At 44.9% G+C, this 144,179-nt stretch overlaps 1 protein-coding gene and 1 pseudogene across 1 annotated transcript; one reads left to right on the forward strand and one right to left on the reverse strand.

Annotated features, from left to right (window-relative positions):
- Nucleotides 1-13,244: 13,244 nt before the first annotated feature.
- LOC144679287 (thioredoxin domain-containing protein 6-like) lies at nucleotides 13,245-96,995 on the forward strand. Its single transcript, XM_078539668.1, has 7 exons — nucleotides 13,245-13,314; nucleotides 38,888-38,925; nucleotides 65,946-66,017; nucleotides 66,095-66,211; nucleotides 77,996-78,071; nucleotides 96,519-96,592; nucleotides 96,688-96,995. The coding sequence occupies exons 2-7, from the start codon at nucleotides 38,893-38,895 to the stop codon at nucleotides 96,883-96,885; spliced, it is 570 nt and encodes a 189-aa protein (XP_078395794.1). The 5' UTR covers nucleotides 13,245-13,314; nucleotides 38,888-38,892; the 3' UTR covers nucleotides 96,886-96,995.
- On the reverse strand, nucleotides 37,374-37,847 carry LOC144679286 (small ribosomal subunit protein uS19 pseudogene; annotated as a pseudogene).
- Nucleotides 96,996-144,179: the final 47,184 nt, after the last annotated feature.

The raw sequence follows: 144,179 nt of genomic DNA on the forward strand, positions 1-144,179 counted from the left end.
CTCTGATTGAACAGCTTTAAGTGGTCTCATTGAGCAACCATTTGGGGGATAAGAAATCGTGACTCAGGGCCCAGACTGCTTTGAAAGTACTATTTACTGTTACTCTTTTCCATCAGCCTCGCTCTATTTTGAGCTCACCAGTAGTAGTAGTTCCTCCTCAACTCTGACTCGAAACATTAACTCTGTTTCTCTCTCCACAGATGCAACAGACCTGCTGAGATTTTCCAGTATTTTGTTTTAATTTCAGATTTCCAGCATCCGCAGTATTTTGCTTTTATGTCAGCATGCTATTATAAGGCAGAAGTTTGTGTTATGCAAATGTTATTCTGTCTGTTTTGTGAAACAGTGAATGAAAGCAGTTTCAAAAGGGGATTAGATTTTATAAATGCATGCTCCTGGCATGGGGCTTTGTGAGCCTAGAATGCCCATTGGGTGTGGAGGTAGCACAATGTTTGGGACCTTTCGTTTTAATGGATGAAAAATCCTGTTGGCCCTGAATTCCTAAAATGTACCCTTTTTCCCTTTTCAATATTTTAAGATGACAGAACATTGGTGAATATACAGTTATCTAGGTGTACAGAAAAACGTAACTTACATGATATATTAAATATTTTTATTTCATGAAAGATGTGGGCTGTGTGTACACATGTTCTACTTTGCTTATAAACAGGACTCTTTTCTTTAAAAGGTACCATGAGTGGCAACCAAGGCCGTATTTCCCTTATGCCATTGTCTGTCTTGTAACAGGGAGACCAATTGTGATCATCAATTGATTTTGAGTAACTCAGCACAGACTTGGAGCCATAATTAGCATTAGGTCACAATACTTTACCCACTGCTCCACCAGTGAACTTCATAGAATCTTGTTGAGTAAATTTTGGGACATGAAAAAGAGAATGGCGTAGGCTTCTTTTTAAAAATTCATTCATGGGATGTGGGCGTCGCTGACTAGGCCAGCATTTATTGCCCAATCCCGAAATGCCCTTGCATTTAAGAGTCACATGTAGGCCAGACCAGGTAAGGACAGCAGATTTCCTTCCCTAAAGGACATTAGTGAACCAGGTGGATTTTTACAACAATCGACAACGGTTTCATGGTCATCATTAAACTTTTAATTCCAGGTTTTATTGAATTCAAATTCCACCATATGCCGTGGCAGGATTCAGACCCGGGTCCTCTGGTCCAGCGACAATACTACTGCACCATTGCCTCCACATGCTTTGAAAATATCAATCCATTTTGAGAAAGGAAATCATTATAATTAAATGCATAATAAATAGCACACACTTTCCTTGTGATCTTAAATTGCATACATTGGGAGATGTATCAGGTTTGTGCATGTTATAAAAGGAAAATGACAGGGTTTGTCAGGTCACTTTGAAGCAATAAAATAGCACCAAAAGGAGTGCCATGGGAGAATTTTGACTAAATATTTTATTGGCATATATATACCCTTGGCATATAATTTTCTGTCCATCAGGGAGAAGCAACCTTTTATCTCTTTTGATCTGGCTGCATCTGAAAATATCTCCCCAAGTGCCTGTAGACTTCTTTTCGAGCCTCCTTCCAACATCTCAGTACTTCAAAATCTATACACCCTAAGCCACATAAGGAGATATTAGATCAGATGACCAAAAGCTTAGTCAAAGAGGTAGGTTTTAGAGTGTCTTAAAGGAGGAAAGCAAAGTAGAGAGATGGAGAGGAGTCGGGAGCACATTCCAGAACTTAAGGCCTATGCAACTGAAGGTGCGGTAACAATGGTGGGACGATTAAAATCAGAGATGCTGAAGAGGCCAGAATTAGAGGACTGCAGATATCTCAGGGGGTTGTGGGGCTGGAGGGGATTACAGAGATAATGAGGGGGAAGACCATGGAGGCATTTGAAAACAAGTGTGAGCATTTTTAAAAGCAAAATGCTGCTTGATCAGGAGCCAGTGTAAGTCAGTGAGCACAGGGATAATAGATGAACGGGACTTGGTGCAAATTAAGACATGAACTGCAGAGTTTTGTATGATCTCAAGTATGGAGGGTAGAATGTGGGAGAGCATCTATGTGTGCATTGGAATAGTCAAGTCTAAAAAGTAGCTAAACAAACTTTCTACAATTAGTGCTCTTCTATGGACAAGATGCATTATGACTGGGTGCACAGTCCTGAAAGAAGTGTGCATCCTATGAGAAAGGGGTTAGTAGTCAAAGTGAGAGATGGGAACATAAACCTTTTTCACAACCTTCAGTGTTTTTTATCTCACATTGAAAAGTAGAATTTTCATCTTGTGAAGCTTGTACATGTATCACTTAAAAGTTGTGGTAAACTCCAAGATGGATGTCAAGCATCTTATTAGAATTTTTTTTACTGGCTGTTAAAATGGATTGCCTACAAATGAGTCCCTGAAATCTTGATCAAGAATACTATTACTTTTATATGATGGGTAAAGCTTATAACAAGAGTTTGGCTATCCATTGATGGTCGCCTAAGATGCTGATTGGAGAAATGAAATGCCTCTCGCAACAGGTCTTAGTGGGCAGGTTAATGTGGTGTTATATAGTCTGAGGCTTATGGACACATTTGCACTTTGGGCAACCCTCCCACTTACGGAGCAGGTGGCAGCATCATCCACATCCTGGTGATTTTGGTTGAGTGCTGGCAATGGTTTCAAGGGAAGTTGAAGCCAGTGACCTCTGCTGATTCGTCAGTGATGAGTGCTGGTTTTTAAGTTGCATACACCCACAATTCAGTCCATCTGGATACTGGGTTGATACTAGTTGCATGAATATTAGCAGTTGTTTCCAGAATGGCTAGCGTGATTTTAAGCACATTCTTGGTGGGTTTTTCAAGATTTTGTGAATGGGAAGGTCAGTGTTCATGACTTTTTTCATCCCACAGAGCACCATGGGAGTCATAGTGAATGGCAGGTGACAGTGCTGGGAGACACTCAGTTGGAATGGACTAAATGATTCCTGATACATGGGCAAGGAAACCTCCTGCTGATTACCACCTACTACGACACCCCCCTCCCCCCTAGGGAGACGGTAGCCTAGTGGTGATGTTGCTGGGTTAGTAATCCCGAGGCCCAGGCTAATGTTCTGGGGTCAAGGGTTCAAATCCCACCACGGCAGCTGGTGAAATTCAAATACAATTAATAATCTGGAATTGAAAAGCTAGTCACAGTAGTGGTGACCATGAAACCATTGTTGATTGTCATAAAAACCCAGCTGGTTCCCTATTGCCCTTTAGGGAAGGAAATCTGCCATCATTTCCTGGTCTGGCCTACATATGACTCCAGCGTCACAACAATGTGGTTGACTCTTAACTGCCCTCTGAAATGATGTGGCAAGCCACTCAGTTCGAGGGCAACAAACACTGGCCCAGACCAACGCCCATGCCCCATGAAAGAATAAATTAAAAAAACACTCCTTCATGTTGAACACCAATTTCAGTAAGCACTGGCAAGGACATAGAATGTAGTCTGGATGGGGGTCTTCAATGTCCATCACCAAGAGTGGCTCAGTAGCACCACTACTGACAGAGCTGGCTGAGTCTTGAAGGATGTAGCTGCTACAGCTGTTAGGTCTGCCTCAGACAGTGAGGGAACTAATAAGAGGGAAAAACCCATTTGACCTCGTCCTCACTAATCCACCTGCCTCAGTTATGTCTGTCCATGACTGTTATGATCCCAGCTGATATTACTACTGAACGGGTCAGATCCCAGGGTGGAACTTGGCTTGATGGATCCTAACTTTTATTTTTTGTTTAGAAATGGGGGGAGTGGTGACTGAACACAGTCACAGGAGTCAGCTGATGAACATTTAACAAAAGAATAAAACATTTATTAAACAAAAAAAGATGAACTATATAAGACTATTCCTTCACCCACAACTACACCTTTACAGATAATATACAGATTTGCAAGGATAACACAAGTTACAAGAGCTATCTTACACTTTAATGTTCACAGTAAGTACACAGTCCATGTAAACGAAAGGCAACCTGCGGTCAGACACACCACACTCTGAAATCAAGTGACAAATGCCACCACAAACAGATGCTATGGATCTCTTTTCAACTCCCTCCAGACGCTTGTCACACTGTGAGCCAACTGGCCTCACTGAACTCCTTCTTTCAAACGCGGGTTTCGAATCTCCACTCTCGAAGAACTTGCATCCTTCTGACATCTCCAGTATCATATATGTCAGTCTTTAACTAATTCAATTCACTCTACATGATATCAAGAAACAGCCGAAGGCACTGGATTCTGCAAAGACTATGGGCCCTGACAACATTATGGCAATATACTGAAGACTCATGCTCCAGAACTAGCTGTGCCCCTAACCAAGCTGTTTTCGTACAGTTACAACACTGGCATCCACCTAGCAATGTGGAAAATTGCCCAGGTATGTCCTGTCCACAAAAATCAGGACAGATCCAACCCAGCCAATCAGTGCCCCATCAATCTACTCTTGGTCATCAGCAAAGTGATGGAAGGGGTCGTCGGCAGAGCGATCAAGCAGTACTTACACAACAATAACCTGCTCACTAATGCTCGGTTTGGGTTCCTCAAGGGCCACTCTACTCCTGACCTCATTACAGCCTTGACCCAAACATGGACAAAGCAGCTGAACTCAAGACATGAGGAGAGAGTTACTCCTTGATATCAAGGCTGCCCTAGCAAAACTGAAGTTAATGGGAATCAGAGGGAAATGTCTCCATTTTTTCGAGTCACACCTAGCACAAAGGAAGGTGGTTGTTGGAGGTCAATCATCTCAGATCCAGGACATCACTGCAGGGGTTCCTCAGGATAGTGTCCTTGGCCCAACCATCTTCAGCTGCGTTGTCAATGCACTTCCTTCCATGAGGTCAGAAGTGAGGATGTTTGCTGAAGATTGCACAATGTTCAGCACCATTCTCGATTCCTCACGTACTGAAGCAGTCCATGTCCATATGGAGCAAGACCAGGTTAACATTCAGGCATGGGCTGGTAAGTGGCAAGTAAAATTCATGCCACACAAGTGCCAGGCAATGACCATCTCCAACAAGAGAGAATCCAAACATCTCCCCTTGACATTCAATGGCATTACATTAGCTGACCCTCCCACTGTCAACATCCTGGGAGTTACCACTGAATAGAAACTGAACTGGACCAACCATATAAATACTGTTGCTACTAGAGTAGGTCAGAGGCAAGGAATCCTGCAGCGAGTAACTCACTTCCGGACCACCCAAAGCCTATCCACCATCTACAAGGCACAAGTCAGGAATGTGATGGAATACTCTCCACTTGTCTGAATGAGTGCAGCTCCAACAACACTCAAGAAGCTCAACACCATCCAAGACAATGCAGCCTGTTTGACTGACACCCCATCCACCACCATAAACATTCACTCCATCCACCAACGTGCACTGTGGCAGCATTGTGTACCACCTACTATGTGCACTGCAGCAACTCACCAAGGCTCCTTTGACAGGACCTTCCAAACCCATGACCTCTACCACCTAGAAAGACATGGGCAGCAGATGTGTGGGAACACAACCATCTGCAAATTCCTCTCCAAGTCACACACCATCCTGACTTGGAAATTTTAAAAACTCCTAACAAATACCCAACTCTGCACCAGTGCTTTAGTTCAAGAATCTCAGGTCTATCCTGTCACATCCTATCCATTCCTCTAAATTGAGCCAAATGCTTAAAAAGGACAATGGCCCAAAAGATTATACCCTTCCATATTTGATGGTGTGTTCATCTTCCACATAAATGAGCAAATTTGGAGGAACCTTTCAACTAAGCTGTATTAACACCCTCACGCAGCAGTGATTCTATTAGCATATCCAGGTTTTTATAAAATTCGGAAAGAAAGATTCACTTATAATTGACCTATGCTGCACACACTTCCTTTTAATGGAACCAAACAGCATCAAACACAATTGGCTTTAGGGTATTCAACATTATTAGACATAAATAGCATATTGACATGTCCCTAAGACATGAGAAAAATCATAAACTATGTAATTTGAATTTTATTCTTTTTTGCTTATTTAAAATGAACTTGCTGAACCAAAAGATGGTCACAAGTCACCTGATGTCCGGAATTGTAAGGTAACCACACTAAGGTGAAGACAAATGTAGGTCCCTGACAGTCCGCAAGAGGAAAATTTATAATGGAGAACAAGGAAATGGCAGAGCAATTAACAACTACTTTAGTTCTATCTTCACAGAAGAAGGCACAAACAACTTCTCAGAAATACTAGGGAACCAATGGTCTAACAAGGATAAGGAATTGAAGGAAATTAGTATTAGTAAAGAAAAATGCTGGAGAAATTAATGGGACTGAAAGCTGATAAATCCCCAGGGCTGATAATCTACATCCCAGGTACTAAAGGAGGTGGCCATGGAAATAGTGGATGCATTGGTTGTCATTTTCTAAAAAATTCTATAGATTCTGGAATAATCCCAGCAGATTGACAGATGGCAAATGTAACCCCACTATTTAAAAAAGGAGGGATTTAAAAAACAAGTAATTACAGAACTGTTAGCCTAACATCAGTGGTAGGGAAAATGCTAGAGTCTATTATAAAGGATATGATCCAGGACACTTAGACAAAGTCAGCATGGATTTATGAAAGGGAAATCATGTCTGACAAACCTACTGGAGTTTTCTGAGTACATAACTAGTAGTATAGATAAGGGAAAGCCAGTAGATGTGGTGTGTTTGGATTTTCAGAAGGCTTTTGATAAAGTCCCACATAAGAGGTCAGTGTGCAAAATTAAAGCACAGGGGATTGGGGGTAATATATTGACATTGGTTGAGAATTGGTTAGCAGACACGAAACAGAGTAGGAATAGATGGGTCTTTTTTGCAGCGACAGGTGGTGACTAGTGGGGTATTGCAGGGATCAGTGCTTGGGCTCGGCTATTCACAATATATCTCAATTTGGATGAGGGAACCAAATTAGTATTTCCAAGTTTACTAATGACACAAAACTAGGTGGGAATGTGAGTGCTGAGGAGGATCTAAAGAGGTTTCAAGGCAAATTAGATAAGTTGAGTGAGCGGACAGATACGTGGCAGATGCAGAATAATATGGATAAGGGTGAAGTCATCCATTTCAATAGGAAAAACATAATGGCAGAGTATTATTTAAATGGTGATAGATTGGGAAATGTTGATGTACAAAAGAACCTGGGTGCCCTTGTACAGTAGTCACTGAAAGCAAGAATACAGGTGCAGCAGGCAGTTAGGAAGGCAAATGGTATGTTGGCCTTCATTGCAAGATGATTTAAGTACAGGAGCAAGGATGTCCTATTGTAAAACAAAAACAGAATTACCTGGAAAAACTCAGCAGGTCTGGCAGCATCGGTGGAGAAGAAAAGAGTCGACGTTTCGAGTCCACATGATCCTTCAACAGAACTGAGTGTAGTTAGGAGAGGGGTGAAATATAAGCTGGTTTAAGGCGGGGGGCGGGGGGAGAGAAGTTGAGGGTGGAGTGGTTGTAGGGACAAGCAAGTAGTGATAGGAGCAGATAATCAAAAGATGTCACAGACAAAAGGATCAAAGAGGTATTGAAGGTGGTGATATTATCTAAGAAAAGTGCTAATTAAGAATGGATGGCAGGACACTCAAGGTACAGCTCTAGTGGGGATGGGGTGGAAAGACTGACAAGGTATTAGTTGTAGATTTAAAAATAATGGAAATAGGTGGGAAAAGAAAAATCTATATAAATTATTGAAAAAAACAAAAGAGAGGGGGAAGAAATGGGGTGGGGATGGGGGGGAGGGAGTTTAAGATCGAAAGTTGTTGAATTCAATATTCAGCCCGGAAGGCTGTAAAGTGCCTAGTCGGAAGATGAGGTGCTGTTCCTCCAGTTTGCGTTGGGCTTCACTGGAACAATGCAGCAGCCCAAGGACAGACATGTGGGCAAGAGAGCAGGGTGGATGGAGTGTTAAAATGGCAAGCGACAGAGAGGTTTGGGTCTTTCTTGCGGACAGACTGCAGGTGTTCTGCAAAGCGGTCGCTCAGTTTGGTTTCCCACCTACATCCGTGATTCCTCTGACACCTTACGTCACATCAACAATTTCCAGTTCCCTGGCCCCAACTGCTTCCTCTTCACCATGGATGTCTAATCCCTCTACACCTCCACCCCCCACCAGGATGGTCTGAGGGCCCTTAGCTTCTTCCTTGAACAGAGGCCCGAACAATCCCCATCCACCACTATTCTCCTCCGTCTGGCTGAACTTGTTCTCACACTGAACAATTTCTCCTTAAACTCCTCTCACTTCCTCCAAATAAAAGGTGTGGCTATGGGTACCCGCATGGGCCCCAGCTATGCCTGTCTCTTTATGGGGTACGTGGAACATTCCTTGTTCCAGTCCTACTCCGGCCCCCTCCCACAACTCTTTCTCCGGTACATCGATGATTACTTCGGTGCTGCTTCATGCTCTCATCGGGACCTGGAAAAATTTAGTAATTTTGCTTCCAATCTCCACCCCGCCATCATTTTCACATGGTCCATCTCTGACACTTCCCTTCCCTTCCTTGACCTCTCTGTCTCAATTTCTGATGATAGACTGTCCACCAATATCCATTACAAGCCTACCGACTCCTACAGCTACCTCAACTACAGCTCCTCACACCCCACTTCCTATAAGGACTCCATCCCATTCTCTCAGTTCCTTCGCCTCCGTCGCATCTGTTCTGATGACGCTACCTTCAAAAACAGTTCCTCTGACATGTCCTCCTTCTTCCTTAACCGAGGTTTTCCACCCACGGTCATTGACAGGGCCCTCAACCGTGTCCGGCCCATCTCCCGCGCATCCGCCCTCACGCCTTCTCCTCCCTCCCAGAAACATGATAGGGTCCCCCTTGTCCTCACTTATCACCCCACCAGCCTCCGCATTCAAAGGATCATCCTCCGCCATTTCCGCCTACTCCAGCATGATGCCAGCACCAAACACATCTTCCCTTCACCCCCCCCGGCGGCATTCCGTAGGGATCGTTCCCTCCAGGACACCCTGGTCCACTCCTCCATCACCCCCTACTCCTCAACCCCCACCTATGGCACCTCCCCATGCCCACACAGAAGATACAACACCTGCCCCTTCACTTCCTCTCTCCTCACCGTCCAAGGGCCCAAACACTCCTTTCAAGTGAAGCAGCATTTCACTTGCATTTCCCCTAACTTAGTCTACTGCATTCATTGCTCCCAATGTGGTCTCCTCTACATTGGAGAGACCAAACGCAAATTGGGTGACCGCTTTGCGGATCACCTGCGGTCTGTCCGCAAGAAAGATCCAAACCTCCCTGTCGCTTGCCATTTTAACACTCCATCCACCCTGCTCTCTTGCCCACATGTCTGTCCTTGGCTTGCTGCATTGTTCCAGTGAAGCCCAACGCAAACTGGAGGAACAGCACCTCATCTTCCGACTAGGCACTTTACAGCCTTCCGGGCTGAATATTGATTTCAACAACTTTAGATCTTAAACTCCCTCCCCCCCATCCCCACCCTGTTTCTTCCCCCTCCTTTTTGTTTTTTTCAATAATTTATATAGATTTTTCTTTTCCCACCTATTTCCATTATTTTTAAATCTACAACTAATACCTTGTCAGTCTTTCCATCCCACCCCCACTAGAGCTGTACCTTGTGTCCTGCCATCCATTCTTAATTAGCACTTTTCTTAGATAATATCACCACCTTCAATACCTCTTTGATCCTTTTGTCTGTGACATCTTTTGATTATCTGCTCCTATCACTGCTTGCTTGTCCCTACAACCACCCCACCCTCAACTTCTCTCCCCCCGCCCCCCACCTTAAACCAGCTTATATTTAACCCCTCTCCTAACTACACTCAGTTCTGTTGAAGGGTCATGTGGACTCGAAACGTCGACTCTTTTCTTCTCCACCGATGCTGCCAGACCTGCTGAGTTTTTCCAGGTAATTCTGTTTTTGTTTTGGATTTACAGCATCCACAGTAGTTTTTTGTTTTTATCTCGATGTCTTATTGTAGCTGTACTGGCCTTGGTGAGACCAGACCTGGAGTATTGTGTGTAGTTTTGGTCTTCTTACCTAAGAAAGGATATACTTACCATAGAGGAAGTGCAGCAAAGGTTCACCAGACTGATTCCTGGGATAGCAGGATTGTTGTACGAGAGATTGGGCCGACCAGGCCTGCATTCAGTGGAATTTAGGAGAATGAGGGATTTCATTGAAACATAAAATTCTGACAGGGCTGGACAGACTGCATGCAGGGATGATGTTTCCCCTGGCTGGGGGGGGTCTAGAACAAGGGGTCACAGTCTCAGGATACATACAGGGTAGGCCACTTAGGACTGAGATGAGGAGAAATGTCTTCATTCAGAGGGTGGTGAAACTGAAATTCTCTACCACAGAAGGGTGTCAAGACTAAGTCATTGAATATATTTAAGAAGGAAATAGATTTATAGACACTAAAGGAGTCAAGGAGTATGGGGAGAGAGTTGGAGTGTGGCGAAGAGATAGAGGAACAGATTTGCTGATATTGAATGGCGGAGCAGACTTGAAGGGCCAAATGGCCTACTTTTGCTTCAATTTTCTATGTTTCTATGAAGTATTGAAAGGAAATGGACTTCACTTGCATCTTTATAAGCTTATCCCTCTTACGGAGTCATAGGGTCTACCAAGAAAATAGTTACCTGGGACAGGGTCATCAGTATGGATGATGACTCTTTCAGGAGCTAATGGCTAGGACATTATAAACCATAGAATAAAAGCCAGATAAACATCCCTTTACGAAATCATTGTGCAGGAAGGGGGTCACATGATGCAAGTGACTATTTTGAAATCTTGAGATACAGTTAAGAACTCAGAAGCAGGCCAGTCTGCTCATTTATCTCCTGCCCGCAACCACCTGACAGCAAGGCTCCAATCTGACCAAGCATCATGAAACAAGCCCTCCTCAAAGTCTGTTTATCTGGAAGCCACTGACCACTGCCTGCCAAGCAAGCCGAGTTTCTGACTATCAACCTCATCTCGCTGCACTGCTGTCATCTGGAATTGTGCAGTTCTGCCTTCAGACAGAAACCTGCCTGAATTGGAACTTCTGTGATGGAAACCCCTCTGGATGTGGACTTTCTGGACTCCAGAAATCATGTGAACTGATAACATTTTTAAAAAACCACAGAAATAGATGTTATTCATAGTTGTAAAACCCCCTCTTTTCTATCCCTCTTATTGTTTATATTTGTGTGTGTATGTCCATCTATGTGTATGAAGTTGCGATCATCCCTAGGTTTGAATGTGTGAATAAACTAAACTTCCGATTTAATCCTAAGAGAGTTTGCTGTGAGTTACTTTAAAAATTGACTACACAAACCAAGGGTTTTTTGGAATAAGCGCCCTAGCCTATTTTTAAAAGCAAAAACACCGCTGCTTATTGACAGACGGTGAGAAAATAAAGGAGTTCAGTTTTGCTTCTCTCCTGTCTGTAATAATATGAAAATCTAAACATCAATTGAATTATATATGCCACCTTCAGAGATGAATTATTATAGAACACAGAAACCTTGTATCAGAGTTCCAGAAGAATTATCAGTAGTTACAGATGTCTGCAACTTTGACCACAGCAAGCTGTGCAGTACATATAAAATAAATACATGAGGTGGACAGGAAACATTATTAAAAAAATGCCACTTCTGACATGTCTTCCTTCTTTCTTAACCAAGGGTTCATCCCCCATTGTGGTTGACAGGGGCCTCAGCCATGTCCAACCTATCTCCCGCATTTCTGCCTCACCACCTTCCCCTCCCTCCCAGACCCATGATAAGGGCCCCCTGTCTTCACCCCACCAGCCTCCACATTTAAAGGATTATCCTCCACCATTTTCGCCAACTCCAGCACGATGCCATCACCAAACACATCTTCTCCTCACCCCTCTCCTCAGCATTCCTAGGGACCATTCCCTCCGGGACACCATGGTCCACTCCTCCATCACCCCAAACTCTTCATCCACTTCCCACGGAACCTTCCCAAGCAATCGAAGAAGGTGCAACACCTGCCTCTTTACCTCCTCACTGTCCAGGGGCCCAAACACTCCTTTCAGATGAAGCAATGCTTCACTTACACTCCTTTCAATTTGGCCTACTGCATTTGCTGCTCCCAATGCGATTTCCTTGGGGAGACCAAATGCAGACTGGATGACTGCTTTGTGGAATACCTTTGGTCTGTCCGCAAGCATGACCTAGACATTCCTGTCGCTTGCCATTTCAACACACCATCCTGTTCTCATGCCCACATGTCTGTCCTTGGCCTCTTGCAATGTTCCAGTGAAGCCCAAAGCAAACTGGAGGAACAGCACCTCATCTTCTGATTAGGCACTTTATAGCCTGCTGTACTTAACATCAAGTCCAAGAACTTCAGACCATGAACTTGCTTCTCCATTTTCACCCTTCTCATATTCATTATTATTTTTTATTTACTTATTTTTATTGATTTATCCTTTTTTAATCCTTCCCCCCACCAAACAGGGCCATCTGTCACTTGTTTCAATGCTGTTCTTTCACAGAGTGCTGACCCTTGTTCTGCTCTTAACGCATTCTGCTTTGTTACCTTTATGCCACTATCAGCGCCTTCTTTAGTCTTCACTGCTGCTATTAACACTACCTTTGTCTTGTGTCCATGATATCTTTGCCAATCTCTCCTTAGCCCCCACCAATCGTTGACCTATCCCGCTTTACATGTTCCACCAACAGTACAAATTCCATCACATTTCTATTTCTCTTTATCCCTGAAGAAGTCATACAGACTCAAAACGTCAACTGTTTTTCTCTCCATAGATGCTGTCAGACCTGCTGGGTTTCGACAATTACCATTAGACTAGTTTTTAATTCTAGATTTATTAACTGAGTTTTTATTCCACTAGCTGCTTTGTGGGATTTGAACCTCTGTCCCCAGAGCATTAGCCTCTGGATTACTCGTCCACTGGCAGTTACTATGCCATAACCTTTAGCTCTGAAGAAGTCATAGACCCCTCCCCTGTCTTCAGCTGAATCCATGTAAATCCCTACCCACACCTTAATCAGCTCAACCCTACAATCCTAACTCCCACAGTAACCTACTCACTTCCCACTCACTCCTTCATGCCGTGCCCCACCCCACCTACCCAGCCTCCAGCATCACGCACTGACTCAAACCTCCACTCCTGCGATGCCTCCAGCCAAAGTCCAACAGGAGCCGGACATCATGTGACCAACTCCTCCCACTCACGTGATTCCGTTTCGAAAAGACCGCGCACGAGCCTGACGGTTGGAAAGGATCTCGCGCAGCGGGAGACTGAGGGCGGCAGCGGTAGTGAGTACAGCCCGGCATTGAAAACATCATAGTAATTACTAACCCAGCATTTAAACATCATAGTAATTACTAACCCAGCATTAAAACATCATAGTAATTACTAACCCAGCATTAAAACATCATAGTAATTACTAACCCAGCATTAAAATACCACAGCGGGTATCAGCCCGGCATTGAAAACATCATAGTAATTACTAACCCAACATTAAAACATCACAGTAATTACTAACCCAGCATTAAACCATCATAGTAATTACTAACGCAGCATTAAAACACCACAGCGTATATCAGCCGGCATTGAAAACATCATAGTAATTACTAACCCAGCATTAAAACATCATAGTAATTACTAACCCAGCATTAAAGCATCATAGTAATTACTAACCCAGCATTAAAACACCACAGTGGGTATCAGCCCGGCATTGAAAACATCATAGTAATTACCAACCCAGCATTAAAACATCATAGTAATTACTAACCCAGCATTAAAACATCATAGTAATTACTAACCCAGCATTAAAGCACCACAGAGGGTATCAGGCTGGCATTAAAAACATCATAGTAATTACTAACTCAGCATTAAAACACCACAGCGGGTATCAGCCCGGCATTGAAAAGATCATAGTAATTACTAACCCAGCATTAAAACACCACAGCGGGTATCAGCCCAGCATTGAAAACATCATAGTTATTGCTAACCCAGCATTAAAACACCACAGCGGGTATCAGCCCGGCATTGAAAACATCATAGTAATTACTAACTCAGCATTAAAACATCATAGTAATTACTAACCCAACATTAAAACACCACAGTGTGTATAAGCCCGGCATTGAAAACATCATAGCAATTACTAGCCCTGCATTAAAACACCACAGCGGGTATCAGCCCGGCATTGAAAACACCATAGTAATTACTAACCCAGCATTAAAACATCATAGTAATTACTAACCCAGCATTAAAACATCATAGTAATTACTAACCCGGCATTAAAACATCATAGTAATTACTAACCCAGCATTAAAACACCACAGTGGGTATCAGCCCGGCATTGAAAACATCATAGTAATTACCAACCCAGCATTAAAACATCATAGTAATTACTAACCCGGCATTAAAACATCATAGTAATTACTAACCCAGCATTAAAACACCACAGCAGGTATCAGCCTAGCATTGAAAACATCATAGTAATTACTAACCCAGCATTAAAACACCACAGCGGGTATCAGCGTGGCATTGAAAACATCATAGTAATTACTAACTCAGCATTAAAACATCATAGTAGTTACTAACCCAGCATTAAAACACCACAGTGTGTATCAGCCCGGCATTGAAAACATCATAGTAATACTAACTCAGCATTAAAACATCATAGTAATTACTAACCCAGCATTAAAACATCATAGTAATTACTAACCCAGCATTAAAACACCACAGTGTGTATCAGCCCGGCATTGAAACCATCATAGTAATTACGAACTCAGCATTAAAACACCACAGAGGTTATCAGCCCGGCATTGAAAACATCATAGTAATTACTAACTCAGCATTAAAACACCACAGAGGTTATCAGCCCGGCATTGAAAACATCATAGTAATTACTAACCCAGCATTAAAAGACCACAGCGGGTAACAGCCCAGCATTGAAAACATCATAGTTATTACTAACTCAGCATTAAAACATCATAGTAATTACTAACCCAGCATTAAAACACCACAGTGTGTATCAGCCCGGCATTGAAAACATCATAGTTATTACTAACTCAGCATTAAAACATCATAGTAATTACTAACCCAGCATTAAAACACCACAGTGTGTATCAGCCCGGCACTGAAAACAACATAGTAATTACTAACCCAGCATTAAAAGACCACGGCGGGTATCAGCCCAGCAATGAAATCATCATAGTAATTACTAACCCAGCATTAAAACACCACAGCGGGTATCAGCCCAGCATTGAAAACATCATAGTAATTACTAACCCAGCATTAAAACATCATAGTAATTACTAACCCAGCATTAAAACATCATAGTAATTACTAACTCAGCATTAAAACACCACAGCGGTTATCAGCCCTGCATTGAAACCATCATAGTAATTACTAACCCAGCATTAAAACACCACGGCGGGTATCAGCGTGGCATTGAAAACATCATAGTAATTACTAACTCAGCATTAAAACATCATAGTAATTACTAACCCAGCATTGAAACATCATAGTAATTACTAACGCGGCATTAAAACATCATAGTAATTACTAACCCAGCATTAAAACACCACAGTGTGTCTCAGCCCGGCATTGAAACCATCATAGTAATTACTAACTCAGCATTAAAACATCATAGTAATTACTAACCCAGCATTTAAACATCATAGTAATTACTAACCCGGCATTAAAACATCATAGTAATTACTAACCCAGCATTAAAACACCACAGTGTGTATCAGCCCGGCATTGAAAACATCATAGTAATTACCAACCCAGCATTAAAACATCATAGTAATTACTAACCCAGCATTAAAACATCATGGTAATTACTAACCCAGCATTAAAACACCACAGTGGGTATCATCCCGGCATTGAAAACATCATAGTAATTACTAACCCAGCATTAAAACATCATAGTAATTACTAACCGAGCATTAAAACATCACAGTGGGTATCAACCCGGCATTTAAAACATCCTAGTAATTACTAACCCAGCATTAAAACATCATAACGGATATCAACCCGGCATTAAAACATCATAGTAGTTACTAACACAGCATTAAAACATCATAGTGGGTATCAACCCGGCATTAAAACATCACAGTAATTACTAACCCAGCATTAAAATATCATGCGAGTATCAACCCGGCATTAAAACATCATAGTAATTACTAACCCAGCATAAAAACATCATAGTGGGTATCAACCCGGCTTTAAAACGTCATAGTAATTACTATCCCAGCATTAAAACATCACAACGGGTACCAACCCCGCATTAAACCATCACAGCAAGTACCGACCCGGCATTAAAACAACATAGCGGGTACCAACCCGACATTAGAACATCCAAGCGGGTACCAACCCTGCATTAAAACATCACAGCGGGTACCAACCCCGCATTGAAACATCACAGCGGGTACCAACCTCGCATTAAAACATCACAGCGGGTACCAACCCTGCATTAAATCATCACAGCACGTACCAACCCCGCATTATAACATCACAGCGGGTACCAACCCTGCATTAAAACATCACAGCAGGTACCAACCCACCATTAAAACATCACGGCAGGTACCAACCCACCATTAAAACATCACAGCGAGTACCAATCCGGTATTAAAACATTGCAGCGAATTCCAACCCAGCATTAAAACATAACAGCAAGTACCAATCTGGCATTAAAACATCACAGCGAGTACCAACCCAGCATTAAAACATAACAGCATGTACCAACCCGGCATTAAAACATCACAGCAAGTACCAACCCTGCATTAAGTCATCCCAGCGGGTACCAACCTGCATTAAAACATCACAGCGGGTATCAACCAGCCATTAAAACATCCCAACAGGTACCAACCAGGCATTAACACATCGCAGCAAGCACCAACCCGCCATTAAAACATCACAGTGGGTGCCAACCAGCTATTAAAACATCCCAGCGGGTACCAACCAGGCATTAAAACATCGCAGCAAGCACCAATCCGGCATTAAAACATCCCAGCTGGTACCAGCCCTCCGTTAGAACATCACAGCGGGTACCAACCCACCATTAAAACATCACAGCGGGTACCATCCTGGCATTAAAACACCCCAGCGAGTACCAACACGGCATTAAAACATCCCAACAGGTACCAACCAGGCATTAAAACATCACAGCGGGTACCAACCCCCCCCATTAAAACATCACAGCGAGCACCAACCTGGCATTAAAACATCTCAGCGAGTACAGACCTGGTATTAAAACTTCAAAGTGGGTACCAACCAGCCATTAAAACATCCCAACAGGTACCAACCTCGCATTAAAACATCGCAGCAAGTACCAATCTGGCATTAAAACATCACAGCGGTTACCAGCCCGCCATTAAATCATCCCAGCGGGTACCAACCTGGCATTAAAACATCACAGCGCGTACCAACCCGGCATTAAAACATCCCAACGGGTACCAACCCAGCATTAAAACATCATAGCGCGTACCAACCCGGCATTAAATCATCCCAGCGAGTGCCAACCCGGCATTAAAACATCGCAGCGAGTACCAAACCGGCATTAAAACATCCCAACGGGTACCAACCCGCAATTAAAACATCACAGCAAGTACCAAGCCAGCATTAAAACATCCCAGCGGGTACCAACCAGCCACTAAAACATCCCAATGGGTACCAACCCCGCATTAAAACATCGCAGCAAGCACCAGTCTGGCATTAAATCATCTCAGCGGGTACCAATCCAGCACTAAAACATCACAGCGGGTACCAACCTGGGCATTAAAACTTCACAGTGGGTACCAACCCACCATTAAAACATAACAGCGGGTACCAACTCCGCATTAAAACATCACAGCGGGTACCAACCTGCCATTAAAACATAACAGCGGGTACCAACCCCGCATTAAAACATCACAGCGGGTATCAACCCGGCATTAGAACATCACAGCGGGTACCAACCAGCTATTAAAACATCCCAACAGTTACCAGCCAGGCATTAAAACATCGCACCAAGAACCAATTCGGCCTTAAAACATCACAACGGGTACCAACCATGTATTAAAACATCCCAGCGGGTACCAGCCCTCCATTAGAACATCACAGCGGGTACCAACCAGGCATTAAAACATCGCAGCGGGTACCAACCAGGCATTAAAACATCGCAGCGGGTACCAACCCGCCATTAAAACAACCCAGCGGGTACCAACCCAACATTAATATACCACGGCTGTACAGCCCCTGCCATTAATATACCACTGTGGCACTCTCCTGCATTAATATCTCACAGCAATTGGCAACCCAGCTGTTAATCTACCACAACAGGAACTGACTCCATTGTTAATATACCTCAGACTCTGCAGCTAATATAGCACAGCATGTTTTGATCCTGCTGTTGGTATACTACAGGAACTGACCCCGCCATTAATATACCACAACACGTATCATGCCCTGCTGTTAATATAGCACAACATGTATTGTCCCAGTGTTAATATACCACAGCAGGTATCGTCTCTTGAGTTAATATACCACATCAAGTTCCAACTCTGCCATTAATATACCCCTGAAGATACAGTCCCCACCATAATATACCATATCAGTTACTGCCCTCGCTCTATTACACTACATCTGGTCTTGTCTCTTCCAAAAAATACCACAATATGTACTGTTCCTATATTAATGTATCACAGCAGATACTGTCTCTACTGTTAATATTTACTAGATTTACTAGAATGTTACCAAGGCTGAGGGACTTCAGTTACTTTCAGAGACTGGAGAAGATGAAGTTCTTTTCCTTCATGCAGAAAAGATTTAGAGGACATTTAATAGAAGTATTCAAAATTAAAAGAGTAAATAAAGGAGCAATTGTTTCCACTGGTAGGAGGATCATGACCATCAGATGCAGATTTAAGAAAATTGGCAAAAGTACCAGAATGGGGATGAGAGAAAGTATTTTTATGCAAGTTGTTGTGAACTAGAGTGCATTACCTGAAAGGTTTGGGGAACCAATTTTAGTAGCAACTTTTACAAGAGAATTCGATATGTAACTGATAGGGAAATATTCACTATGGGGAAAAATTGGGGTAGTGAAATTAATTGGTTAGCCCTTTCAAAAGGCTGACACAGACATGAAGGATCTAAGGGCCTGCTTCTTTGGTTTAAGATTCTATAATGTTATGTTTGAGAAATAGATAGATATCGAAAGGCATGTGGAAGAGACAAGGGCCCAAACACTCCTTTCAAGTGAAGCAGCACTTCACTTGCACTTCCCTCAATTTATTCTACTGCATTTGCTGCTCCCAATGCGGTCTCCTCTACATTGGAGAGAGCAAACGCAGACTGGGTGACCGCTTTGAGGAACACTTTCAGTCTGTCCGCAAGCATGACCCAGACCTCCCTGTCGCTTGCCATTTCAACACACCACCCTGCTCTCTTGCCCACATGTCCGTCCTTGGCCTGCTGCAATGTTCCAGTGAAGCTCAACGCAAACTGGAGGAACAGCACCTCATCTGCCGACTAGGCACTTTGCAGCCTTCCAGACTTAATATTGAGTTCAACAATTTCAGATCATGAACTCTCTCCTCCATCCCCACCCCCATTCCGAATCCCCTTTTTCCAATAATTTATAATTTTTTTTTACACTATATTTTTTTCTTTTCCCTCCTATTTTAAAATTTATTTCGATCTATTGTTTCATCTCCACCTTTTAGCCCATTTAGATCCCTTCCCCCCACCTCACCCACACTAGGGCCATCTGCCACTAGCTTGCTTCCCTTAATGTCCCCATTAGCACATCTCTTAGATAAGATCACCACCATCAACCCCCCTTTGTCCTTTTGTCTATGACATCTTTGGCAGTCTCTTCTTGGCCTCCACCTATCACTGGCCCTCTATCGAGCTCTCCTGTCCCACCCCCTTCTACCAGCATATATTTCATCTCATTTCTATATGTCTTAGTTCAGATGAAGGGTCATACGGACTCGAAATGTCAACTGTATCTCTCTCCGCAGATGCTGTCAGACCTGCTGAGTTTTTCCAGGTATTTTTGTTTTTGTTCTAGAGGAGTATTATCTCTGCTCAGATGATTGAAATTCCCAATACTGGGGCAGAAAGTTGTGTGAACAGTTCCAAATGCAAGACATGAACACACAAAACAAGACTTGAGTAATGGGTTTACTGAAATATGTGAAACGCTGTCCTTCAGATTAGTTACTAAGCTAAAGCTCTGCATGCCTGCTCAGATTCATGTGATTATTTATTCAGATGGATCCGATGACACTATTCAAAAAACAGTTGAGAGCTCTGATTTCTTTTTCAAAATTCTTTCCTCACTTATTACCAAAGACAGATTAATGGGTTACTTATTTCAAGATCGCAAAATATTTATAGCTGATGAAGAAAGATATTTTAATTAATTTTTTTAATTCATTCACGAGATGTGGGCTTTGCTCGCTGGTCCAGTGTTTATTGCCCATCACTAGTTGCCCTTGAGAAGGTGATGGTGAGCTGCCTTCTTGAACCACTGCAGTCCATGTGGTGTAGGTACACCCACAGTGCTGTTTGGGAGTTCCAGGATTTTGACCCAGCAACAGTGAAGGAACAGTGATATATTTCCAAGTCAGGATGGTGAGTGACTTGGAGGGGAAATTCGAGGTGGTGGTGTTCCCATCTATCTGCTGCCCTTGTCCTTCCAGATGGTATTGGTCATGGGTTTGGAAGGTGCAGTCGAAGGACCATTGGTAAATTCCTGCAGTGCACCTTGTAGATGGTACACATTGCTGCTACTGTGCATCAGTGGTGGAGGGAGTGAATATTTGTGGATGTGGTGCCAATCAAGCGAGCTGCTTTATCCTGGATGATGTCAAGCTCCTTGAGTGCTGTGGGAGCTGCACTCATCCAGGCAAGTGGAGAGTATTCCATCACATTCCTGACTTGTGCCTTGTAGATGGCGGACAGGCTTTGGGGAGTCAGGAGAGCGAGTTATTCGTCGCATGACTCCTAGCCTCTGGCCTGCTCTTGTAGCCACAGTATTTATATGGCTAGTCCAGTTCAATTTCTGGTCAATGGTAACCCCAGGATGTTGATATTGAGGAATTCAGTGATGGTAATGCCATTGAACATCAAGGGACAGTGGTTGGATTCTCTCTTGTTGGAGATGGTCATTGCTTGACACTTGTGTCATTTTATTTGCCACTTGTCAGCCCAGGCCTGGATATTGTCCAGGTCTTGCTGCATTTGGACATGGACTGCTTCAATATCTGAGGAGTCGCGAATGGTGCTGAACATTGTGCAATCATCAGCGAACATCCCCATTTCTGATCTTATGATGGAAGGAAGGTCATTGATGAAGCAGCTGAAGATGGCTGAGCTGAGGACACTACCCTGAGGAACTCCTGCAGTGATGTCCTAGAGCTGAGATGACTGACCCCCAACAACCACAACCATCTTCCTTTGTGCTAGGTATGGCTCCAACCAGCGGACAGTTTTCCCTGATTCCCATTGACTCCAGTTTTGCTCGGGTTCCTTGATGCCATACTTGGTCAAATGCGGCCTTGATGTCAAGGGCAGTCACTCTCACCTCACCTTGGGAGTTCAGCTCTTTAGTTCATGTTTGAACTAAGGCTGTAATGAGGTCAGGAGCTGAGTGGCCCTGGTGGAACCCAAACTGGGTGTCAGTGAGCAGGTTATTGCTAAGCAAGTACCGCTTGATACCACTGTTGATGACCCCTTCTATTACTTTACCGATGATTGAGAGTGGACTGGTGGGGCGGTAATAGGCCAGGTTGGATTTGTCCTGCTTTTTGTGTACAGGACATACCTGGGCAATTTTGCACATAGCCAGGTAGATGCCAGTGTTGTCACTGTACTGGAACAGCTTGGCTAGGGGCGTGGCAAGTTCTGAAGCACAAGTCTTCATTACTATTGCCAGAATATTGTCATGTCCCATAGCCTTTGCACTATCCAGTGCCTTCACCCATTTCTTGATATCAATTGTTTGAAGACTGGCATCTGTGATGCCGGGGACCTCCAGAGGAGGCCGAGATGGATCATCCACTCGGCACTTTTAGCTGAAGATTGTAATAAATGTTTCAGCCTTATCTTTTGCACTGATGTGCTGGGCTCCTCCATCATTGAGGATGGGGATATTTGTGGAGCTGCCTCCTCCAGTGAGTTGTTTAATTGTCCACCACCATTCGCAACTGGATGTGGCAGGACTGCAGATCTTAGATCTCATCCGTTGGTTGTGGGATCGCTTAGCTCTGTCTATCACTTGCTGCTTATGCTGTTTGGCATGCAAGTAGTCCTGTGTTATAGCTTCACCAGGCTGACACCTCATTTTTAGGTATGCCTGGTGCTGCTCCTGGCATGCCCTCCTGTACTCTTCATTGAACTAGGGTTGATCCCCTGGCTTGATGGTAATGGTAGAGTGAGGCATATGCCGAGCCATGAGGTTACAAATTGTGTTTGAGTACAATTCTGCTGCTAATGATGGCCCACAGTGCCTGATGGATGCCCAGCCTTGAGTTGCTAGATCTGTTTGAAATCTATCCCATTTAGCACGTTGGTAGTGCCACAAAACACGATCGAGGGTATCTTCAATGTGAAGGTGGAACTTCGTCTCCACAACGACTGTGCGGTTGTCACTCCTACCAATACTGTTGTGGACAGATGCATCTGTGGCAGGCAGGTTGGTGAAGATGAGGTCAAGTATGCTATTCCCTCTTGTTGGTTCCCTCACCACCTGCCACAGACCCAGTCTAGAAGCTATGTCCCTTAGAACTCAGCCAGCTCGGTCAGTAGTGGTGCTACCGAGCCACTCTTGGTGATGGACATTGAAGTCCCCCCACCCACAGTACATTCTGCGCCCTTGCCGCCCTCAGTGCTTCCTCCAAGTGATGTTCAACATGGAGGAGCACTGATTCATCAGCTGAGGGAGGGTGTAGCGTGGTAATCAGCAGGAGCTTTCCTTGCCAATGTTTGACCTGATGCCATGAGACTTCTTGTGGTTGGAGTTGATGTTGAGGATTTCCAGAGCAACTCCCTTCCGACTGTATACCAGTGTGGCGCCACCTCTGCTGGGTCTGCCCTGCCTGTGGGACAGGACACGCCCAGGGATGGTGATGGTGATGTCTGGGACATTATCTGTAAGATATGATTCCACGAGGATTATTATGTCAGGCTGTCGCTTGACTAGTCTGCGAGACTGCTCTCCCAATTTTGGCTCTAGCCCCCAGATGTTAGTAAGGAGTATTTTGCAGGGTTGACAGGGCTGAGATTGCTGTCGTCGTTTACGGTTCCCCGGTCAATGCCGAGTGGTCCATCCAGTTTCGTTCTTTTTTTGTGACTTTGTAGCGGTTTGATACAACTGAGTAGCTTGCTGGGCCATTTCAGAGGCATTTAAGAGTCAACCACATTGCTGTGGGTCTGGAGTCACATGTAGGCCAGTCCAGGTAAGGATGGCAGATTTCCTTCGCTAAAGGGCATTCGTGAACCAGATGGGTTTTTACAACAATCGACAATGGTTTCATGGTCATCATCAGACTTGTAATTCCAGATTTTTATTGAATTCAAATTCCACCGTCTGCCATGGCAGAATTTGAATCCGGCTCCCCAGAGCCTTACCCTGGGTCTCTGGATTAATTGTCCAGCGACACTATGCCATCCCCTCCCCTAATTAATCCAGATAGACTTTTAAAATCATCTATTGTAGCATTGTTATGGCACAGCCGAAGGTAAATGCTGAGCTGCTCAAATCGCAAAGGGAAACTTGAAACAACTGCCATAACTGTTTTGCAAATTGTATAAATTTCGAGATGCATGCCTTGAATTCAGTAGTTATAGAACAACAAGGCTTATAGGTTTCTTACAAAACTAAATTAAACCTTTATTAATAGAAGAAATTATTTTAAATACATGTAGATCTACAAATTACTACTACAATAAATTCTAAATCACCTAGTTAATCTAACTCCGAGTTTCACCTTCGTTAAGGCAACAGGCAGACACTCAGCTTTTAAAAGTCCCAGGCAAAGAAACATGATACCTGAAACAATCCAATTCAAAGCGAGGTTTCTTAACTTCAGTTCTTTGTAGCAGCTTGCTTGACAGCAACTTGAATCGTAGATGCTGAAGGCTTTTCACATTTGTTAGATCTTAGAATTCCCGCCCTTACACACAACCTTCACTCCTTTATATATATCTTCCCCGTTGAATGCAAATTCCCATTGTTCCACTATGTCTTTGGATTTTACCTCTTTGATAATAAAAATCTCCCATAGTACTAATTTTACCAGTATCTTTGGGAAAATAAACACACTGTTTCTGATCTTCACCTGACTAGGTGACACATTTCACCCCCCCCCCCTCCTTTGAAAACAATCTAGTCTGGTTTATTTAAAAATGCAAATATTCCCTTTACCCCTATGTCTACCTACTTAACATTTCAAATCTAGCTTATCTTCTAATACATCAAAGCCTTCAGACCAGCTGCCTTTAATCCAATTGAGTCATACACACACATAGACACAGATCCCACTATTAATCTACTTAACAATGAATTCCAATAACATTGAGAATTATTATATCTCCCTGATAAGCATCGATTTGTTTTTTAAAATAATTCTGAGGTGTTGGCTTCCATTACTCTTATCAAAAAGTCTATTTCATGTTGATTACTTGGTGAATAAGAATTTTTTGATGGCAATCTTAAAATGACCCAAGTTTAACTCACCCATTCTCTCAAAAATAATTACATCTCTATATAAATCACCACTTGGGTATTACCTGTTGAAGCTGAAATGCCCAAGTGTCTCATGAGTTTCTTCATTACTTAGATCCTAGATCTAGATCTAGAGTTCTGAATTGGGAGAATTGGAAGAAGGCTAATTTTAATAAGATCAGATATGATTTGGCCAGAGTGGACTCGGAGCAGCTACTTTTAGGTAAATCTGCATCAGAGCAGTGGGGCTCATTCAAGAAGGAAATAGGGAGAGTACAGGGCCAACATAATCCAGTAAAGACAAAGGGTGGGACCAACAAATCCAGGGAACCCTGGATGTCATGGGATATACAGGATTGGATAGAGAAAAAGGGAGGCTTATGGCAGATACCGAGGGCTCAAAACAGCGGAAGCCCCAGAGAAGTATAGAATGTGTAGGGGAGAACTTAAAAAGAAAATCAGGAGAGCAAAAAGGGGGCATGAAAAAACATTGGCAGGTAAAATAAAGGAAAATCCAAAGTAGTTTTACAAGTACATTAAGAGTAAGAGGATAACTAGGGAAAGAGTAGGAAATTAAGGACCATAGTGGTAATTTGTGTGTGGAGCCGGAATATATAGGTAGGGTTCTAAATGAATACTTTGTGTCGGTGTTCACAAATGAGAGGGACGACGTGGGTATGGAAATCAGGCAGAAGGGCTATGACATAATTAAAGAAATTAGCATAGAAAGAGAGGGGGTCTAAGTGGTCTGGCAGGCTTAAAAGTAAATAAATCTCCAGGCCTGGATGAAATGTATCCCAGGCTGTTGAGTGAGGCAAGGGAGGAGATAGAAGGGGCACTGGCAATAATTTTCAATACCTCTCTGGCCACAGGAGAGGTGCCAGAGGACTGGAGGACAGCCAATGTGGTACCGTTATTCAAGAAGGGAGGAAGGGATAAACCAGGGAACTACAGGCCAGTCAGTCTAACCTTAGTGGTGGGGAATCTATTGGAAGCAATTCTGAGGGACAGAATTAATCTACACTTGGAGAGGCAGGGATTAATCAAGCACAGTCAGAGTGGTTTTGTTAAGGGGAGGTCATGTCTGGCCAATTTGATTGAATTTTTCAAAGAGGTGACCAGGTGTGTAGATGAGGGCAATGCATTTGACGTAGTCTATTTGGACTTCAGCAAGGCTTTTGATAAGGTCCCGCATGGGAGACTGTTAACGAAGGTAAAAGCCCATGGGGTCCAAGGCAATTTGGCAAATTATATCCAGAATTGGCTGAGTGACAGGAAGCAGAGGGTGATGGTTGAGTGATGTTTTTGTGATTGGATGCCTGTGTCCAGTGGGGTTCCACAGGGAGCGGCATTGGGCCCCTTGCTGTTTGTGGTGTATATAAACGATTTATACTAGAATGTAGAAGGGTTGATCAGTAAGTTCGCAGATGACATGAAAACTGGTGGGATGGTAAAAAAAAAGTAAGGAGGATAGCCTTATATTACAGGAGGACATAGACGGGCTGGTCAGATGGGCTGATCAGTGGCAAATGGAATTTAATCCAGATAAGTGTGAGGTGATGCACTTGGGCAGGACAAACAAAGCACGGGAATACACGATGAATGGTAGGACCCTGGGAAGTACCGAGGATCAGAGGGACCTTGGTGTACATGCCCACCGGTCCCTTAAAGTAGCGGAACAGGTAGATAAGGTGGTTAAGAAGGCATATGGGATACTTGCCTTTATTGGCCAAGGCATATAATATAAGAGCAGGAAGGTTATGCTGGAACTGTATAAAATGCTGGTTAGGCCATAACTAGAGCATTGCGTGCGGTTCTGGAATCTGCATTATAGGAAGGATGTGATTACCCTAGAGACAGTGCAGAGGAGATTTACCAGGATTTTGCCTGGGCTGGAGAGTTTTAGTTATGAGGAGAGATTGGATAGACTGGGGTTATTTTCCCTGAGCAGAGGAGATTGAGGGGGGACATGATTGAGGTGTATAAAATTATGAGAGGCATAGATAGGGTAGACAGGAAGGAATTTTCCCCCTTGATGGAGGGGGATCAATAACCAGGGGGCATAGATTTAAGTTAAGGGACAGGAGTTTTAGAGGGGATGTGAGGAAGAATTTTTTCACCCAGAGGGTGGAGGGAATCTGGAACTCACTGCCTTGAAAGGGTGGTAGAGGCAGAAACCCTCATAATGTTGAAGAAGTATTTGGATGTGCACTTGCGATGCCATGGCATACAAGACTATGGGCCTAGTGCTGGAAAATGGGATTAGAATAGTTAGGTACTTGTTTGACTGGCACAGACTCAATGGGCTGAAGGGCCTTTTTCTGTGCTGTAGACCTCTATGACTCCGTGATCTTTAACATGAGCAAATAGCCTGTGGCTCTTCTGTACAGTCGTCTTCTTTCTTACTTCCTTAGTTCTTAGTGATCTGTATTCAAGGTACCACTACACATCCAAGTTACATTCTACTGTTTTGGATATGGAGATCATCATTCTATTGACTTGTTGATCGCTGCTCTGCTTGACAATATCATCCAAAAACACTTCAGTGGCAGAATTTTTCATTCCCACACCAACAGGTTTGTAGGCGTGGGTGGCCATAAAATTTCTCAAAGTTCTCAAATCCTCACCACTCCTGCACTGCTGACCTCATTAGCTACCTTCAGCCATGCCCTGTTGGTGAGCCTTGCCAGCTTTCCGTGGCCACTGGCAGGGAACAGAATGTTTCTTCTCTCAGTCACCACCACGAGCAGCATCTCCAGTCTTGCATCCAAATAACAGGCCTTCCCACCTGGCTCCTGCCCACTCTGATCTCTCTACAATTTTATGCTGGGACAGGTGAGGGCGGGGCCCGGCCCACCTGCCTTTGCCCCATTTGAGGCCCTTAAGTGGCCATTTATTGACCACTTAAGGGCTGTTTCCCCCCAACCTCAATTTTCAGGTTGGCAGGAGGTGTTCAGGGGTCGGGGGAAGCCTGAAAAGTGAGTCTGCACAGCCCTGTACGTAACATCCAGCGCCCCTCCCAAAAGGACTGGCCCCCACAAGTCCTCCCAACCCAACCCCATTCCCCCCTCGGCCTTTCCACCACTCAGCCCCTTGGGCCTCACCTCCCCACCCCGTCCTGAGACCCCCAAAACATACCTGGTCCTGGACTCCTGGGACCTAGGCTCTGGGAGCTGCTTACAGTCCGAGTCCTGTCCACTGCAGCTTCTGGCGTTTCAGGGACTAGAGAGCTGCCAGCTAATCAGATTGGCCAGCAGCTCTCTAAGACGGGACTTCCTCCCGAATGAAGAGCGGAAGTCCCACCTACAGCCGATTAACGCTTGTTGGAGCGTTAAATGGCTACGGGGCTAGCAGTATTGCAGGGATATGTTCTCTTCAACTTTTCAGATGGTCGGAGGGGAAACCCCACCATCCGAAAAATCCAGGCCCAGGTTTCATACATATGCTGACGTCACCCAGTTCTATCTCACCACCACCTCCCTTGACCTCTCTCCTATATCCAGTGCGTCACACTGCTTGTCCAACATCCAGTACTTGATGAATAAAAATTTCCTCAACTAAATATTGGGAAGACCAAAGTTACTGCGGCGAACTTTAATTTGCAAGAGCTTTGCAAGGGTTTGGGAGCGGGTGTGGGGTTAAAAGTGCAGGAATTGACAAACACAGTTCCAACCTACTGACTTTTTTCTTTATTCTTTCATGTGGGTGTGGGTGTCGTTGGCAAGGGTGGCATTCATTGACAATCCCTAATTGCCCTTGAACTGAGTGGTTTGCTAGGCCATTTCAGAAGGCAGTTCAGAGTTGACCACATTGCTGTGGGTGTGGAGTTCACATGTAGGCCAGACCAGGTAAGGACAGCAGATTTCCATCCCTAAAGGACATAAGTGAACCAGATGGGTTTTTACTGACAATTGATGGTAGTTCCATGGTCACTGTTACTGAGACTAGCTTTATATTCCAGATTTGTTAACTGAATTCAGAAATCATCAGTTGCCATGGTGGGATTTGAACCTATGCCCCCAGACCATTAGCTTGGGTCTCTAGATTGCTAGTCCAGCAACATTACCACTACACCATCCACCCCCCCCTCCCCATCCCACTTCTGCATTTAGCCACAGCAAGTTAGGTTGCATTCATGCAAGCCTCTCAGAAGAGGCAGGTTGTCAAATTCTAAGATAAAAGCAAAAAACTACGGATACTGGAAATCCAAAACAAAAACAAAAATACCTGGTCTGGCAGCATCTGTGGAGAGGAGCACAGTTAACGTTTTGAGTCCGCATGACTCTTCAACAGAACTGAGGAAAAATAGAAAAGGGGTGAAAGGGGTGGTTTAAGGGAGGGGTGGGACAAGAAGAGCTGGATCACTGGCCCTCTATCCAGCTCTTCTTGTCCCACCCCCCCTTAAACCAGCTTATATTTCACCCCTTTTCTATTTTTCCTTAGTTCTGTTGAAGAGTCATTCGGACTCGAAACGTTAACTGTATTCCTCTCCACATATGCTGCCAGACCTGCTGGGTTTTTCCAGGTATTTTTGTTTTTGTTTAGGTTGTCAAATTCAATGTGTTAATCACTCAATTACAGTGTTATTGACATGGTTTAACATGCAAAATAACCATGGATGCACAAGCTTCTTTTGCTTCCTGGAACTTGCCAGTGAAAGCAAGCTGAGAACACAGCGGCAATTGAAGGGGCTGAGAATGTGACAAGGAAATATGCCAATATGTACTGAAACCTCACAACTGCTTTCTTGCCTGACTTTGTTCACATCACTTGTGCTCTCAGGTTACTTTAACAACTTTGGAGCTTATTTTCATAACTTTGGAGGTTTGTACATCTGATGTCCATTTTGGAGCTGTGACCTATTAGATCAGCACAGGTGCTGCATATACTGTTTAACTTTGGACCTCAGCTGAGAACCAAGGAAACAGACTTTGAGGCAAGTGCTCACCTCCATGTCCCCTTTCACCCTCTCATGGCCCACCCCTGCCTTCCTGCTAACAATGAACTGCTGCAAATCAGTAGGGTGATGAAGGTTCAGTGCTGGGATTTCATGAATTCTATTTAAGGTGGCATTCATAGTGTGCACGCCATTGGTGAGAGCCTGCATGCAATCGTTTGATTGCTGAATTTGATGTTCCGTGCAGGTAGCCACTCTTTCCATGGATGAAGACATAATCTCAAAGACCAGTGACATCATGTCATTCATGCTTGAGACCAATTCCTCCAATCCCTCTCAAGCATACAAGAAGGAGAAACTAAATTAGAGTATGAGAGAAAACAAGCAAGAAATATAAAAACAGACAGTAAAAGCTTCTACAAGTATATAAAAAAGAAAAGAGTAGCTATAGTTAGCATTGATCCCTTAAAGGAATTAATAGTGGTAAGCAAGGCAGAGACTTTGAATAATTATTTTGTATGTGTCTTCACTGTAGCAGACACAAAAGCATCCTAAGGATATTAGAAAATCAAGAAGCAAAGGAAGGGAGGAGCTTAAGACAATCATGAGCACTAGAGAAAAAGTACTAGGAAAACTAATGGGACAGATATTTGACCTACAACGGAAACAGGGGTTAAGGGAGGCAGGAAGGAAAGTGATGCCTGGGTATTTCCATTAATTGGGTGGACACCCCTTTTCCAAGGCTAAAAATGTAATATTAAAATGATCCAAAAGGCTAGAAACATGGAGTCATGTGATGTGACCCATTAATGAGTTAATTGCAGCCTCACAAACAGTTTCTATGCTTCTGGCTAAAATCCATTGTTTCCCTTAGGTGACTGTTAACATTTTTTCGGGGAGAATGAGTTTCGCCGTCTCGGTGTTTGCTATCGTTCTGGCTGGGCAAGTCAGTTTGTCTGTTAGTCGTCTAGTTTTGTGATTATAATGTGGTCTTACAGTGGGGTGTGAGATTCCACAAGGACGTAAGTGGAACTGTTTTGTTCTTGTAGTCTCGGTTGGAACCTTCCAGAACAGATGGCCAATTTTGTGAGTCATGTGACCTGTAGCAGCCATTTAGTTGTTCAGATGTCTATTTTAAAATAACACAAAAGAATACAGTTTTGGATTTCTTTTCATGTCTTATTGGCATAACAATGGTAACCCCCCCCCCCCCCCCCCCCACCCAGGATATTGATAGTGGGAGATTCAGCGATGGTAATGCCATTGAATGCCAAGGGAAGATGGTTAGATTTTCTCTTCTTAGAGATGGGTCATTGCCTGGCATTTGTGTGGCGCAAATGTTACTTACTACATATCAGTCCAGGCCTGAATGTTGTCCAGGTCCCATTGCATATGGACATGGACTGCTTCAGTATCTGAGGAGGCGTGAAAGGTGCTGGACATTGTGCAATCATCAGCAAACACCTCTACTTCTGACCTAATGTTGGAGGGAAGGTCATTGATGAAGCAGCTGAAGATGATTGGGCGTAGGACACTACACTGAGTAATTTCTGCAGCGATGCCCCAGGTCCCAGGACTGAGATGATTGACCCCCAACAACCAGAACCATCTTGCTAGGTATGACTCCAACCAGTGGAGTGTTTTCCCCATGGTCCCCATTGACTCCAGTTTTATTAGGGCTCCTTGATACCACACTTTGTCAAATGCTGCCTTGATGTCAAGAGAAGTCACTCTCACCTCACCTCTGGTGTTCAGCTCTTTTGTCAATGTTTGAATCAAGGCTGTAATGAGGTCAGGAGCTGAGTGGCCCAGGCAGAAACCAAGCTGAGCATCGTGATCAGGTTATTGCTGAATATGTGCTGTTTGATTGCACTGTCGTCGACACCTTCCATCACTTTGCTGATGATCAAGAGTAGACTGATGGGACTGATGTTTGCAGTGGAGTTCCCAGGGGTCAATGTTGGGACCCTTGCTCTGCCTGATATATTAATGACAGATCTTGGTGTACAGGGCACAATTTCAAAATTTGCAAATGATACGGAACTTGGAAGCATAGTGTAGAATTTCAAAAGGACATAGATCTGTCAGTGAATTGGGCGAACAAGTGGCAGATGAAGTTCAATGCAAAAAAGTGCGAAGTGATTAATTTTGGTAGGAAGAACAGGAAGAGACAATATAGAACAAAGAACAAAGAAAAGTACAGCACAGGAACAGGCCCTTCGGCCCTCCAAGCCTACGCCGATCACATTGCCCGTCAACTAAAACATTTTGCATTTCCGGGGTCCGTATCCCTCTATTCCCATCCTATTCATGTATTTGTCAAGCTGCCTCTCAAACACCACTATCGTACCTGCTTCCACCACCTCCTCTGGCAGCGAATTCCAGACACTCACTACCCTCTGCATAAAAAACTTGCCCCGCATATCACCTTTATAGTTTTCTCCTCTCACCTTAAATCTATGTCCCCTAGTAATTGACTCTTTCACCCTGGGAAAAAGCTTCTGACTATCTGCTCTGTCCATGCCACTCATAATTGTGTAAACTTCTATCAAGTCGCCCCTCAATCTCCATCGCTCTAGTGAGAACAATCCAAGTTTCTCCAACCTCTCCTCATAGCTAATAACCTTCAGACCAGGCAGCATCCTGGTAAACCTCCTCTGCACCCTCTCCAACATCTCCATATCCTTCTGGTAATGTGGCGACCAGAATTGCATGCAATATTCCAAGTGTAGCCTAACCAAGGTTCTATACAGCTGCAGCATGACTTCCCAGCTTTTATACTCAATACCCGTGCCAATGAAGGCAGGCATGCCATATGCCTTCCTGACTACCTTATCCACCTGCGTTGCCACTTTCAGTGACCTGTGGACCTGTACACCCAGATCCCTCTGCCCGTCGATGCGCTTAAGGGTTCTGCCATTTACTGTATAATTCCTGTAGACCTTCCAAAATGCATTACCTCGCATTTGTCCGGATTAAACTCCATCTGCCATTTCTCTGCCCAAGTCTCCAACCGATCTATATCCCGTTGTATCCTTTGACAATCCTCTTCACTATCTGCAACTCCTCCAACCTTGGTGTCGTCTGCAAACTTACTAATTAGCCCAGTTACATTTTCTTCCAAATCATTTATGTATACTACAAACAGCAAAGGTCCCAGCGCTGATCCCTGGGGAACTCCACTAGTCACAGCTCTCCATTCAGAAAAGCACCCTTCCACTGCTACCCTCTGTCTTCTATGACCAAGCTAATTCTGTATCCATCCTGCCAGCTCACCTCTGATCCCGTGCGACTTTACCTTCTGTACCAGTCTGCCATGAGGGACCTTGTCAAAGGCCTTACTGAAATCCGTGTATATAATATCCACTGCCCTTCCATCGTCGATCATCTTTGTCACTTCCTCAAAAAACTCGATCAAGTTAGTGAGACACGACCTCCCCTTCACAAAATCATGCTGCCTCTCACTAATACGTCCATTTGCTTCCAAATGGTAGCAAATCCTGTCACGAAGAATCTTCTCCAATAATTTCCCTACCACTGATGTGAGGCTCACCGGCCTGTAATTTCCTGGATTATCTCTGCTACCCTTCTTGAACAATGGAACAACGTTGGCCATTCTCCAGTCCTCTGGGACCTCACCCGTAGCCAGTGAGGATACAAAGGTTTCTGTCAAGGCCCCAGCAATCTCCTCCCTTGCCTCCCTCAGTACTCTGGGGTAGATCCCATCTGGCCCTGGGGACTTATCCACCTTAATATTCTTCAAGATGCCTAACACCTCTTTTTTGATCTCAACATGATCCAGCCTATCTATACATTCTTCCCTAGACAAATCGACCGCTATGTCCTTCTCTTTGGTGAATACTGATGAGAAGTATTCATTCAGTATCTCTCCCATTTCTCCTGGCTCCACACACAGATTCCCACCTCTGTCCCTAAGTGGGCCCACCCTTTCCCTGGCTATCCTCTTTCCCTTTACATATGTATAAAAGGCCTTGGGATTTTCCTTAATCCTGGTTGCCAGAGACTTTTCATAACCCCTTTTAGCCCTCCTGACTCCTTGTTTAAGTTTCTTCCTACTTTCTTTGTATTCTCCATGGGCTTCATCTGTTCCCAGCCTTCTAGCCCTTACAAATGCTTCCCTTTTCTTTTTGACTAATCTCACAATATCCTTCGTTCTCCAAGGTTCCTGAAACTTGCCATGCTTATCCTTCATCCTAGCAGGAACATGCCGATCCTGAATTCTTAACAACTGACGTTTGAAAGCCCCCCACATGTCAGTTGTTGATTTGCCCTCGAACATTCGCCTCCAGTCTAGATTCCTAAGTTCCTGCCTAATATTGTTATAATTAGCCTTCCCCCAATTAAGCACCTTAACCCGAGGACTCCTGTTATCCTTATCCACCAGTACCTTGAAACTTACTGAATTATGGTCACTTTTCCCGAAATGCTCTCCTACTGAAACTTCGACCACCTGGCTGGGTTCATTCCCTAATACCAGGTCCAGTATTGCCCATTCCCTAGTCGGACTATCTACATATTGTCTCAGGAAGCCCTCCTGGATACACCTTACAAATTCCGCACCATCCAAACCCCTAGCACTAAGTGATGCCCAGTCAATATAGGGAAAGTCAAAATCACCCACCATAACAACCCTATTGCTCTTACATCTTTCCAAAATCTGCCTACATAACTGTTCCTCAATCTCCCACCGGCAATTGGGAGGCCTATAGTAAACCCCCAACATTGTGACTGCACCTTTCCTATTCCAGAGCTCTACCCATATTGCCTCACTGCATGAACCCAACGAGGTGTCCTCCTGTCGTACAGCTGTGATATTCCCCTTAACCAGCAGTGCAACTCCCCCACCTCTTCTACATCCCTCTCTATCCTGCCTGAAACATCTAAATCCTGGAACGTTTATCTGCCAATCCTGTCCATCCTTCAACCAAGTCTCTGTAATAGCAATAACATCATAGTCCCAAGTACTAATCCAAGCTCTAAGCTCATCTGCCTTGCCTGTTATACTCCTCGCATTGAAACAAATGCACTTCAGACCTCCAGTCGCACTGTGTTCAGTAATTTCTCCCTGCCTGACCTTCCTCTTAGCCCTAATGGCCATATTCACTGGTTCCCAGTCCTTTATTTCACCGGTTGACCTATTGCTCTGGTTCCCACCCCCCTGCCATACTAGTTTAAACCCTCCCGAGTCACACTAGCAAACCTCGCAGCCAGGATGTTGGTGCCCCTCCAGTTTAGATGCAACCTGTCCTTCTTGTACAGGTCCCACCTGCCCTGGAAGAGATCCCAATGATCCAGATATCAGAAACCCTCCCTCCTACACCATCTGTTCAGCCACGCGTTCAGCTGCACTATCTTCCTATTTCTAGCCCCACTGGCACGTGGCACAGGGAGTAATCCTGAGATTACAACCCTAGAGGTCCTGTTTTTTAACTTTCTGCCTAACTCCCTGAACTCCCGCTGCAGGACCTCGTCACTCTTCCTGCCTATGTCGTTAGTACCAATGTGTACCATGACCTCTAGCTGTTCTCCCTCCCCCTTCGGAATGTCCCGTACCCGATCAGAAACATCCTGGACCCTGGCACCAGGGAGGCAACATACTATCCTGGTGTCTCTTTCATGACCACAAAAGCCCCTGACTATAGAGTCCCCTATGACAATTGCTCTTCTGTGCTTTGACCCCCCCCTGCTGAACAACAAAAACAGACTACTCTGATTACTGTTGTTGATTTCCCCTGATAGGCCATCCAAAATGGTATACCTGTTAGAGAGGGGGACAGCCAAAGGGGATTTCTGCACTGACTGCCTGCCCCTTCTAGTGGTCACCCATCTATCTGTCTGTACCTTGGGTGTGACCACGTCTGTAAAACTCCTGTCAATGACGCTTTCCGCCACCTGAATGCCCCTAAGTGCATCCAACTGCTGCTTCAACCGATCCATGCGGTCTGTGAGGAGCTGCAATTGGGTGCACTTCCTGCAGATATATTTGTCCAGGACACTTGAAGCGTCTCAGATTTCCCACATCCCACAGGTGAAGCACTTCACCCCAGCAACTGCCATTTCTAGAACTATTTAATAAATTAATTTAAATCTAATAACTGCTTCTTGACTCCTTATTAACTATACGTTCCCTAGGGCTAGACTTCTACTATAAATGCTAAATTCTAAGAACAGTAATCCCCTGATTCTGGTCTAGATACCCTCTACTTATTAAATAAGTGATTCATTTATTTGGTTTAATTAGTTTAACAATGTTTTAGTTTCAAATTCAGTGTAGATTCTCTACCAGCCAATCAGATCACAGATTTACCGTGAAGTCACTTTAAAATTTTTTTTAAAAAAATCCCCGAGGTCCGCGAATCCTCGAGGTCAGGTTTTTATACTCACCTCTCTGGAACTCCGCCCTCCGACTCTGCTCCCTGGAACTAGGCCGCGAATCCCCGAGGTAAGGTTTTTATACTCACCTCTCTGGAACTCCGCCCTTCGACTCTGCTCCCTGGAACTAGGCCGCGAATCCCCGAGGCAAGGTTTTTATTCTCACCTCTCTGGAACTCCACTCTGCTCCCTGGAACTAGAATAGAATAAAGGAACAACTCTAAAGTGGGTGCAGGAGCAGAGGAATGCACATAAGTCATTGAAGGTGACAGGACAGAAAGTGGTTAATAAAGCATACGGTATCCTAGGCTTTATTAATAGGGGCATAGAGTACAAGAGCAAGGCGGTTATGTTGAACTTGTACAAGACACTAGTTCAGCCCCAGCTGAAGTATTTCGTCCAGTTCTGGGCACTGCACTTTAGGAAAGATGTGAGGACATTGGAGAGAGTGCAGAAAAGATTCCAGAAAATGGTTCCAGCGATGAGGAACTTCTGTTACATAGAAAGATTGGAGAAGTTGGAACTGCTCTCTTTGGAGAAGGGAAGGGTGAGAGGGAATTTGATAAAAGTAATCAAGATCATGAGCGAACTGGACAGAGTGGATAGGGAAAAATAGTTCCCTCCCGTGAAATGAGCGAGAACAAAGGCACAAATTTAAAGTAATTGACAAATAAAGCAAAAGCAATATGAGGAAAAGCTTTTTCACGTAGCAAGTGGTTAAGGTCTGGAATGCACCGCCTGAGTGTGTGGTGGAGGCAGGTTCAATTGAGGCATTCAAAAAGGAATTAGAATGTTAACTGAAAAGGAAGAATGTGCTATATTATGGGGAAAAAGCAGGAGAATGCACTCTGTGAATTGCTCATTTGGAGAGCCAATGGGCTGAATGGCCTCCTTCTGCACTGTAACAATTATGTGATTCTGAAACAGTTACTTTAATTATATGGATCAAAGGTATCAAGCAGCTCCCTGACTCAATATATTTATCTGGCAATAGGTGAGTGATGGAGCAGGAACGTTTCATGATAAGTCCCTAGACTTACAGCATGTTAGCTCATCTCAGCTGGGATGGTCGTGGAAAAATACAATTCCCAGCTACTCTATTTCTAGTCCAGAACCACTAAGCTACAGTAACAAATTCCACTCAAAATCACCCACCATCCTGACTTGCTATTTATAAAGTGGGATCAGTGAAATATATTAGATACCACTGATGGCAGCCTTCCGTCTTGTAAGAAGGTGGTTTTCGTGGTAGCCAACTATGTTAAGCTTTGCCTGGGGTGGCTTAGGAGCCCCACTGTGGCATAGCTTGTTAATGTTGAATTTAATTTTATTTACACAACATTTCCATCGTAAACTGTTTACTTCAGAGGGATGAACCTGGAGAAGTGAGTGGCACCGATACCAGGTCTGCCGTGCTTGAAGGCTTGTAGGTGATGGAGAACTCTCCAAGATAATCGCCAATCATTTCATGCTTGATTTCAACCTGGTTAAAGGTTTTCCCATTGTACACGCCAACCATGCTGCCGACCACCTCTGGGAGGATAACCATATCCCGAAGATGGGTCTTGACAACCTCTGGTTTCTCCATTGGAGGAGCTTCCTTTTTCGCCTTGTGCAGTTTTTTCAGGAGGGACTGCTGTTTGCGGCGAAGGCCTCTGTTCACACGCCTACGCTGATGGGCACAGTACAACTGCATCAGCTTTTCATAAGACATGTCGAGAAGCTGATCCAGGTCAACACCTCTGTAGGTAAATTTCCTGAAAGTTCTTTTCTTCTTCTGTTCTACTTGGTCAGCCATTTTCACCCGGTCTCGCTGGAATTGTGTCGCAATGAAATGCATGCTTTAAATTGGTAATAAAAGCACAGCTGTCCCCAATTGGGGAAGGATCATTGTCAGAGTATATAAACCAGTTCACTCTGAGTGTCTGAGAAGAGGTGTCAGCTGTGGCTCAGTTCATAGCACCCTCGCCTTTGAATCAGAGAGTTGTGGGTTCATGTCCCACTCCCGGAAACCAAGAACTGAGTGTCTGGGAGCACATTCCTGGCTAGCTCAGCCGTTAGAGCATGTGAGTCTTAATCTCAGAGTCGTGGGTTCGATCCCCCAGCTGGGTGCTGTTTAAAAAATCTGAGTGTCTGGGAGGAAATGGTAGTGAATTTGCTTTGCTGTCTTGGAAACAAAACTTGTTTTAAGGTACAGGCTAGCTTCAGACTCATTCTTCCTCAATATACAGTTATTGAATTTAACTGCTTCTGCTTATATGCTGCAGAGGAAGATAGTGGGCTGAGAAAGCGCAAGATTCACTGGCCTCTGTTTTCTTCGGACTCTCTTGGCCAGCTGAGCTTTTCATTTCAGCTTGCCTCTTCCAGTGCTCTTTGAAACAGTCAGCTGCAGTCATGACAGTCAGCAACTGCCTCTTGGCTGTTAGTGTCAAAATCCACCATCTTCATGTCTTGCTTGCAGATGTCCATGTAACAAAGGTATGGACGCCTAAGAGGTTGTGACCCAGTAGTCAATTTGCTGTACAGGAGGTCTTTGGATATCCAGCCAAAGAACATGGCCAAGGCAATGCAGATATTTTAGATACCATTACTGTTCTTTCATTCTTGCTGGGTATTCTGGAATTTTCTACATGGACTATAGAAGTTTAAAGAGATGACCCACCACAACTTTCTCAAGACACCTGTGTTGGGTGATAAATACAGCCTTGCTAAAACTTCCACATCCTTAATTATTCTAATTTGCTCTTTTGTCATACAAAAAAAATGAGAATTGCAAAAGAAATTAGGAACTTTAAGATACCCTTGGAAAATTATTATAAAAGGCAATAATTATCACAATTTAGTGTTTTTGAATACTTGTTTATTTCAGATAAGATGGCTGGCAGGAAGAAGGAAATTCAAATTCAGGTATGAGCCAGTTCATCTAGTTTAAATGAAATTTTGAAATCTTGATAAATTACCAATAACCACATCTTTCCCCTACCAGACACCAATACACAATGAAATGGAGTGGAACGAAATGTTTGAAGCAAAAGGCTTATCAGGTTTGCTTATATCTTAACTTTGGATGTGGTTATCATCCTGAGTCACTAAATGTGGTAATCTTTATAGCATTTATTCCTATTCAGTTAATTTTGCTGGCAGTGTAAGACAATAGGCTAGAAATGACTGTTGGTGGTGATATTATCACATGATCACTTAAACCCTTGTACTAAGCTCTTCTCTCTGCGTTATTATAATGCTGACCTCTTTATTTTAATACAAAAGTAAAATACTGCAAATGCTAGAAATCTGAAATGTAAACAAGAATTCCAGAAATACTCCACGTCAGACTGCATCTTTGGAGAGGATCAGAGTTAACATTTCAGATCAAGATGACCTTTCATCAGAAAGGTCATCTCGACCTCAAACACAGGGCTGGATTTTCACTGTTGAATCAGAAATTTCCCGACTGGGTGTACCAACCCTGGGGTAAGTGCCGCAAAAGGCACAATTTTCATTCCAGGGATTGCAGGAGCAGTAGACTTGGGCCTGCTGTCCACAGGCACAGACTGGAGGTGACCACAGGGGCTGTCGAGTGGTGAGGCAGACTGTTTGTTTAAAACGTCCGCCTCAGTTCTCTTGGACTTCGTCCCAGTTACTTTCTTATACATTAGTCTCACCACCCACCCCCCCCCCCCCACCAAACCACATCCACTTCACATGCCCACCCACTTTCCCCCAGTGACCCCTCACACCCTTCATGCCAACTATAATGGTTATTTGAAAAGACCCAAGGTGCAGGGTTACGGGGAAAAGGCAGAAGAATGGCACTAAGTGAATTGCTCAGTCAACAAGGCAGTGCAGACACGCTGGGGCGAATGGCGTCCTTCTGCGCTGTAACAATTCTGTGATTTTATAGCACTGATATGCCTATTCACCCAGTATGCACTCTGTAGAACCAATGAACCCTATAGTAACAATGGTATGCATGAAAATACTTTAAAAAGCAGTCATTCATAACTTTCTTAAAAGAAATGCTGCTGCAACAACCCTATAGAAATGTAAATCAACCAGATCTTTAAAATATCAATAACAGAAGCTATAAGCACTTGACACCACTTTATTTGTGTGATTAAGTATTGAGCCATTGACAAAATAGATCTAAGAAAAAAGCTTGAACTTCCAATCAAACAACGTTTTCCCTTCTGTGCATCTGTTTCAACAAAGTTGTGGATGCCTGGGCTCTCAGCCAAGTCCCATTATGCATGCTCGGCACTGAGGAAGTGAGTCAGGTCACTGAAGGTTATAAAGTTTTGTTTCTAAGGGGGAAGTATTCCCTTACCCCTCCAATGAAATAAGTAAACAAAATTAATATTTTAAGATATACTGGATCAGTTCAGTCACTGATGGCGGCTGATAGTCTGGTAAAAGGAAAGATACTGATAGGAACAGTTCATGGGAGGTATGAGCCTGTTTTCTTATATGAAGTTAATCTACAAAATGACTTAATATACCACCACCTGCAAGTTCCCCTCCAAGCCACACATCATCCTGACTTGGAAATATATTGCTGTTCCTTCACTGTCACTGGGTCAAAACCATGGAACTCCCTCCCAGGCACAGTGGGTGTACCTACACCACATGGACTGCAGCGGTTCAAGAATGCAGCTCATCACCACTTTCTCAAGGGCAAGTAGGAATGGGCAATAAATGCTGGTCTAGCTGGCGATGCCACATCCCATGAGTGAATTTTTTAAAAAGTTGTTACTGTGGGAGTTGTTCCTAATTTGCCCATTGAAGGGATAGATTCTTATTGGGAAACATTTGGCAGGTGATATGGCATTAGCACCTCCAAGAGTTTCGCAAAAGCCGAATGAAGTGAGCAAAATTGATATTATGCAGGGAGAACTTCCTGTATTGTTCCCAGATTATATAATAATGAGGTCTTGGTTTTGTAAGATGAGGTAGGATGAAGCAAAATCAACTGAAAGGGAGGATGATTCAGGTATTCAATCAGCTAGGACTTTTTCTCAGGAAGTTGGATGAGGATAAAAACCATGAAGAATAAGGTTGACTTATTTAGTTGATCATCTTCTTTAATTGAGGCCCAGCAGGTTGATGGTGGTTTGCAGGGATTCTCCCAGACATCATATTCTAAGGAAGATTCGGGAAAGGTTCCTGAATCACCTTAAAAATGACATATTAATGAGACAATGGAGACCTCTTCAAAGATCAGCAGTTGAGAAGTAGACCGTAGTCCATCAAATTGCTGTCCCTCCTGGTTATCACAGGGAAATTTTAAGGATTGCACATGGGATTCCGATATCAGGTCATTTAGGATTAAGAGAGACTCAGGCTAAAATAATGAAACATTTTTACTGGCTGAGATTGTGTAGGGTTGTGGTTGAATTCTACAATCACATATCAAATGGTTGGACCCAAGCCATCAAATAAACCTGTTCTATTGATCCCTATACCTGCTTTCGATTAATCGTTTAATAGGGTTCTAGTGGAACTTGTGAGATCCTTACCTAAAACTAAAACGGGGTATCAATATCTTTTAACTATCAATAATTTATCTAAAGGGTTGCCAGAGCCCATTCCCGAAAGAAAGATGACTGCATTGATAGTAATTGACGATTAATTCAGGTTTTCACTAGGTGTGAATTGCCCAGAGAGGTTCAATCGGACCAAGGGTAAAATTTATGTCACGGGTATTCCAGGAAACTACGTCCAGTTTGGGAATAAAACTGCTTAAATCAACTGCAAATCATCCACAGTCACAGGGGGCATTGGAAAGATGCCATCAAATCTTACTATTATCAATAATATAAAATTATCAAAGCTTATTGCCTTGAATATCAAGAGGATTGGGATAGAGGAATTTCATTTTTAATGTTCACAATTAGGGATGTGCATAATTAATGAACAGGTTTCAGTCCCTTTGAGTTAGTCTACGGACAAGAAATAAGAGGACCATTTACATTTAAATAGAAATTTATGGGTGAGAAAGAGGAAATTACATTTTTAGTCTTTGTGTCCAAATTCCAAGAGAGATTGTCAAAACATGTACAGTTGCTTGAAAATACCTTAAGGTTTCTCAACAGAATATTACACCATCTTTCAGCAGAGTTTTGGGGTAACATAGTCAAATTACTAAAAGGATATGAGTCCCTATGCAGAGAGAGACCAGGATGAACTTTTTGGCTATGCATGATTTTGATCTTTTTTTTATTCGTTCGTGGGATGTGGGCATCGCTGGCTAGGCCAGCATTTATTGTCCAACTCTAATTGCCCTTGTTCAGAGGGCATTTAAGAGTCAACCACATTGCTGTGGGTTTGGAGTCTCGTGTAGGTGACCAGGTAAGGACAGTAGATTTTCCTTCCCTAAAGGGCATTAGTGAACCAATTGACAATGGTTTCGTGGCCATCATTAGAATTTTAATTTCAAATTTTTATTGAATTCAAATTCCATCATCTGTTGTGGTGGGATTCAAAACCAGGACCCCAGAGCATTACCCTGGGTCTCTGGATTACCAGTCCAATGACAATACCATTACGCCACCTCCTCACCCATTAAACTAAACTCTTTTATAGCCTGAACCCTGAAAAATTAGCTCAAGCCAGAGAAAACTCGACTTCATGTTGGATAATGATATAATTGAACTGAGTCAATGCAGTTGGATTCACAGTTGCATTGGTACCAAAACCTTAATAGAACTCAAAAGATTTTGCATTGATATTGTAACTGAGGCCGTTCAGAATGAAGAATGTACCAGCTACTTTTCAAAGGCTAACAAATCAAGTTATTAACGTACTATCAAACTGTGTTTATATCAACGATTTATTTGTCTACAGCAACTCTTAGGAAGACCATGTGAGACACACCAGTAAATTATCCAAGAGACGACTAAAAGTTGACTTAGTGATAAATTTGGCAAAAAGTGAATTTGCCGAGGCCAAGCTAATTTATTTGGAACATTTCGTGGGGTAAGGTCGAGTGTTGCCCAGCGGAGCTAAAGTTCAAGCAATTATAGACTCCTATCCCTAAAACCAAACGGGAGATCCTGTAGTTCCTCACAATATGTGAATTTCGCAGGAAGTTTGTCCAAATTTCAGCACAGTAGCCGCTTCTTTAGCAAAGTTATTGAAAAAGTTATAGATGCCTGAACAGAGTCATTCGAGAGATTGTATTAATAAGTGAGCCTGAGTTGGCTATTCGAAATTTCAACAAACCATTCAAAATAGCAATTGATGCTGGTGATGTGGGCATGGGAGCTATTTTGTTACAAGATGACCATGCTAATTTAGAGCATCCACAGTTGTTTTTCAAGAAAACTTAATCCTTGTCAACTAAAGTATCCCACAGTTGAAAAGAAAGCATTAAGCATTGTTTGGCTCTGCAACAGTTTAAAACATATGTTTCTGAAAATGCTGGAGAAACCGATCCATGCAGACCATAATTCACTAGTGTTTTTGGAGAAATTCTGGACTAAGAATCTACATTTATTTTGCTAGAGTCTGACACCAACAATTGACTTTAAAATATGTTTATCACAGAATCACAGTGCAGAAGAGGCCCTTTGGCCCATCGAGTCTGCACCAACACGTGAGAAACACCTGACCTACCTACCTAATCCCATTTACCAGCACTTGGCCCATAGCCTTGAATGTTATGATGTGCCAAGTGCTCATCCAGGTACTTTTTCAAGGATGTGAGGCAACCCACCTCCACCACCCTCCCAGGCAGTGCATTACAGACCATCACCACCCTCTGGGTAAAAAAGTTTTTCCTCACATCCCCCCTAAACCTCCTGCCCCTCACCTTGAACTTATGTTCACTTATGACTGACCCTTCAACTAAGGGGAACAGCTGCTCCCTATCCACCCTGTCCATGCCCCATATAATCTTGTACACCTCGATCAGGTCGCCCCTCAGTCTTCTCTGCTCCAACGAAAACAACCCAAGTCTCTCCAACCTCTCTTCATAACTTAAATGTTTCATCCCAGGCAACATCCTGGTGAATCTCCTCTGCACCCCCTCCAGTGCAATCACATCCTTCCTATAATGTGGCAACCAGAACTGCACACAGTACTCCAGCTGTGGCCTCACTAAGGTTCTATACAACTCCAACATGACCTCCCTACTTTTGTAATCCATGCCTCGATTGATAAAGGCAAGTGTCCCATATGCCTTTTTCACCATCCCACTAACATGCCCCTTCGCCTTCAGAGATCTATGGACACACACGCCAAGGTCCCTTTGTTCCTCAGAACTTTCCAGTTTCATGCCGTTCATTGAATACTTTCTTGTCAAATTACTCCTTCCAAAGTGTATCACCTCACACTTTTCAGGGTTAAATTCCATCTGCCACTTACCTGCCCATTTGACCATCCCGTCTATATCTTCCTGTAGCCCAAGACACTCAACCTCACTGTTAACCACCCGGCCAATCTTTGTGTCATCCGCAAACTTACTAATCCTACCCCCCACATAGTCATCTATGCCATTTATATAAATGACAAATATTAGGGGACCCAGCACAGATCCCTGTGGTACGCCACTGGACACTGGCTTCCAGTCACTAAAGCATCCTTCTGTCATCACCCTCTGTCTCCTACAACTAAGCCAATTTTGAATCCACCTTATCAAATTACCCTGTATCCCATGTGCATTTGCCTTCTTTATAAGTCTCCCATGTGGGACCTTGTAAAAGGCTTTGCTGAAATCCATATAAACTACATCAACTGCACTACCCTCATCTACACACCTAGTCACCTCCTCAAAAAATTCAATCAAATTTGTTGGGCATGACCTCCCTCTGACAAAACCATGCTGACTATCCCTGATCAAACCTTGCCTCTCCAAGTGGAGATAGATACTCTCCTTCAGAACTTTCTCCAATAGCTTCCCTACCACTGACGGGAGACTCACTGGCCTGTAGTTCCCTGGCTTATCTCTACAACCCTTCTTAAATAGCGGAACCACATTAGCTGTTCTCCAGTCCTCTGGCACCTCCCCAGTGGCCAGAGAGGAATTAAAAATTTGGGTCAGAGCCCCTACGATATCCTCCCTTGCCTCCCTCAGCAGTCTGAGACACAAATCATCTGGACCTGGAGATTTGTCCATTTTTAAGCCTGCCAACACCTCCAATACCTTGTCACTCCCTATATCAATTTGTTTAAGAACCTCGCAGTCTCTCTCCCCGAGTTCAATACCTTCATCCTCATTCTCTTGGGTGAAGACGGATGTGAAGTTTGCATTCAACACTCTAACGATGTCCTCTGGCTGCACCCATAGATTGTCCCCTTGGTCCCTTATGGGCCCTACCCTTTCCCTGGTTATCCTCTTCCCAAGACTGAACAATATAATTGCTGACACTTTATCTAGATTTGACCATTCATTCAAATAACGCATAACGACATAAAGGAAACTTATAAAATTTATCTCTATGTCAATAAATTTGGACATAATCTCTGTCTGTTTAAATGTTATCACTTTTGATTGAAGACCTGGGATCACAAGATGGTGGACAATTGCATTTTATTGAACAATGGGAAGGGATTACTGTGTTTATTGTGTAAGATAGTTGCTAAAGTATTTAATAATAAAATATATATTATTTTAAAGGGTTGTGAAAATATTCTCACTTAAGTAAGGCTTTTTTCTTTCGAGGGGGAACATTTGATGACCCAGGTACTTTTTGAGGGTAAAAAGTTTTATTTTATGTTATCAGCCCTTTAAGAGCTAGGTTTCTTTGAAAAGGGATTTATGGTAAATCCCAAGCTTCCAGTAAATTATTATCTGACCAGGTTGCTTGGAAGATAAACAATAGAGAAAAAATGGTCAACATAAGTTAATTCTATGATGAAGCAGTTTAGTTCAGAGGAGAAAACATCTTCCTCAAACAAAATTTAGTAGAAGCTTTGTGAGTTAGCTATAAGTGTAAAACTCTTGTTAATTGAAGAACTCCTAACGGTGAATCGAACTTCTGGTATAGCCAAGTTGGCAGACAAAGGGAGTTTTAGATGCAAAACTCCAGAGCTGAATAATATTAGAACCAGGAGGATTCTGAGCTGAGGTAGCTATGCTTATGACTCCAGAGACACCTGTGTCGAACTGGGAGTTTGCAACCAATGAATGCTTGGGGGATATTTAAAGAGAAAAGCTGGAAGTAAGAGGAAGGCCCAATAAATCTCAACCCTTGAATGAATCTTTGAAGCAGTACTCAGACCAAGTGATTACTCTTCCAATTTTTGATAAGTATCTAACTTGAGTTTTGGGGTGTAATTCTTATGGGTGTAGAAGGAAAGTGGATGTAAGTAGTTTGGTTTAGATTATAAAAAACTTAGTTCATTGTACTTTTAATATCTTTAATGTAACTGACTATTTAAAATAGAGTGTAGACATTGGAGGCTACCTTCAAAGAAGAGAAAGTTAAGGCCCAGTCAAGGTAGATTCTCTTGAAGAGGAAAGGCAGGGCAAACAAATTCAGAGCTCTCTGTATGACAAAAGAGATAGAGATTAAGATGAAGAAGAAAAAGCGTGTTTATGACATATATCAGGTGGATATTACTATGGAGAACCAGGTTGAATATCGACGGTTCAGAGGGGAAGTGAAAAAGCAAATTAGAAAGTAAAGAGAGTTTTAAAAAAACTGGCAGTTAACCTAAAAGGGAATCTCAAGGGGTGTAATCATCCCTGATTTGCACTAAGTGTGGTAGCAGGTAGGAAAAAGAACGTTTTACCCATCGGCTGCAATGACGGCTTTTCACTCCGTAATGTCTCAATCCCTCCTCATTAATCAAGCATTCCCAGGAAACATGCTGTTTTGCTGGTGGGTGGCCTCCGATTTGCCCACCACACTGTCATGTTGCTGCTTTCTCACGCCGGGCACCACATTTGAAGTGCACCGCATGCAAACCTCTCCATGCTTCCAGCCCAGGACTGTTGCACAGATGACATGTTCCGAAAGGCAAGAAGACTGCAGCCCCCAATTCAGTGACGTGTCCCTGGAACATCTTTTGAATGCCATGGAGGCCTGCCATGATGTCCTCTACCCCTGCTCTGGGCGAAGACCAGCAAACAAGGTCACCAATTTACAATCTTCGAGGGACAACACCATTAACTCTCTCACACACCCTCACATCTCCATCAGGCTCATATCCTTTCGAGCTTGCATTCTCATCCCGCCCATGGCTCCGTTCACCACACACAATTCCATGTAGTGCCGTGTGTCCTGCTCAGACTCTCTCCATCTGTTTTCATGCAGGACAAGCTGACACACAACAGCAGGGAGAGGTCCCAGACTGGGGGTGGAATGGCCCACATTAGGCCCTTCACACACCTTGAGGAGCATGCCATCATGCTGACTAGTGAGGAATTAGGTTGTGCCTGTGGCAGCGGTGAGGTTGGTGGCGAACACCCATGTGAGGATCCTGCACCACATCATTCCTTTCTCAATGCAAATGAGAGTGCTCTCTCTCTGGCTCTTGACTCTGCTGCCAAGCATTAGTTATCTCTATCTTGGTTCACTGGGAGCTCTGCCAAGCGACCAACACCCTCAGCTTGCCAGTCCCACAGCTCTGTCCAGCCAAGAGGACACCTGCTCCATCGAAGAGCTGGAAATAAGCAACCTTGGAGACCCATAACAGCGCCTACCCATACCCTCCATCAGCGCAGACACATCTCGGTGGGACCTAGATCTAAAGCAGGCTTGGGTTCACAATCTGGTGGTCACCACAGGGACACATATCCACAACAGGAGGAGGCAGGTTCAGCTTAGCTCCCTGGCACTCGGAGGATTGCTGGGGAAGAGGCATCTGTAAGGTCCAAGTCGGATGACAAGCCTCTGGATTCAGCCTTCCAACTCTTCATGGAGAGTCAGCAGAAGGTGGGGTAACATCACGCAGAGCTGTTGGAAGCCCAAAACAGTGGCACGAGTTGGAAGAATGCGTCTGCCTGCTCTCTGATGAAGTAGTGCCCACATGTGTGCGCATGGAAGTTTCCATGGTAAGGATGGCAGACACCAGGGGGAGCCTGGTCTAGCAGAATGCAGAGATGCACACTGACCTGCACTCCATCACGGTAGCCATGGGTGAGTTCCTGCAGTGGCAATGCAAGAGGGAAACCTCTGTCCTTCCCAGGTGCTCCTTTCAGGTCGGGTTGCTGGACACCCAAAGGGAGGAGGAGTGGCAGCTGGACACCCCTGGGTCATCCATTCAGGAATTTCAGAGACTGTCCTCTCCCTCCAAGTCCCCTTTACCTGTGACACGCACAACCTCATCCTCTGTCACCACAGAGGGAGCAGCTGGCCCACAGGAGACAGTCAAAGCAAGCCGGGGCCCCTAAGGCCTCTGCTCTCCAGAGGATGTACACCAAAATCATCAGAGGAGCAGGGCCAACCATTGCAGAGGCTGTCTCCACCCCTGCTGCGGGTGTCAGGGCAGCACCTAGAAGGGTTAGGCCTAGAAAAGTGAAGAAATTCTGATCACGAGTGGCTGCATGGATGAACACATTTTGTCACTATTTTATTCAGTGAAGGAGAATATTTTTAGATTACAATGTGTAATGGTGTCTTTCAGCTTCATTGAGAGGCTTCACGAGGCCTCCACTGCAATCCCCCTCCCCGCCATTAGCAGTTCAGCTGCATGCAGCTGGCTCTCAATTGATTCTGGAGACAGAAGTGTGTATGTGTCGGGGCTTTTAGGAGCCTGGTGCAAGCACTCTCCCCTGGGTGTGGATCCTTCCTCCATCACACTCATCTCAATGTCCTGAGCGTTTTCAGTGCTGCCTGCTGGGGTTCTCTTTCAGTTATCCATCTGAGCTGAACTGCATCTCAGCCCACCCACTGATCACACTCCCATGCAGCACCTGTTCCTGCCCAATACAAGGCTCCTTTCCTTTTTCAGTTTCAGAAGCATTGTGAATGTCACATTTGTGTTTAGCCCCCCTGTCCTTTCCCCTCCCCTAGCCCTCATGTCCTTTTCCCCCATCCCTGTTGATCCCCCCCTCGGCCACACCTTTCACCTCCCTACTTTCACCTACCAACCAGAACCCTTTTCTTCCCAGGATACGCCGGTGAACGTGCACATTATCTATATTCCCTCGAATCCCACCCTCATCCACGTTGACCACCTCCTTCTCACCCCCTGGGTCCATGTCTGCCTCTGAGTCCCCACCAACCACCCTTGCTGTTCCTTCTATCGATACTGTTGCATCCTCTCCCTCCCACCCTACTGGCCCACTCACCAGGCCCACCCTTATTTCGCTCCACAGGAGGCAGTCATCGACTCCACAGACCCCTCCCTTGCACATTCACTTGGACATATGAACATATGAAATAGAAGCAGAAGTAGACCATTCAGCCTGTTGAGTTGTTCTGTCATTCGATAAGATCATGGCTGACCTGTTTGTATTACTAATTCCACATTCCAATTACCCCCAGTAACCTTAGATTCTTGTTAGGCAAGGGAATCAATCTACCTCCATCTTAAAGATATTCAATGACCCTGCCTCCACCACCTTCTGAGGCAGAGAGTTCCAAAGTCTCACAACCCTCTGAGAAAAAATTCTCCTCATCTCTGTCCTAAAAGGGTGCCCCCTAATTTTGAAACAGTGTCCCCTAGTTCTGGACACATCCACAAGAGGAATTATTTCCACACCCATCTTGCCAAGATTGAAGTATGTAAGGCCCTAAACAATCAAGTCACCCCTCACTCTTCTAAACTCCAGTGGAAAAAGCCCAGTCGGTCTATCCTTTCATCATAAGACAACCAACTCATTCCGGGCATCAATCCAGTAAACCTCCTCTGAACCTGCTCTAATGCATTTACGTCCTTCGTTAAATAAGGAGACCAAAACTGCACACGGTATTCGAGATGTGGTCTCACCAATGCCCTGTATAACTGAAGCATAACATCCATACTTTTATGTTCAATTCCTCTCGTAACGATGGCCAGCATTCCATTAGCCTTCTTAATTACTTGTTGTACCTGCATACTAACTTTTTGTGACTCGTGCAAGAGAGCACCTAGATCCCCCTGCACCCTGGAATTCTGCAGTCATTCTCCATTTAAGTAATACTCTGCTTTTTTACTCTCCCTGCCAAAGTGAACAGCTTCACACTTTCCCACATTGTACTCTAATGCCAGATTCTTGCCCACTCACTCAAACTATTTATATCTGTCTGCAACCTCCTTATGTCCTCTTCACAACATACTTTCCTACCTAACTTTGTGTCATCTGCAAATTTAGCTACCATGCCTCCGCTGCCCTTGTCTAAGTCATTGATATAAATTGTAAAAAGTTGAGGCCCCAGCACAGACCCCTGAAGGACTCCGCACGTTACATCCTGCCAATCAGAAAATGACCCTTTTATGCATATTGTTTTCTCCCAGCCAGCCTATCTTCTATCCATGCTAATATGTTACCCCCTACACCATGAGCTTTTATTTTCTGCAATAACCTTTGATGTGGCATCTTATCGAATGCCTTCTGGAAATCCAAGTACAGTACATCTACAGGCTCCTCTTTATCCACAGCGCAAGTTACTCCTTCAAAGAGCTCCACTAAATTGGTGAAACATGATTTCCCTTTCACAAAACCATGCGTACTATTCCCAATTACCTTGTTTTTCTAAATTCCCAGCTATGACCTCCTTAATGATCGATTCTAGCACCTTCCCTATGACACGTCAGGCTAACTGGCCTATAGTTTCCTGCCTCCCACCCTTCTTGAATAGTGGGGTTATATTTACTACATTTCAGTCTGATGGAATCTTTCCAGAATCTAGTGATTTTTGGAAAATTAACGTCAATGCCTCAATGACCTCATTAGCCACCTCTTTTAAGACCCTAGGATGAAGTCCATCAGGACCTGGAGACTTGTCAGCCTACAGCTCCAACAGTTTGCTCAGTAAGGCTTCCCTAGTGATTGTAATTTCACCAAGTTCCCCTCTCCCTTCCACCTCTTGATGTAAGGCTATTACTGGAATGATTTTTGTATCCTCTGTCATGAAGACAGAAGCAAAATATTTGTCCATTTCATCCACCACTTCCTTAGTATCTACTATGAGCTCCCCATTGTCACTCTCTACAGGGCCAACACGCACATTACTTACTATTTTCCTTATTGAATACCTGAAGAATCTCTTGCTCGCCGATTTTACATTTCTAGCTAGTTTCTTCGTACTGCAATTTCTTACTCCTGATTAATCTTTAAGTCATTCTCTGCCGTTCTTTATATTCTGACCAATCATCTGACCTGCCACTCACCTTTGCACAATTAAATGCTTTTTCCTTAAGTTTGATGCTTTAACTTCTTTAGTTAACCAAGGACGGTGGCTCCTCCCCTTAGAATATTTCTTTATAGAAGGAATATACTTATTCTGAACATTCTGAAATATCCCCTTAAATGTCTCCACCTGCTCCTCTATTATCTAGCCTAGTATCCCAGTTCACTTCAGCAAGCTCAGTTCTGATGCCCACATAGTTGCCCTGATTTAAGTTTAAAATACTAGACTTAGACCCCCACTTTTCTCTTTCAAACTGGATGTAAAATTCAATCATATTGTGGTCACTGCTATCTAGGGGTGCCTTTACTCTGTGGTCATTAATTAATCCTGTCACGTTGCAAAATACCAAGTCTAATATAACCTGCTGCCTGGTTGGTTCCAGAATGTGCTGCATTAAGAAACTGTCTTGAAAGCATTCTACGAACTCCTCATCCAGGCTATTACTACCAACTGATTTTTCCAGTTTGTGTAGATTAAAATCACTCATTATTATTGCTGTCCCTTTATCACAAGCACTCAATATTTCTTATTGTATACTTTGTCCTACATTGTAGTTACTGTTAGGGGGCCTGTATACCACTCCCATAAGTGACTTCTTTCCCCTTCTGTTCCTCATCTCCACCCAACCGATTCTACATCCTGATCTCCTGAATCAAGATCATGTCTAACTACTGCACAAATGCCATCTTTGATTAACAGTGCTACCCCTCCACCTTTACCTAGCTTCCTATTCTTCTTGAATGTCATATACCCTTCAATATTCAGGACCCAGTCCTTCTCATCCTGCAGCTACATCTCGATAATGGCTATCATATTTACTTACTTCAATGTGCACTATCAATTCATTTACTTTATGAATGCTACGTGCATTCAGATACAAAGCCTTTAGTTTTGCCTTTTTGTTATCTTTGTAACATGTAGTCTTGACTGTTGGTGCATTCTTAGGGTTTTTCTCTTTCCCTTCTTGCCATTCTCTGACCCTTATTTCCCAAATTACTATTTTGCCCACTTGCTTTGATTCTACCCCATGATTTGCAACATCTGTCCAAGCTTTCTCCCTCAGCCCCTTGTTTAGTTTAAAGCCTTCTCTACCTCCCTAGTTAAGCGATCCACAAGAGCAACTGCTCCCCGCACGGTTCAGGTGTAAGCCGTCCCAACGGTACAGCCTCCACTTTACCCAGTACTAATGCCAGTGCTCCATGAACCGGAATCCACTTTTCTCACACCAGTCTTTGAGCCACGCATTCATCCTTATCTTATTTTCCCTATGACAACTTGCACATGGCTCAGGTAATAACCCAGAGATTATTACCTTTAAGGTTCTGCTTCTTAGTTTGATGCCTAGCTCCTCATACTGATTATGCAGAACTTCTTTCCTAGTTCTGCCTATCTCGTTGGCACCCACATGGACTGTGACAACTGAACCCTCCCCCTCCGAGTTCCTCTCCAGCCCTGAGCAGATGTCCCGAACCCTGGCACCTGGCAGGCTACACAGCCTGGACTCTGGCTCTTTGCTGCAGAGAACTGTGTCAATCCCCCTCACTATACTGTCCCCTACTACCACTGCATTTCTATTTGCTCCCCCCACTTGAACTGCTTCCTGTACCATGATGCCATGGCTAGCCTGCTTATCCATCTTGCAGATCTCGCGTCGTCCACACAAATTTTGAGCACCTCAAACCTGTTTTACAATTCCTCCATCCCTGTCTGCTCGGACCCTTTACCTGCCTCAGTCACGGTCATGTTCTCCTGTCTCTCACTGCTGATCAAAACAGACGACCCTACTCTAAGGGGTGTGACTGTAAGAAAAGTGTCCAGGCATTTCTCCCCCTCCCTTATGTTGTGCAGTGTCTGCAGTTTGGCCTCCAGATCAATAATCCTGATCCAGAATTCCTCTAGCTGCTTACACTTCCCGTAGATGTGTTTATCCTGGATAGCCTTGGCATCCAAGAGCTCCCACATTCCACAGCTGCAACATAACACCTGCCCTGCCATTGTTACGTATGTTATTTAGTTACTTAATTTTAGAACACTCACCCAGCTTCCTTCCTCCCACCTCTACACCCCTTTTTTTGATCTCCTTTTTTCTACATTCGTTTTTATTTTTTATCCACCTAATTTTTTATCCGCTTATCTTTATTTTTATTCATTTATTCATTGTTTTATCCCCTTTTTGTAATCCCGCTTCTATCCCATTTTCTATCCTTTTTTCCCCACCACTGCTCCCCCCCACCTCATCCCCAAAAGGGCCATCTGTTACTTGTTCCATGTTGTCTTTCACACAATTCTGCTATTATCGCATTCTGCTTTATCTTTACGCCACTATCAAGCACCTTTTTCAGCCCTTACCCCTACCATTAACACTCCCTTTGTCCTTTTATTCATGACACCTTTGTCATTTGTCATTCTCTCCTTTGTCCCCACCAATCGCTGGCCGCCTATCCGGCTTCACCTGCTCCACCCCCTTAAACAATATAAATTTCATCACATTTCCACTTCTCTTTAGCTCTGAAGGAGGGTCATACGGACTTGAAACGTTAACTCTGTTTCTTTCCCCGCAGATGTTTCTCGACCTGCTGAGTTTTTCCAGCATTTCCTGTTTTTGTTTCAGATTACCAGCATCTGCAGTATTTTGCTTTTACCTTGATTTCTTTTGTTAGTCACAGTTGAAACCCTTTACTTGCTGGATTTTTGTGCAATAAAGGAGCTTATTTTTGTTGTAAACTCTGTATTAGTTCTTTAAATCTTAGCCATTACCTATCTACAGTCATACCTTTTAACATAGTTTCCCAATTCACCATAGCCAGTTTGCCCCTCATACCTTCATAGTTTCTTTTACTTAGACTTAAGACCCTAGTTTCTTATTGAACTACACCACTTTAAAACTTAATGTAAAATTCCATCATGTTATGATCACTCTTTCCTAAAGGTTCCTTTGCAATGAGATTATTAATTAGCTAGCCCTTTCTCATTGCACAATACCAGATCTAAAAAAGCCCATTCACTAGTTGGTTCCTCAATGTACTGCTCTAGAAAACCAACTTGCATGCATTCCAACAATTTGTCCTTCAAAGCATTAGTATCAATTAGGTTTACCCAGCCTATATGTAGATTGAAATTCTCCATGATTACTGTATTGGCCATGTTACACACACCTCTAATTTCCCTATTTACACTGTGATTTACATTACTTTTGCTGTTTGGTGGAATATAAACAACTTGAACTAAGGTCATCTCTCACTACAATACTAATGCCCTCTTTAATTAACAGAGCTACCCCAACATCTTTTCCAAGCTTTCTGCCCCTCCTGAATGTCACATACCCTTGGATATTCAGGTCCCAGCCTTGGTTTCCTTGTAGCTACGACCCTGTAATGGCTATCAGATTATTGACTAGCCACACTGCTCCACAGGTCACATCATTAGTTTTGATTTACTCACCAAATGGCCAATTGTTTACCTTTACTGCTGTTAGCCAGAATAAAAGAGACTTTAACCAGGCTTCTTTCAATAAATAGCAAACTTATTAGTTTATTACAAAACCAGTTTTGTCAAACAGAAAGGCAAAGCTTATTAACATACTGTATGAAATATGAAAGTATACCAATTACTTTTTCGAGATACCCTTAGTCTCTCTCTCTATCACACTCACACACATGCACACGGACACATCCACCAAAGAAAAATGAAAATAGAGGAATTCTGCCAAAGGTTAAAAGTCAATGATTCCATGGAAAAGGAAAGATGGTGGAGTCCTTGAAAAGGCGTTCAGGTTATACGGTTGGTCTCTCAGCGTGGATCTCCGAAACAATCGATGACTCTTGCACTGCTTTTCAGGTTGGCTTGAGGAACATTTGCAGGTATTCAATGCCAGCACGTAGAGCGACTTAGGGGCAGCTTATATTCACTTCCGGCTGAGGACGGGCTCTGCACTGCAAAAAGGCTGCTGTCTTCTTTTCATAAGCAGTTGGTCCTCTTCCCCTCAAAGCAAAACCAAAATTAACTTTTAAGCACAGTTTTCCCGGGATACATTTTTCAGAACAATAAACTGCCAAGTGACCCCCTTTGTACACAGTCCACCAGGGTCAGGAGGTTTCCAGCTTCTTTAAAACTGCTTTTCTTGTAAATGGATGTCTCCTCTAAGAAAAGAAATCAAGGAAAAAAGTTCTTACATTAACCCTTTGAGGAACAGTGTCTTTTAAAAACACAAATTCTTCCAGAATGTTCTTAGTCCTTGAAGACAAACCTTTTCTGTGATTAAAGCGTTCATCACAGCTGACAATTCATCTGTTTTATTGTGAATGCTGCAGGCATTCAGAAACAGAGCCCTTATTTCAGTGTTTTCACTGTTTTTGTAAATGCTTGCCCTATCTGCTGGCATACTCTTAAGTTTGTAATTGTTGGTCCTTCCTGCCATCTTCTGATTATCATTACCTTTATTGCTACCTTGATATATTGCCTTGTATTGCTATCTTGATCACCTTGATAAGGAAGAGGTATTAGGCTATCTGTACTTAAAGTTGATAAAGCCCAGGACCAGATGAAATGCATCCAACGATATTGAGCGAAGTGAGAGTGGAAATTGCAGAGGCACTGGTCATAATTTTCCAATCTCCCTTAGATGCAAGGGGTGGTGCTAGAGGACTGGAGAATTGCAAATGTTACACCATTGTTTAAAAAAGGGTGTAAAGATAAGCCCAGAAACTCCAGGCCAGTCACGTTAAGTTCAGTGGTGAGGAAACTTCTAGAAACAATAACTAAGGACATAATTATTAGACAAATTGACACATGCAGGTTAATTAAGGAAAACCAACACGGGTTTGTTAAGGAAAAATCATGTTTAACTAACTTGCTGGAGTTTTTTGAAGAGGTAACAGAGAGGGCTGATGTGGCATATGTGGACTTCAAAAAGACATTTGTTGCAGTGCCACACAACAGACTTGTGAGCAAAGTTATAGCTTAAGGAGTAAAAGGGACAGTAGGAACATTACATGAAACTGGCTGAGTGACAGGAAACAGTAGTGGTTAATGGATATTTTTTGGTCTGGAGGAAGGTTTTTAGTGGAGTTTTCCGGGGTCACTATAGGGATCCGTGCTCTTCCTGATAGACTTTGGTGTGCAGGTCACAATTTGAAAATCTGCAGATGATACGAAACTTTAAAACATTAACTATGAGGAGGAAAGTGTAGATCTTCAAAGGACATAGACAAGTTTGCAGAATGGATGACAATTGGTAGATGAAGTTCAATGTGGAGAAATATGAGGTGATTCATTTTTGTAGGAGGAACATGGTGGGATAATATAAAATAAAGTATATATCTCTCAAAGGGGTATGGGAGTAGAGGGACCTGGGTGTGTATAAATATATGTGCTAAATCATTGAAGCTGGCAGGACAGGTTAAGAGACTGTTAATAAAGCATAAAGCATTCCTGGCTTTATTAATAGGGGCATAGAGTACAAGAGTAAGGAGGTTATGTTGAACTTGTATAAGAAACTAGTTCACCTCAGCTGGAGTATTGCATTCCGTACAGGCCACTGCACTTTAGGGAAGATGCGAAGGCAGTGGAGCGAGTGCAGAAAAGATTCACAAGAATGGTTCCCGATATGAGGAACTTCAGTTATGAAGATAGATTGGTACTGTTTTCCTTGAAAAAGAGAAGTCTAACAGGGTTAATAGAGTTATTCAAGATCAAGAGGGGTCTGGACAGAGTAGATCGGGAGAAACTGTTCCCACTCGTGAAAGAATCAAGAATGAGAGGGCCCAGATTTAAATAATTGACAAAGGAAGCAAACACGATATGAGGAAAAACCTTTTCACCCAGCATCTGGAAGGCACTTCCCAAGAGAACGGTGGAGACTGGCTCAATCAAGGCATTCCAAATTGAATTAAATTATTATCTGAACAATAAGAATGTGCCAGGTTATGGAGATGTGGTGGGTGAATTGCTCATTCAGAGAGCTGGAGCAGACGTGGGCCGAATGGCCTCCTTCTGTATTGTAACAATCTTGTGACTAGGGTTCATGTTCTTTGATTTGGATGCACTAAATTTCTTTTGTTTTAAATTGTGAACCTTGTAGCTGCAATCTTCTAATAAATAACTTGGTGATTGAATATTAATGTCTCAAGTAATCAAGGTCCCATCAAAACAGAGAGGTCCTTAGGACCCTCCTTGTATAATGAGGTTCGTTAGCCTCTCATAGTTCCTGGTAGTTTCTAAGATCAGGAAGTAGAGACCCATTGGCCTTACATTTTGTGGAGAGTTTAGACAGTGGCAGGTGTGGAGCCCATTGCTATAGCTATGTCTCTTGGCAAATCCATGTTCAGAAGTTTCCAGACTTGACTAATTTGAGGAACACGTGCATCACATGCTGGGTGGATTCTGATGGACATTGCTCTGCTGCGAAGCAGCTCAAAGAAGGTGGAATGTCACCGTGGAGGGTCTGCTTTGGGACATCGATGTCTTGTTCATGGCCTGTTGTGGATGATCGTCGAGGGGGTTGAGAGGAAGGTCCAGCTGTGAGTGGGAGAGGAGGGTCTAAGTTTGACTGGGAGAAAAAAGTGTACTGAGGGGGCGAACAATGATGTCAGGGGTGTGAGATTGGGAAGGGGGATCAATGGTGTCAGGGAGGGTGAGTTTGGGAGCAGGGGGAACAATGGTGTTGGGGGGTGAGGTTGGGAGACGGGGGAGGGAGTACAGGGAGAGGAAGATGTAACAGGGGGGAGTGCAGCAACTGAGGAGATAGGTGTAAGATGGGAGGAAGCGGTTCGGAGCGGGAAAGGGGTTTGGAGGGGGGCAGGAGTGCAAGGGGAGTTATAAGTAAGGGTAAGGGGTGGAGGAAGGAGTAGGAGTGGAATTTCTGGGTGAATGTGCAAGGGAGGGGTCTGTGGAGTCAATGACTGCCTCCTGGGGAGCGAAATGAGGGTGGGCATGATAGGAGGAAATGGTGAGAGTGAGAGAGGGCAGAGTGAGCCGGGAGGGTGAGGGTGTGACGGTATCAGTAGAAAGGACGGTGAGGGTGGTTGGTGGGGACCCAGAGGCAGACACACACCCTGGGGGTGGGAAGCAGAAGGTCGGGGAGGGCAATGTGGATGGGGATGGGACTCTCGAGAAGATGGGGAACATGCATGTTCACCTGGACACCCTGGAAAGAAAAGGGTTCTGGCTGGTAGGTGACAGGTGGAAGGTGATGCCAGGGGCGTCAACAGTGATGGGGGAAAGGACATGGGTAACTGGGGGAGGGGAAAGGACGAGGGAGTTGAAGACATTCTTCACTACTACCATCTTGCAAAATCGAAAGTGAAAGGAGCCTCATGTTGGGCGGGAACAGGTGCTGCATGGGAATGCGATCAGTGGGTGGGCGGAGATGCAGGTCAGCTCAGATGGACAACTGAAAGAGAACCCCAGCAGGTAGCATTGAAAATGCTTGGGACATTGAGGTGAGCATGATGGAGGAAGGATCCGTGCGTGTGTGAGCGCTTGCACAAGGCTGCGAAAGGCCCTGACACACGCACACTTCTACCTCCAGAATCCATCATGGGCTGGCTGCATGCAGCTGAACTGCTAGTGTGGGGGCAGTGAGGCCTGTATATGAAGCTGAAAGACACCATTACAGATTATTAAGAAAAGAGAATATATTTTCAGATTATAAAGTGACAAATGTATTCACCCGTGCAACCACTTTTAATAAGAAATTCTTAACTTTTCTAGGCCTACCACTTCTTCTAGGTGCTGCCCTGACATCCACAGCAGGGGTGGAGACAGCCTGTACAATGGTTGGCTCTGTTGCTTCTGATGACTTCGGTGTGGGTCCTCTGGAGAACTGAGGCCTTGAGAGCCTTGGCTTACTTTGGCTGTCCTCCTGTGGGCCAGCTGCTCCCTCTGCGGTGACAGAGGATGTGGTTGAGGGTGTCACAGGCAAAGGAGACCTGGAGGGAGCGGACAACCTCGGAGATCCCTGAGTAATGACCCAGGCGTGTACAGCTGCCACTCTTCCTCCCTTCGCGTGCCCAAGGACCCCAGCCTGACTCCTTGAGGGGAAGGAGCACCTGGAGGGATGTTGAGGTGCCCCATTTCTCTCTCGTGTTGCCACTGCAGGAACTCACCCATGGCTACCGTGATGGAGTACAGGTCAGTGCGCAGCTGCGCATTCTGCTGGACCAGGGTCTCCATGGTGTCCATCATCCTTCTCATGGAGACCTCCATATGCACACATGTAGGCACCACTTCATCAGAGAGCAGGCGGATGCACTCCTCTGACTCACATGCCACTCTGTTGAGGCCTTCCAACAGCTCTGCGTGATGTTCTCCCCGCCTTCTGCTGACTCTCCACGATGAGTTGTAAGGCCGAATCCAGAGGCTCGTGATCTGACTCGGACCTCACAGATGCCTCTTCCCCAACAGCCCTCCTGTGCCAGGGAGCTCGGCTGAACCTGCCTCCTCCTGCTGCGGCCATGTGTCCGTGCAGTGACTACTGGATTGTGAACGCGAGCCTGCCTTATATCTAGGTCCAAGGTTTGTGTCTCTGCACTGATGGAGGGTGTGGGTAAGCGCTGTGATGGGTCTTCCAGGCTGCTTATTTCCAGCTCTTCAATGGAGGAAGTGTTCTCTTGGCTGGAGGTGAGGACCTGATGGAGCTGAGGGACTGGCTGGCTGAGGGTGTCGGTCGCTTGGCAGAGCTCCCTGTGAACTGAAGTAGAGATGATTAGTTCATGTCAGCAGAGTCAAAAGCAGGAGAGAGCACTCACATTTGGGTTGAGAGAGGGATAATGCTGTGCAGGATCCTCATGTGGGTGCTCGCTGCCGACCTCACCGTTGCTGCAGGCATGGTCCACATCCTTGCCAGTCAGTGAGGTGGCATGCTGCTCAAAGTGAGTAAGGGACCTAATGTGGGCCACGCCACCTCCATTCTGGGACCTCTCCTTGCTGCTGTGAGCCAGCTTCTCCTGCATTGAAACAGATGGGAGGAGAGTAAGCAGCACGCATGGCACTGCATGGAATGTTTGTGTTGTGAGCGGAGCCAAGGACGAGATAAGGACAAGAGCTCCAGAGGATATGAGCCTGATGGAGATGTGAGGGTGTGTGTGAGAGTTAGTGGTGGTGTCTCTTGAAGTATGAGATCCCTGTGGATGTGTGATGGGTTTGTGAGTGTATGAGTTGAGAGTGATGAGAAGAGTGACTTGCCATGGTGGAACCGAGGAAGCCATTTATCCTCGTCCTGCACTGGGTGGCTGCCCTCTTTTTTTGCAGAGCATTGGCACTGACCACTGTTGCTACCGCCTCCCATGCTAGATTGGTGACCTTGCTCGCTGACCTTCGCCCAGAGCAGGGTAGAGGACATCGCGGTGGAGGTCTACTGCATCCAGTAGGTGCTTGAGGGAGACATCGCTAAATCTGGGGACAGCACATTTCCTCCCTTTCGCAGCCATCAGTTTGCAGTAGCTTCCTATCCCTTGAAGAGCGCTAGCTTTTATTGGGGCGGCCTTTAAATAAGACATTGGTTTACTGAAGGCCTGAGGTTACAGTGGGGCGGGTGAATAAGAGGACACTCCTCCAGCAACCCTGCATGTTTCCTGGGAATGCATGATTAATGAAGTGGGATTGGGACGATACAGTACGTAAAGCACCCCCATTGCAGCCAGTGGGTAAAACATCCTTGTTCTCGCCCGCTATTCCGTCCAGTGTCTTTGCCTTTTAAAGAAGTGCAATATTTATCTGACTAGCCAATTAAATTAAAGATTAATATTCCACATGCATACGCCACATTGTCATGAAACCTATCCCCCTCAGATCCCTCTGCTTTTCTACCCCATTTAGACACATAGATCTATATTTTATAAGCCACTGTGGTCTCCACTGCCCTATCCAAAGAGTCGGTGTGGGGGAGTGGGGTGTGGGGCTGGAGGAGGTGTGCCTGCCAATGATCCCACCAGCTACCTCGTAGCAAATTAATGATTGGAACAGCTTTAATTTCTTTAAGATGAGACATCTTTCTTGGAAGGAAGTCCCACCTTAAAGAGCTGCTGGCCAACTGTATTTGCTGGCAGCTTTGTAGTTCCAGTAGATGCAGGCAGGAGCTGCGGCCACAGCTGGGACTGCAGGCAATCTCCAACGCTGAAGAGCCTGGACTGACAGGTATGTCCGGTGCCAAGTTTTTTGGCGAGGGGTTTGAATGGATGGGGTGGGTGTATTCAAAAGGCAATGGGGAGAATGACCTCTGGGAGGAGGGGATGCCTCTAATGGCTGGCTCTCTTTCCCCCCCACTCCCCTCCCCACCACTTGCCTGACTGATGTTAATCTAATGTGTCTATAGTTCCTTGGACTTTTTCTTTATCCCTTTTCAAATACAGGAATGACTTTAGACTGATTACCAAGATGAGGGGATGTATGAAGAGAGATTGAGTAGACTAGGCCTTTATTCCCTCGAGTTTAGGAGAATCATTCATTTAAACATTGAAAATTCTTAAGTGGTTTGTCAGCGTAGATGTTGGAAGGATGCTTTCCCTGGCTGAAAAGTCTAGAACTAGGGATCATGGTCTCAGAATAAGGGGTCAGTCACCAACGTTGACATACCATGAAAGAATTTTTTAAAATGGCAATAGTGCATGAAGGTGCAGTTGATGTAGAAGATCAGCTTGATCTTATTGAATGGTGGAGTTGGCTCGAGGAGCCAAATGGTCTACTGCTTCTCTTATTTCTTATGTTCAGAGGGTGCTATATATCACTGCAATTATTGTATCCCCACGAACTACCACGAACTATAATCTTCCTATTCTACTCCTGCCATCAGTCCCTCCCATGGACTGTCTCCTGCACCGTGGTGCCATGGTTAGCATTCTGGTAGTCAAACCCACAGCCTCTAACCTTACCCTCCCCAATACCAATTACATTGTACCTGTTGGACAGAACCAGTGCTTGCAAGACTTTCTTCTCTATCTACATGGTTCCCTTTACCCTGCTGACGAAAGATCACACTCTCTCATTCCTGCATCTGTACTTTCCTCTAAGGTGTGGCAGACTCTGGAGAAAACTATCCAAGTATTCCTACCCTCCCTTATCTGTTGAAGTGTTTTCAGCTCGCATTGCAGCTCAAAGACTCTGAACTAGAGGGATGTTTACTGGAGATGTGGAAATTCAGAACATTCTTGCTGTCCACAAACCTCCATGTATCACAGTCCCTTCCCCTGTGCTGTCATCTCTAATCTTTATTTATTTATTAATCAGCAGTAACTTTTATCTAAAACTAATGGAATATCTTGAAGCTTAGTATTAATTAGCTGATTGATTAGCTTGTTGTTATGACCGGGATGGGAGAAGTGCGCAGTTTATCTAGCCCCACTAGTCCACAAGTCACACCATTAGTTTAAAAGTTCAATTCACTCACCAAAATGGCCAATGATTTAAGTTCTGTTGAAGGGTCGTGAAGACTCGAAACGTCAACTCTTTTCTTCTCCACCGATGCTGCCAGACCTGAGTTTTTCCAGGTAATTTTGTTTTTGTTAATGATTTACCTTCACTACTGTTAGACCCAGAGTAAAAGAGACTTTAACCAGGCTTCTTTCAATAACCTCAAAATGATTGATTTGTTATACAGCAAAATTTCTTTTTTAAAACAAGTTGCAAGAACTGGTCAACGCATAATTCATAATCTGGAAGTGTAACTATCTATCTCTTTTAAAATTCCCCAGTTCATACGTACACGCAAACAAGGGATAAACACTGCAGAAATGGGCGGTTGAAGAAAAGACTTGATAAAGACACTGTCGATGTGGAGCTCCTGTTGGTCCCAGTAGATGTCTGGAGGTTCTCACCAATGGAGCTTTCATGTGGATAAGAATATAGCCAGATCAGTCCTCCTTGTCTCAGCCTCTTGGGTTTCCAAAGACAGATAAGTTCCACTGAGATGAGAGTCCCTAGGTGGATACTGATAATCACTCTATTTCAGGCAAGGCAAGGAGAGTGTGAGCTGGGCAGCTTCACTTTCGCAGTTCATTCCCAACTGAGTTTAAAAAAAACAAGTTTAAAATATAAAGCTCCTCTTCGTCAGGTGATTTCCAGTAAATCACCAGGGCCTTTTCCTTTAAAACAGTTTTTTTTCCAGGCATTAAAGTAATTTCTGTCCAAATAAGCAAATACTCTCCTCCTCAAATACCATGCTGGTCAGGTGATTTCTTGGGAAAGGCTTGTTTACTCCATGTCCAAAAGTGAATTTATGAGTTATTTAATAAAAAACCCAAGTGTCCAAATAATGCCAAGTTCTTCCAAATTTTAAAAGCAAAATGTGGTTCTTGAAGATTTGGTTTTCCCAACATTGCTTTGAAATTAATGAGTAATTAATTACTAATTATTCATGTAAAGCAGATACTTATTTAATGTAAGTTGTATCTGTTTAATGTTAATGTCTGTTTAATGCTCAACATCTCCTTCTCTGGGGCAATTATATGTAACAAATACAGCGGGGCCCACATCCCTTGAAAAAAAATGTTAGTTTCCTCCACTTAATTTACTTTGTCCCCTTAGATTTATTTAGGCGATTTAGCTTCTTAGGGTCTACTTGTTTACCTAAAGGATATTATGCTCTTAAAATAATCTCCTAGCTCTGATTCCTTAGGCTCCGCTGCTCCTCACTCAGTGCTGACTATGACATCACCTCTTGAGATCTTCCCTCCATGGCAGTGTTTTGCCTTTGTATTAGCCCTGTCTTTCAGTTTTATACTTTCTCTCACCTGTTGCCTAAGGTTCTTTAAATAAATAAGTAGAGTTATTGCCCCTTATGGATGTGTGCAGGTCCTATATTCTACCAAATAACTTTTTGAACACCTCCCACTATTCCACCTGTAGCTATATCATTAATAGTTCTGCCCAGTCTATTGTGATCAATTCTGACCTCATGCCTCCATGGTTAGCCTTATCTAAATGACTAATTCAGGCCTATTACACAGTCTTAACTGTAAGATGGCTTGATCTCTTTTTGTTCAAGATCGTATTGGCTCGGATCTTCTGAGCAACAGCAATGATCGTCAGATTGTCACTTTGCTCAAAAATTCCCCCAACTCGATGCTGCTGCGTATTTCTACCAGCAGCCCGGCTTCTACAGAAATGTGTAGCGCAGAGTCTCTCAGGGAACTTAATTGGAGCATAGTGGAGTCTGGAGAAGGCAGGACACTGTCCCCTTTATACAGCACTAGTTGCAGTATGGTATGTTTAAAGGTCCAGTCCGAATGTTGGTGAATTGGTGAGTAGATGAATGGGTAGTCGGTGAGGTGGGTAGGCTGATGAGGGGCTTAAGTGGGTAGGGTGAGTAAGAAGGTACGGTTGGTAAGAGGTAGGGTGGGTAAGGTAGGTGAGTTGGTAGATGGGGCAAGGCATTGTCAGGTCTGCTCGGGGATGGGGTAGCCAGGTTGGAGGTTAGCTGGGTCTGGTTGTGGGGAGCAGTTAGGTCTTAGGGAGGTAGTTGGATCAGGTTGATGAAGTGGTCAGGTCAGGTCAGGTGGTCGGGGGAGTTGGACAGGAGGTTGTGTCAGGAGGGGTAGCCGGGTCTGGTTGGAGGTAGTCAGGTGGTGTAGTTGGACAGAGAGGGGATCATGCAATGGTTGTGTCGGGGATGGAGTTTGGGAGCCGGTGGGGTGACTGGTCTAAACTAGGTTTTAATCTGTCTAACATTTTCTGGGTAACTATCTGGCAAGTACCGCAGAACTGTCTGAAGCCTCCGACTGCAACTCATGTAAGAGACATTCGCACAGGGTCGTGGCGAACAGGGGAATTGCCCATCGGAAGTTGAAACTTCTTCGGCAATTCCCACAGAGGTCCATGCGTCAGCACTTTCACATGGCCCAACGTTCATCTTCAGTTGTACACCTGGTCTCTGACAATCTGGAGACCAGAAGATTTGGCCCATGTTCCAGTAAACTGCCCCAAATATATTCAAGAAAACAGCATTGTAGAATGTGATGAATGAGTCAATATACTCTTGTAACATAACAATTCTTTTTAATTTTTCACAGCTATTGTGCATTATGGTTTACAGATTATGGATTAAAATTGATTGTTATGATCATACATTGTCATTTCACTGTGTTCTTTTTTTTATTCATTCATGGGATGTGGGCATCACTGGCTGGGTCAGCATTTATTGCAAATTCCTAATTGTCCTTGAGAAGGTGGTGGTGAGCTACCTTCTTGAACCGCTGCAGTCCATGTGGTGTAGGTACACCCACAGTGCTGTTAGGGAGGGAGTTCCAGGATTTTGACCCAGTGACAGTGAAGGAACAGCGATATATTTCCAAAGTCAGGATGGAGAATGTCTTGGGGGGGAGCTTTCAAGGGGTGGTGTTACCATCTGCCTGTTGCCCTTGTCCTTCTAGATGGTAATGGTCGTGGGCTTTGTTTTGTATTATATTCTTAATATGAAAAAAATGAGGTAGTTCTGGAAATAAATGACTACTTATTGTGAAACATTTCAGTAGTGGATGTTCATCAAGGCTGGTGTGGACCATGTAAAGCAATCTCAAGTGTGTTCAGAAAATTGAAAATGGAATTTGGGGATGAGCTGTTACATTTTCATACAGTGAGTATTTGTGAAGTATAAAGAAGATTATTTTGAAAAGTGTTGTATTCAACACAGGTGTTGAACTTAATTTTATTTCTTAGGTTGAAGCTAGCCGCGTTCCTTTGTTAAAAGGATTTGAAGGAAAGTGTGAACCTGCCTTCATATTCATTGTGGTGAGTTAAAAATGCTGAGGGAAATTGAAAATAATACATACAATTATGAAATTTTAAATTAAATTTCTTCTTCTCAGGCTGGTAAGATTGCTGATTTCGTAAAGGGTGTCAATGCACCGGTTATCAGTAACAAAATTGTTGCATTTTTGGAAAGGGAAATTGAGTTCTACGAGAAAGGTATTGAACGTCAAGAAGTAAGTATCATCCAATTATTCTAGTTATAAAAAGTCATCTTTTAGCTTTTATTGCTGAAGAAAGGAACATGTTGAAGCTTTATGTCTTGCACTCATCAGGACACTTCGCAAGAATACCAATAAAGGGGAAGGCAACAATTTATACTGTCTGTGAAGAGAGTGTTGATTGGTTGGCAAGTGGACTCTGATTAGTAGAGGCATTACCATGGAGAATGTACCAGTGCTGGTGACTGACAGTTAACTGCCAAGCATTGTTTGAAATTTAAACCAGGCAGCTTGACCTTGATTGGCCAAGACACTGCCCTGAGGAATGAGTCAGTGAATGGCTGTCAATTATTTTGTTTAGCTGAAACAGACGCAATGATAGTACACGCTCTCCCAGCCGCTGTTCGTAATGGGCAAGGTACAGACTGTACCCAATCAGCCCGTGCGTGCAAAACAGTGTCCAGTATTAGATGTGATTAGACAACATTTGCTAAATGACCGTCAGTGTGCTAAGAATTACATTGACAAGCAATTTAAGATTGTCAGTCGGGCTTGCAGTGTGGCGCATTTGTGTGTGCTGGAAACTGCATATATTAATACAAAGGGCCCTGATCTTTGCAAACAGAAAGAACATGTACACACATTGTGCCTGTTTCAGCTAAACAAAATAAGTGACAGCCATTCACTGACTCATTCCTCAGGACAATGCCTTGACCAATCAGGTCAAGCTGCCTGCTTTAAACTTCAAACAATGCTTGGCAGTTAACTGTCAGTCACTATCACTAGTGCATTCTCCATGGCAATACCTTCACTAATCAGAATCCACTTGCCAACCAATCAATACTTTGTTCACATACAGTATAAATCGTTGTCTTCCCCTATATTGGTATTCTTGCAAAGTGTCCTGAAGAGTGCAAGACAAAAAGCTTTGACATGTCTCTTTTTTTCAGCAATACTCAAGTTCTGTACTACCAAATGACTATTTTAGGTTTTAAGACGTTTAGTTGAATACATATGTTCTGATGTGGAATAGAGTAACATTAAGAACATATTAAAATATGTAAGAAAAATTCAAGCACCAGACGAGGCCACCTGGTACCCAAAAATTCCTCCCTTAGAATTTTGAATGCACCAGGTCCAGATCTTCTGACCTCCAGATGGTCAGAGACTGGACATACCCTGGAAGATGTGCCATGGGACCCCTCTGAAGTCCCAACACAAGGAGTCTGTGGGAATTGCCCGGGAAGTTGAGCTTCCAATAGGTAATTACCCTGCTCCCTTGAACCCTTTGAAAAAGTCTCCAACTCCGAGTTAAGAGTCGGAGACTTTGGACAATTCCAACTTACCTGAATAGTTACCCAGGAAATGCTTGATAGATTAAAAACTAGCCTAACATCTGGGTAACTACAGAACGGACCCCCCAATCACTCACATTGACCCCCCCAGCCTGCACCACCCTGACTCCGGCTCCCCAATCAACCCCTCTGACTCCCTGCCGATGCCCTGATACCCACCCCGACACTGACCTGAATAGCTCCCATCACTCCCTGACCCAAACTGACTAGTCCCCACCACCTAACTTCCACCAGCCGACTCTTCCCCCTCACCTTTTGATTCATTCATGGGATGTGGGCATCACTGGCTAGGCCAGTATTTATTGCCTAAACCTAATTGCCCTTGAGAAGGTGATGGTGAGCTGCAGTCCATGTGGTTTAGGTACACCCACAGTAATGTTTGGGAGGGAGGTCCAGGATTTTGACCTAGTGACAGTGAAGGAACGGTGATATGTTTCCAAGTCAGGGATAGTGTGTGCCTTGAAGTGCGACTTCAGGTAGTGGTGTTACCATGCATCTGCTGCCCTTGTCCTTCTAGATGGTAGCGGTTGTGGGTTTGGTAGGTGCTGACTTGGTGAGTTCCTGCAGTGCATCTTGTAGATGGTACGCAGTGCTGCCACTGTGCATCAGTGGTGGAGTGAGTGAATGTTTGTGGATGGGGTGCCAGTTAAACGGGCTGCTTTGTCCTGGATGGTGTTGAGTTTCTTGAATATTGTTGGAGCTGCACTCATCCAGGCAAGTGGAGAGTTTACGATCACACTCCTGAATTGTGCCTTGTAGATGGTAGAAAAGCTTTGGGGATTCAGGAGGTGAGTTGCTTATTGCAGGATTCATAGCCTCTGACCTGCTCTTGTAGCCATGGCATTTATTTGGCTAGTCCAGTTCAGTTTCTGGTCAATGGTAACCTCCAGGATGTTGATAGTGGGGAATTCAGCGGTGCTAATGCCATTGAATGTCATGAGGTGATGATTAGATTCTGTCTTGTTAGAGATGGTCATTGCCTGGCACTTGTGTGGTACGAATGTAACTTGCCATTTGTCAGTCCAAGCCTGGATATTGTCCGGGTCTTTCTGTATTAGGACAGGGACTGCTTCAGTATCTGAGGAGTCATGAATGATGCGGAACATTGTGCAATCATCAGTAATCATCCCTACTTCTGACCTTTAAGATGGAAGGAAGTTCGCAGATGAAGCAGCTGAGGATGGTTGGGCGTAGGACACTACCCTGATGAAATCTGCAGTGATGCCCTAGAACTGAGATGATTGACCTCCAACAGCCACAACCTTTTGTGTGAGGTATGGCTCCAACCAGCAGAGAGTTTCACCCCTGATTCCCATTTACCCAAGTTTTGCTAGGGCTCCTTGATGCCACACCTGGTTAAATGTTACCTTAATGTCAAGGGCAGTCATTCTCACCTCACCTCTGGAGTTCAGCTCTTTTGTCCATGTTTGACCAAGGCTTTAATAAGGTCAGGAAACGAGTGGCCCTGGCGGAACCCAAACTGAGCATCAGTGAGCAGGTTATTGCTAAGCAAGTGCTGCTTGATAGCACTGTTGATGATTCCTTCCATCACTTTACTGATGATCGGGAGTAGACTAATGGGGCTGTAATTGGTCGGGTTAGATTTGTCTTGCTTTTTGTGTACAGGACATACCTGGGCAATATTCCACATTGCTGGGTAAATGCCAGTGTTGTAGCTGTACTGGAACAGCTTGGTTTGGGGCGGGGCAAGTTCTGGAGCACAAGTCTTCAGTACTATTGTAAGTTTAACTTCAGAGGTGGGGAAAATTATAGAAACAATAATTCGGGACAAAATTAACAGCCACACAGACAAATACAGGTTAATTAAGGAAAGCCAGCACGTATTTCATAAGGGAAGGTCATGTTTAACCAACTTGTTATTTTTTTGAATAGGTAACAGAGAGGGTTAATGTAGGCAATGCTGTTGATGTGGTGTACATGGACTTCTAAAAGGCACTCAATAGAATCCTGCACAGACTTGAGCAAAGTTATAGCTCAAGGAGTAAAAGGGCAGTAGCAACATGGATACAAAGTCTAAAATGAAGATGGAAATGTAATCGGGTTTAAATTAGGATTGAAAAGGGGGAGGAAGAACAAAAGGAAGGTCTGTGAAAGGTTGGAGGGCAAAAGGGATTAACTGACCAAAAATTTCATGGTACAAAAGGGAAAGGGAGTGGTAATGGTTTTAGTAAAGAAGCAAAAGATTTATCCAGAATGGGTGCAAATGACAGAATACTAAACCGCTGTTCCAAAAGCAAAGACATGAGAAACAAGATTCAGATCTCAGATTTTCAGCATCAACTAAAAAAAATCCTGCAATATTTTATTAGTATTAAAAAGGTAAGCTTTCAGGCATCTTCATGATGCATGTTGATTTTTTAAAAATTCTTTCATGGGACCTGGATATCTGGCTAAATCAGCATTTATTGCCCTTGAGGAAATGGCCCCTGAACCGCTGCAGTCCATGTGATGTAGGTACACCCACAGTGCTGTTAGGAAGGGAGTACCAGGATTTTGACCCAGTGACAGTGAAGGAATAGCAATATATTTCCAAGATGTATGGTGTATGGTTTGCAGCTGGTGGTGTTCCTATGCATTGGCTGCCCTGTCCTAGGTTGTAGAGGTCGCGGGTTTGGAAGGTGCTATCAATGACTTCTTATGGGATGGTACTGTGGAATTTGAGAAATGTATTACTCGTAAGGTTAAAGTGGAATTTAAGACTGGAAGTCAGGCTTCAAGGCTTTTAAATAGATTGGTCTAGAAATTAAGCAGAATAGGTCTGGGGTAACTTTGAATCAGAAATCCTATTTTAGAAAGTGTTACTCCTATCCTGGTTAATCATGCTAGGTCATCCATTATATTTAATTCCCTTCACAATAAATGATAGCATTCTATTAGCTTTCCTAATTACTAGCTGTACTTGCATACTAGCCTTTTGTGATTCATGAACTAGCATACCCAGATCCCTCTGCACCTCAGAGCACTGCAATCTCTCACTGCTTAGATAATATGCTTCTCTTCCATCTTCACCCAAGAGAATGAGGATGAAGGTATTGAACTCGGGGAGAGAGACTGCGAGGTTCTTGAGCAAATTGATATGGGGAGTGACAAGGTATTGGAGGTGTTGGCAGGCTTAAAAGTGGATAAATCTCCAGGCCCGGATGATTTGTGTCCCAGACTGCTGAGGGAGGCAAGGGAGGAGATCGCAGGGGCTCTGACCCAAATTTTTAATTCCTCTCTGGCTATGGGGGGGTGCCAGAGGACTCCAGAGGACTGGAGAACAGCTAATGTGGTTCCACTATTTAAGAAGGGCTCTGGATATAAGCCAGGGAACTACAGGCCAGTGAGTCTCACGTCAGTGGTAGGGCAACTATTGGAGAAAATTCTGAAGGAGAGAATCTATCTCCACTTGGAGAGGCATGGTATGATCAGGGATAGTCAGCATGGCTTTGTCAGAGGGAGGTCATGCCCAACAAATTTGATTGAATTTTTTGAGGAGGTGACTAGGTGTGTAGTTGAGGGTAGTGCAGTTGATGTAGTTTATATGGATTTCAACAAAGCCTTTGACAAGGTCCCACTTGGGAGAATTATAAAGAAGGCAAATGCACATGGGATACAGGGTAATTTGATAAGGTGGATTCAAAATTGACTTAGTTATAGGAGGCAGAGGGTGATGACAGAAGGATACTTTAATGACTGGAAGCCAGTGTCCAGTGGCGTACCACAGGGATCTGTGCTGGGTCCCCTATTATTTGTCATTTATATAAGTGACGTAGATGACTATGTGGGGGTAGGATTAGTATGTTTGCGGATGACACAAAGATTGGCCGGGTGGTTAACAGTGAGGTTGAGTGTCTTGGGCTACAGGAAGATATAGACGGGATGGTCAAATGGGCAGGTAAGTGGCAGATGGAATTTAACCCTGAAAAGTGTGAGGTGATACACTTTGGAAGGAGTAATTTGACAAGAAAGTATTCAATGAACGGCATGACACTAGGAAGTTCTGAAGAACAAAGGGACCTTGGCATGTGTGTCCATAGATCTCTGAAGGTGGAGGGGCATGTTAGTGGGGTGGTGAAAAAGGCATATGGGACACTTGCCTTTATCAATCGAGGCATAGATTACAAAAGTAGGGAGGTCATGTTGGAGTTGTGTAGAACCTTGGTGAGGCCACAGCTGGAGTACTGTGTGCAGTTTTGGTCGCCACATTATAGGAAGGATGTACTTGCACTGGAGGGGGTGCAGAGGAGATTGACCAGGATGTTGCCTGGGATGAAACATTTAAGTTATGAAGAGAGGTTGGAGAGACTTGGGTTGTTTTCGTTGGAGCAGAGAAGACTGAGGGGCGACCTGATTGAGATGTACAAGATTATGAGGGGCATGGACAGGGTGGATAGGGAGCGGCTGTTCCCCTTAGTTGAAGGGTCAGTCACGAGTGAACATAAGTTCAAGGTGAGGGGCAGGAGGTTTAGTGGGGATGTGAGGAAAAACTTTTATACTCAGAGGGTGGTGACGGCCTGGAATGCGCTGCCTGGGAGGGTGGTGGAGGCGGGTTGCCTCACATCCTTGAAAAAGTACCTGGATGAGCACTTGGCACGTCATAACATTCAAGGCTATGGGCCAAGTGCTAGTAAATGGGATTAGGTAGGTAGGTCAGGTGTTTCTTACGTGTTGGTGCAGACTCGATGGGCCGAAGGTCCTCTTCTGCACTGTGTGATTCTATTCCTGCCGAAATGGAAAATTTCACATTTTCCCACATTATACTCCATCTGCCAGATCTTCGCTCGCCTATCTATATCTATCTATATCGGTTTGTGGCCTCCTGATATCCACTTCACAGCTTACTTTCCTACCTATCTTTGTGTCATCAGCAAATTTGGTAACCATCCCTTCAATCCCCTCATCCAAGTCATTTATATAAATTGTAAACAGTTGAGGTCCCAGCACTGATCCCTGTGGTACATCACTCGTTACATCTTGCCAACCTGAAAAAGACCCATTTATCCTACCCTCTGCTTCCTGTTAACCAGCCAATCTTCTATCCATGCCAATATATTACCCCCTATACCATGAGCTTTTATTTTCCGCAATAACCTCCAAAGTGAGACTTTATCAAATGCCTTCTAGAAATTTAAGTACAGTACATCCACTGGTTCCCCTTTATGCACAGCACATGTTACTTCCTCAAAGAACTCCAATAAGTTGGTTAAACATGATTTCCCTTTCACAAAACCATGTTGACTCTGCCTGATTACCTTGAGCTTATCCAAGTACCCTGCTATAACTTCTTTAATAATAATTTCTAACATTTTCCCTATGAAAGATGTTAAGCTAACTGGCCTGTCATTTCCCACTTCCTGTCTCCCTCCCTTTTTGAATAATGGAGTTACATTTGCTATCTTCCAATCTAATGGCACCTTCCCGAATCTAGAGAGTTTTGGAAACTTAAAACCAATGCATCAACTATCTCACTAGCCACTTCCCTTACGATCCGAAGGTGAAATCCATCAGGACCCGGGCTCTTGTCAGCCCGCAGCTAAATAATTACGATTTGATCGCCATTACGGAGACATGGCTGCAGGAGGTCATGGATTGAGACCTGAATATTGAAGGGTACAGGATATTTAGGAAGGACAGGAAGTGAGGAAAAGGTGGAGGGATGGCTCTGTTAGTTAATGATGGTATTAACACAATAGAGAGGGATGACCTAAGTTCAGGAAGCCAGGATGTGGAAACAATTTGGGTAGAGATGAGAAATGGTAAAGGCAAGAAGTCACTTGTGGAAGTTGTGTACAGGCCCCCTAGCAGAAACTACATGGTAGGGTTGAGCATAAAGGAAGAAATAGTTGGAGCTTGTCAGAAAGGCACGGCAATAATCATGGGAGATTTTAATTTACGTATTGCCTGGAAAAGTCAGATGGGCAAAGATAGCCTAGGTGAGGAGTACATTGAATGTTTTTGGGATAGTTTCTTGGAACAGCATGTTCTGGAGCCAACCTGAGAGCAAGCTATACTAGACCTGGTATTGTGCAATGAGATCGGAGTAACTAATGATCTCATAGTGAAGGCTCCCCTAGGTAGTAGCAACCATAATATGATTGAATTTTACATTCAGTTTGAGGGAGAGAGAGGAGTGGGCCTGAGACTAAGAGTGGAATTTTGCGCTTGTCAGGCCGGCTCAGCGGGGGCGGTTGGAAAGCCAACCGCCGACTGTGATCGAGGCCGGAAGGAGATTTCATGCTGGCAGGTCAGTTAAGGCTCAGCACTGTCTGTGCTGGCGGGGGTAGGAGGTCGAGTGGGGCAAGTGTGAACATTGTGCATGCGCGTTTGAAAAGATGAAGAGTTTTTAAAAAATAATAAAGAAATGAAAAATGTTATAAAACGTGTCCTGTCATGTGACTCTGTCATATGAGCAGGGACATGTTATTAATTAAAATTTTTATTTTATTTTTATTTGCTTTAGGGAACCTCATCCTGCTCGGATGAGGTTTTCTAAAAAGTGCAAAAAGCCACTTGGCCTTAAAATTTCTTTTAATTACCTTGTTAAATGTCTTAATAGGCCTTCTAATTGTCAGCGGGTGTGCTGCCAACTCTGGCGCGCGCCTGCCAACTGAAATACTGTGTTGATGTCGGGACACTCGCCCAATGTAAACGCGCGTCATTTTACGCTCAAGCGGGTTGGGCATGCGCCCACCCGCCAAGGTAAAAATTTTGCCCTAAGTTTCTGAACATAATTAAGGGCAATTATGAGGGCATGAAAGCTGAGCTGGCGAAAGTGAATTGGCAAATTAGGTTAAAGGATAGGTCAATAGAGATGCAGTGGCAGATATTTAAGGGGATATTTCAGAATGCACAGAATAGATACATTCCAACGGGTAAGAAAAAGTCCGAGGGACGGGCACACCATCCACGTTTAACTAGAATGGTTACAGACAGTATCAAACTTAAAGATAAAGCATATAATTGTGCAAAGATAGGTGGAAGGCCAGAAGATTGGACAGAAGATAAGGAACAGCAAAGGATGACTAAAAGACTAATAAGGAGGGGAAAATTAGAGTATGAGAGAAAGCTAGCCAGAAATATAAAAACAGATGGCAAAAGTTTTATTAATATTTAATAAAGAAAAGAGTTAAAACAAACTGAGCATTGGTCCTATGGAAAGTGAGTCTGGAGAATTGATAATGGAAAATGAGATGGCAGATGATTTGAACAGGTATTTACGTGATTATTTATTTCCATGTGCGCTCTCAGTTCATCTGTGTTGTTTCAAATGCTACGTGCATTCAGATACAGAGATTTTAGTTTTATCTGTTTATTCTTTTTATAGCCTCTAGTTTTAACTGTTGATTTACTGTTAGATTTGTACTCTCTCTCCCTTTCTGTCATAATCTGTTTTTCATTCCCCATAATAATACCTTTCTTTTTTGCCTTGCTTCTGCTCTTTGATTTACCACATCCTCCCAAATTTGATCCCTTGCCCCCACTATTTAGTTTAGAACCCTCTTTACTTCCCTAGTTATACTGCTCGGAAGAACGCTGGTCCCAGCACAGTTCGGATGTAGACCATCCCAATGATACAGATCCCACTTTCCACAGTACTGGTGCCAGTGCCCCATGAACCGGAACCCACTTCACCTACACCAGCCTTTGAGCCACACGCTCATCTCCCTAATCTGATTTTCCTGTGCCAATCTGCACGTGGCTCAGGTAATAATCCAGAGATTATGACCTTTGAGGTTCTGTTTTTTAATTTGGTGCCTAGGTCCTCATACTGACTATGCCGAGCCCCCTTCTTTGTTTTTCCTGTCATTGGTACCTACATGAACCATGGGTCCTCCCCCTCCCACTGCAAGTTCCTCTCTAGCCCCAAACATATGTCCCACGCCCTGGCAGGCAACACAGCCGCTTGAACTCATGCTCTTTGCTGCAGGTAACAGTGTCAATCCCTCTGACTGTACTATTCTCTACTATCATTATATTCCTTTTTGCTCCCCCCACTTGAATGGCTTCCTGTGCCACGGCCAGTTAGCTCATCCACCCAGCAGCCCCGACTCTCATCCAAACAAGCTGAAGAAACCTCAAACCTGTTGGACAATTGCAGAGGCTCACACTCCTGCCCTCTGATCCCCCTTACCTGCCCCACTCGCAGTCACACTTCCCTGTCCCTGACCACTGACCAAATCAGAAGACCCTGACTTAAGTGGTGTGACTGCCTCCTGGTACAAAGAATCCATGTAACTTTCCCCTTCCCCGATGCATTGCCATGTCCATAGTTCAGCCTGAAGCTCATAAACTCTGAGCTGAAGCTGCTCAAACTTCAAATACATATTGCAGCCGTGTTTGGCTGGGATCACACTGGCATCCAGGAGCTCCCGCATGCTGCAGCTATGACACACCACCTGTCCTGACATCCTTAATGTGTTCTAATTAACTATTTAATTATTTTATTCAATTATATATTTTACTTTTTATATATTTTATTAACCTTACCAGCAGTTGCTAGACTATTTTGAACCTTAGAAATAGAATAAACCCTAGTCACTTACCAGATACTCACCAAATAACTAGCTTCTTCCCCTGTAGCAGGGTACGACCACTTCCTGAAAGCTGAGAAAGTTAGAAAGCAAAAGAGCACCTCTTTCCCTTTCTCCCCAACTCCCTGAGTTACCCATTCCTAGCACTCTATTGCAAGCCTCTTGCAGTAAACCTTACCTACAGCACCTCTTTCCCCTTATGCACCGAACTCCCACTTGAACCAAATTCCCAAATATACTCACCTGGTTTCTGTCTCACTCAGGACAAAGTCTCCCTTCGCTGATCGTGTGCCTCTTACTGATGAGTAAGAGGACTCTACTGGGGAATCTCGCAGATTTGAGCAAACACATCCCGGAACGTAAGAGGGCACCTCCAGCATTGATTTTTGCTGATCTCTAGATAAGAGCACTGCCGGCATTACACCCATGGTAGGACAATGCTTGCTGTTGCAGCGGTCCACATTCACCAGCCTCTTGACCATATAGAGGCCCCGCTACCTCTTGTTGCTCAGGCCCTTGCTCCTCTTGGTCCCGTGCCAAGCTGCAATGGGCCCTCCATCTCCTCATCTGGATGAGAGCCATTAAGAAGGCAGGGTTGCCTGCAGCCTGCATCATTGATGCCTCAGTGGCTGTGTGAATGAGTTGAATTGATGAATTTAGTATGCATATTCTTTACAGGTTTCCCTCCATCTCAAAGCCAGCAGGCAAGTGCTAAGCCCTTTACCTGGCCCGTCTAGACATGGGCACCCCAACACTTCCAGTTATAGGACATCCTAGAGGGCCAGAATTCGGTATTCCTCTTGCTCATACATGAATGTGTATGGAGACTTTGTTCTTTGACCAGGGTGATGACAGCTATGTGCAGGAAGCCTCACGCCAACAATTTTCCATTTGTCTCCATCACCCTTGAAACTCTATAGAGATACCATTGCCTTGGCAGATTTGAAGATTAACCGCATGATCCCTTATCAGCCATGACCATTCACCCGGTAGGATGGAGGCTTGGAGTCGCGATTTGGCTTCCCTTCACTAGGCATTCTACCTTCCTCCCTCCCTTCACCCTGCCTCTGACTGCAGCCGATGGCAAATGATACAATGAACGGCAGCTCCACACCTTGCTGGGATCTCGATGTTTGAGATCCATGAGTCGGGAACAAATCCGTTGCAATGCGGCCTTCACCATAGAGAGGAGAACAAGTGAACTTCTTTGACATCCAGTTGCCTCAATTATCAGGGTGTCCCTTTGGTTGGCCACTTGCGCTGACCTTGAACTCCACACACCCGAAAATACCCTCCTCCCATTTTGAGGATTCATATGTAGAGAGCAACTGTGTGGTCAAGAAAAGCCTTGAGAAAATGGTGCACATTCCTTTTTAGACATGTTCCACCACTTTCTACCCACCTTCTTCCCCCCATCACCATAGACCCAACGAATATCACCATCCCTCTCCCTTCTGAAACCCTTGAACCTCCCATTACCCTGGACCCCATAATGATCCACCCCACATGACATTCCTCCCCTCAGAGCTGACACCCGTTTCCCTATCCATGCCCACCCTGACCTGCCTTGTCACCCTCCATGACCAACCCGATGAGACCTTCTCACCCTGAACCCACCACCCTACCGCACCCCAGTTCCCCCTCTGACTGTGACTGTTCCCTCCTACCACCAGTACCCTGAGTTCTCCCCACCCCCAGGGACCACCATTGACACCACTAACCCCACCCTCTAAGACACTCTTCCCCCCCCTCCCTGGACACTCCCCTACCATAGAAGTGAGCATTTCCACATCATGAAGTTTTCATGTTACCAGATGCATCCAACCCAACCCAGGAGACTGACAAGATATAGCATGGTCATTGCTTCTTGAATTTTGTTATGGGGTTAAATACCTTCTATTTTTAACCAGATCGAAACAATTCAGCTATATGATGTGGAAGATGAAATGGAAGATTTTATGCAAGCGGCAATAACCAAACAAGTTGGTGAGTGATGCTGAAGAAATAACATATACCCTTAAAAAGAAATATTGAGACATTAGTTTTCAAAATATTTACAGTAATTCAGTCATGGCCACAAGTCAATTTACCTGCCATTTCTCCATATTCCTTTATACCAATTAAAGTCTATTGATCTGTCAATCTGATGGCATTTCCCCAGAAGAAATAGTTTCTCTGTATCCTTGGTTATTTTAAACACCTCAAGAATGAGAATAAATCAGCAGCTAAATAAGAGGGAACCCAGAAGTTGTTCATAAACGCAAACAATAAAGTGATAAAACAACAATGACCTGAAAGGTTAACAAATGCTGCCAGACCTGTGAGCGTTTCCAGCATTTTCTGTTTTTATTTCAGATTTACAGCATCCACAATATTTTGCTTTTATAAATAGTCAAGGTATTATGGGAAACAGATAGTTTCTCACAATCTACCCTATTTCCACTAGTTGGGGAGTCTAGGACTAGGTGGCATAGTCTAAAAATTAGAGCCAGACCACTCAGGAGTGAAATTATGAACCATTTATTTATACAAGAGGTACGAGAGATTTGCAACTCATTTTCGCAAACATCAATTCACACTAGATAAATTGTTCATTTTAAAACTGAGTTTGATAGATTTTTGTAAGCAATAGGTATTAAGCGATATGAGCAGGTATATGGATTGAGGTTGCATATCAGCCATGATCTTGTTGAATGGTAGAACAGGCTTGAGAGGTGAAATAGCCTAGCCTTGTCTCTTTGTTCCTATACAGACAATAAAAGGTGGGCAAAGAAAGGTTGGAGCTGATTAGGGAACAAAATGTAGATTTTGTGTGAAGGAAGAGGGAATGACTGAGATATTAAATGAATACTTTGCATCTGTCTTCACTAAAGGAGAGGATGCTGTCAATGTAGCAGTAAAGGAGGAAATAGTATTTATACTGGTTAAAATAAAAATAGGTAAAGAAGAACACTTAAATGGTTGCCAAACCTAAAAGTGAAAAAGTCACCCAGTCCAGATGAGGCATATTCTCGATTACTGAGGGAAGTAAGGACAGAAATTTTGCAGGCTTTGGTCACAATCTTTTAATCAGATGTAAAGATGGTGCCGAGGGCTGGTGGATTGTCAATTTAACATTCCTATTTTAAAAAGGGGAGAGGGATAAAACCTGGCAGCTACAGGCCAGTCAGCCAAACATCAGTGGCGAAACATTTAGAAACAATAGTCCAAGACAAAATCAATTGGCATTTGGAAAATATGGGTTAGTATATTAAATGAAATGAAATAGGTATGTTAAAGGCCAATTATTTTTGACTAACATCGAGTTCTTTGATTATGTAACAGAGAGGGCTGGTGAGGATAGCACAGTTAATATTGTGTATATTGAATTTCAAAGGGCATTTGATAAAGTAACATAATAAACTTGCTAGCAGAAATACAGCCCAGGGTATTAAAGGGATAGTGGCAATAAGGATACAAAATTAACTATGGTAGAGAAAGCCAAGGATAGTGGTGAACAGTTGTTTTTTAGACTGCAGGGAAGTATACAACACTGTTTCCCCCAAGGGATATTATTAGGACCACTGTTCTTTTGCTATATATTAATAACCTGTATTTGGGTATACAGGACATAATTTTAAAACTTGCAGATGATACAAAACTCTGAAATGTAGTAAAGAATAAAGAGGATACTAACAGACTTCAGAAGGACACAGGCTGATGAAATAGACAGACATATGACAAAGGAAATTTATGCAGAGAAGTTGAAGTGATACATTTTGTGAGAAAGAATAAGGTGAGACAATATAATTTAGATGCTATAATTTTAAAAGGGGTACAGAACAAGAACACAAGAAAGAAAGAGGAGCAGGAATAGACCATATGGCCTGTCGAGCGTGCTCCACCATTCAATATGATCATGCCTGATCTTGGGCTTCAACTTCATTTTCCCATCCACTCGCCATATCCCTTAATTCCCTGAGAAACCAAAAATCTGCCTATCCCAGTCTTAGATGTATTCAGCGAAGGAGCATCCACAACTCTCTGGGGTAGAGCGTTCCAAAGATTCACAATTCTTGGAGTGGGAGTAATTTTCCCTCATCTCAGTGTTAAATGATTGGCCCCTTATCCTGAGACTGTGCCCCCATGTTTTAGACTCCCCAACCGGCAGAAACAATCTCTCAGCTCCCTCAGAATTTTGTAGATTTCAATGAGATTGCCTCTCATTCATCTGAACTCCAGAGAATATGCGCCCAATTTACTTAGCACTTATCATAGGACAACACCCTCATCCCAAGTACCAATCTAGTGAACCTTTGCTGTACTGTCTTCAATGCAAGTATATCATTTCTTAAATGTGGAGACCAAAACTGCATATAGTATTCCAGATGTGGTCTCACCAAAACCCTGTACAACTGTAGCAAGACTTTATTCTTGTACTCCAATCCCCTTGCAATAAAGGCCAATATGCCATTTGCCTTCCTAATTGCTTGCTGCACATGCATGTAAACTTTCTGGCCAGGATTTTCCAGCCCCGCCTACTGCAGAGATCTTCCGGTCCTGCTGAAAGTCAATGGACATTTGGCTGGGCTGCTGAACCTCCCACAGCGGGTCCTGCCAAGACAGGGCTGGAAAATCCCAGCCTCTATGTTCCCTGTACAAGCACACCAAGTCTCTTTGAACATCAGCACTTACATGTTTCATACCTTTTAAAAAATATTTGTACAACCAAAGTGAATAACTTCACACTTCCCTACATTATACCCCATCTGCCAGCTCGTTGCCCACTCACTTAGCCCATCTATATCTCTTTGCAGCCTCTCTGTGTCCTCCCTACAGCTTACCTTCCCACCTAGCTTGGTATCATCAGCAACCTTTAATACATTACTCTCTTTATCTAATTCAGTAATATAGATTGTAAATAGCTGATGCCCCAGCCCTGATCCTTGTGGCACTCCACGATTCACTGCCTGCCAATTTGAAAAAGCTACTTTGGGCTGCATTAGGTGCTTCAGTTGGAGTTTGGTGAGGGAGGGACTTTTAAGGGTTAATTTCTATCTAAAGTCTAATCTTTCTTTAATTTGGGTGAAGGTGAGTTTTATTCCAGCTTTAAAATGGGTTATACAGGCTCTGTTTGCAGCTGCAGCTAGTAAATTTGTTAACTGGATTAAACAGGTTTTCAGAAGCTAGATTTAGACAGCATAAAAGCAAGCCATCTACAATGCTGCTTTGGGCTGCACTGGAGTGCTTCAGTTGGAGTTTGGTGAGAGAGGGAGGGAGGGATCCTTTCATTTTCTACCTTTCCTCAGTAGGAAGAGCAGTGGCCTTGGTAAGTAGGACCTGGCATTTCTTCTTCTGTCCTTAATATTCTCTAAACTGGAGGAAGTAATTTAAGTCATGGCAGGGCAGCTTGGCCAAGTGGAATGCTCGTCCTGAGCAATGTGGAAAGTCAGGGCCACTTCCAGGTCCAAGGCAACCTTGTGTGCAGGAAGTGTCTCCAGCTGCAGCTACTCAAAATCTGTGTTTCAGAGCTGGAGCTGCACCTGGAGTCACTGTGGAACATCTGCAAGGATGAGATCTTCGTGGATAGCACCTACAGTGAGATGGTCACACCGCAGGTAAAGGGTGCACAGGCAGAAAGGGAATGGGCGACCGCCAGACAGAGTAAAATCTCTAGGCAGGTAGTGCAGGAGTCCCCTGGGTCCTCCCTCTCCAACTGATTTTCCACTTTGGATACTGCTGGAGGAGATTGTTTCTCAAAGGAATATAGCAAGAACTAAGTCTTTGGCACCATGCATGGCTCAGCTGCACAGGGGGGAGGAAAAAGAGTGGGAGAGCAATAGTGATAGGGGATTCTATCGTAAAGGGAACAGATGGACATTTCTGCAGCTGCAGATGTAACACCAGGATAGTATGATGCCCCCCTGGTGCCAGGGTCAAGGATGTCACTGAGCGGCTGCAGGGCATTCTGAAGCAGGAGGGTGAACAGCCAGAGGTTGTGGTACCAACAACATAGGTAAAAAGAGGGATGATGTCCTGATAGCAGAATATAGGGAGCTAGGAAATATACTAAAAAGCAGGACCTCAAAGGTCGTAATCTCAAGATTACTCCCAGTACCACATGCTAGTGAGATCAAGAATAGGAGAATAGACCAGATGAATGCATGGCTGGGGAGATTTGTAGGAGGGAGGGATTTCGATTCCTGAGGCATTGGGACTGATTCTGGGGAAGATGGGACCTATACAAGCTGGACGAGTTGCACCCCAGCATGACCGGCACCAATATCTTTGCGGGGGCATTCATTCGTACTGTGGGGGAGGGTTTAAACTAGATTGGCAGGAGGATAGGAACTTGAGCAGGGAGTTAAAAAGGAGGGAAACAAAGATAGAAATGAAAGACAGAAAAGTAAAAGCAAAAGTGGAAGGCAGAGTAAACGAGGGCTAGCAGCAAATAGGGCCATAGTACAAAAAAAATGTGTAAACTTGTTAAAATGAAAAGTCTAAAGGCACTGTACCTGTACACATAGAGCATTCACAATAATGTAGATAAATTAACAGGGCAAATAGATGTAAATGGGTACGATATGATTGTAATTATGGAGACATGGCTGCAGAGTAACTAAGGCTGGGAACTGAATATCCAAGGGTACTCGATATTTAGGAAGGACAGGCAAAAAGGAAAGGGAGGTGCAGTGGCATTGTTAGTTAAGGATGAAATCAGTGCAATAGTGAGAGAGGATATTGGCTCAGAAAATCTAGATGTAGAATCAGTCTGGGTGGAGCTAAGAAGCAACAGGGGTGGAAAACACTATTGGGATTTATGAAAGGGAATCATATTTGACAAACTTACTGGAGTGTTTTGAGGATGTAACTAGCAGAATAGATAAGGGACAACCAATGGACGTGATGTATTTGAAATTTTAGAAAGCTTTTGATAAAGTCCCATATAAGAGATTAGTGTGTAAAATTAAAGCATGTGGGATTGGGGGTAATAGCATAGATTGAGAATTGGTTAGCAGACAGGAAACAGGGTAGGAATAAACAGGTCTTTTTTGGAGTGACAGGCACTGGCTAGTGGTGTACCGTAGGAATCAGTGCTTGGGCCCCAGCTATTCACAATATATATCAATGATTTGGATGAGGGAACCAAATGTAACATTTCCAAGTTTGCTGATGACACGAAACTTGGTGGGAATGTGAGTGGTGAGGAAGATATTAAGAGGCTTCAAGGTGATTTAGACAAGTTGAGTGAGTGTGCAAATACATGGCAGATGCAGTATAACATGGATAAGTGTGAAGTTATTCACTTTGGTAGGAAAAACAGAATGGCAGAGTATTATTTAAATGATGATGGATTGGGAAATGTTGATGTACAAAGGGGTGTGGGTGTCCTTGTGCACCGACCACTGAAAGCAAGCAAGCAGTTGATAAGGCAAATGGTATGTTGGTCTTCATTGCGAGAGGACTTGAGTACAGGAGCAAGGATGTCTCACTGCAGCTGTACTGGGCCTTGGTGAGACCACACCTAGGCCTGAATTTTACCCTTGGTGGGCGTACGCGATTGGCGGTTAAGGCCTGCCCAGCGTGAAACACGTCTTCCCAATGGTCATGAAGGACCGGGCGGGGGCCTATCGGGCTCCGCGTCCAATGGCGACCCAGTGGATGGTTTAAAAACAGCACAGGCAGCTCCTTGAAGGATGCCAGGTGAGAACATATTTTCTGCATGCTGAAGACCGCTGCTATGGCCTCAACTGCAGCTGGAGACACCAGGCAGGAGGGCAGGTCGGGTGGGCACTCGGTCCCCCGGTTTTCGGAAGAGGTGGCTGCCAGGAGGGACACCCTTGTCCTCAGAGATGGAAGGAGAAAGCCACCACACCTGACAAAAAAAGCTTGGGAGGAGGTGGCAGCCTAGGTCAGCAGCCACGACGTTGTGCAGCGCACATGGGTGCAGTGCCGCAAAAGGCTCAACGACCTGCTGCACTTTGGAAGGGTGAGTACCATGTTGGCATGGATCAGTGTGGTGAAGTCTTTAGGGCTGGCCATCCCCCCATGAAGCTCAGGGGAGTACCAACAGTCAGTGATGCTGGAGCTGGCCAAGGGGGTGAGCCCTGGCTGCTTGGACTGAGTGCTTTGCAGCTTGAGGGCCACAACTCAGGTGTGCCCTGCAAGGTGTTCCTCAGTTAGGGTTGGCCAGGCTGCAATGGTGCTGCAGGTAAAGAGTGGACTAATCACTGCTCCCCTGTCATTTCAGGAGAAGATGAGCCATAACAACATTGAGAGGTCACGGACAGGCAGAGGCCCCCCAAACCTCTTAATCCTTACAAGATTTGAGCAGGACACCTTGGAGCTGGAGAGGTGCCACGCACCTTGGTCAGCCAGCCGTGGAGAGGCTGGGGGGGTCAGACGAAGGTAAGAGTGCAGTGCACAGAGGTGAGAGTTTTGGATTGTGCAAACATTCTTGTGTAGTCTCTTCATTGATGGGAGCCTCAAAACTGGAGTCCCCACTGATCATTGAAAGACGATGGCACCATGATGCAGATCTCCATTGCCTCACCAGGGTGCCTGGCATACACAGTGACAGTGTGATGACTTAAACTAATGACATGTCATTGTTCTCCCTTAGATTCGCCAGCAGGCACCCAACCGCAGGACCCCGAAGAGCCACCCCTGACGCCAGAGGACCGCCGGCCTTCAGCTGCACCTGCGTCATACCCACTCTCTGAACCAGGCACCAGCGCAGCTACCAGCTCAATGGGTGTTAGATGTTCGGCTAGAATGTCGGAGCACAGAAGCAGGGGCACTTCACATTCACTTGAGGAGCAGACGGACGCAGAGATTGCCCAGGGTGCTGGCAGGAGGAGGACTGGTGGTGACCAGGATGATGCTGATTCGAAGGCAGATGATGAGCTTCTGGTGTCGTTCATTAAGCGGCAGATGCTAGATGTCCAGCAGGATGTGTGGGAGGATCTGGTGGAGATCAATGAGGTTTTGCGTGCCATGGTCTCTGTTGTGGAGGAGTCCATGAGGAGCATAAACACTGCAGTGACCCTCATGGCCGAGCGCAGTGCCTCCTTCATTGAGAGACTGGTGACTCTCTTGGATAGGCAGCTCCAGGGACAGAATCAGGGGTTCCTGGTGTTGCGCTTGGACCTGCAGCCTTCACATAGGCAATGACCTCAGGTGGTCAGTGCTAGTGTGGGAGATGGACGAGGCACCCAGTATCCCATCGATCAACGGCAAGTAGGGAGGTCCAGAGCAACCTCACGATTGCACACAAACTGCTTGTTGTCTCTGCGGGCTCCTCTCAGGGCACCCTAGATGACGACAGCAGCTCCTCTGCCCCTCTGCCAGTGACTGTGGCATCTGATGAGACTGTAATGACTGGGGAGACGCCAGCCGTGGCACTGGCCACTCCCTCCAAGGTTGGGCCAGCACAGGCTCCACTGGCCAGAGGACGACTGCCAAGGTCATCAAGACCAACAAGACACCAGAGTCAGCAGCTGTCTCCAATGCCATTGCCAGCGAGGGGAGGGCACCAAGACGTAGCACTCGTAAACGTAAGTTTAAGGCAGCATGAGTACATGAGGGACTGGTCATGGGTGATCACCTGTTCTGTAATGTTTTGTTTATGTTTATTGGTGTGGAATTGAACACCGGAGAAGGTTATTTTAATTTGGTTGGCTTATGAAAATAACAATTTTCTTTTGTCATAATGGCCTGAGTATGCTTCACCTTTTTATTTTTTTGGTGCAGGGTACGCCAGTGTGTAAAGCTGGACATGTGAGTTTCTAAACTTTATTGCCAGGGCACTGAGTGGACTTTGGGTTCAAATGAAAGAGTCATTTCAGACATCCTGGATGGAGGCGGCAGCCCTAGCCTGAGGTGGAAGCAGATCTTTGGCAGCTTAGCTGAAAGAGTATTAGATCAAGGTGCCCCTGCCTCCCTGAAGAATACAGAGGTCTGCCTCCACATCCTCAGCGTTCTCCTCACCATGATCCTCTTCTGACTCACTACTGGATTCATCCTCTGTGGCCTGTGGAGCTGCGTCAAGATCATCTTCCTCCAGTGGGTCCCCCCTTGCCAGTGCCAGATTGTGGAGAGTGCAGCATGTAACCACTAACAGTGACACCCGCTCTGGGGAGTATTGTAGTGCTCCCCGTGAACCATCCAGGCATCGGAAGCGCATCTTCAAAGACCTATGGTCCTTTCTATCACTGACCTTGTGGAGGCATGACTTCTATTATAACGCTGCTCTACCTCTGTCCTTGGGTGGCGGAGAGGCATCATAAGCCACCTTTGCAACAGATAGCCCTTGTCACCCAGCAGCCATCCATCCAGTCAGGCTGGAGCACTGAATAGGCACAGCACCTGAGAGTGTCTCAGGATATAAGCGTCATGGGAGCTGCCAGGGTACCTTGCACAGACTCGCAGAATCTGCGTCCTGTGGTCACACACTACCTGGACATTCATCGGGTGAAATCTCTTCCCGTTGACGAAGGCACGTGACTGTCCTGCTGGCGCCTTGATGGCCACATATGTGCAGTCGAATACACCCTGGATGCGGGGGAACACAGCAATCGCTGCAAACACTCTGGCTCGCTCAGCCTGGCTGGCCTCATCCGTGCGGAAATGAATAAATGTCATTACCCGCCTGAACAGAGCTTCTGTCACCAGCCTGACGCAACTGTGGACAGCTGATTGAGACACTTCACAAAGATTCCCCACTGACCTGTGGAAAGAGCTGGAGGCATAGAAGCTGAGGGCCACTGTGACCTTCAGAGCCACTGGCATGGGGTTTCCACCCATACTATTGGAGGTGATCTCAGGCACAATCATATGACAAAATGGAAATCACAGTCTCTCTGGAGAGGCGGAGCCTCCTTCAGCATTGCACCTCAGACATGTTGAGGTAGGTGCATCGCTGCCTGTAAACCCTGACAGCAGGATAGTGCGTCTTCTGCAGCCCCTTCCGCCTTGGCTACCTGCTGAACCTGTGCTCCTTGTACCTGCGCCTCTCCTCCCACAGGTCACTCCCCTGCAAGCCGCATTGGGGCACCTGGCCTCCTCTCCCTTCTGCCCCTCTCTTCCTCCTCAGAGGAGGTGCCAGCAGTGGAGACCACAATCCCCATTACCAAAGTAACAGAAGGCTGCCTGATACCTGGAAGGGTCCACATGGTCAAAATCTTCCAGGGGCCTTGGAGAGACCATAAGACATAGGAGCAGAAATTAGGCCATTTGGCCCATTGAGTCTGCTCTGCCATTCAATCATGGCTGATAAGTTTTTCAACCCCATTCTCCTGCCTTCTCCCCGTAAGCTTTGATCCCCTTACCAATCAAGAAACTATCTATCTCGGTCTTAAATACACTCAATGACCTGGCCTCCACAGCCTTCTGTGGCAATGAATTCCATAGATTCACCACTCTCTGGCTAAAGAAGTTTCTCCTCATCTCTGTTCTAAAAGGTCTTCCCTTTACTCTGAGGCTGTGCCCTCGGGTCCTAGTCTCTCCTACTAATGGAAACATCTTCCCCACGTCCACTCTATCCAGGCCTTTCAGTATTCTGTAAGTTTCAATCAGATCCACCCTCATCCTTCTAAACTCCATCGAGTATAAACCCAGAGACCTCAAACGTTCCTCATATGTTAAGCCTTTCATTCCTGGGATTGTTCTCGTGAACCTCCTCTGGACCCTCTCCAGGGCCAGCACATCCTTCCTGAGATACGGGGCCCAAAATTGCTCACAATATTCTAAATGTGGTCTGACCAGAGCCTTATAAAGCCTCAGCAGCACATCCCTGCGTTTATATTCTAGTCCTCTCGAAGTAAATGCCAACATTGCATTTACCTTCCTAACTACCCACTCAACCTGCAAGTCTACCTTAAGAGAATCCTGGACTAGGACTCCCAAGTCCCTTTCCACTCCAGATTTCTGAATTCTCTCCCCATTTAGAAAATAGTCCATGCCTCTATTCTTCCTACCAAAGTGCATGACCTCACACTTCCCCACGTATTCCATCTGCCACTTCTTTGCCCATTCTCCTAACCTGTCCAAATCCTTCTGCAGCCTCCCCGCCTCCTCAATACTACCTGTCCCTCCACCTATCTTTGTATCATCTGCAAACTTAGCCGGGATGCCCTCAGTTCCTTCATCTAGATCATAAATGTATAAAGTGAAAAGTTGTGGTCCCAACACTGACCCCTGCAGAACTCCACTAGTCACCGGCCGCCATCCTGAGAAGGACCCCCTTATCCCCACTCTCTGCCTCCTGCCAGACAGCCAATCTTCTATCCATGCTAGTATCTTGCCTCTAACACCATGGGCTCTTATCTTACTGAGCAGCCTCCTGTGCGGCACCTTGTCAAAGGCCTTCTGGAAGTCCAAGTAGATAACATCCATTGGCTCTCCTTTGTCTAACCTACTCGTTACCTCCTCAAAGAATTCTAACAGATTTGTCAGGCATGACCTCCCCTTGATGAAACCATGCTGACTTTGCCCGATTTTACCTTGTACTTCCAAGTATTCTGAAATCTCATCCTTAATAATGGACTCTAAAATCTTACCAACGACCGAGGTCAGGCTAATCGGCCTGGAATTTCCCATCTTTTGCCTCACTCCCTTCTTAAACAGGGGGGTTACATTAGCGATTTTCCAGTCCTCTAGGACCCTCCCTGACTCCAGTGATTCCTGAAAGATCACCACTAACTCCTCCACTATCTCTTCAGCTATCTGCTTCAGAACTCTGGGGTGTAATCCATCTGGTCCAGGTGATTTATCCACTTTCAGACCTTTCAGTTTTCCTAGCACCTTCTCCTTGATAATGGCCACCATACTCGCATCTGCCCCCCGACTCTCTTGAACCTTGGGGATGTCACTTGTGTCTTCCACTGTGAAGACTGACGCAAAGTACCTGTTCAGTTCCTCCATCATTTCTTTGTTCCCCACTACTACTTCTCCAGCGTCATTTTCCAGAGGCCCAATGTCCACTTTTGCCTCTCTCTTACCCTTTATATGTCTAAAAAAACTCTTGCAATCTTCTTTTATTATACTGGCTAGTTTACCCTCATATTTAATCTTCTCTCTCTTTATTTCTTTTTTAGTTGTCCTCTGTTGGTCTTTGTAGGCTTCCCAATCCCCTGGTTTCCCACTGCTCTTCGCCGCATTGTATGCTTTCTCTTTAGCTTTTATGCTGTCCCTGACTTCCCTTGTCAGCAATGGTTGCCTTGTCCTTCCTTTAGTATGCTTCTTCTTCCTCGGGATGAAGTTTTGCTGTGTCTCCCAAATTACTCCCAGAAACTCCTGCCATTGCTGTTCCACTGTCTTTCCTGCTGGGCTCATTTCCCAGTCAATTCTGGCCAGTTCCTCCCTCATGCCCCTGTAGTTGCCTTTATTCAACTGTTATACCATTACATCTGATTCCAACTTTTTCCTCTCAAATTGCAGGGTAAATTTTATCATGTTATGGTCACTTCCTCCTAAGGGTTCCTTCACCTTAAGCTCCCTTATCAAATCTGCCTCATTACACATCACTAAATCTCGAATTGCCTGTTCCCTGGTGGGCTCCACCACAAGCTGCTCCAAAAAGCCATCTCATAGACATTCCACAAATTCCTTTTCTTGGGATCCACTACCAACCTGATTTTCCCAGTCTACCTGCATATTGAAATCCCCCATGATCACTGTAACCTTGCCTTTCTTACACACCTTTTCGATCTCCTGGTGTATCTTGTGCCCCACATCCTGACTACTGTTCGGAGGCCTGTACATAACTCCCATTATGGTTTTTTTACCTTTGCGGTTTTTCAACTCTACCCACACAGATTCTACATCATCTGACCCTACATCATTTCTTGCCATCGATTTAATTTCATTTCTTCCTAACAAAGCAACCCCAGCCCCTCTGCCAACCTGCCTATCTTTCCGATAGGATGTATATCCTTGGATATTTAGCTCCCAGTCCTGATCCTCTTGCAGCCATGTTTCCGTGATGCCCACCACATCATACCTGCCAATTTCAATCTGCGCCACAAGCTCATTTACCTTATTTCGTATACTGCGTGCATTCAGATACAACACCTTCAGTCCTGTATTTCCCGTCCCCTTTCTCATTTTCGTCCCTTTATCTGATGTGCTTGAAGTTAGATTCCTAGCCCTTTCCAAACATTCTGTCCTATTTTGTGTTCTGGAGACTTTAATAGCCTCTCCTGGGCTCTCCTTTCTTTTCAGTTTTTTCATAATTTTCCATGAAGTTGAATCCACCCCCCCACACGCTAACCTGCTCCTTTGTTTCCCATTAGTCATACTTCTTGGAGTTTTACCTTTCCCTCCCCCCCACTTTCTAGTTTAAAGTCCTGTTGACCACCCTATTTACCCTTTTCGCTAGAAGATTGGTCCCAGATCGGTTCAGGTGGAGACCGTCCCAAAGGTACAGATCCCTCTTGTTCCAATGCTGATGCCAGTGCCCCACGAAATGGAACCCCTCTTTCCCGCATCACTCCTTTAGCCAGTTCCCTTTACTTCCCTTATTCTCGCCTCCCTATGCCAATTTGCACGTGGCTCGGGTAGTAATCCGGAGATTATAACCCTTGAGGACCTGTTCTTTAATTTAGTTCCTAGTTCCTGATAATCCCCAAACAGGTCCTCTTTCCTAGTCTTACCTATGTTATTTGTCCCGACATGGACCACAACAACTGGATCCTGCCCCCCCTCTCCAATATCCTTTCAATCCGGTCAGAGATGTCCCTCACCCTGGCACCGGGCAGGAAACATACCATGTGGGACTCTCGATCCTGCTTACAAAGGAAGCTATCAATTCCCCTAATTATAGAATCCCCTACAACTACCACGTCTTTTTGCTCCCCCCTCTTGAATGGCCTCCTGTGCCACGGTGCCGTGGTCAGCTGGCTCATCCTCCCTACAGCCCTCTTCCTCATCCACACAGGGAGCAAGTACCTCGTACCTGTTGGACAAGGTCAAGAGCTGAGGCTCCTCTGTTCCTGAACACAGGATCCCTCTTCCTGCCTCACTTGCAGTCACACCCTGCTGACCACTGACCGGACTTGAGGTACTTAATCTACTGGGTGTGACCGCCTCCTTATACAAAGCGTGCAGGTAACTCTTCCCCCTCCCGGATGTGTCGCAGCGTCCGGAGCTCGGACTCCAGCTCATCAATTCTGAGCCAGAGTTCCTCCAGCAACCAACACTTGCTGCAGATGTGGTCACTGCGGCTCACAATGGGATCTGCCAGCTCCCACAACATACAGCTACAGCACATCACCTGCCCAGCCATCTCTACTTAGATAATTAATTTATTAATTAGCCTTGCAGTGTTTTCTTTTTCAAATTTGGTGCAGATTTCCTACCAACCAATCAGGTCACAGCTTTCCTGTGACGTCACTTTTTCAGTTTTGGCTTTAGTTACTCTGTGCCCCGATGTCACTGCTCCGGTGCTCCTCCCTCCGAGTCTGCTCCCTAGAGACAAGGCCGCGAATCCCCGAGGTAAGCTAGATTTATACTCACTGCTCCGGTGCTCCTCCCTCCGAGTCTGCTCCCTGGAGACAAGGCCGCGAATCCCCGAGGTAAGCTAGATTTATACTCAGCGCTCCAGTGCTCCTCCCTCCGAGTCTGCTCCCTGGAGACAAGGCCGCGAATCCCCGAGGTAAGCTAGATTTATACTCACCGCTCCAGTGCTCCTCCCTCCGAGTCTGCTCCCAGGATTTACTCACCAATCAGCTGCTTTTTCTTTAAAATCCACTTTCAGAAGAGTGTCCCTTGCAGATCTGGTGCACTCCTGAAGGCACTGCCTCTTCCTCTTTTTTTAGGTTTGAGGAGGAGGGAGGGATGGAAACACTACAGCAATGTAATGTTTGGGGCTATTCCGTTCTTTGACAGTGGGTCCTCCTCGATTCCCTCCTGAGTCGCGGTGGCTGCGATGACTTCTCCCAGAATGCTTCAGTCACTTCTCACCAGCGCCCTCTGTTGGATCAATGAGTCCTGAAAGGAAGCCTAGAAATGCTAAGAATGAAGCTCAGAACAGAGATTAAGCTGTCAAGTTCAAAAAAGCAACCAACAGCAAACTATCTCCTGAACTCCTCACTACCCACACTGGCAATGCTGCTGACCCTTTTTATCTCGCCCTTGGATGAGGTTTTGCAAAATATGTATTGCCCGCCAGCTCGTTTTGCCCATGTGACGAGCACAAAATCGCACGGGCAGCATAAAATTTGGATCAGTTGGGTTTTTAATGGCCTTAAGTGACCTTTTAATTGATTGCGGACGTGGCATCAACACCTGTGCGTGCCCGCCGACCTGAAGATTGCGCGCATGCGGGATGAAGTCGGAACGCTCACCCGACGTCTACTCGCGCTATTTTACACCCAATCGGGTCGGGCGCGCACCCGCCCGTGAAGCGTATAATTGTGCCCTTGGTGTATTGTGTGCAGTTTTGTTCTCCTTACCTAAGAAAGAATATACTTGCCATAGAAGGGGTGCAGCAAAGGTTCCCTAGACTGATTCCTGAGATGGCAAGATTGTCATATGAGGAGACATTTGGTTGACTGGGCCTGTATTCACTGGAGTTTAGAAGAATGAGAGGAGATCTCATTGAAACATATAAAATTCTGACAGAGCTGGACAGACTGGATGCAGGGATGATACTTCATCTGGCTGGGGCATCTAGAACAAGTGGTCACAGTCTCAGGATATGGGGTAGACCATTTAGGACTGAGATAAGGAGAAACTTCTTCATTCAACTGAGGTAAGGAGAAACTTCCTCATTCAGAGGGTGGTGAACCTATGGAATTCTCTACCACAGAAGGCTGTGGAAGCCAAGTCACAGAATATATTTATGAAGGAAATGGATAGATTTTTAGACTCTAAAGGCATCAAGGGGTATGGGGAGTGCGCATGAGTATGGTGTTGAGACAGAGGATCAGCCATGATTATATTGAATGGCAGAGCAGGCTCGAAGGGCTGAATGACCTACTCCTCCTCCTATTTTCTGTGTTTCTATGCCCACTCTCTGCTTTCTATCCATTAACTAATCTACCCATGCTAAAATACTATCCCCAACTCCATGAGCCCTTATCTTGCCTATTAACCTTTTGTGTGACACCTTATTGAATGCCTACTAATTACATCCTCTAGAAACTCAAATAAATTTGTCAAACAGGATTTCCCCTTAATAAAACCATGTTGACTTGTTCTATGTATACTATACTTTTCTAAGCGCATTGTTAAGACTTCCTTAATGAGAGATTCCAGCATTTTCCCAGCAGCTGATATTCGGCTAACTGACCTGTAGTTTACTGTTTTCTCTTTTGCTCCTTTCTTGAAAAGTGTTGTAATATTTGTAACTTTCAATCTAATGGGACTGTTCCCAAATCTAAAGAATTTTGGAAAATCATAGCCAGCACATCCACTTTTTCTACAGCCAACTCTTTTAGGGTGTAGACATCAAGTCCTGGGGACTTGTCAGATTTTAGTCCCACAAGTTTTGCAATACCTTTTGTGTGCTGATATTAATTTTGTTCATTTCCTCACTCTTTTTATTCCTTAGGTCATTGTCTATTTCTGGAATGAAACTTGTGTCTTCTACTGTGAAGACAGACACAAAATATTTATTCAATGCCTCTGCTATTTCCTCATTCCCCATGATAATTTCTTCTGTCTCTGCTTCTAAGGGGCCAATGTTTACTTTATCCACTCTCTTCCTCTTTATACTTATAAAATCTCTTACAATCTGTTTTTATGTTCCTGGTTAGTTTACTCACATATTCTATTTTTTACCTTTTTTATCAACTTCTGGTAGCCCTCTGCTGGTTTCTAAAACCCTCCTAATCCACAGATTCAGACTTAAACTACTGTTTTTGTTTACAACATTGTAAGGCTCTTCTTTTAATCTAATACTATCCTTAACTTCCTGAGTGAGCCACAGATGGGTCTTTCTCGCTGAGTTTTTGTTTTTCAATGGAATATATTTTTGTTGAAAGTTTTGAATTGTTTCTTTAAATATTTCCCATTGTTCATTTACCTTTTAGTCTATTTACCCAATTAACCTTAGTCAGTTATCCCCTCATACCTCTGTAATTGGCTTTGTTTAGGTTTAAGATTATCGATTGTGATTGGAGTATGCCACTTTCAAACTCAACATGGAATTCAGTGGTATTATGATCACTATTTCCCAGTGGATCTTTGACTATGACATTACTAATTAACCCTGCTTCATTACACAATACTAGATCCAAGATAGCTCTATGCCTAATCAGTTCCACAATGTATTGCTGCAAGAAACTGTCACAAAAACATTCTACAAACTCATCTCCTAGATCATGCTTGCTAATTTGATTGTCCCAGTCTATATGACGATTAAAAATTGTCCACAATTATTACATTGCCTTTGTTACAAGCTCCAATAATTTCTTGTTTAATGCTCTGCCCAATGATATAACTACTGTTAGGGAGGCTATAAACTACGCCCACCAGTGTTCTCTGACTCTTGCTGTTTCCACCCATACTGATTCTACTTCATGATCTTCTGAGGCCAGATCCTTTTTCACTAATTTCCTTTTGTCATATTTTACTATCAGGGCTACCCCTTCTCCTTTGCTATTCTCTCTGTCTTTCCTAAATATTGTGTACCCTGGAATATTTATCTCCCACCCTTGATCACCTTGTAATCATGTCGCTGTTGGTACCCACGTGCACATACAGTGGATCCTTCCCCCACCACTCCAAGTTCTTCTCCAGCCCCAAGGAGATGTCTTTAATTCTGGCAATGGGTAGACAACACAGCTTTCGGATTCACACTCTGAGTTGCAGAGACCAGTATCTATCCCCATAACTATATTGTCACCCATTGCTACATTCCTTTTTACTCCCCCCACTTGAATGGCCCCCTGTAGCCATGGTGCTATGGCCAGTTTGCTCTTCCTCCCTGCAGTCCCCACTCTCATTCACACATGCTGCAAGAACCTCAAACCTTTTGGACAAGCACAAGGGCTGAGGCCCCTCTAGTGCTACCATCTGGATCTATACCTGCCTCACTCATAGTCACACCTTCCTGTGCCTGACCACAGGTCAAGTCTGAACTGCGTAACCTAAGGATTGTGTGACTGTCTCCTGGAACTTTCCCTTTCCCTGATGCATCAGTGTCCAAAGCTCAGACTCCAGTTCATCAACTCAGCCAAAGTTCCTCAAGCTGCAGACGCTTCCTGCAGATGTATTGTTGTGCTTCCTTACATGCTACAGCTGCAACATCACCTGCCCTGCCACCTTGATTATATTTTGGTTTAACTAATTAGCATTTCAAGTTTAGAAATATCACTCAACAATTATTTGTAGTCATAATAAATAGTTTAACTAGCTAAGCTATAAATGTAATAGAGTACAAAACAAAAACAGAATTACCTGGAAAAACTCAGCAGGTCTGGCAGCATCGGCGGAGAAGAAAAGAGTTGACGTTTCGAGTCTTCAATACCCTTCAACAGAACTGAGTAAAGTTAGGAGAGGGGTGAAATATAAGCTGGTTTAAGGTTGGGGGGGGAGAGAAGTTGGGGGGTTGGTTGTAGGGACAAGCAAGCAGTGATAGGAGCAGATAATCAAAAGATATCACAGACAAAAGGAACAAAGAGGTGTTAAAGATGGTGATATTATCTAAGAAAATGTGCTAATTAAGAATGGATGGCAGGACACTCAAAGTACAGCTCTAGTGGGGGTGGGGTGGAAAGACTGACAGGGTATTACAGGTATAGATTTAAAAGTAATGGAAATAGGTGGGAAAAGAAAAATCTATATAAATTATTGGAAAAAACAAAAGGGAGGGGGAAGAAACGGAAAGGGGGTGGGGATGGAGGAGAGAGTTCATGATCTGAAGTTGTTGAATTCAATATTCAGTCCGGAAGGCTGTAAAGTGCCCAGTCGGAAGATGAGGTGCTGTTCCTCCAGTTTGCGTTGGGCTTCACTGGAACAATGCAATGTAATACAGTACTTATATCTCCTTAGCACTAATTTACTACTGGCCCCATTTAGAGAGGGAAAAGAAACTTTAACCTCATCAACCAATCACCTACCTGCATACATATTTAATACCTCTGGACCTCAGGTCTCACTGTGTCCCACTCTGTCTCTCTCAGACACTCCTTGTTCTGTAAAAGACTAGGGCAGCACCTCTTCTCTCACTGTCCCAAATTCCCTCACTCACTCACCAAATTCCCAAGTCTATATCAAGCTGGCCTCCAAGCTACTTCCTCCATGCATGAGCAAAAACCTCCTGTATTTATACTTGCTGGAATTCTAAAGACCTGAGTTATGCCCTGCTGGCTAGCAAACCAGTTTTAACTAGCCACTGAATTAACTAACTGCAGTTGAGAGTTGCAAGCAGTTTGTTCACCAGGGCTAAGTTGAAAGAAACTTCAAGTTGATGTTAAAATTACATTTTTATTGTTTTATTTATTACAGACAAGTTATTTACAGTTTTGGTAATAAAACCAAATACAATCATTACAGGAAATGACAATATTATCAAAGAACAAGTAAGTAATATCAAAGCCCATTTATGAAGCATCGATTAGTTCAAGCATTTTTAGAAAATGAAGAAACTAGCATTTGCTTATTCTCTTCCCCAAAGATTAGTGAAGCAGGATTCCAAATTATGGCGGAAGAAATGGTACACTTGACTGAAGAGGAAGCCAAAGAGCTGTATGAGCACAAAAAGCATCAGGTAGGAGTTTTCCAAAAAATCACTCGATGGTCTTGCCATCCAGTACCGTTTAAATATCATTCATGCCCTAGTTTTGGGAAATTAAATTTAGAAAACGAAGTATAATTGGAACCAAATCTGAGTGTGCAACTATAACGCATCTCCACACTGCAATTGTGTCATCAATGCCAGAGGAAAACAAACAAGGAAGAAAAGAGAGAAAGGCACATCAGGTTAAAAAAATCTAGAAAAAATAAGGCCAATAAATGGCAAGAAAAGAGATCAAGGGCAGAATTGCACCAGCTTTGCACTAAGTGCGGTAGTGAGTGGGGAAAAAGGATGTTTTACCTGCCGGCCGCAGTGGCGGCTTTTTGCATAGTATCGTCCCGTTTTGCAGTCACAGGAAGCACACCGCCTTGCAGGTGGGCAGCCTCCAATTTGTCCGCCACGATGTTACCTTGTTGCTTCCTCACACAGGGCGCCATACTTAAACCACAGCTCCGCATAGACTTCTCAATGCTTGCTGCCCAGGAGAGCACCGGTGAAGACATGGCCCCAAAAGCCAAAAGAGTGCAGCCCCCCAGTTCAGTAACACATCTCTGGGAAGCTTTCTGGACACTGTGGAGGCCAACCATGATATCCTCTACCCCCGTTCTGGCCACAGGAGGCCCATCAGTCTCACCACTCCAGCTTGGGAGGTGATGGCAGAGGTGGTCAGTGCCAATGCTGTACGCAAGAGGTCAGCCATCCAGTGCAAAAAACAGACGAATGATCTCATCCGTGACTCACACACTCACAAGGCCGTCACACATTCACTGGCATCTCATTCTCTGTCAGCTCAAGGGACATCACCACTCACTCTCTCACAAACCCTCCATCATCTGGCTTCATCTCCTCTGGAGACTGCCTCCTCAGCCCTCACCATCTTGAGGCCACTTGCACAGATCAACATGTGCCCCCACACAGACCCTAGGATACCCCCTTCCCTGGTACAGCCTTCACCCTGCAGCCTCTTCCCTTGCTTGCAGTTACTTCTCCCCCTTCCCTAAGCAAGTCCTTATCCTGCAGCCATTGAAAAGCCACCTCCACCTTACGGCTGGGAGCCCCCTTAAAAGTGATAAAAGCAAAATGTACTGATGAAGGGTCATACGGACTCGAAATGTCAACTGTATCCCTCTCCGCAGATGCTGTCAGATCTGCTGAGTTTTTCCAGCTATTTTTGTTTTTGTTCCCCTTAAAAGTGATGTGGTGCTGCCTGTGAAGCCTGGCGCTAATGCCCACGAGTGCTGCCCAAAGATAGGTAGGCAAGCAAACCTGGAAGTCCCGAGCGAAGTGAAGCTCACCAGGTGCACGTCGCTTATGTCCAGTTGTGAAAGACGCTGGGGGGGTGATTCCGTCGATCAGAGCTTAGAATGATATGCAAATGTTTAAAATGAAGCTCCTGACATCTGGCGGTGAGAAAGGCCATTGACGGGTGGAGTGGACGTTTGCAAACTGGCTTCACAAAGTCATGAAACCGATTTTTGGCCTTCCTGCCATATCGTCCGTTCATGCCCACCATAATGTCCGAGGCTAACAGGTGGATTCATCCCAGATTTGCACTAGTTGCGATAGCAGGCACGGAAAAGGACGTTTTACCCGCAGGCCGCAATAGTGGCTTTTTGTGCCATATCGTCCCAATCCTGCCTCATTACTCTTGCATTCCTGGTAAATACGCCGTTTCGATGGGGGATGCGTGGGTTCTCATTCGCCCGCCACGCCGTCACCTCACACCGGGCACCATATTTAATGTGTAGCCCCATGCACACCTCTCAGTGCTTCCAGCCCAGGACAGCTGCACAGTAAACATGGCCCCGAAACGCAAGAAGACCGCAGCCCCGATTCAGTAATGCGTCCCTGGAACACCTTTTGGACACCATCGAGTCTCGCTGTGATGTCCTCTACCTCCGCTCTGGCTGCAGGAGGGGCAGCAACATCACCAATCTGACTTGGGAGGTGGTGGCAGCGGCGATCAGTGCCAAAGCCCTGCAAAAGAGGTCAGCCACCCAGTGCTGAAAGAGGATGAATGATCTCTGTTCTGCTAGGGTAAGTTACTCCTCATCACTCAACCCACACACTCTCAAACCCATCACACATCCACAGGGAACTCACTGTGCCAGTTCAAGGAACATCACCATTCACTCACTCACACACATCTTCGTTGTCCTCATCCCATCCATGACACTGCTCATCACCCATACATGCCAGGCATCCTTATCATCTCCATCTGTATTCATGCAGAACAAGCTAGCACACAACAAAAGGGAGAGGTTGCAGACTGGTGGAGGAATGTCCGAAATCAAGATTCTAACAGACTTTGAATATAGAGTCATATAGCTGGCCAGCGAAGATCTGGACCATTTCTGTGCTGATGATGAGGTTGGTGCAGCCATCCAGTTGTTCTGCTGTTCATTAAAGCGCTCATTAGTTTACAATCTGTGCTGGAGGGGTGAAAAGCTCTGGAACACTTGGTGGTACTTTCAGGCCTCTGCATTGCCTGAGTGGGCAGATGAGCTGGAGGCCAGATTCCAAGCATGTCAATGCGGCTGCGCCTGAACTGTCCCAACTACGGAGGAATGGTCGCTTTATACAAGGTTTCCATAATGCTTGGCCGTTTCCCTCCCCGCCTGCCGCCCCCCCACCGCCAAACCCGCTTGTGCTTGTGGACTACCATCAACCGCATGGCAGCCCTTGCCAGCACCGCCCCCCCCAGCTCACCACAACTGGAGTGCAGCCCTTGGTCCCCCACTCAACTCACCTCAACCACAGGGCAGCCCTTGGTGCACCCACCCCCCCACAATTCACCTCAGCCGGAGTTCAATCCTTGCCCTGGCACCGCACTGTCAGCCAGCCAGGAATAGGCGACTTGCCTGTGCCCTCGCATGAATACGCGGTGCCTCAACCTTGAGGTCCAACAGGCAACCCTGGGAGCGCTGCGTAACATTACTGTGCACTCACCTCCGAGTTCCCCTCAAAGTGCAGCTCACCAACTCCACGCCTTATAAGCGCTGTTGTGACACAAATCATTGTGCAATCATTCCGACCTGCTCAGATGATCCAGCGTGGGGGGATGATTCTGGCGAGCTGGGCTTATAATGATGTGCAGATATATTACAATGAAGTTCCCGACATCCAGTGGTGTGGAAATACGGCCGCCATTGACAGGCGGAGCGGACGGTTGCAAGTCTGTTTCGCGACGGCGTGAAACTGATTTTTGGCCTTCCCTCCATATTGTCCATTCACCCCCACCATGAAACCTGCCAGCAAAGGGCATGGATGATTCTGCCCAAAGAATTAAAAAGTAAGGAGTGAAAAAAATACAAAAAACAAGAAGGAAATTGGGGAAAGAATCAAAATGAAAAAATAAATGTTGAAAAAAGGGGATAAAAAAGGGGCAAGGATAGAGGAGAGAATTCATGGTCTGAAGTTGTTGAACTCAATGTTAAGTCTGGGAGGCTGTAAACTGCCTTCAGGCTGGGGTGATAGCACTGGCATGCCAATGCACTGAGGTCAACACTGGTAGGCTAGTGGCCACCATTGAGACCTTGGTACAGGACATAGGTCCTGCACTGCTGCGCGAGCTGAACTCCATCGCTGACACCATAGTTGGCCTCCAACAGTGTGTACGCGAGAAGAGTGCAGGGCAGTGTGATCTCACTCCAGCTTCCCGTCTCAAGGAGTCAGCCAGTGGCTGTTGGGCACCCATAGGGAGAGGATCAGCAGGTGCACACACCAAGGCCAATCACCCAAATGAATCCGGGAGTGTCCGGATTCAGCTCCACAAGTCGAGGAGGGTGCTACTGCCACACAGCAGGACACCAAAAGCAGGCTGGGGCCCTCCAGATCTCTGCTGACCAGAGAATGCCCGCCAAAGTAATCACAGACAGGGCTGGCAGTCAGCAGGCTGTCCCCACCTGCATTGTAGATGTCCGGGGAGCAACAAGACGTAGCGGCTGGGTTAGGAACATTAAGAAGATGTAGTTGCACAGCCTGGGCACGGGTGTAAATCACTTGTACATAATGTTCACTATTGTAAATAAACTCCCAAGAATATATCTCCCTGCCTATGGCTCCTTGTTCTGATGAGCAGTGTTCATGTCACTCAGATGTGAAACCTTTCTGCACAAGATAAAAGGCAGGTGTCTCAGTCCAGGGCCTCTTCCCTGTGCTCTGTGCGGCCTTCAGACCACAGTGATGGTCCAGCCTCACACTCCCTGGAAACATTACTGCTGCCTGCACCTCGGCAACGCTGGTCATTGCTGCCAGAATGTAGCAGGCAGGCGCCACAGAGTTCTCTCATTCTCCCTGTGTACTCTCAGCACCTTTAAAGTGGGGCTGGCCCCTATCTCCCTAGCATCTGCAACAGTGATGCTGTGCACCAGCTCCTGAAGGGCTGAGGTGCTGAAGGCGAATACAGCATCAGAAGTTTCATGGCAGCGTCTCAGTGATGGCCCTGATCATGGAGCAGAAGCGAGCTGGCCTCAGCCAGACAGGAGTCAGACATTCTCAGAGGCTGTGTGAAAAACTATGGAGTGTCCTCACCGCATGTTGTTATCATCCACCTGTGATCGAGTGACTATTAGGACCTCCACTGCATCTCCATGACAGGAGCATTGTCACAGAGGATATTGGCCCTACTACAAGCCAGACCGGAGTCAAACGTTCACAACTGTGATGTGAGGATCAATGGGACACCTCACTGTATGCCATCACCCTTTGCAAATCTGGCAGCTATGAGGGCCTCCCAAGCACGCCTGCCTCGTCCAACCACTGCCAGAGCCTCATCCCCGTCATCGTCACCACCGAGAATCCCCTCACCCTCATCCCCGTCGGCATCCTCCTCATCCGAGTAGACCTCCAGCTCCTCCATCTCCTCCTCAGCCAGCTCGTCTCCCCATTGGAGCGCCAGGTTGTAAAAGGCGCAGCATACAACGAGGATGTGTGCACCCCCTGCGGACTGTATTGCAGGGCTCCACCAGACCAATCCAGGCACCGGAACTGCATCTTCATCCCGATGGTTTGCTCCACAAAGTTGTGAGCTGCTGCATGAGCCTCAATGGAGTGTCACTCTGCTGCAGTCTGAGGAGGCCGCACGGGTGTCATCAGCCACCGCCTCTGTGGGTAGCCCTTGTCCCCAAGGAGCGAACCCTGCAGCCTCTGTGGACCCTGGAAGACTGCAGGGATCTGTGAGTGACTCAGGATGTAGGCGTCGTGCACACTCCCTGGAAACCATGCACACACCTGCAGGATGTGTTTCTTGTAGTCGCACACCAGCTGCACGTTCAGTGAGTGGAAGCCCTTGCGGTTGATGAAGCCCACTGAGTGTAAGTGACGGAGACCTGAGTGCCACATGAGCACAGTCATTCACACCCTACACCTGTGGGAATCCTGAGATCAGGCCCTTGCATCCTGGCTGTCCCGGTCCTGGGCGAAATGCACAAAGTTGTTGCCATGGAGAAGATGCATCCTTGACCTCATGGATGCATTTGTGGGTGGCGGATTGTGAAATCCCACAGGGGTCACCTGTGGAGCCCTGAACGGAACCACTGGCATAGAAATTGAGCGCCCCGGACACTTTCACATGTGCAGTCACCGGCGACACTGGTTCTCAGTCATCTGCAGGAATGATAGTTGGCGTCTATAGACCCTGGGTTTCGCTATGCACCGACCAGCCACACCTCGCTGTCGCTCCTGGGCAGCGTGTGCGGGAGCCCCTGCTGCCCCTCCTTCATGAGGTTGCTGCTCCTGCATTTGTACAGTCACAAGCCTCAGTCACTCCTCAGTCTTCTATGGTCTCTGTAGGACACCAGGCATACAGCTAGGTCACCAAGATCCATGATCCTGACGAGGTCCTCCTGCAGCAGGGAAGAGAGACAGAGCTGGTTACCATGGCTGTGCTCAGCACCTTTCCTGGCCCTGTGTGACTGCCCCTTCATGCTTCCTGGAGAATGCTGGTCACCCCTTGGATGGCTAGAGATGAGTGCGCTGCATGGCTGTCCTGTCAACCTGCGACATGGGTGACACTGGTCCAAACCAGAATGCTGAGATTGCAAAGGGCTGTGAGTGCCTCCAACAGTAACTACTGCATGGCCAGTGTTGGCGAGGAGAATTTTACACCGTGTGCAGTCCAACTGCTCCACAGTCCAATAAATCGGTATTGGACTCTAGGTCTGTGCTGGGGGATGGTAAGGTATGGAGCGCTTGGTGGCCCTTTGATGCCACCGCTTTGCTTGCATGAGCAGGCAGGCAGGCTAAGGCCCCGAATCATATCGTTGTGGCCGCGCCCGATCTGTCTCAGTTGCAGAGGCGTGGTCAGTTCATACAGGTGTCCCTAATGTGTGGCCACTTCCCCCGCTTACCCTGACCCATATCTTGATTGCCTGTGCGCGGGATGCAGCGTCAGGGTAGCACTTAACCCCACCCCCATTGACAACAGTTGCCTCTGAGGCTGGCCAGCACTTGTCCCCAGACACCCACAGCCTCAGCAGTTGCCTCTGAGGCTGGCCAGCACTTCCCCCTGGACACCCCATCCTCCGTAGTCGCCTCGAGGTTGGCCAGCACTTGCCGCCAGACAACCGGCCCCCCCTCTCCAGCTGGTGCCCCTGAGGCCTGTAAGCAGCGGGTGAGCTGTGGTTAACGCTGCTGCTCACTCACCTCAGTTCCCCCAAAGTGAAGCTGCCAAGTGCATGCTGCCTGTGTGCTGTTGTGAAATACGTCGGTGTGCTTTCCTGCTGATGTGGTCGGACGATACGACAGGTTTCCAAGAGCCTGGCAGGATGGCCTTTTAATTATATGCTGATGTATTACAATTAGCTCCCCGCTGACAGATGGCAGGAAACGCAGAGGATGATTGCGACCTGCCTTCACCCCATTGAAGCAGGTCTCACCATATTTTCTGCGCATGCCACCAATGGGCTCAAAATATTCTGCCCAATGTCTTACCGATTCTCATAATGAATTATTTTCTTAATCAGCGTAACTATGAAGAGATCGTGCAAACAATGTCGAGTGGTGTTTGTGATATACTGTTATTATCTGAAGAAGGTGAAATGAAAGATTTTGAGCATAAATTTGAAGTGCAAGAAGCTGAAATTGTCAAAACAAATGATGAAGACAGGTAGGAGCTGTTTAGTAGTTATGAGCACGGTTAGATGTATTTGGCTAGCTACTAATATTGGTCATTACTGGCATCCTCCCGTAAATTATTGGATTCAAATGATTTTGGCACGCACACCTTCATATTAAAATAAATTAATATTACAGTGATAAAACTATTCAAATGCTTGGAGTAACTTAGTTAAAATGCACTTTTAAGCATTTATTTTTGTGCTTTGGGTTAATTAAGAGCAACAATTTGACTCTTCTCTTTCTATCTTCCCTTTGTTATGATGTGGCAGACGATGTGTGCCAGGCGGACCAAATCCACAAGGGAAACTTGGTCGCGCTAACACTACAGTTTTGCAATTTGTATTTATTACGAGATGTGTGCACTTAATTCAGAAGTAATGAGTCCATCAAGACCTTTAGAGATCTTAAAAATATCATTAAAATACTTATTAACAAAATAAAAGATTTCAAGCACATACATAAGACTGCAATTACTTAATACTATAACAAATCCTAAAACTCCTAATTAACTTGACTCCCAGGTACACACCCCCTTTTAGACAACAGTCCAAAATAGACTTCAGATTTTTTAAAAACCCCAGCAAATTAGCACAGTACCCACTTGACAGTGGAATTTCAAATAGATTTTTCTAACTTTGGACACAACAAACTTATGCACAAATGGCTGGAGGCTTCTTGAAAGCTGTTTCATACACTCCGGTTAGATCTTGTATGGCCCTCTTCTCACATAGCCTTTCATTCTACTTTATATATGTTTCTCTCTCTTTAATATGTAAATTCTATTGTCCCATATATCTTTGGAACAGTACGTTTCCCATAATATAAAAACTTTCATGTTGCCAATATTGTCAGTAACCTTTGGGAAAAATAAACACATTCCTTAGCCTTGCTCATCTGACTAGTTATAAACAATCCAAACAACCTCTTCACTTATCTAAAAATGCAAATTCCCTTTACACCTTACATGCTAGGCCAGCATCCATGTGTACTCATTAGCATTTCAAACACATTTCTACACCTAGCTTCTTTTGATCATTCCAAACTTGCAGCCTACCTGACTCCAAATGTAATCAAATCACACAAACAGAACCAACTAAACTCACCCCCATAAACCTACTTTACAACAAACCAGAAAAATATTATGAAAATGATTATACTTTCGTAATACCTTCTTCTAGTCTCTCTTCCCATTCCTTCTCAAAATGTTATTATTTTTATTATCCACTGGAATTTAGAAGTGTAAGAGGCAACTTAATTGAAACTCTTAAGATCCTGAAGGGTCTTGGCAGGGTGGATGTGGAGAGGATGGTTTCCTCTTGTGGGAGAGTCTAGAACTAGGGGTCAACTGTTTAAAAATAAGGGGTTGCTCATTTAAGACAGAGATGAGGAGAAACATTTTCTCTCAGAGGGTAGTGAATCTTTGGAACTCTCCTCATCAAAAGGCAGGGAAGGAGAGTCTTTGAATATTTTTAAGGCAGAGCTGGATAGATTCTTGATTAACAAGGGGGTGAAAGGTTATCAGGGGTAGGCAGGAATGTGGGGTTGAGGTTACAATCAGATCAGCCATGATCTTATTGAATGGCGGAGCAGGCTCGAGGGGCCGAGTGGCCTAATCCTGCTCCTAATTCATATGTTCATATGTATGTTCATAAAGCTTTATTTTAATGTTTTTGTCTTTTTAATCTATTAATTATAACATTTAAATCTCCCTGTAAAATGTTTTAAAATATCTTCACACCCGTGTTCTTTTCTTTTTTATTTTCGTTGTCCATCCTGAAAGTGTCACCAATGACTTTCAATTGCCTTTATATCAATGCAAAGTTTGTCCAAACAATCACATTTCAGATTGTAAAAATTAACCTTTTGGTACCGTTGGCACAATTAAGACAGTGCTTGATATTTGAAAAATCCCAAGCCAACTGCTATTGGATGAGGTTTTTTTTATTGTTCATTCCTTGGATGTGAGCCAGGACACTTTGCATCGCGACATTAACCTAAGTCTGTGCTGCTGCAGAATATTGCTTTGTCTCAAGGTCCCGCAGCCGCTATTCAAAAATCACAGACATGCAGCTAAATGCTGCCATGTGGACAATATCAGGGACACTTAAGCCCACTCCAATTGAGTGGCTTCCTGTGCTGTCCCACATTACCCCGCCTACCATTTTCTACAACACCACCGTACTCCATGAGTTGGAAAAGGTTATGAACAACATTGACCTTCTCATTCACAAAGACTTGCAAACCTACCAAGAAAGATCTTAAAACTGCATTGCTATTCTGGAAGACAGCAGCCAATATTCATAAAGCTGGTATCAACTCAGTATCCAGGTGGACAGAATAGTGGGCCACATGCATCATTAAAAAAACTCATCACTCAACCAACAGTAGCTTTAGCCACCCTTGAAGACAATGGACAGCAGTCAACCAAATCCACACAGGACATAGATGATGTGACTACCTACTCCATTAGTGGAAGTGCAATTGTAGCCATGAATCTCAGACCATGGAACATATTATATCAACCTGCCCACTAAGATTTTTTGCAGGAGGCATCCCATTTCTCTACTTGGCATCTTGGGAGGCCATCCAATGGATAGACAAACTAGGCATTCCTTTGTAAGGTTTTTACAAAAGGAATGGTAGTACTATTATCGGAAACAGTAAGTTTCTAGATTATCATCTTAATTTAACAGTTAAAGAGCTCTCTTGTATGTTGTCTCTGAAACTGTTTCTCGTGGTTGTCCCAAATATATCTTCATGTCTATTGAAGTTGCCTTTATTCTACCTGCAATTTTAGATGCCCATTGGCCAAACAATATCAATGGAAGCATTCTTGAGAAATGCAGTTCCAATATTCTTACCAAGATTTTCTTTCCACAGCATTGAGCTATTTCTAGCTAGAACGTATCTACCATTACATGTGGCCTATATTAATAATCTAGAATTGGGTGCACAGGGCACAAATTCAAAATTTACAAACACAAAACTTCAAAGTATTGTGAGCTGTGAGGAGGATAGTGATAGACTTGAAGAGGACATAGGCAGGCTGGCAGAATGGGCAAACATACGACAGATGAAATTTAATGCTAAAAAGTGTGAAACGATACGTTTTGGTATAAAGAAAGAAGAGGGGCAATATAAAGCAAATAATACAACACTAAAAGGAGTACAAGAACAGAGAGATCTAGGGGCATGCAGGCATGAGCACAAATTATTGAAGGGAAAATGGTTAAAAAGACACAAAGAATCCTGGGCTTTATAAATAGAGGCATGCAGTACAAAAGTATGTAAATTATGATGAAGCTTTATAAAACACTGGTTTGGCCTCAACTGGAGTATTGTGTCCAATTCTGGGCATGTCACTTTATGTAGGAGGTGCAGGCTTTGGGATGGGTGCAGAAAAGATTTATGAGAATGCTTCCAGGGATGAGGGGCTTCAGTAACATGGATAGGTTGCAGAAGCTGGGGATGTTCTCCTTAGATAAGAGAAGTTTGAGAGGAGATTTGATAGAATAGGCCAATATTATGAGGAGTCTAAATGGTGTAGAAGGAGAGAAACTATTCCTTTTGGCAGAAGGGTCAAGAACCAGACGATAGCAAGTTAAGGTGATGACAAAATAACTAATGGCAACATGAGTAAAAACTTTTTTTTAATGCAGCAAGTGGTTAGAATCTGGAATGCACCGTCTGAGAGTGTGGTTGAGGCAGATTCAATTTGGGCTTTCAAAGGAAATTAAACACCCGAAGAGAAAACATTTACAAGGCTAAGGGGAATGGATGAGGGAAAAGGACTAGCTGAACCGCTTTTGCAGAGAGCTGGCACAGACACGATAGGCTGAATGACATCCTTCTCCTTCAATTTAGAAGATTAAGAGGTTGCCTTGGGATGAGCTGTTTAAAATGATGAGATTTGCTTAATGGCCTCCATCTATGCTGTAAATGACTCTATGGATGGAATTCTCCCAAAATGAAACTAAGTGCAGTGGTGGGTGGTTTCAGCAGTGCCCAGCCTGCCATCCATAATGGCAGCAACTCGCGCCCGATCCTGCGCTTGGAGCCCCTTTAATTATGCAGAGGTGCATTTCGATCCAAATCGCCCAGCAGGTCGGGAGCTGAATCATCCGCCCGCCGTCAGCTGGCGGGTTTGAAGGTCCGGGTGCCATATTTAAACGCCAGTCCAACACACAATCTCAATCTCTCCAGCCTACCAGAGATGTCTACAACTCACAAAAGAAAGGCTGAGAGCCTCAGGATGATGTCTGTACCCTGCTTCACCGACCAGGCCCTCCAGGCCTTGGTGTGAGGGGTGCTGGAGCAACGTCACGTGCTCTACCCTACAGATAGCTGCAGGAAGCACAGCAGCCTCACCTCTCAGGCCTGGAACACCATAGTGAAGCAGATAAGCTAGGCTGATGCCCACACCCGAGGTGCCACCCAGTGTAGGAAGAGGATGAATGATCTTAACCGCTCCGCCAGGGTAAGCCATCCTTCAACGCCTTCCAATATCAAACTCTCATCGTGACATTGTGCACTCAAATGGCTACTCTCTTCAGGGGTTTCATGCAATCATTAGCAGGGAACACATATCAACACTCATTCTCTCACCAGACGTTCACATCACTACCATCCCATCTATCATGTTGCTCACACTCCATTCTCTGGCTCTTCTGGGGAGGGATCACCACACACAAGGGACATGTATCTTACCGAGCCTCTGCTCCATCCCTTCTCATCACATGCCTTTCTTTCTTCTTCATACAGGCCAAGCTAGCGCACAATAGGCGCAAGAGAGTGCAGACCTTCTGGGGAGGGATGTCCGACATCCTTGCCCTCCGTGAATTTGAGGAGGCTGCAACCAAGCTGGCTGGGGAGGACAGGGATAGCTCCTGTGGGGAGGGGGAGATCAGCCTCTCCAACCAACCTAGTATGGATCACAGCTCCATCATCTCATCAAATCCTGATATTCACAGTGAGTCACATGCAGTTTTATCTAGCTCATGCTATGAATTGAATCTCTCTTTTCTATTCTCTAGGCACAAGCACACTGAGGTCCGCAAGCCATTGCAGTACCACCAGTGCAAGGCCCTGGACCTCTTCCAAGGACAAAGCTCCAGAAGAACAGTCATGGCGCTCATACACACCCCCCACCAGCTCAGATACACACATGTCAGTGGGGCACAGATGCTCGGGCTCACCTTCTGGGGAACATTTCACTGACCCGTCGCTGCAGCAGTCGGAGGCAGGGACAGCCCAGGTCCCTGGCACTCGGAGGGCTTCTGGAGAGCAGCCACCCGCTCAGTCTGAGTCAGATGATGAGCCTCTGGAAGCGGTTGCCAAATCTATGCTGGAGATGCAATGACAGGAGGCGGAACATCAGGCACCCAGCCACCCAGCAGACTAGAGCAAACAATGGAGGAATCCGTCTGCCTTCTGTCTGATGCTGAGGCTCCAACATGCGAGCGCCTCAAGGTCACCAATGGAAGGCTGGTGACCATCATTGAGACTTTGGTCCAGTATTTCTTGTTGGATTTGTGCTCGGCCCTGCACTCCGTGGCCACACACCCTGGTGGGCACCATCAGGATGTAGACGACATGGCGACAAGGCACCTTGACCTCCCTCCGGGCTCACCATCTCCTGCTGGAGTCAAGGTGTGGCCCTCAGGCACCCACAGGGAGGATGAGCATCAGCCGGACACCCGGGGACCTCCTCTCAGGACACTCCAAGGGTGTGCAGCCGCTCACAGCTCCCTCTGCCCGTGACACCATTCACTCCAGTTCCTCAGGCTGCCGATGGTGCTTCTGCCCCCTGAGTGATTAATGTATCACGGGCGGGTGTCCCACGTCTTCCTGCCTCCATGGCGTGATCACACTCACTGATCCTTGGAAAGAACCAGAGGCCAAGAAATCGGGTGCAGCGGTCATCTTCAAAGCCACTGGCAGGGGATACCCTCCAACTCCACGTGACGTCAGGTCATCATGAAGAACAAGACATGTGATGCACCAGACCTTGGAACAAGTGCAGATGTACACGGCATTGCCCTTCGCTCATTTGTAAATAGGAGACTTTAGGTGATAATTCCTAGGTCTGGTGAGTCACCCCCCATTGCCTGGGTCTCTCTTCCTGACCCTCCTGTTCATACGGTGGCTCTGCTTGACCATGTCCCTCCGGCTGGAGCTGCGTGCAGAGTCGCCTCTCCCTCCTTCGTCTCCTCCATTGCATTAGGACCTTGACAAAGGCAGCATTGAGCCCTTGATCCATATCTACTTTTGCCTTCTCTTTGAAAGGAAACATTGAAGACATTAATGATTCAAGGGGCAAAAAAGCGAAGCTCAGAGGATGACATGTTTGGAGACTGTAAGGGTCCATAGTTTCTCCTGCCCTACTTGCATGGTGACTGATACCGCCTTGTCCCTGAGACACTAGCACACACATTGAGGTAACCAAGATGGCATCACAGATATGTAACATCTTTTTTTTTGGGATATGTAACATCTTGAGCTTTGTGTGGGATGCTAAAGTTTAAGTGAGATGATTGACCAAACCTAGCTCTGTGCTCCAGTCTGTGATGTGGCATATTAATAACCAATCAGTTGCTCATGGTTAATGAGTGGACGCCCTTTGCCTCATTAGGCCTTCATTGAGGGAATGCCATATATGATACAGCTGTGTCTCCATCACTATTGCCTGGATTCCGAAATTCTACATCCCTATGTGTTACTCTTGAGATGCAGCAACTGTAATGTGTAGCCACTGAGTTCTGAGTAGCCCTTTAAAGGTGCTAATGAAGCCATAGGCTTTAAGTGGCTTTCATCGCAAGGAGGTCTTCCTCCTTTCTTTCTAAACGGACTCCTGCACACTCCGATGGCAACAAGAGGTTAGAGGCGACCCCAGAAAGGCCCCCCTTGTGTTCACCCTTCCCCCTTACTGCCATTCCACAACCTTCCCTCCCCATTGTCCCACTCGTGTTCACCCTTCTCCCTGACTGCCATTCCACAACCTTCCCTCCCCATTGTCCCACTCGTGTTCACCCTTCCCCCTTACTGCCATTCCACAACCTTCCCTCCCCATTGTCCCACTCGTGTTCACCCTTCCCCCTTACTGCCATTCCACAACCTTCCCTCCCCATTGTCCCACTCGTGTTCACCCTTCCCCCTTACTGCCATTCCACAACCTTCCCTCCTCATTGTCCCACTCGTGTTCACCCTTCCCCCTGACTGCCATTCCACAACCTTCCCTCCCCGTTGCCTCCCTCGTGTTTGTCAACCTGACTCCTCACCTCACAGGCCACCCCCAGTTGAAGTGCTAGTCTCTGAAAGTGGAGGCCTGCATGAGTACCACAGCACAGTGGTGTTCCTCGGGACAACGAAAGCAAAGAGAAGGAGCAGTCCAACCCTAAAGCCCTAGCAGAGTGGCATTCATCGCAACAAGACGGGTGCAGCGCTATGGCAGGTATGTTCCACTCACCTCGAAGTTACCAGCGAACTGAGGTCTGACTTGTGCACGCCACCCCTTTTCGAACAGGTTTGATGCCAACATAATTTCCCGCTGGTGTGACGGAAGATTGGAAGGCATGGCAAGATTCTGGCAAGCAGCTGTTTGAATGAGCATTCGAGACATGCTAACAAATGCAAATGACGTTCGTGTCATTAGTGAGCGGGATTACCGACCCACCTTGAAAACACCATCGGGCGAATTGTGACCTGTTTTTATGATGACAGGTTTCCGATTTTTTTTTGCCTCTGGCTGGATTCTCTGCTCCTGCCTGCCACGAAACCTGCCACAGGCAGGATGGGACAATTCCATCCTTTGACTCTATGTAATCATTCTGTGATTCAATGATTCTACAAGTCAGAACCATGAAATAACTTCGATTTTGGTAGCTGAGTGACCCCTTTAACCAATGATTAGTAACTAACCTAGTATTCTCTTATCTAACTACCATGAAATGCGTATGTCTCAAATTGTGCCAGCTTCAAGTTGTGCTGCTGATTTAAAGGACAGTATTGAGGCTTGTTTGGCATTGTCCTCCTTAGTTCTGCATTTGTGAAAATGCACAGTTAGGCAAGTTCTTTTGTTGATTTTGTGGTGCACCACAGCCACTGCTTTACACCTGCCAAAACGTACATTCATATGCAAAAGTTGTACAGTTGTACAAACCACTAACTTGTGTACTATACTGTATAATCCTGTAGAGGTTATGCTTCACACAAGTTCCTCTTCTAAAGAGATAAAGGATTTTATTTGCTCTGGGGTACCAACCTTCTGAGGAGCTATGCTTTATTAAAGGTAGCACTTACACCTCTGTGAAAGAAGGTTAAGGGTTCAAGTCATACTCCAGGGACTTGAGCACAAAAATCTAGATTGACATTCCCGTGTAGTAGCTAGGGAGTGCTGCACTATCGGAGATATTGGCCCAAATCTTCTGGTCTCTGGATTGTCAGAGACCGGTCGTACCCTGGAAGTCCTAATGCAAGGGCTCTGTGAGAATTGCCTTGGCAGTATGAACTTCTGACGGGGATTCCCCTCTCCCCAGAGTCCTCCAAGTCTGAGTTAGAGTTTTTTTCATTCATCCATGGGATGTGGGCATCGCTGGCTAGGCCAGCACTTATTGCCTATCCCTAATTGCCCTTGTTCAGAGGGCATTTAAGAGTGAACCACATTGCTGTGGGTCTGGAGTCACATGTTGGCCAGACCAGGTAAAGACAGCAGATTTCTATCCTTAAAGGACATTAGTGAACCAGATGGGTATTAGAAAGGGCACCTGGGTGCCCTCGGGCTGGCATGGACAAGACCTTACCCACCTACCTATCCACTTACCCACATATCACCCTACTCACCTCACCCACCTACCCATCTCACCCCCTTACCAACCCATACTACCCACTTACCTTACCCATCCTATCCCCTCGCCCCCATGCATTACCCACCCTACCCCCTTACCCACTTAACTTACTCATTTATCTTATCTCTGTAGCTGTTTCCAGAGAAGCTTTGGGACAGTTAAACTCTTTGTTTGCTGAATATGGCAGCGAGTGCTGTAAAAGGGGCAGGAGTGGCTTCTGTGCAGATTCTCTGCGCTGCTCCCTATGAGACCTGCTGCACTGAATCGGATGTGAAGGATCCTCCATCGAAAGATCATTCAGAAAAATTAGAAGAAGATAAGTGTGCATTTTTTTTGTCTGATCAGGGAGGGAAATAGGGGCCAGAATCTTCTGGTCCCGCCAGCAGTGGGAAGCTTGGGATTCGGGGGAGCTTAATTTGGCAAGAGGCCAAAAGTCAGTTTCCCGACGGCACGATGAACTTTAGGAATTCTGTTCTCAGGACTTTAAAGGCGGGTTAGAGGTCAGGAAGTCCTTTTGCATTAAGTTCCCTCTCCAAATTTCCCTACCAGTCAGAAATCAGAACATTCACATTCACGACTATAGATTAGTGGCGTGCATGACTTCGAAGTGAGTAGATGCTGCTTTGGCCTTCTTGTGGACTGCTCGCAAACCTTGTCTCATACCAGGTGCCAATAGGACAAGCTGCGTGAAGGCTGGATATAGGAGGCAGGCTAAGGGTGGAAGGCAGGGTAAGGTGGAGCAAGAGCTGGACAGGGGATACAGGCAAAGCATGAAGGAAGGTGCAAAGGACAGGCAGAAAGCTCTGTCAGGCAGAACCAGATTGATGGGTCCACAGGAGAAGCAACAGAGAGGAGCAGCATGAGAACACTATTTGGCCCCTTGAGATCACTCCTTCATGCAGATTGATCAGGGAATATCGGGTTCCTGTCCCTGATTGCCATTCAATCATAATGTAAGAAATAGGAGCAGGAGTAGGCCACTCGGCCCCTCAAGCCTGCCGCACCATTCAATAAGATCATGGTTGATCTGCCCCAGGCCTCAATTCCTCTTTCGTGCCAGCTCCTCATAGCCCTCAACTCCCCTCCTCTTTAAATACTTTCAGTGACCTAGCCTCTGGGGTAGAGAATTCCAGACATTCAGTAACCTCTGAGAGAAGAAATTCCTTCGCATCTCAGTTTTAAATGAGTGCCCCCTTATTCTGTAACTGTGTCCCCCAGTTCGAGATTCCCCCACTAGTGGAACCATCTTCTCAACATCTAAAACAAAAACAGAATTACCTGGAAAAACTCAGCAGGTCTGGCAGCATCGGTGGAGAAGAAAAGAGTCGACGTTTCGGGTCCACATGACCCTTCAAACCAGACCTGCTGAGTTTTTCCAGGTAATTCTGTTTTTGTTTTGGATTTCCAGCATCCGTAGTAGTTTTTTGTTTTTTTCTCAACATCTACCCTGTCAAGCCCCCTCAGAATCTTGTACATTTCAATAAGATCACCCCTCATTCTTCTAAACTCTAATGAATAAAGGCCCAACCTGTTTAGCCGTTCTTGATAAGTCAACCCCTTCATCCCAGGAATCAGCCTAGTGAATATCTTTTGAACTGCCTCCAATGCCAGAATATCCTTTCTTAAATACAGGGACCAAAACTGTACACAGTACTCCAGGTGTGGCCTCACCAACACCCTGTACAATTGTAATAAGACTTCCTTATTTTTAACCTCCAACCCCCTTGCAATTCAGCCCAAAATTCCATTTGCCTTCTTAGTTACTAGCTGCACCTGCATGCTAACCTTTTATATTTCATGCACAAGAACACCCAGATCCCTCTGTGCTGCACTTTTTTGGAGTCTCTCTCCATTTAAGTAATAGTCTTGTTTTTGATTTTTCCTACCAAAGTGCATGACTTCACACCTTCCTACATTAAATTTCATTTGCCAAGTTTTTGTCCACTCACTCAACCTGTCTTTATTCCCTTACAAATTCCTTATGTCCTCATCACAACATAGTAAACCTATTGTCGCCGGAGGTCACCGGTAACGGTTGTTGACTTAGTACAAAGAGGAGAGGAGTCAATTCTCTCTTAACTCTAAATTCGCTTTATTCACGTCGTTTGATCATCTACATATAGCTTATACGCCTGGTTAAATATAGATATGCAGTTTACAGCAGGTTATACAGTTTTATACCCAAAACTATGATCTAAATGCACACCCACTAGGTTTCTCTGACACTCCCTGAGTGGTCACAGAATATGAAAGCTAATACCCGAAAAGGAGAGCTGATGCTGGCCAGGCGTTCCATTCTCTCTCTCTTGCGTCTCTACGTTGCTGACGTAGGTTCTTTCGCTTCTGCGACGGTCTCGCTGCCTCCACGCCCGAAACCCTCCGTTCTTATTCCGAAATCTTTTCTCTCCAAGCTGTGCTGTCTCTCTCACGTTGGTTTAGGCCTGCTTGCCTAGTCTGTGGCATATTCTCATTGGCTCTGTTCCAAGACTTAAGTAGCATTACCTCGTTACTCCTTTCCTAAATAAGGACTTGTGTCTTATCTCATTCCCTTTGTTCTTCAAGAAACTCAACTACTTCAAAACCGGTTCCAGCCAGCTCAGGCCAGTGACTAGACTCAGGTTACTTCAGGTCAAAAGTTGCTTTTGCCTGTGTCAGCAGTTCAGCTGCAGCCCCCTGGCCAACACTATGTCCCTTGATATTGTCAGGAAAATATAATTTTCATAATGCTATTGGAATTTATTGTAAGGTAGGAATAGTGTGTGTCTGCGTGTACGTGTGTGGGACTTAATTGAATTAAAGACAGCTGGTCTGAAGGCTTTGATGTATCAGAAGATAAGCTTGGTTTGAAATGTTAAATAGGTAAACATGGCTGAAGTTTTAGAATGTGAGGTATAAAGGGAGAATTTGCATTTTTAGATAAACCAGAGTAATTTGAATTTAAGAAGAGGTGGTGAAATGTTACACTTTGCCAGAAGAAGCCAAACAGTGTTTATTTTACCCAAAGCTTACTGATAAAATTGGTACTATGAAAGATTTTTATTATTAGAAAAGTAGAGTTGAAAAGACTATTTGGGACAATGAGATTTACGTTAAAAATGGAAACCTGTATAAAGGAGATGAGGTTATATGTAAGAGGAAGGCACTCTAAGTTCTAACAAGTGTGAAAAGCCTCCAGCCTCAAGCTGCTGACAACATGAACTGAAGTGAAGAAAACTCACTTTGAATTTGACTGCTCAGGTTATCGCCTTACTTTGCCTGGGTTTTTAAAAATCCATGTGTTTTACTGTTGCCTTAATGGAGGTGTAACGGAGCTAGATTAACTAGGGGAGCTAGGAGTTATCATAATAGTAATTTGTAAACCTATGTATGTGCTTAAAATCATTTTTTTTAACTAATAAATGTTTAGTTTTGTAAGAAACTTATAACCTTGGTGGTCTTATTACTACTGAATTCAAATTGTACTAAATACAAATTGTAAAATAGTTGTGGAAGTTGTTTCAAGTTTCCCTCTGGGCTTTGAACAGCTCAGCATTCACCATCAGCTGTGCCATAACAATACCTTTACCATGCCAAAAAGTTTTGAGGTTACTTTGGAATCCAGTCATTGAGTGTGGCTCATCTGCACCATGGGCTGCTGAGCAAAACCACTCTGGACCCTCCAATCACAGAGACTCCTACACGTCTCAGTCCTTAATGGCCTTAGTATTAGTGCAAGACAGTGATCCATCATTGTGGACACCCCAGCCAAAGTAAACATCCATCCTGCATGGACCCTGCAGAGCACTGTTAGAGCTGCTGATGCTTTACATGGATAGCCTCACAGTCCTTGACACGGTCCAGTACACAGGCCCATTCTAGTCTCTGTCACCTTATGGACTAAGGTCCAGTCCTTCAATGCTGCCCGATGCACTTTGGTTGCAAACCCTTTATGCAAGGTCTACTTCCACCCTTAATAAGGAGACGAGCAGGCCAAACAAATCTCCATGTGAGGTCTGACAAAGGCTTCAGTCAACTCCATATAGACCTCTTGAATCCTACATTCAAATCCCTCTTGTAGTCAAGGCTAATTTGCTCATTGCCTCCTTACTTACAGGCCTCACCTGCATGTTAGCTCAAAATGACAAATCACCAAGTCAACTAATGATTGGACCTGCCCAACACAGCTTTCTCCAGACATATAGGGCAGCCTTTGGTTTTCTACTGTTAAGAAGACAGTGTAGAGCTTCACTCTCTCTGCCCTGAAATTGCATCCACAGTTTTCTTTGCCACTCAAATGGCAGGTTTAACTCCCCTTTTGTACCCACATCTCACATCAGGGCAACAGCAGCAGGAGCTGCAATGACCTCTCTGAACACATTTTGAGAGGTCAAAACATGATGAGCTCCAAGTCATGGCTTGCATAATTCATGGCCAGGCCAGTGCTTAATCATGCACATGTGGGATTATTGAGTAAGCTCTATGTTGATAATGTAAATTTTTACGAGTTCATTATTGGACTCTGATGAGGGTCCAAATTCCACACCCTTAAATGCCTGCGACCATTGAACCAACTAGCAGCAAGATGTAATCTAGGAAGCTCCCAAACGGTGCAAATGAATATAAATTTACAAGTGTCAAAATGATATACAATGGTTGTACATATGTGCCACTCGTGTACCGTCAAAACTTCTTAATCATTTTTTGCCTACCACTATGTCTGATATCCGCAGTTAAGGTGGAGCCAGCCTGCTGACAGCTATGACCTGTTGATTATGATGACTTTGGCGGGCGTCTTCTGATGGCCCAAGACCTAGAGGGCCTTGGTCTGCTAAGGGTCAGCTGCTCAGGTGCACCAACAAGGCCTGACCTGCTTGGAGGCAATGGGGTCCCTGGCATGGGGGGAGGTGGACCCTTGGAGTGTCCTGATATGAAGGCCCCTGGGTTCTTGGCTGGTGCTTTGCCTCCCTGTGGGTGCCCAATGGCACCTCCCTAACTCCTTGAGGAAAAGGGGAACCTGAAGGGAGATCGAGGTGCCCCATCCCCCTCTCATCTAATCACTGCTGCACTGCACCCATGGCTAGAGTGACGGAATGCAGGCCTGAGCACATGTCCAGCAGCCACTGTGCGCTCTGCTGGACCTGGGTCTCCAAGGTGGCCCGCCACCCTTTCCATGGAGGCAGCCAACCACTCGCATGCTGGAGCCACATTGGACAGAACATGGTCGGACTCCTCCAGCCTTTGGTCCAGTCTGTGCATGGCCTCTGCAACTCTGTCTGATCTTCCCCTGCCTGTCTCTGCATCTCCAGTATGTCTCCTCGGGCTGAGTCCAGAGACTAGTCATCTGCGTGGGGCTGAGCAGAGCCTCAGCTGTGGACCTGTGTCAGCGATGTCCTCACCAGATTGTGATCCTGAGTCTACTTTAGAACCCACCAAGGTGACTGTATTTGTGCTGGTAGAGGGTGCAGGTGAACGCCGTGATGGTGCATCCTCTGAGGCTTCTGAGGCATCTTCCTATGAGGTGGGGTTGGAGATGGAGCTGTGGGTGGTCTGTATTGTGGGCTTCCCCCTTTTCTTGCTGGTACCTGAAATAGAGAAAAGAAAGATTTAATGAATGCCTAAGTAGACTCCTTAATTAAACCAATGTGTTACTCTGGGGTGCAGCTGACAACTGAAGACTCGAGGCATCCTCATTGACTTCCGGGGGGAGTCCTATCACGCCTTCAACACAGGCGTGTTCCTCCTTCTCCCCAGCTATCTTGGCGGCCTGCTCCTTATATGGGGTGAGGACTCGAATATCTGGACTGCCATCACCGGTCTTGGCCTTCTCCCACTTATTGTGGGCACATTTGTCCTGAAAAAAGAGATTAGGATTGATTGTCATCCCAATGGTTGCAAGAACAGTTCACAAGTATGCATGCTTATGGCAACTACTGAGCCCTTAGCAGTAAGTGATTAACAAGCAGGGTGTCCTGGAATTGATAGGAGATTGAGAGCATGAAGTCGCTGGCACACATTCAGTGCACATGTCCCATCTTCTGCTGAGTGCTGCAACCTGAACTTCTCTCTGACATCCCTGTGCACTTGCACACTTAGACTGCCTGATGCCGTTATGTGTCACTTACCATGGCGGAGCACAGCAGATCATTCATCATCTTCCTGCACTGCTGGGTGTTTCTTTGGAGGGCCATAGGGGCATTAACCTCCACTCCGACCTCTGTCCAGGCTGCCGTGGTCAGAGAGGAGGGCCTCCTGCTGCCATCCTGGGGAAACAGGATCCCCTGTCTCTCCTGGATGACCTGGAGGAGAATCCCCAGGGCAGCTTCACTGAAGTGGTGGGGCCACACGTTGTCTGGTCTGGGACATTCTCATTGATAGAGTCTTGAAGGACAGCCAGATTGAAGCTATTGACCTGTAGTGAGTGAATGGCTGCCCTTTAAATATGGTGCCTGGACATGCGACATCATGAGATAATGGCAGGGATGGCGACTTCCTGCCCACCCCCGCCATGAGATTCGCCATGCTCCTAGCAGATGCATAGGTAATAAGCTGAACAGCGCAAGATCGTGTGTGGTCTGCAGTCCTGCCCCCCCAGCGGAAATTACCCCGACTTCCAGTCCCACCATCAAATTTAGACTCCAGAAAGAAAGATTCTGCCAGGGTTTCTGATCCTCATTGGAAGCCCAGGGCCATTATCTTTCTGATAAGACATTAAACCGATTCCCTGCCTTTGCTTTCAAGTGAATGTAGAAAAAGTTCCATGGCACTATTTTGATGAAGAACAGAGGAGTAATTCCTGATGTTCTGGACAATAGTTATCCCTCAATCAACATCACAGATTATCTGGTCATTATCATACTACTGTTTGTAAGAGGTATCTGTGCACAATTGGATGCTGTGTTTCCTACATTAAAACAGTGATTACATTTCAAAACCTGTTGTAATATGTTTTAGGATATCCTGATTTCATGAAAATTGTTATAGAAATGGAAATTTTTCTTTTCTTCTGTAAAGAGAAGAATTTTGGTCTGGATTTTCATGTTTGAGACAATAATTAGGAGTCAGGGATATTTCCCAACATTGCAAATCTGTCTCTTACCTGGCAATACTGGTTGGTGGATTTTCTTCTGGCTGGGATGGCCTGGAGTCAGGCCTGCCATCTGACAGAAGCAGGCTGATGCTGAGGCGGCCAGGCTAAAAGACCCACCTCTGTTCACACAGACTTTAGCCCAGCTTTACACAACAGCATGAGGCCTCCCAAAACATCACCCCCGCAAACCCACCCACCACCACGACTTCCCATTGCCCCCTCAACCCTCTTACCACTCCTCAACCCCATTCACCCTCCTCAACAACCCCAACCCATTCACCCAATATCCACTTTAAACATAACTCAGAAGCCCTATTATAACATTTGAAAGTTTTTGAAAAGCTCCCAAATCTGTTAAAGTAAATAAACATTACTTAAATAACAACTTAAAACAATTACCCTCTTCAGAGGTTTATAAATCATGTCAAAATAATCACAGTTCATATTCCCCTGGACAGCTGCACAAACAAACCCTACTTAATGGAATCCATTAGCAATTTGGAAGGCAGCCAAGTATTCAAATTGACATTCCTCTGTGTTAATTTATTCCAAAGTCAGTTGGTGAAGTTGGAAACTAGACACCAATCTTTTACTTAATAAGGTTTTTTATAGAGTGCAACATTACAAATATCTGCCTCCTCCATAACCAACACCCAGTGTCCCAGTAGTCTTTCTTTATACTTTTTAAAAAAGTTATAAATTAAACAAATGAACTGTTATGACCACAGCCAATGTTAGTGCTGAGCAAGCCATATTTCAAATTGAAATCCATCTCAGCTTGTAATTATTTTTTCTCTGTATTGTAGAAACGAAGAGGGAAAGCTACTGATCACAAAAACACAAGATGCCAGTAATAACTTTTAATACTTTGAAGAATTAAACGGTTTATTAAAATAAAGAAAAGATAAAACTTAAACGCACAAGATAAAAGATACACGGTTAGAAATAAATCTTCCAAAATAACCCCCAAATTCTTTACCAAAGGTACACAATACAACTATGTTTTTGACAACAGCCCTTATAGATTCTTAACCATAAAATCCAGAAAATATTACCCAAACCAAGAAATTGCTTTTACTTTAAACAAGTACAATCCACGACTTCCCAGAACAAACCTACACTGATGTGGTTTTTACAAAGGGAGATTCAAAACAAACTATTTCTCTGGACAGCTATTCTCCTGGCCCAAAACTGAGTTGCTTTCTTCAGTTAAGGAACTTGCACAGCTTTTCAGCACACTCCAAAACACAGAAGATGGCTTTCAGTGGGACTTCCCCTCCACCCCCGCCACAGCATATCCTGACAGCCGAAAACCCATTTTCATAAATACCTTTTTGCCCATTTTATCTTAGTTCTCCATTGTCTTTAAATATCCCTTTGAAAACTCATGTTCCCAAATATCAAAACCTTTCATGTTCCTATTTTACCTCTATTTCAGGTTGTTAAAATTTAAAATGCGAATCTCCTGTAAAATGGAAATGCTGTTGTCACTTTTGAGACCCCTTTGAATGCAACTGCTACAAATCAATTTTAAAACACATCCCCAAATGCTAATATCAGATTTATTTTTTTTCTTTGTAAGTTAAGTCCCAACATAGAGTCATAGAGGTCTACAGCACAGAAAAAGGCCCTTCAGTCCATCGAGTCTGAACTGGTCAAGCAATCCCATTTTCCAGCACTAGGCCCATAGCCTCGTATGCCATGGCATTGCAAGTGCACATCCAAATACTTCTTAAATGTTATGCGGGTTTCTGCCTCTACCACCCTTTCAGGCAGTGAGTTCCAGATTCCCACCACCCTCTGGGTGAAAAGATTCTTCCTCACATCCCCTCTAAACCTCCTGCCCCTTACCTTAAATCTTTTCCCCCTGGTTATTGATCCCTCCACCAAGGGGAAATGTTCCTTCCTGTCTACCCTATCTATGCCCCTCATAATTTTATACACCTCAATCATGTCCCCGCTCAATCTCCTCTGCTCCAAGGAAAATAACCCCAGTCTATCCAATCTCTCCTCATAGCTAAAACTCTTCAGCCCAGGCAACATCCTGGTAAATCTCCTCTGCACTCTCTCTAGTGCAACCACATCCTTCCTATAATGCAGATTCCAGAACTGCACGCAATACTCTAGCTGTGGCCTAACCAATGTTTTATACAATTCCAGCATAACCTCCCTGCTCTTATATTCTATGCCTTGGCTAATAAAGGCAAGTATCCCATATGCTGTCTTAACCTCCTTATCCACCTGTCCCACTACCTTAAGGGACCGGTGGACATGCACACCAAGGTCTCTCTGATCCTTGGTACTTCCCAGGGTCCTACAATTCATTGTGTATTCCCGTACCCAAGTTCGTGCATGCGCGCATGTGCGCACTGGAAAAGCTCCCTGAGGCACATTAAACATTGAACATTAAAAATAAAGATTTTTAAAATGTTATAAAACATGTCCCCCATGTGACAGAGTCACATGAGAAGAGACATGTTATTAATAAAATGTTAAAATTTATATTTTATTTTTATTTGCTGTTGGAAACCTCATCCCACCCATGGATGAGGCTTCCTAAAAAATGCAAACACCGTTTAGCCTTTTTGCCTGCCCGCCAACCATAAGGTTGAACAGGCAGCAAAAAATTTCTTTCAATTATAACTTTAATGGCCTTAATAGGCCTTTTAATTGTCTGTGGGCACACTGCCAACTCCCACGCGTGCCCGCTGACCGAAATATCGAGCGTCATTTTACGCTCGGTCGGGCCAGGCGTGCACCCACTCAACAAGCGTTATATTCTGGCCATAAACACAGAAATATGAAAATATCCACATATCATCGCACCTCCCCCCAAGGCAAAAATGAAATGTCATAATTCTAAAGCCGTTTTCATTTTCTTAACCCACTTCTTATCAATCACTATACTGATCTATGCAAATACTATCCCATTATACCATATGTCAATCAAAATTGAAAATATGCTTAACTTTTTGGCAAGAACAAAGTTCACTCCAGCCCCTTTTTAAATTTAAACATTCAGGTCCTTTTTAATTGAAGCTCTTGGCAATGCATCGGCAATGATGTTTTCCCATCTAGCCACATGTGTAATTTTCAAATTGAATGGTTATAACAATAAACTCCATCGGGACAGTCTGGTATTTTTATCCCGAAATTTCTCTGGACTTCAAGGGATTATGGCGAGTATATACAATCGGCTCTGAAGAGTTGCTTGGAACGTACACTTCAAAATGCTGCAGAGCCCTAACTGAACTTAAAGTCTCCTTTTCCACATTTGAATATTTCTTTTGATGCACATTCAACTTTTGTGAAAAATAACTCACTGGTTTCTCAATCCCCATCCTGTCTTCCTGCCACAAAACAGCAGCTACTCCTATGTCCCTAGCGTCAACAGCCATTTTAAATGGCTTCCAATAATCAGGTGCTGCTAGAACAGGTGCAGCAACCAATCCAGCTTTTAAGCGGTCAAATGCAGTTTGACACTCCTGTGTCCATTCGAACCTTCTGTTCTTTAACAAACCAGTCAGTGGAACGACTACACTGCTCAAATTTGGCACAAATTTTCAAGAAAATCCACTCATGCCAATAAATCGCAAAACTTCCCTTTTTTTAGGCAGTGGGAACTCCATAATAGTTTTTACTTCTGCATTCCATGGGGCCACTTGACCAAGTCCAACAGTGACCTAAATACGAGACTTTTGCCTTTGTAAATTCACTCTTAGCTGCATTTATGATCAATTTGGCCTCTTGTAATCAGTCAAATAGTTCCTTCAAATGCTGTAGGTGTTCTTCCTAAGTCTGACTGAACACCAGCATATCATCAATATAGACCACACAAATGTTCAGTCCTTCAATCACTTTGTTTGTCAGTCTTTGAAATGGGGCATTTTTCATACCAAAAAGCACCACCTTACATTGATACAGACCATTGGGGTCACAAAAGCTGATATTTATTTTGCCCTTTCCAATAACAGAACCTGCCAGTATTCTTGAAGAATGCCAATTTTCGTAATAAATGCTGACTGTCCCATTCTTTCGATGCAAACTCCTAGTCTTGGAATAGGATACAAATCCAGCTTTGTTGTTGCATTCACTTTGTGGTAATCAATACACAGTCCTTGCGATCCATCTGGTTTTGGTACCATTACTTTACGTGAAAAAAAGAATTACTGAACACAGTGGGACTGGGGGTCTGAAATGCATTTGTTTCAATGCGAGAAGTATAACAGGCAAGGCAGATGAGCTTAGAGCTTGGATTAGTACTTGGGACTATAATGTTATTGCTATTACAGAGACTTGGTTGAAGGATTGACAGGATTGGCAGATAAACGTTCCAGGATTTAGATATTTCAGGCAGGATAGAGAGGGGCGTAGAAGAGGTGGGGGAGTTGCACTGCTGGTTAAGGGGAATATCACAGCTGTATGACAGGAGGACACCTCGTTGGGCTCATGCAGCGAGGCAATATGGGTAGAGCTCCGGAATAGGAAGGGTGCAGTCACAATGCTCGGGGTTTACTATAGGCCTCCCAATTGCCGGCGGGAGATTGAGGAACAGTTATGTAGGCAGATTTTGGAAAGATGTAAGAGCAATAGGGTTGTTGTGGTGGGTGATTTTAACTTTCCCTATATTGACTGGGAATCACTTAGTGCTAGGGGTTTGGATGGTGCGGAATTTGTAAGGTGTATCCAGGAGGGCTTCCTGAGACAATATGTAGATAGTCCAACTAGGGAATGGGCAATACTGGACCTGGTATTAGGGAATGAACCCAGTCAGGTGGTCGAAGTTTCAGTAGGAGAGCGTTTCAGGAAAAGTGACCATAATTCAGTAAGTTTCAAGGTACTGGTGGATAAGGAAAACAGGAGTCCTCGGGTTAAGGTGCTTAATTGGGGGAAGGCTAATTATAACAATATTAGGCAGGAACCGAGGAATCTAGACTGGAGGCGAATGTTCGAGGGCAAATCAACAACTGACATGTGGGGGGCTTTCAAACGTCAGTTAATAAGAATTCAGGACCGGCATGTTCCTGCTAGGATGAAGGATAAGCATGGCAAGTTTCAGGAACCTTGGATAACGAAGGATATTGTGAGATTAGTCAAAAAGAAAAGGGAAGCATTCGTAAGGGCTAGAAGGCTGGGAACAGATGAAGCTCGTGGAGAATACAAAGAAAGTAGGAAGAAACTTAAACAAGGAGTCAGGAGGGCTAAAGTTAAGGAAAATCCCAAGGCCTTTTATACATATGTAAAGGACAAGAGGGTAGCCAGGGAAAGGGTGGGCCCACTCAGGGACAGAGGTGGGAATCTGTGTGTGGAGCCAGAAGAAATAGGAGAGATACTGAATGAATACTTCTCATCAGTATTCACCGAAGAGAAGGACTTAGCGGTCGATTTGTCTAGGGAAGAGTGTGTAGATAGCCTGGATCATGTTGAGATCAAAAAAGAGGAGGTGTTAGGCATCTTGAAGAATATTAAGGTGGATAAGTCCCCAGGGCCAGATGGGATCTACCCCAGAGTACTGAGGGAGGCAAGGGAGGAGATTGCTGGGGCCTTGACAGAAACCTTTGTATCCTCACTGGCTACGGGTGAGATCCCAGAGGACTGGGGAATGGCCAACGTTGTTCCATTGTTTAAGAAAGGTAGCAGGGATAATCCAGGAAATTACAGGCCGGTGAGCCTTACATCAGTGGTAGGGAAATTATTGGAGAAGATTCTTCATGACAGGATTTACTACCATTTGGAAGCAAATGGGCGTATTAGTGAGAGGCAGCATGATTTTGTGAAGGGGAGGTCGTGTCTCACTAACTTGATCGAGTTTTTTGAGGAAGTGACAAAGATGATCGACGATGGAAGGGCAGTGGATGTTATATACATGGATTTCAGTAAGGCCTTTGACAAGGTCCCTCATGGCAGACTGGTACAGAAGGTAATGTCGCACGGGATCAGAGGTGAGCTGGCAGGATGGATACAGAATTGGCTTGGTCATAGAAGACAGAGGGTAGCAGTGGAAGGGTGCTTTTCTGAATGGAGAGCTGTGACTAGTGGTGTTCCGCAGGGATCAGTGCTGGGACCTTTGCTGTTTGTGGTATACATAAATGATTTGGACGGAAATGTAACTGGGCTAATTAGTAAGTTTACAGACGACGCCAAGGTTGGAGGAGTTGCAGATATTGAAGAGGATTGTCAAAGGATACAACGGGATATAGATTGGTTGGAGACCTGGGCGGAGAAATGGCAGATGGTGTTTAATCCGGACAAATGCGAGGTAATGCATTTTGGAAGGTCTAATACAGGCAGGAATTATACAGTAAATGGCAGAACCCTTAAGTGCATCGACGGGCAGAGGGATCTGGATGGACAGGTCCACAGGTCACTGAAAGTGGCAACGCAGGTGGATAAGGTAGTCAGGAAGGCATATGGCATGCTTGCCTTCATTGGCAGGGGTATTGAGTATAAAAGCTGGGTAGTCATGCTGCAGCTGTATAGAACCTTGGTTAGGCCACACTTGGAATATTGCGTGCAATTCTGGTCACCACATTACCAGAAGGATATGGAGGCGTTGGAGAGGGTGCAGAGGAGGTTTACCAGGATGCTGCCTGGTCTGAAGGTTATTAGCTATGAGGAGAGGTTGGAGAAACTCGGATTGTTCTCACTAGAGCGGAGATTGAGGGGCGACTTGATAGAAGTTTACAAAATTATGAGTGGCATGGACAGAGTAGATAGTCAGAAGCTTTTTCCCAGGGTGGAAGAGTCAATTACTAGGGTACATAGATTTAAGGTGAGAGGAGAAAACTATAAAGGTGATATGCAGGGCAGGTTTTTTACGCAGAGGGTAGTGAGTGTCTGGAATTCGCTGCCAGAGGAGGTGGTGGAAGCAGGTACGATAGTGGTGTTTGAGAGGCAGCTTGACAAATACATGAATAGGATGGGAATAGAGGGATACAGACCCCAGAAGTGCAAAATGTTTTAGGTGACGGGCAATGTGATCGGCGCAGGCTTGGAGGGCTGAAGGGCCTGTTCTTGTGCTGTACTTTTCTTTGTTCTTTGAACTCCAATTACTGTGCCTGGGTTCTATTATGTCATTTTGAAGCATAAATTCAATTTCTTTCTGAACTTGAGTTAATTTCACCTCATTTAATCTATTTGGGTGTTGCCTTATTGAAACTGAATTCCCAACATTGACATCATGCATAGCTAAAATTACTCTCCCTGGCCTATTGCCAGAAATTGACTTATGTGACTGCAACAGCTTTTGTAAGTCACTTCGACAGTTCTCTGGAAGGTAACTTAATGTTACATTTAAATTTTTAAGTACTGCCTCATTTTCCAATTTAGTTAGAGGAATGTCAATTTCAGAATTTTTAATTTTTGCTTTATCCTCTGAAAACACTGACAAATTCCTTTCTCTTCCTTCCGCTTTAACTACAGTTGCTAGCACTTCCTTCTGCTTAAACTCTCTGTGAAAGTAACATTTTAGCATGTTCACATGGCACACGCACTGACACGGCTCGCCTGAGACTGTCAACAACACCAGCACTTTCTCTCCAACTACAAAACTATGAGCTTTTGCCGTTTTATCTGCATTTGCTTTCATTATTTGCTGAGATAATTTTAAATGTTCCCTGGCTAACTCACATACCCTAATTAGCCTTTCTCTGAATTTTGCTACATAGCTCAGGGGAGTAATTTCAGAAATAAAGGCAAAATACTATGGATGCTGGAAATCTGAAACAAAAACAAAGAATGCTGGAAAAACTCAGCAAGTCTGACAGCATCTGTGGAGAGAAAGACAGAGTTAACGTTTCGAGTCCGTATGACTCCTCGGAGCTCTGAAGAAGAGTCACACAGGCTTGAAACGTTAACTCTGTCTTTCTCTCCTCAGATGCTGTCAGACCTGCTGAGTTTTTCCAGCATTTTTTATTTGTGTGTGAGAGTAGTTTCAGAACTCTGATTTACAAATTTCTTCTGAATCAGTTCGAGTGGTCTGCTTACTTTGTGACCATACATCAACTTGACAGGACTGAACTCTGTTGACTCACTGGCGGCACCCCTAATAGCAAACAACAAAAATGGAATCCCACAGTCCCAATCACGAGGATACTCTTGACCAAAAGCTCTAATTTTGGTTTTTAAAGTTTGATGCCACCTTTCCAAAGCACCTTGAGATTCAGAGTGATAAGCAGACAAGCTGAACGGCTTTATCTCCAGACTGCTCATGACTTCCTTAAACAGCTGGGACATGAAATTTTTACCCTGATCATTTTGTATTTCTTTTGGCTCGTAAAGAATTTAATTAGTTCTCCTATAATCACCTTTGCTGTGATTTTCCTTAAAGGCATTGCTTCTGGAAATCTCGTGGACACACCCATGATCATCAGCAAATACTGATTCCCACTTTATATTTTAGGGAAGGGTCCTACACAGTCAATCAGGACCCTGTTAAAAGGTTCCTCAAATGTTGGATTAGGAATTAAAGGTGCAGGTTTAATCACTGCGTGAGGTTTTCCTACCTTGACATGAGTGGCACATCTGACAAAATTTAACTACATCTTTGTGTAGTCCAGGCCAATGGAAATGTTTTTTTTTACTTTAGCTTGGGTTTTCCTAACTCCCAAATGTCCAGGCATTGGGATTTCATGAGCCACCCTAAAATTTCATTCTGATACCTAAACGGAATTACTAACTGGCAGACTATGGCCCACTTCTCATCTACAGGCACTTGAGGCGGTCTCCATTTTCTCATTGCCCTTGAGGTACTAACACTCTGGAACATGTTCTGCCTCAGTTTCAGAATAAGATGCCTGATACAGCTCTTTTAATTCTAGACCCTTCTGTTGTGACACCACTAAATTTGATGGGCTAAATATCTCAGCCTCATTCTCTCTAACCAGCCAACCGAGGTTCGGCATCCTTCCACTTTCTTGTAGATTCTTCCTCTCCTGTCTAATTTTGTGTGTCTGTGATCTTGTCACCACACAGCCTGGAAACAACCCAGGATGCTCATTTTGCAAAACCTCAGTGAATTGTGTTTCAAAGGGTTTTTATCACTCTCAATATTTGAGACCCAGCAATATAATTTCCGAAAATGAACAGAACTCCGACAATGGGCAATTTCTCTACCACTCCAACAATTACTTCTCATGTTTTCAAATTATTTTTTAACCCTACCCTGTACAATGGTACGGACTTGAATTCACCATGTATCCCTCCAATTAAGAATTTCACCTGCAATAATCCTTCTGGGCAGCAGATGGTCCTATCCCATAACATTAGAGACTGACTTGCACCAGTGTCTCAAAATTTTGATAGGCTTCCCTTCTTGTTTCGAAATACAAGGGGCAGAATCTTTGGCTCAGTGAGCCGGGGCGGGGCCCGCTCGCCAAGACATAAAATTACGCGTGGTGTCGTCGGGCGTGCATCCCGACGTCACCGCACATCATTTAGATTTTCAGTTTGACAGGCGCACAGCTGACTCGGCTGCACATCTGCCGAACTGTCAAAGGCCTATTAAGGCTATTTAAAAAGCCAATAAAGCAATTAGCTTAGCTGCCCGTCCAACCTTAAGGTTGGCAGGCAGGCAGAGAGCCCAGGAGGCCTTCGCATTTTTCATGGAACCCCATCCACAGGCGGGATGAGGTTTCATGAATGTTTTTTAAGTGTTTGAAAAATTTTTAATAAAATTAATGGACATGTCCCAGCTCATGTGACAGTTTCACATGAGGGGACATGTCCTTAATTTTTTTTTTACCTTTAGTCAATGTATAATAAGTAAAAGTAATCTCCCTGAGGCACCTCTGAGACTCCCCGACTCAGGCAACCCCCACCCCGCCCGCACAGGGAGCGATCAGCGCTTCCGGGCGCACGCCACGCCATGTCAGTGGCTCTGAAGGTCACAGTGGCCCTCAACTTCTATGCTTCTGGCTCTTTTCAGGGCTCAGTGGGGGATCTGTGTGGAGTCTTCCAATCAGCTTTCTACATTTGCGTCAAATTGGTGACAGAAGCTCTGTTCAGATGTGCATTGACTTTCATTCATTTCTACACAGACGAGGGCAGCCAGGCTGAGCAAGCCAGAGGCTTTGCAGTGATTATAATATAAAGGCAAAATACTGCGGATGCTGGAAATCTGAAACAAAAACAAAAAATGCTGGAAAAACTCAGCAGGTCTGACAGCATCTGTAGAGAGAAAGACAGAGTTAACGTTTCGAGTCCGTGTGACTCTTCTTCAGAGCTAAAGAGAAGTAAAAATGTAGTGAAATTTATACTGTTTAAGGGGGAGTGGAGGAGGTGAAGCTGGATAGAAGGCCAGCGATAGGTGGAGGCAAAGTAGAGATTTCCAAAGATGTCATAAACAGAAGGTCAAAAGGGTGTTAATGGTGGTGGTACTGGCTAAAGGAGGTGCTGATGGTGACATGTGCAATTTCTCCCTTGCCTTCTATCCAGCTTCACCTGCTGCACCCCCCTTAAACAGTATAAATTTCACCACATTTTTACTTTTCTTTAGCTCTGAAGAAGAGTCATACAGACTCAAAACATTAACTCTGAACTTCTCTCAACAGATGCTGTTGGACCTGCTGAGTTTTTCCAGCATTTTTTGTTTCTGGCTTTGCAGCGATTGCTGGGTTCCCCCGTGCCTAGGGTGCCATCGCCTTCACACATTTGGCCATCAAAGCCAGCGTGTGAACCGGGTGCGCTCGTCAGGAAGGATTCCACTCCATTAATATGCAGATAGTGTGTAATCACAAGAGGCAGATTCAGCAAGTCTGTGCAAGATATCCTGGCAGCTCCCATGGCGCTTAGAGCCTGAGACGCTCCCAGGTGCTGAAGCTCTTCAGTGCTCCAGCCTCACTGGATGGATGGTGCTGGGTGACAAGAGCTATCCCCTGAAAACGTGGCTCATGGCGCCTCTCCGCTGCCCGAGAACAGAGGCCAAGTAGCGGTACAACAGGAGCCATGCCTTCTCAAGGGCAGTGATAGAGAGGACCATTGGCCTTTTGAAGATGCCTGGATCGTTAAGGGGGCACACTGCAATACTCCCCAGAACGGGTGTCACTGATAGTGGTTACATGCTACGCTCTCCACAATCTGGCACTGGCAAGGGGGCACCCACTGGAGGAAGAGGATGTTGACACAGCTGCACAGGCAACAGATAATAAGTCCAGTAGTAAGTCCAAGGACAAGCATGGTGAGGAGAACGCTGAGGGTATGGACGCTGACCTGGGTAACCTCCAGGGAGGCAGGGACACCCGGGACGCTTTGATCTGACGCTTCTTCAGCTAGCCTACCAAATAAGAACTGCCACTCTGTGCTTGTGCAATGAAGTTTCAGGAGACATGTCCATCAACACATAATGGCCTACACTGACCTACAGAACAAATGAAGCATAAGGAGGCCAATAGCACAAAATAAAATCTCATTTAATTTTGCATGTGACACATAGCTGAACTAAACATTAACCGGCGTTGTTTATCACACCATTAAAAAAGTTAAAGCAAAATGGGCAAACAAAATATCACCCATGATAAGCCTGCCTTGTGCTTAAGGTGCTTTACATTTACATTTGCGGGTGCTACGCCTAGGTGCTCCCCCCTCGCTGGCACCGGCATTGGAGACAGCCTGCTGACTCTTGTCTTGTTGGCCTTGATAACCTTGGCAGTCGTCCTCTGGCCCGTGAAGCCTGTGATGGTCCCGCCTGGGAGGGAGCAGCCAGTGCCATGGCTGGCATCTCCCCAGTCATCTCAGCCTTATCAGATGCCACAGTCACTGGCAGAGGAGCTGCTGCAATCATCTGGAGCGCCCTGAGAGGAGCCCACAGAGACGACAGGCAGCTCATGTGCCAATGTGAGGTCACTGCTCAGCATTGATGGATGGGCACCTGGCTGGAATACTGGGTGCCCAATCCATTTCCCACGCAGACACTGACCAACTGAGGTCATTGCCTGTGTGTGGGCTTGCAAGTCTGAGTGCCTCCCCAGGGACTCCTGATTCTGTCCCTGGAGTAGCCTCTCTGTGAGAATCTCCACTCTGTCCATGGAGGAGGCATTGCGCTCAGCCATGAGGGTCAACCCAGTGGTCATGCTCCGCAGGGACTCCTCTCAAACAGAGACTATGGCACACATTCCCTCATGGATCTCCACCAGATCCTCATGCACACCCTGCTGGACTTCCAGCATCTGCTGGCTAATGGACAACTCCAGAGGCCCGTTATCAGCCATCGACTGAGCATTGTCCTAGTTTCGAACTGTCCTCCGACTGCCGGCACCCTGGGCACTCTCTGCCTCCGCCTGCACCTCAAGCGAGTGTAAAGTGCCCTCACCAATGTGCACCAAGATACTAGATGGCAATCTTATGCCCACCAAAGTGCTGCTATCTGTGCTGGTGCCTGCTTGACAGAGCGGGTGTGACACAGTCGGAGCATGGTGGTCCTCTGGGGCCAGGGATTGCCCTTCAGGGTCCTCAGTGTAAACCCAAAAGGGAGAAGAAGGACATGTCATTAGTTTAAGTCATGACCCTGTCACTGGGCATGCCAGGCACCCTGATGAGATAACGGAGTTCTGCATCACGGTACCCTCTTCACTCGATTATCAATGGGGACTCCAGGTTCAAGGCTCACATCGATATAGAGACTGCACTAGAATGGTTGCAATATCCAACATTCTCACCTCAGTGCACTGCACTTTTACCTTCAGCTGACACCCCAACCTGACCGCAGCTGGCTGATCAAAGTGCATGCCACTCCTCCAGCTCAAGGGCCTCCTGCTCATAGGTGAGGATGAGAAGGTATGGGGGTCGCCCGCCAGCCTGTGACCTCTCAATATTTTTTTTGGGATGTCTTCTACTGAAAGGATAGAGGAGCATTTATTAGTCCACTCTCTGCCTACAGCGCCATTGCAGCCTGAGGAACACCTTGCAGGGCACATCCGATTCGTGGCCCTTGAGCCACAAGGCACTCAGTCCAAGCAGACAGGGTCACCCCCTTGGCCAACTCCGATGTCTTTGACAGTTGCCACTCACCCTCTAACACCTCTGAAGTCCATGGGAGGATGACCAACCCTTAACTGCTCTCCACATTGACCCTTGTCATGGCTGCTCACCTGGGATGCCACCTCCTCCCAGGCCTTCTTGGTGAAGTGCGTGGCCTCCTCCTCCTGTCCCTGGGGATAAGGGTGTCCCTTCTGGCAGCCACCTCCTCCAGGAGGGCTGTGAGGCACTCGGAGAAATGCGGGGCCAACTGTCCCGCTGACCTGCCCTCCCGCCTGCCGTGTCCAACTGCACTGGAATCCATAGCAAGAGTACAGGAGAGGTTCTTCCGTGGCAGCCTTCCAGGGGCTGCCTGCGCCGCTTTTGAATCAGCCGCTGGGTCGCCATTGGACCCAGCGGACATCATGCCCCCGCCCTCCCCTTCTCGGAGCTTCCCCAGCCGCCTTGCACGCTGGGCGGGCCTTAATTGGCCTGCCAGTGTGAAATCACCTTCCGGACCCGATTGCAGGCAGCAGTCGGCTTTCCGACTGCCGCCCATCGAGCCCGCCCACCAATGGCAAAATTCTGCCCCATAAGTATCAGTCAAGACAGTAGCTTCTCTGATCTTTTTAGTTTGTCTTTCGTCTAAATAAGTTTTTTTCCTCAATGGAATACTATTCTGAAACTCCTCTATAATTACTGTCCCTCTTTCACTATCAAAACTTTGTTCCAACTTCAAAGAGCGAAACTATTGATCCCACAGCGTCTCCTTTTCCCTTGCAACCTCTACAAAAGTGTGATTAGGCCTCCGCCTCAGAGTCCTAAACTTTAACTGATGTGCTTCAGGGACTAACTCGTAAGCATTGGGTATGGCCTTCTTAACAAACTCATAGTCCTTTGACTGGTCCACAGATAAACTCGTACATTCATCGCAGTGCCCATCAAAACACTTTGTAACATTAAAGTCCAAGCATCTTTTGGCTACTTCAATTTTATAACTACCTTTTCAAATGAGATTAAATATTTCTCAACTCCATCTTCTGCAAATTTAGGCACTAAATGAAGATTGTTCATCAAATCAAAACTCTGAGCAGAATCAGATTCATTTCCTGCTGCACCATCCCTTCCATCACCCTTTAACTTAAGTTTCTCTTTAGTTAACTCATGCTTTCTCTTTTTTCCTTTTCCATTTTCTTTTCTTTCAAATTCCATTTCTCAGTGTTTCAGTCTTTCCTCTTTTTCCAACTCTAGCTCCTCCATCCTTATCCTTTCCTTCTGCTCGAGCTCTTTCATTTGCAACTGAATTCTAGCTAATTCCAGCTCTGGTCCATCTTTCTCAGGTTTCACATCTTTAAATGCCAAATGATGTGCAATGATTTCAACCACTTCATCTTAACGCATTTTTGCCTCTAACTTTATCTCTCATGCATGTGCTAAGTCTCTTAACTGAACCTTTGTCAGAAGTTTCAAATTATCCATGGCTGTGTTTGCTTCTCTGGGATAAGTCCTAGCAACTGCTAAAGCCATTTTGAGATCTAACCACTTTAATATCCTTCAACAAAAAAAACCCAGAGTTCAGTATCCCCCACGTACTTGTCTTCTAGATTGACAAAATCCCATCCAATCAAGGAATTTTGGATCCTGCAAAGAGCCCCCAAGTTTATTATGATTGTAGCTGATGTTAGTACTGAGCAAGCCAGATTTCAGATTGAAATCTGTCTCAGCTGATCATAATTTTTTTTCTCTGTATTGTAGAAATGAGGAGGGAAAGCTACTGAACACAAAATCACAGATTTCCAGTGATAACTTTGAAAACTTTGAAGAATCAAACTGTTTATTAAAAGAAAGAAAAAATAAAACTTAAATGCACAAAATAAAAGATAGACGGTTAGAAAGAAATGTTCCAAAATAACCCCCAAAATGCTTTACTAAAGGTACACAATACAACTATCTTTTTGGCAACAGCCCTTATAGATTTTTAACCATAAAATCCAGAAAATATTACCCAAATTGAGAAATTACGTTCACTTTAAACAGAAGTACAATCTACAACTTCCCAAAACAAACCCATGTTGATGTGGTTTTTCCAAAGAGAGATTCAAAACATACTGTATCTCCGAACAGCTATTCTCCTGGCCCAAAACTGAGTTTCTCCCTTCAGTTAAAAAACTTTCACACCTCTTCAGTACATTCCAAAACACAGGAGTTGGCTTTCAGTGGGACTTACCCCCAAAGCAACTCCCTACAGTACTTCATAAATACCTACTTGCCCCTTTCATCTTAGTCCTCCATTGTCTCTAAAAATCCCTTTGAAAACTCATGCTCCCAAATATCAAAAGCTTTCATGTCCCTATTTTACTCTATTTCAAGTCAATAAAATTTAAAACGCCTGCCCCTGTTTACTCACGAATCTCCTGTAAAATGGAAATGCATGTTTTTACCTTTGAGACCCCTTTGAAATGCAAAAGCTACAAATCAATTTCAAAATTCATTCCCAAATGCAAACTTCAGGTCTATTCTGTTTCATGGTAAGTTAAGACCTACCATAAGGCCTCATTACAAAATGGAAGATAACACCTTTAGTCTTTCATCCCTTAGATTCTACAGACAATCAGACTGCAACAACCTCACCTTTGATTAAGATTTTAAAAAGTACCGCAGATGCTGAAAATCTGAAATAAAAACAGAAAATGCTGGAAAAGCTCAGCAGGCCTGATAGCATCTGTGGAGAGAGAAACAGAGTTAACATTTTGAGTCTGTATGACTATTCTTCAGAGTTAAAAAGAAGTAGAACTGCAATGGATTTTATACTGTTTAAGAGGGGTGTAGCAGATGGAGCAAAATAGGTCAGGGATAGGTGGGAGCTAAGCACAAATTTGACAAAGATGCCATGGACAAGGGCAAAGGGAGTGTTAATGGTAGTGCTAAAGACTAAAGTAGGTGCTGATAGTAGCATAAAGGTAAGATAGCAGAATGTGTTAATAGCAGAGCAAGGGTCAGCAAAACACAAGAACAGGTGACAGATGGCCCTGCAATTGGGGCTGGGGGGTATGAAATAGGAAAAATAAAAATAAATAAAATTAAATAAAAAATAATTGGATTAATAAAAGTGGTAAAGATGGAGGAGAGAGTTCATGGCTTGAAGTTGTTGAACTCAATGTTAAGACCAGAAGGCTGTAAAGTGCCTAATCGGAAGATGAGGTGCTGTTCCTCCAGTTTGCATTGGGTTTCACTGGAACAATGTAGCAGGCCAAGGATGGACATGTGGGCATGAGAGCAGGGTGGTGAGTTGAAATGGCAAGCGACAGGGAGGTCTGGATTATGATCGTGGACTGAGTGAAGGTGTTCCGCAAAGTGGTCACCCAGTCTGCGTTTGGTTTCCCCAATGTATAGGAGATCACATTGGGAGCAGCGAATACAGTAGATCAAATTGGAGGAGGTGAAAGTGAAGCACTGCTTCACCAGAAAGGAATGTTTGGGCCTTTGGACGGTGAGGGAGGAGATAAAGAGGCAGGTGTTGTGCCTTCTGTGATTTCATGGGAAGGTGCTGTGGGAAGTGGATGAAAAGTTCGGGATGATGGAGGAGTGGACCAGGTTGTCATGGAGGGAACGGTCCCTATCGAATGCTGACAGGAGTTGGCGAGGGCAGAATGTGTTCGGTGATGGCAGAGGATACTCCTTTGAATGCGGAGGCTGGTGGGGTGAAAAATGAGAACAAAGGGGACTCTATCGTGGTCTTGGAAGGGAGGGAAAAGGGTGAGGGCAGAGGCGTGGGAGATGGGTCGGACACAGTTGAGGGCCCTGTTAACAGCAAAATGGGGGGAGCCCTCGGTTAAGGAAAAAGGAAGATGTCAGAAGCATCTTTTTGGAAGGTAGCATCATCAGAGCAGATGCAAAGGAGAAGAAGGAACTGAGAGAATGGGATGGAGTCCTTACAGGAAGCAGGGTGTGAGGACTTCAACTACAGCTCAATCTTCTCCTCAGCCAGCTCCTCTCACCCCGTTGCAGCGCCAGGTTGTAAAGAGCGCAGCAAGCAACGACAATGTGTGACAACTTCTGAGGACTGGATTGCGGGGCTCCATAGGACCGGTCCAGGCACCAGAACCTAATTTTCAAAATCCCAATGGTTTGCTCCACCAAGGTGTGAGTTGCAGCATGAGCCTCGTTGTACCTTCACTCTGCTGCACTCTGAGGCTGCCGCATGGGTGTCATCAGACACGTCCTCTGCAGGTAGCCCTTGTCCCCAAGGAACCAACCCTCCATCCTCTGTGAACCCTGGAAGACATCAGGGATCTGAGACCTGTTAAGGATATAGGAGTTGTGGACATTCCCTGGGAACCGTGCGCCGACCTGCAGGATTCGTTTGTGGTGGTCGCACACCAGCTGAACATTCAGCGAGTGGAAGCCCTTGTTGATATTGTTGACCGTTTGTTGCTATGGAGATCTATGCGCCACATGAGTGCAGTCGATGGCACCCTGCACGTGTGGAAAATCTGGGCAAATTCCAGAGCTCCTGAATGCTGGTTTCCTGGTCCCAGGCGAAATGCACAAAGTTGTGTGCCTTTGCAAAGATGGCGTCCGTGACTTCATGGATACATTTGTGGGTGGAGGCTTACAATATCCCACAGTGGCCACCTGTGGAACCCTGAAAGGAGCCACTGGCGTAAAAATTGAGTGCCACAAACACTTTCACAGCCACTAGCAGTGGATGCCCTCCATGTCTCCTTGGCGCCAAATCCTGCAGCAGATGGCAGATGTGACTGACCAGTTCCCTAGACATGCGCAGATTTCGGTGACACTGGTTCTCAGTCATCTGCAAGATTGAAAGGCGGTAGACCTTATAGACCTTGGGTCCAGCTAGGTGCCGACCAGTGACAGCTCGTTGTGGCTCTTCAGCGGCATGAGCGGGAGCCCCAGCCCCTTCTTCCTGAGGGTGGTGCTCCTCAGCTGCCCAGCCAGGCACCTCCGACGCTCTCTTCTCCTGTGCCTCTGCTCTCTATAAGCCATGAGGCACATGGCTAGGTCACCAGGCTCCATGCTCTTGATATACTCCTCCTGCAGGATGAAAGTGAGAGATGCATGGGTTAGCTTGGATGTGTTAAGAACCTCTCTTGGTTAAATCTTAAGGTCCCTAAACGCACCCCAGAGAGTACTGGCCACCACTTGGATGGCCAGAGCTTAGTACGCTGCATGGCTGCCTGAAACTCCATCCACTTCCGTCCCACTCCACCTGACCGACTGGTGGCAACTTTGCTCACTGGGCTGCATGCCATGCTGTCCGCTCAGGCACAGGCATTGTCCTAACCCACACTGCAAGGCTACGCTGTTAGCTTGAAACATGGGGGATACTGGTCCAAACCTGAATTATGACATTGTAAGGGGCTGTGATTGGCTCTACCAATGACTGCTTGTCATGAAAGTATAATAATTTTCATAATATTTTTCTGGTTTATTGTGAACTAGGTTTAAGGGGTAAGTTTAGTTGGGTCTGTCTGTATGTGATTTAATTACATTTGGAGTCAAGTAGACTGCAAGTTTAAATCATCAAAAGAAGCTAGGCACTTGACATGCTAATGAGTACACATAGATGCTGGTTTAGCATATAAGGTGCGAAGGGAATTTGCATTTTTGGATCAATGAAGGGAGATTTGGATTTCAAAGGGATTTTAGTCTGTTTACAACTAGCCAGATAAGCAAGACTAAGGAATGTGTTTATTTTTCTCAAAGGTGAGTGGCAATATTGGCAACATGGCAGTCTTATATTATGAGGAAGATGCAGTTTCAAAGGCATATGAAACAATAGAATTTACATACTAAACAGAGGGCAACATATATAAAGGAGAATGAAAATCTATGTGTCAGGAGAAGGCCATGTAAGACCTAACAGGAATGTGTAAAATAGCCTTAATGAAGCCTCCAGCATTTGTGCATAAGTCTGCTGTCTAACTAAACTGAAGTTGGGAAAAGCCATTTGGAATTCCACTGTCCAGGGTATTGTGTTTACTGCTGGGTCTGTTTAAAATCTAAAGTCTATTTTTTGGACTGTTGCTTTAAAGGGGGTGTAACTGGGGGCAGGGTTAATTAGGAATTTTAGGAGTTATTATAGTAGTAATTGTAGTCTTATGTATGTGCTTGAAATCTTTTATTTTGTTAATAAATCTTTTAATTTAATTTTTTAAAATCTCTGAAGGTCTTGGTGGACTTATTACTTCTGAATTCAGTGCATACATCTCGTAATAAATACAAATTGCAAAACCATTGTAATAGAACGACCAAGTTTCCCTTATGGATTTGATCCACCTGGCACACATCATCTGCCACATCATAACACTTCTACATGGTCAGCTTTCACAAGGAGATTGTACAGCTTGCGCAGTCATCCAATTTTTCTGCAGTCCACTAAACCGCTCATTAGTTTGAAATCTGTGTCTGAGGGGGAAAGAGCTCTGGAGCATTTGGTGGCACTTTTGTGCTTCTGCATTGCTAGAGTGGGCAGGTAAGCTAGAGGCCTGACTCCAAGCATGTCAATGTGGCTGCGTCTGAACTAACTCAGCTGTGGAGGAATGGTCGCTTTATACAAGGTTTTCCTCATGCGTGGCCACTTCCCTCCCTGCACCCCCGTATGTGCTTGTGCACTACCATCAGCTGTAGGGCAGCCCTTGCACCCCCCTCCCCCGCCAACTTGCCTCAACCGCAAGGCAGTCTTTGCCTCCCCCAATTCACCTTAATTGCAGTACAGCCTTTGCCCCGCCCCCAATTCACCTCAACCATAGTGCAGCCCTTGCCCACCTCCCCAGCTCGCCTCATATGCAGGGCAGACTTTGCCCCGGCACCGCATTGTCAGCCAGCAGGGAGAAAGCGACTTGCCTGTGCCCTCGCATGAGTGCCCGGTGCCTCAACCTTGAGGTCCAACAGACGACCTCACGAGCGCTGCGCCACATTACTGTGCACTCACCTCCAAGTTCCCCTCAAAGTGCAGCTCACTAGCTGCATGCCTTATAAATGCTGTTGTGAAACATGTCAGTGTGCAATCATGCTGACATGCTCGGATGATCCAGCGTGGGGGGATGATTCCAGCAAGATGGGCTTATAACGATATGCAGATGTATCTCAATTGTTAAGACCACAGCAGATGTTAATTGCTGCGCAAACCAAATCCCAGAGGGAAACATGATTATGGGCCATACCTTTTTTATTGTATCCTGAAAACAAGAAGAAAACGTACTGATCTCAGCAGCAAGAAGTCCAGTAACAATTTCGAGATTTTAAAAATTAAAAGTAAAAGCTTTATTAACAAGGATTAAAGAAAACTTAAGCACACAAGATTACAGTTGCACAGTTAAAATTAATCTTACAAAACATTCCCCAAAAAGACACTCTACTTGGTCAGACCCACAAGTATACACCTTCTAGGCCACACTCCCTTATAGATGTTTAATTATAAAAATCCACTAACATTACCCTCGGCAAACTGCTGTAGCTTTCATAAAGGCATAACACATGACCTCTTAAACTCTCTCCCATTTTCTCACACAATGAAATTCCTGACATCCGGCCGTGGAAAACGCAGCCTGCCATTGACAGGCAGAGTGGATGGTTGCAAACGTGTTTCATAACGGCGTGAAACCGATTTTTGGCCTTGCTGTCGTATTGTCTGCTCATGCCCACCTTGACACCCAACGCCAGTGGGCATTGAAAATTCCTCCTACAGTGGCAGAATGTTCACTCACCTCTTAAAGTCCTTCGTGAACCATCCAAAATTCCAGGGATAGTATAATTAACATGACACAGTCATCTCCTGTAGTAACAAAGGAACCTACCCACATGAAGTATCAGAGCAACAGCTGAGCATTCTGAAATGGAGAACCATGGGCATATCAGGTTGACAATGAGCAATGAAATGATCATTTTCTGCTTTGCTTCCAGAATGCAAGATGTTGAAATCAAACTGCAGTTTATTCCCCTGGGATTGATTGTCATTTGAGATAGTCATTGTGGATCGCACAAGTGGCCTAAACCACCACGTACACCTTTCTTCAGGCATTGCTATTGCTGGGCCTCTTGGAAGTGTATCTGAAAGGACTCTCAGCATAATCTGGAAATATCCCAAGCACGTTACCAAACTGCTGCTGCATTGTATGACACATGCACAGAAGGGATCCGACAATGACCTCTCAGACTTTGCTGGACTTGAGCAGTGAAGCCGAAACCCTACAAGTCAAAATGGTATTTCAATTAAAGGTTAAGAATCTATCTAACTCTGCCTTAAAAATATTTACACTGCCTCCACCGGTCTCAGAGGAAGGGAGTTCCAAAGGTTCACCACCATCAGAGAGAAAAGATTTCTCCGCATCTCTGTCTTAAATGGGAGACCCCTTATTTTTAAGCTGTGTCCCCTAGTTCCAGTCTCTCCCACAAGGGGAAACATCCTTTAAGCATCGACCTTGTCAAGTCCCCTTAGGATCTTATTTGTTTCAATAGGATCACCTCTAAATCTTCTAAACTCCAAATGGATACAGCCCCAGCCTGTCCAACCTTTCCTTGTAAGATAACCCCCACATCCAGATATCAGTGGAGTGAACTTTTTCTGAACTGCTTCTAATGCATTTTTATACTTTCTTAAATAAGGAGACCAAAGCTGTACACCGATGAGGTCTCATCAACGCCCTGTACAACTGTAGCAAAACATCTCTACTTTTATATTCTATTCCTCTTGCAATAAGTGACAACATTCCATTTGCTGCCTTAATCACTTGCTGTACCTGCATACTAACTTTTCCTGATTCATGTGTCAGGGGATCCAGATCCCTCTGTACCTCAGAGTTCTTCAATCTCTATCCATTTAAATAATATGCTGTTTTTCTGTTCTTGCTGACAAAGTGGACGAGTTCACGTTTTCCCACATTGTACACCATCTGCCAAATGTTTGCCCACTCACTTATCCTTTGTCCCTTTGCAGACTCCTTAAGTTCTCTTCACAACTTACTTTCCTACCTATCTTTGTGTCATCAGCAAATTTAGCAACAATACATTTGGTCCCTTCACCCAAGCCATTGGTATAAGTGTAAATAGTTGAGGCCCCAGCACTGATCCTTATGACACCCCACTCATCACATCTTGCCAACCTGAAAAAGACCCATTTACCCCTATGCTCTGCTTCCTGTTAGCTAACCAATCCTCTATCCAGGCTAATATGTTACCCACTACTCCATGAGCTCTTATTTTGTGTAGTAACCTTTTTTGTAAACTCTTTCATGGGTTGTGTGTGACGCTAGTTAGGGCAGCTTTTTTATTGCCTATCCCTAATTCCTCTTAAGAAGGTGGTGAGCTGCCTCCTTGAACCGCTGCAGTCCATGTGGTCTAGGTACATATTCCAGGATTTTGACCCAATGACAGTAAAGGAACGATGATATAATTCTAAGTCAGGATGGTATGTGGCTTGGAGGGGAACCTTGGTGGTATTCCTATGCGTCTACTGACCTTGTATTTTCTAGGCGGCAGAGGTCGTGGGTTTGGAAGGTGCTGTCGAGGGAGCGTTGGTGAGTTTCTGTAGTGCATCTTGTAGATGGTGCATAATGCTGACACTGTGCGTCGCAGGTGAAGAGAGTGGATGTTGAAGGTGGTGGATGGGGTGCCAGTCAAGTGGGCTGCTTTGTCCTGGATGGTGTCAAGCTTCTTGAGTGTTGCTGGAGTTGCAATCATCCAGGCATGTAGAAAGTATTCCATCACACTCCTGAATTCTGCCTTGTAGATGTTAGACAGGCTTTGGGAGACAGGAGGTGAGTTACACTCCGCAGAATTCCCAGCCTCTGCCCTGCTCTTGTAGCCACAGTATTTAGATTTTTAAAAATTAATTCAAGGCATGTGGGCTTCTCTGGCTAGGCCAGAATTTATTGCCCATCCCTAAATGCCCTTGAGAAGGTGGTGGTGAGCTACTTTCTTGAACCGCTGCAGCCTAGTTCAGTTTCTGGTCAATGGTAACCCCCAGGACATTGATAGTGAGGGATTCAGCGATGGTAATGCCATTGAATGTCAAGGAAAGATGGTTGGATTCTCTCTTGTTGGAGATGGTCATTGCCTGGCACTTGTGTGGTGCGAAAGTTACTTGCCACTTATCAGCCCAAGCCTGAAAGTTGTCCAGGTCTTGCTGTATAAGGGCATAGACTGCTTCAGTTTCTGAGGAGTCATGAATGGTGCTGACCATTGTGCAATCTTCAGCAAACATCTTACTTCTGACCTTAAGATGGAGGGAAGGTCATTGATGAAGCATTTGAAGATGGTTGGACCTAGGACACCACCCTGAGGAACTCCTGCAGTGATATCCTGGGACTAAGATGATTGACCTCCCAACAACCACAACCATCTTCCTTTGTGCTAGGTATGACTCCAACCAGCAGAGAGTTTTCCCCCTGATTCCCATTGACTCCTTGATGCCACACTCTGAAATCCTGCCTTGATGTCAAGGGCAGACACTCTCACCTCATCTCTTGAGTTCAGCTCTTTTGTCCATGTTTGGTTAAGGCTGTAATGAAGTCAGAAACTGAGTGGGTCTGGTGGAGCCCAAACTGAGAATCAGTGAACAGGCTATTGCTGAGTAAGTGCTGCTTGATAGCACTGTTGACGAGCCCTTCCATTACTTTGCTGATCATCAAGAGTAGATTAATGAGGCAATAATTGGCTAGATTGGATTTGCCCTGCTTTTTGTTAACAGAACATACTTGTGTTGTTTCCTGCATTACTGCATAGATGCCAATGTTGCAACTGTTCTGGAACAGCTTGGCTAAGGGCGCAGCTAGTTCTGATGCACAAGTATTCAACACTATTGCCGAAATGTTGTCAGGGCCCATAGCCTTTGCAAGGTCTTCAGTCGTTTCTTGATATCATCTGGAGTGAATCAAATTGGCTGAAGACTGGCATCTGTAATGCTGGGGACCTCAGGAGGAGGCCAAGATGGATCATCCACTTGGCACTTCTGCTTCAGCAGAAGCTAAATGCTTCAGCCTTGACTATTGTTTTGGAATCATGTCCAGTACCTTCTGGAAATCTAAGTACAGCACATCCACAGGTTCTCCCTTATCTATGTTGCATGTTACTCCCTCAAAGAACTCCAATAAATTAGTCAAACAAGATTTCCCTTTCACATAACCATGTTGGCTCTGCTTGACTGCATTGTGATTTTCTAAGTGCCCCACTATAACTTCCTTAATGATAGATTTCATAACTGGCATGTAGTTTCCTGCTTTCTGTCTCCTTCCTATCTTGAATAGAGGAGCCACATTCATTATTTTCCAATCTGATGGGACATTTCCAGAATCTAGGGAATTTTGGAAAATTAAAACCAACGCATCTACTATCTCTGCAACCACTTATTTTAAGACCCTAGGATGAAGTCC

Source organism: Cetorhinus maximus, chromosome 4 (assembly GCF_964194155.1).
Source record: "Cetorhinus maximus chromosome 4, sCetMax3.hap1.1, whole genome shotgun sequence".
NCBI classification, from domain to species: domain Eukaryota; kingdom Metazoa; phylum Chordata; class Chondrichthyes; order Lamniformes; family Cetorhinidae; genus Cetorhinus; species Cetorhinus maximus.

Bases quoted from the DNA above. Each gene is read 5' to 3' on its own strand.
- LOC144679287 (XM_078539668.1), top strand. From the start codon at position 38,893: ATGGCTGGCAGGAAGAAGGAAATTCAAATTCAG. The intron at 38,926-65,945 runs GTATGAGCCAGT...TTTATTTCTTAG, and splicing joins AGAAGGAAATTCAAATTCAG to GTTGAAGCTAGCCGCGTTCC. The intron at 96,593-96,687 runs GTAAGTAATATC...TCTTCCCCAAAG, and splicing joins ACAATATTATCAAAGAACAA to ATTAGTGAAGCAGGATTCCA.